General features: G+C 43.4%; 2 protein-coding genes across 2 annotated transcripts in view; one reads left to right on the top strand and one right to left on the bottom strand.

Annotated features, from left to right (window-relative positions):
- vill (villin-like) overlaps positions 1 to 37,622 on the bottom strand; it is a 62,770-nt gene extending 25,148 nt beyond the window's left edge. The window contains 8 exon segments of the mRNA XM_046355393.1: positions 1,946 to 2,105; positions 2,108 to 2,144; positions 4,409 to 4,528; positions 6,956 to 7,064; positions 13,233 to 13,426; positions 23,412 to 23,486; positions 28,399 to 28,479; positions 37,466 to 37,622. Of these exon segments, the coding sequence (XP_046211349.1) occupies positions 1,946 to 2,105; positions 2,108 to 2,144; positions 4,409 to 4,528; positions 6,956 to 7,064; positions 13,233 to 13,426; positions 23,412 to 23,486; positions 28,399 to 28,470 (767 nt within the window). The 5' untranslated portion in view covers positions 28,471 to 28,479; positions 37,466 to 37,622.
- A 17,983-nt stretch (positions 37,623 to 55,605) lies between these two features.
- hhatlb (hedgehog acyltransferase like, b) lies at positions 55,606 to 129,476 on the top strand. The gene is given in 13 exon segments (XM_046355392.1): positions 55,606 to 55,809; positions 72,773 to 72,954; positions 73,227 to 73,294; positions 73,414 to 73,527; positions 74,606 to 74,800; positions 82,136 to 82,345; positions 87,519 to 87,690; positions 101,260 to 101,316; positions 101,319 to 101,390; positions 101,487 to 101,532; positions 123,665 to 123,866; positions 125,646 to 125,787; positions 128,908 to 129,476. Coding segments are annotated over 12 exon segments (1,617 nt in total). The 5' UTR covers positions 55,606 to 55,809; positions 72,773 to 72,848; the 3' UTR covers positions 129,141 to 129,476.
- The last annotated feature ends 1,398 nt before the right edge of the window (positions 129,477 to 130,874 follow it).

Below are 130,874 nucleotides of genomic sequence, written 5' to 3'. Positions count from 1 at the left end.
CTGGGAGATAGACAGACAGAATCAGGAGACACACTGGGAGATGGACAGACAGTATCAGGAGACACACTGGGAGATAGACAGACAGAATCAGGAGACACACTGGGAGATGGACAGACAGTATCAGGAGACAACCTCCACTCTCATCAGACACACTGGGAGATGGACAGACAGTATCAGGAGACACACTGGGAGATGGACAGACAGTATTAGGAGACAACCTCCACTCTCATCAGACACACTGGGAGATGGACAGACAGAATCAGGAGACACACTGGGAGATGGACAGACAGTATTAGGAGACAACCTCCACTCTCATCAGACACACTGGGAGATGGACAGACAGTATCAGGAGACACACTGGGAGATGGACAGACAGTATCAGGAGACACACTGGCAGATGGACAGACAGTATCAGGAGACAACCTCCACTCTCATCAGACACACTGGGAGATGGACAGACAGTATCAGGAGACACACTGGGAGATGGACAGACAGTATCAGGAGACACACTGGGAGATGGACAGACAGTATCAGGAGACACACTGGGAGATGGACAGACAGTATCAGGAGACACACTGGGAGATAGACAGACATAATCAGGAGACACACTGGGAGATGGACAGACAGTATCAGGAGACACACTGGGAGATGGACAGACAGTATCAGGAGACATCCACTCTCATCAGACACACTGGGAGATGGAAAGACAGTATCAGGAGACACACTGGGAGATGGACAGACAGTATCAGGAGACACACTGGGAGATGGACAGACAGTATCAGGAGACACACTGGGAGATGGACAGACAGTATCAGGAGACACACTGGGAGATGGACAGACAGTATCAGGAGACACACTGGGAGATGGACAGACAGAATCAGAGACACACTGGGAGATGGACAGACAGAACAGACACACTGGGAGATGGACAGACAGTATCAGGAGACACACTGGGAGATGGACAGACAGTATCAGGAGACACACTGGGAGATGGACAGACAGTATCAGAACAATAGCCACTCTCATCAGAACCACTGGGAGATGGACAGACAGAACAAGGAGACACACTGGGAGATGGACAGACAGAACAAGGAGACACACTGGGAGATGGACAGACAGTCTGGAGACACACTGGGAGATGGACAGACAGTATCAGGAACACACTGGGAGATGGACAGTGTCAGTATCAGAACACATGGGAGATGGACAGACAGTCAGGAACAATGGGAGATGGTGACAGTCTGGAACAATGGGAGATGGTGACAGTCTGGAACACATGGGAGATGGACAGTTTCAGTATCAGGAACACACTGGGAGATGGACAGACAGAACAAGGAGACACACTGGGAGATGGAACAATCAGCCTTGGGTCAGTCTGGAACAATAGCAGGAGACATCTGACCCTGTTACAGGTCAACACCAATGCTGCATCATTAATTTAGAGACAGTCTAGAACAATAGCCTTGGAGTCAGTCTAGAACAATAGCCTTGGTGTCAGTCTAGAACAATATCCTTGGTGTCAGTCTGGAACAATAGCCTTGGTGTCTGTCTGGAACAATAGCCTTGGTGTCAGTCTAGAACAATAGCCTTGGTGTCAGTCTGGAACAATAGCCTTGGTGTCAGTGTAGAACAATAGCCTTGGTGTCAGTCTGGAACAATAGCCTTGGTGTCTGTCTGGAACAATAGCCTTGGTGTCAGTCTGGAACAATAGCCTTGGTGTCAGTCTGGAACAATAGCCTTGGTTTCAGTCTGGAACAATAGCCTTGGTGTCAGTCTGGAACAATAGCCTTGGTGTCAGTCTGGAACAATAGCCTTGGTGTCAGTCTGGAACAATAGCAGGGCTCTGGTCTGGCAGGTCAATAATGCTGCATCATTTAATGACGAAGCAGTTCCAGGCGAAGGGTCACTAACAGAACGAGACCGTCTCCAGAGTTAGTCTACGTACTTGTAGAGCCTGATGTTGGAGGTCTGCTGATGGCGGTCTGGTGTGTCATCAGGCTCCGCCTCTTTCAGCTTGCCTGACCTCTGGCCAAGCACCGCCCTCATGATCTTCATCAGCTCAGGGGAGTCTTCCTCATCTCTCCCCTCCACCACCCCGATCTGAGTCGCTCCCTGTCACGGATATCCTGGGCCAGCAGCATCGCCTGCAGGGAGGGGAGAATATAACATTTATTGTTTAGTGGAAAAACACCTAAACCTAACCAGGAAATACATAAATAGAAACCAAACCTGGCATGGAACGGTTTAAAGGGGCGGTCATGAATGAAGAACAGTCATTAAAGGGAAGGTCATCAATGAAGAACAGTCATTAAAGGGGCGGTCATCAATGAAGAACAGTCATTAAAGGGAAGGTCATCAATGAAGAACAGTCATTAAAGGGGCGGTCATCAATGAAGAACAGTCATTAAAGGGAAGGTCATCAATGAAGAACAGTCATTAAAGGGAAGGTCATCAATGAAGAACAGTCATTAAAGGGAAGGTCATCAATGAAGAACAGTCATTAAAGGGAAGGTCATCAATGAAGAACAGTCATTAAAGGGGAAGGTCATCAATGAAGAACAGTCATTAAAGGGAAGGTCATCTATGAAGAACAGTCATTAAAGGGAAGGTCATCAATGAAGAACAGTCATTAAAGGGGCGGTCATCAATGAAGAACAGTCATTAAAGGGAAGGTCATCAATGAAGAACAGTCATTAAAGGGAAGGTCATCTATGAAGAACAGTCATTAAAGGGAAGGTCATCAATGAAGGACAGTCATTAAAGGGGCGGTCATGAATGAAGAACAGTCATTAAAGGGAAGGTCATCAATGAAGAACAGTCATTAAAGGGAAGGTCATCAATGAAGAACAGTCATTAAAGGGGCGGTCATCAATGAAGAACAGTCATTAAAGGGAAGGTCATCAATGAAGAACAGTCATTAAAGGGAAGGTCATCATTTGAAGAACAGTCATTAAAGGGGCGGTCATCAATGAAGAACAGTCATTAAAGGGAAGGTCATCAATGAAGAACAGTCATTAAAGGGAAGGTCATCAATGAAGAACAGTCATTAAAGGGAAGGTCATCAATGAAGAACAGTCATTAAAGGGGCGGTCATCAATGAAGAACAGTCATTAAAGGGGCGGTCATCAATGAAGAACAGTCATTAAAGGGGCGGTCATCAAAGAAGAACAGTCATTAAAGGGGCGGTCATCAATGAAGAACAGTCATTAAAGGGGAGGTCATCAATGAAGAACAGTCATTAAAGGGGCGGTCATCAATGAAGAACAGTCATTAAAGGGAAGGTCATCAATGAAGAACAGTCATTAAAGGGGCGGTCATCAATGAAGAACAGTCATTAAAGGGGCGGTCATCAATGAAGAACAGTCATTAAAGGGGCGGTCATCAAAGAAGAACAGTCATTAAAGGGGCGGTCATCAATGAAGAACAGTCATTAAAGGGGCGGTCATCAATGAAGAACAGTCATTAAAGGGGCGGTCATCAATGAAGAACAGTCATTAAAGGGGACGGTCACATATGAAGAACAGTCATTAAAGGGGCGGTCATCAAAGAAGAACAGTCATTAAAGGGGCGGTCATCAAATGAAGAACAGTCATTAAAGGGGAAGGTCATCAATGAAGAACAGTCATTAATGGGGCGGTCATCAATGAAGAACAGTCATTAAAGGGGCGGTCATCAATGAAGAACAGTCATTAAAGGGGCGGTCATCAAAGAAGAACAGTCATTAAAGGGAAGGTCATCAATGAAGACCAGTTATTAAATCAATGAAGACCAGCGGTCATCAATGAAGAACAGTCATTAAAGGGGCGGTCATCAAAGAAGAACAGTCATTAAAGGGAAGGTCATCAATGAAAACCAGTTATTAAAGGGGCGGTCATCAATGAAGAACAGTCATTAAAGGGGCGGTCATCAATGAAGAACAGTCATTAAAGGGGCGGTCATCAATGAAGAACAGTCATTAAAGGGAAGGTCATCAATGAAGAACAGTCATTAAAGGGGCGGTCATCAATGAAGAACAGTCATTAAAGGGAAGGTCATCAATGAAGAACAGTCATTTGATCATCATTATCATGATGGTAGACTAAACACACGGCCGTGGTGTTCACTAGGACTACCTGAAGTTGCTTCCTCCTGTTGCTCTGAGGGTCAGAGTCAGGGGTTAGGAGCTAAGGGTTCAAATCAAATCAAATGTATTTGTCACATACACATGGTTAGCAGATGTTAATGCGAGTGTAGCGAAAGGTTTAGGTTCAGGGGTCAGTGGTTAAGGGTCCGGTGCCTTGATTTTCTCTCTCCTGTTGCTCTGAGGGTTAGGGTTAGAGGACAGGGGTTTGGGATGAGGTTAAAAGTTCAGAGTTAGGGTAAGGGGTTTAGGGATAGAGGTCGGGGGTCGGGGGTCAGGATTAGGTACCTTGAGTTTCTCACTCCGGTTGCTCTGAGGGCCATGAGGGCCATTCCACTGAACTATGACCTTCCCCATGTCCAGAAGGAAGACGTCTCCACTGTTGAAGCTACTCCACGACACCTCCACCTGGAAACACAACATACACTCAGAACACCTCCACCTGGAAACACAACATACACTCAGAACACTGCTCACCTGAAACCCAATACACACTCAGAACACTGCTCACCTGAAACACAATACACACTCAGAACACTGCTCACCTGAAACACAATACACACTCAGAACACTGCTCACCTGAAACACAATACACACTCAGAACACTGCTCACCTGAAACACAATACACACTCAGAACACTGCTCACCTGAAACACAATACACACTCAGAACACTGCTCACCTGAAACACAATACACACTCAGAACACTGCTCACCTGGAAACACAATACACACTCAGAACACTGCTCACCTGAAACACAATACACACTCAGAACACTGCTCACCTGAAACACAATACACACTCAGAACACCTCCACCTGGAAACACAATACACACTCAGAACACTGCTCACCTGAAACACAATACACACTCAGAACACTGCTCACCTGAAACACAATACACACTCAGAACACTGCTCACCTGGAAACACAATACACACTCAGAACACTGCTCACCTGAAACACAATACACACTCAGAACACTGCTCACCTGAAACACAACATACACTCAGAACACTGCTCACCTGAAACACAATACACACTCAGAACACTGCTCACCTGAAACACAATACACACTCAGAACACTGCTCACCTGGAAACACAATACACACTCAGAACACTGCTCACCTGGAAACACAATACACACTCAGAACACTGCTCACCTGGAAACACAATACACACTCAGAACACTGCTCACCTGGAAACACAATACACACTCAGAACACTGCTCACCTGGAAACACAATACACACTCAGAACACTGCTCACCTGGAAACACAATACACACTCAGAACACTGCTCACCTGGAAACACTACACACTCAGAACACTGCTCACCTGGAAACACAATACACACTAAGAACACTGCTCAGAGGGACACAGGCTGGGTCAGAGGGACTGCTCAGGCTGGGTTAGAGGGACTGCTCACCTGGGTTAGAGGGACTGAGGCTGGGTTAGATGGACTGAGGCTGGGTTCAGAACAGAGGGACTGAGGCTGGGTTAGAGGGACAGAGGCTGCTGTTAGAGGGACTGAGGCTCAGAAGATGGACTGAGGCTGGGTCAGAGGGACTGAGGCTGGGTTAGAGGGACTGCTCGGCTGGGTTAGGGAAAGAGGCTGGGTTAGATGGACAGGCTGTGTTAGAGGGACTGAGGCTGGGTTAGATGGACTGAGGCTGGGTTAGATGGACTGAGGCTGGGTTAGAGGGACTGAGGCTGGGTTAGATGGACTGAGGCTGGGTTAGAGGGACTGAGGCTGGGTTAGAGGGACTGAGGCTGGGTTAGAGGGACTGAGGCTGGGTTAGATGAGCCTGAGGCTGGGTTAGAGGGACTGAGGCTGGGTTAGAGGGACTGAGGCTGGGTTAGAGGGACTGAGGCTGTGTTAGAGGGACTGAGGCTGTGTTAGAGGGACTGAGGCTGTGCTAGATGGACTGAGGCTGGGTTAGAGGGACTGAGACCGTGCTAGATGGACTGAGGCTGGGTTAGAGGGACTGAGGATGTGCTAGATGGACTGAGGCTGGGTTAGAGGGACTGAGGCTGTGTTAGAGGGTCTGAGGCTGGGTTAGAGAGACTGAGGCTGTGCTAGATGGACTGAGGCTGGGTTAGAGAGACTGAGGCTGGGTTAGAGGGACTGAGGCTGGGTTAGAGGGACTGAGGCTGGGTTAGAGGGACTGAGGCTGGGTTAGAGGGACTGAGGCCGGGTTAGAGGGACTGAGGCCGGGTTAGAGGGACTGAGGCTGGGTTAGAGGGACTGAGGCTGGGTTAGAGGGACTGAGGCTGGGTTAGAGGGACTGAGGCTGTGTTAGAGGGACTGAGGCTGGGTTAGAGGGACTGAGGCTGGGTTAGAGGAACTGAGGCTTGGTTAGAGGGACTGAGGCTGGGTTAGAAGCACTGAGGCTGGGTTAGAGGGACTGAGACTGGGTTAGAGGGACTGAGGCTGTGTTAGAGGGACTGAGGCTGGGTTAGAGGGACTGAGGCTGGGTTAGAGGGACTGAGGCTGGGTAAGAGGGACTGAGGCTGGGTTAGAGGGACTGAGGCTGGGTTAGAGGGACTGAGGCTGGGTTAGATGGACTGAGGCTGGGTTAGAGGGACTGAGGCTGGGTTAGAGGGACTGAGGCTGGGTTAGAGGGACTGAGACTGGGTTAGAGGGACTGAGGCCGGGTTAGAGGGACTGAGGCCGGGTTAGAGGGACTGAGGCTGGGTTAGAGGGACTGAGGCTGGGTTAGAGAGACTGAGGCTGGGTTAGAGGGACTGAGGCTGGGTTAGAGGGACTGAGGCTGGGTTAGAGGGACTGAGGCTGGGTTAGAGGGACTGAGGCTGGGTTAGAGGGACTGCTGCGTACCTCTGTGGCGGTGACATGCTTCCTTCCTTTAATGTGCAGCAGCCGCAGGATGTTGTACACATTGGACTCGACATGACGGAACCCTGACTCCACACCACCCTTCTTATAGCTGGTGGAGAGGACAGGGTTAGTCAGGTAGAGATATGAGGAGAGGACAGGGGTTAGTCAGGGAGAGATGTGAAACGACAGGGGTTAGTCAGGTCGGGATATGGGGAGAGGACAGGGGTTAGTCAGGTAGAGATATGAGGAGAGGACAGGGGTTAGTCAGGTAGAGATTTGAGGGAGAGGACAGGAGTTAGTCAGGTAGAGATTTGCACACAAGCCTGAGATCACCATGCGCAATGCCAGGTGTTAATACATAGTGCCAACTGTAAAGTTTGGTGGAGGAGGAATAATGGTCTGGGTCTGTTTTTCATGGTTTGGGCTAACCCCCTTCCCGTGAAGGGAAATCTTAACGCTACAGCACACAATGACATTCTAGATGATTCTGTGCTTCCAGCTTTGTGGCAAAAGTTTTGGGAAGGCCCTTTCCTGTTTCAGCATGACAATGCCCCCGTACACAAAGTAATGTCCATACAGAAATGGTTTGTCGAGATCAGTATGGAAAATTTGGACTGGCCTGCACAGAGACCTGACCTCAACCCCATCGAACACGTTAGGGATGAATTGGAATGCTGACTGCGAGCCAGGCCTAATCGGCCAACATCAGTGTTCGACCTCACTAATGCTCTTGTAACTGAATGGAAGCAAGTCCCTGCAGCACTGTTACAAAATCATGTGGAAAGCAGTCCCAGAAGAATGGCTGTTATAGCAGCAAAAGGGGGACCAACTACATATTAATGTCCATGATTTTGGAATGAGATGTTCGACGAGCACTTTTGGCCATGTAGTGTATATGGTTCTGAATATAACAATTTTTTCACTAAAGCAGAACCTTCTGAAAAAGGTTATAGATTCAGGTAAGATTTTGAGGTTCTATTTGGAACTAACAGGGTTCATTGGGCCTCTTAACTCCAGAGGGATGAAGACAGAATGATTGTTTCCAGCAAACAGACTTTTTGTGGATAAAAGGCTGTGCGTGATGACGTAGAGAAAGAAAGAAATACAAGTTAAATGGGTTTCCAGGGCATTTTCAACTCTACTGATGGTTTTGTCACAAAATGTTGTGTTATATAACAAGTTGGCCCACTCTGTTCAGATACGCTCTAGTCAACAGCTCACACAGGGCCTTCGGAAAGTATTCAGACCCCTTGACTTTTTCCACATTTTGTTACGTTACAGCCATATTCTAAAATTATTAAATACCCCCAAAATCCTCATCAATCTACCCCATAATGACAAAGAGAAAACACGTTTTATTTTTTGGGTTGCAAATGTATTTAAAAGGCCTCCCGGGTGGCGGAGTAGTCTAAGGCACTGCATCGCAGTGCTAGATGTGCCACCAGAGACTCTGGTTTCAAGCCCAGGCTCTGTCGCAGCCGGCCGCGACTGGGAGGTCCATGGGGCGATGCACAATTGGCCTAGCATCTTCCGGGTTAGGGAGGGTTTGGCCGGTAGGGATGTCTTTGTCTCATCACGCACTAGCGACTCCTGTGGCGGGCCGGGCGCAGTGCACGCTGACCAGATCGCTAGGTGTATGGTGTTTACTCCGACACATTGGTGCGGCTGGCTTCCGGGTTGGATGCGCTCTGTGTTGAGAAGCAGTGCGGCTTGGTTGGGTTGTGTTTCAGATGCATGGCTCCATGGCTCTCGACCTTCGTCTTTCTCGAGCCCGTACTGGAGTTGTAGCGATGAGACAGGACAGTACGAACAATTGGATACTACGAAAAAGGGGGTAAAAATCATTTACTAAAATAAAATAATAAAAAACAGAAAAAACCTTATTTACATAAGTATTCAGACCCTTTGCTATGAGATTCAAAATTGAGCATCCTGTTTCCATTGATCATCCTTAAGATGTTTCTAGAACTTAATTGGAGTCCACCTGTGGTGAATTCAATTGTTTGGACATGATTTGAAAAGGCACACACCTGTCTATATAAATGTCCCACACTTGACAGTGCATGTCAGAGCAAAAACCTACCCTTGAGGTCGAAGGAATTGTCCGTGACAGAATTGTGTCGAGGCAAAGATCTGGAGAAGGGTATTAAACATTTCTGCAGCATTGAAGGTCCCCAAGAAAACAGGGACCATCATTCTTAAATGGGAGAAGTTTGGAACCACCAAGACTCTTCCTAGAGCTGTCCTCCCTGCCAAACTCAGCAATTGGGGAGAAGGGCCTTTGTCAGGGAGGTGACCAAGAACCTGATGGTCACTCTGGTAGAACTCCAGAGTTCCTCTGTGGAGATGGGAGAACCTTCCAGAAGGACAACCATTTCTGCAGCACTCCACCAATCAGGCATTTATGGTAGAGTGGCCAGACGGAAGCCACTCCTCAGTAAAAGACACATGACAGCCTGCTTGGAGTTGGCCAAAAGACACCTAAAGGACTCTCAGAACATGAGAAACAAAAGTTTCTGGTCTAATTAAACAAGAATAAACTCTTTGGCCTGAATGCAAAGCATCATGTCTGGAGGAAACCTGCCACCATCCCTACGGTGAAGCATGGTGGTGGCAGCATCATGTCTGGAGGAAATCTGCCACCATCCCTACGGTGAAGCATGGTGGTGGCAGCATCATGTCTGGAGGAAACCTGCCACCATCCCTACGGTGAAGCATGGTGGTGGCAGCATCATGTCTGGAGGAAATCTGCCACCATCCCTACGGTGAAGCATGGTGGTGGCAGCATCATGTCTGGAGGAAACCTGCCACCATCCCTACGGTGAAGCATGCTGAGGGGATATTTTTCAGTGGCAGGGACTGGGAGACAAGTCAGGATTGAGGGAAAGATGAATGGAGAAAAGTACAGAGAGATCCTTGATGAAAACCTGCTCCTGAGCGCTCAGGACAGACTGGGGCAGAGGTTCACCTTCCAACAGGACAACGACCCAAAGCACTCAGGCAAGACACAGGAGTGGCTTCGGGACAATTCTCTGAATGTCCTTGAGTGGCCCAGACTTGAACCATATCGAACATCTCTGGAGAGACCTGAAAATAGCTGTGAAGTGACGCTCCCCATCCAACCCGACAGAGCTTGAGAGGATCTGCAGAGAAGAATGGGAGAAACTCCACAAATACAGGTGTGTCAAGGTTGTAGCATCATATCCAAGAAGACTCGAGGCTGTAATCGCTGCCAAAGATGCTTCCACAAAGTAGTGAGTAAAGGGTCTGAATACTTATATAAATGTGATATATACCATATCTAAAAACCTGTTTTTGCTTTGTCATTATGGGGTATTGTGTGTAGATTGATGATGAAAAACAACAATTTTATACATTTTAGAATAAGGCTGTAACGTAAGAAAATGTGTCACTGTCTTCTATGACATTACTATGAATAAGAGCGATATCATTTGTATTTGTCAAACATGCATCAATATTCATGTCACCAGAATAAGAGCCTAATTGGAAAGTAGCATAACGCTGATCACCTTGCACATTCACCACCCTGTGAAGTGGATTTAATCTACAGCCTTAATAAACTGCTTTCCCGGGTCGTAGTAGGAGGATTTCATCTACAGCCTTAATAAATTGCTTTCCCGGGTCGTAGTAGGAGGAGCCACTTGGAATCACGTATCGCGTGATTCCAAGTTTACTTTAATTTGACGGTTATTATTTCAATATTTGCACATAATGGAGTTGCCATTTCACCGCATAATCAATTCACACGACACAAAAACATCCCACCATGTCGAACAAACAAATTGTCTGTAGGCATTTCTAAAATTGTATGACCATTTCTAAAATTGTATTGACATTTCATATTTCCTTTATTGATCTACTGTTCTTCAACAACAGATGTACTCTGGCCGGCTGTGACATTTTTAATGTGGCAGGTAATTGGTCTGCATGAAATGGTTGGATGGAAACCTGCTTAGTGTTGTGTAAAGAAACCTATGAGCCCCAAACCCAAATTAATGGAAGATGAAGGCATCAAACAGGGAGTTGGTTGATGTAAATGGCTATTAAATACACAAAATACCACAAATCCTCATATTCTAAAATCAAATGATATCTCTAACAGGTTGTGACAAACATGGGAGAGTACCTGCACCAGGCGGAGCTGACCAGACCATAGTCATTTGTGTTGGCTTTTGGGGACTGCTCACAGTTGTTAGTGGACCAGCATTGGAGCAAGGTACACTGCTTGGGTCACCGGATTCAAGTCCTATGATGTGTTTGATATGAACTTCCCCTCTGTGCCCCAGCATGGGAATTCCTACAGACCACAGTGTATCAGCTGCCAAGGAACAGAATACCACACAGACTGTTGAGTCTTTGTTCCACTGAACAATAGTGGATAAAAATCTATTATTGTATGTAGTGGGAGAAGTGACAGGAGGAAGCACAGCCCTCCCTCCGGCTGACGTGTTCCTGTCAATTAATGGATGAGCCATAAGTGTCTATTCTATTATGCTCTTAAGGCACTATTTATAGCTCTGTTAAATGGACTTTTAGTTTGTTTTTCTAATGCATTTGCTTTTTGCCTACAGTATGGTTTATGGCTCGTCTTTAGTTCAACTACTGAGGCGCGTTCTGGTACTGCTTTCATTCTATCACAACAATTATTTTAAATACAAATTTTATATTTAGGGGATCGTGAAAAGCGCTTTATGAACAAAATACAGTTATTAAGTAATGAGTCATTAGTCCATGTCCTTAGTAGATTGACCTTCAAATATAATATTTTACAATTGTTCTGTGTAACAATGTTTTAACTCAACCCAAATGTGGACAGTTATGTTGGCAAGACAGTATGATGTGTGTGTTCTGTCACCTTAAATAGCAGACAGTGTGTTAAGACTCTCTCACACATTTATCTCAGATTGCACATCAAGTTCAGCTGAGGCTTTAGTCTGATGTTTGGACTGTTCGATCCATGAAATAATATAAATCAATTCTAATAATCAATCCTACCTTATGAAATATTATCTTGTGAAATAATACCCATTCTGAAAAGAGAGCTCCGCTGTGAGCATAGCACCGTTTGTCACTGTTATAAGGCATTTAATGTATTATTTAGTGAGTGTTGTGTTGTGTGGTGTGGTGGCTTCACTGGCATCTACAGAAATGGTTTGAGTTTTGCCTCACCAAGACATGCTAAAATCACAACTGAGTATGAATGTGCCTGCGTGTTATGTGTGTATGAGCAAATTAAGTGTGTGTTTTGGAGTGTCAGTGTGTGTGTAGAGTCCTGTGTGTGTAGAGTCCTGTGTGTGTGTGTAGAGTCCTGTGTGTGTGTAGAGTCCTGTGTGTGTGTAGAGTCCTGTGTGTGTGTGTGTAGAGTCATGTGTGTGTGTAGAGTCCTGTGTGTGTGTAGAGTCCTGTGTGTGTGTGTAGAGTCCTGTGTGTGTGTGTGTAGAGTCATGTGTGTGTGTAGAGTCCTGTGTGTGTGTAGAGTCCTGTGTGTGTGTGTAGAGTCCTGTGTGTGTGTGTAGGGTCCTGTGTGTGTGTAGAGTCCTGTGTGTGTAGAGTCCTGTGTGTGTGTGTAGAGTCCTGTGTGTGTGTAGAGTCCTGTGTGTGTGTAGAGTCCTGTGTGTGTGTGTGTAGAGTCCTGTGTGTGTGTAGAGTCCTGTGTGTGTGTAGAGTCGTGTGTGTGTAGAGTCCTGTGTGTGTGTGTAGAGTCCTGTGTGTGTGTGTAGAGTCCTGTGTGTGTGTGTAGAGTCCTGTGTGTGTGTAGAGTCATGTGTGTGTGTAGAGTCCTGTGTGTGTGCAGAGTCCTGTGTGTGTGTGTAGAGTCCTGGAGGTGTGCAGAGTCCTGTGTGTGTGTAGAGTCCGGTGTGTGTGTGTAGAGTCCTGTGTGTGTGTGTGTAGAGTCCTGTGTGTGTGTAGAGTCCTGTGTGTGTGTGTAGAGTCCTGTGTGTGTGTAGAGTCCTGTGTGTGTGTAGAGTCCTGTGTGTGTGTAGAGTCCGGTGTGTGTGTGTAGAGTCCTGTGTGTGTGTAGAGTCCTGTGTGTGTGTAGAGTCCTGTGTGTGTGTGTGTAGAGTCCTGTGTGTGTGTGTAGAGTCCTGTGTGTGTGTGTGTGTGTGTGTGTGTGTGTGTGTGTGTGTGTGTGTGTGTGTGTGTGTGTGTGTGTGTGTGTGTGTGTGTGTGTGTGTGTGTGTGTGTGTGTGTGTGTGTGTGTGTGTGTGTAGTATAATATATTCATTCTATTATTTCCATCCACTTGGTCACTCACATGAGTCCGTTCCTGAAGTAGCTCCTGAACTTGGAGGACTCTGCGGCCTGTACCTCCCTGTGCTGGACAGGACTGCCTCCCAGGAACTCATCCAGCTGAGTCACTAAGATGGCCGCCGCTCCCTGCTCATCCTGAGAGGAGGAGTTACCGATCCAGTAGTGGACGTCCATGGAGTTACTGGAGCCCTGACTCCTCTGGACACACACACGTACCAGTCAGAAGTGTGGACACACCTACTCATTATAGGGTTTTTATTTATTTTACTATATTCTACAATGTAGAATAATAGTGAAGACATCAAAATTATGAAATAAAACATATGGAATCATGTAGGTACCAAAAAAGTGTTAAACAAATACATTTGACAATCTTTAAATTAGCCACCCCTTTGCCTTGATGACAACTTTGCACACTCTTGGCATTGACTGGTGCTGTATATATTATTGACTGGTGCTGTATATATTATTGACTGGTGCTGTATATATTATTGACTGGTGCTGTATATATTATTGACTGGTGCTGTATATAGTATTGACTGGTGCTGTATATAGTATTGACTGGTGCTGTATATAGTATTGACTGGTGCTGTATATAGTATTGACTGGTGCTGTATATAGTATTGACTGGTGCTGTATATAGTATTGACTGGTGCTGTATATAGTATTGACTGGTGCTGTATATAGTATTGACTGGTGCTGTATATAGTATTGACTGGTGCTGTATATAGTATTGACTGGTGCTGTATATAGTATTGACTGGTGCTGTATATAGTATTGACTGGTGCTGTATATAGTATTGACTGGTGCTGTATATAGTATTGACTGGTGCTGTATATAGTATTGACTGGTGCTGTATATAGTATTGACTGGTGCTGTATATAGTATTGACTGGTGCTGTATATAGTATTGACTGGTGCTGTATATAGTATTGACTGGTGCTGTATATAGTATTGACTGGTGCTGTATATAGTATTGACTGGTGCTGTATATAGTATTGACTGGTGCTGTATATAGTATTGACTGGTGCTGTATATTGACTGGTGCTGTATATATTATTGACTGGTGCTGTATATAGTATTGACTGGTGCTGTATATAGTATTGACTGGTGCTGTATATATTATTGACTGGTGCTGTATATATTATTGACTGGTGCTGTATATAGTATTGACTGGTGCTGTATATATTATTGACTGGTGCTGTATATATTATTGACTGGTGCTGTATATAGTATTGACTGGTGCTGTATATAGTATTGACTGGTGCTGTATATAGTATTGACTGGTGCTGTATATATTATTGACTGGTGCTGTATATAGTATTGACTGGTGCTGTATATAGTATTGACTGGTGCTGTATATAGTATTGACTGGTGCTGTATATAGTATTGACTGGTGCTGTATATAGTATTGACTGGTGCTGTATATAGTATTGACTGGTGCTGTATATAGTATTGACTGGTGCTGTATATAGTATTGACTGGTGCTGTATATAGTATTGACTGGTGCTGTATATAGTATTGACTGGTGCTGTATATAGTATTGACTGGTGCTGTATATAGTATTGACTGGTGCTGTATATAGTATTGACTGGTAGTATTGACTGGTGCTGTATATAGTATTGACTGGTGCTGTATATAGTATTGACTGGTGCTGTATATAGTATTGACTGGTGCTGTATATAGTATTGACTGGTGCTGTATATAGTATTGACTGGTGCTGTATATAGTATTGACTGGTGCTGTATATATTATTGACTGGTGCTGTATATAGTATTGACTGGTGCTGTATATAGTATTGACTGGTGCTGTATATAGTATTGACTGGTGCTGTATATAGTATTTACATCCTGTTACACACACATATGCCATATGGGTAATTCTTGAGGCGTCATTCTTCAATTGCGGTGGTAAATGCTGTCTTTGGCACCATGTAAAAACATCATGTAAAAACACTTTAAAATTACAAAAATAATACATATTATATTTAACTGTTACTTTATATGAAAGCCTTCTGTATATAAGTCCTTTATACTGTAAAACATTTATTTATATGGATTATATAAACTACTGGGAGATAGCATGTTGGTGAAGTGTAGAGGTGTAGCGACATCTTTTACAGATATTTATCTAGTATTTCGAATTCTAGACAGTGAACAAAAGTATTTAATATATATACATAAACATATAAAAAAAACATTGCTACTAAAATGCAATATGTGTCCCTCAGTTCCCTTCCAGTCAGTCAACTTCAGTACAACATACTATGGGGGAGTCTCACGACTCAGGACTCAGGCCTCAAGACTCGGGACTCGGGACTCGGGACTCGGGACTCGGGATTCAGGACTTCGGTTGAAGGATCTACAATCACGCCTGAGAAGGCTAATGAAATCCGCACGACTCAGGACTCAGGACTCAGGACTTTGTTGAAGGATCTACAATCACGCCTGAGAAGGCTAATGAAATCTGTGCCTTGCTGGAAGCCCTGATTTTCCCAGTTGATAAGCCTGAGGCTCGGATTCAATCCTTCAATTATTCCGCTCTTCACCTTAGTGTGATGGAAGCCTATTGTTGATAAGTGAAACGGCGTTCGTCAGTTGAAGGAGAAGCGGACCAAAATGCAGCGTGGTGGTTACTCATGTTCTTTAATGAAGAAAAGACGATACATGAAATAACTATATAAATACAAAACAACAAACGAAACGCGAAAACCTAGACAGCCAGTCTGGTGAACTACTAACACAGAGACAGGAACAATCACCCACCAAATACACAGTGAAACCCAGGCTACCTAAATATGGTTCCCAATCAGAGACAACGAGAATCACCTGACTCTGATTGAGAACCGCCTCAGGCAGCCAAGCCTATGCTATACACACCCCTAATCAACCACAATCCCAATGCCTATAAAAACCCAATACGACAACACAATAAACCCATGTCACACCCTGGCCTGAACAAATAATTAAAGAAAACACAAAATACTAAGACCAAGGTGTGAAAATAAGGCCCTTCCAGCCCTGAGTGCTAGCCACCCACCTGGATGCATCTCGCAGCCTAAGCCGGTTGCTTCAGGTGTCTCTATCAGGACTACGGACCAAGGACCAGTGGTGGAAACCTTCCAGGGGCTTAGTTGTATCCTGCAAGGTGATCACAAAAGACGCTTCTCCAGAGGGTGGGGTGCGATGTACGAAGGAAACACGATTCGGGGTATGTACACTTGTGCTGAGGACGCTGCATATTAATTACCCCGAGCTCTTAGTGGTGTATCTGGCACTCAGGCACTTCCCCTGGCTTCAGAACTGACTATATTTCATCAACAGACAGGGAGAGACTATGTTTCTCTCCCTCCTAACCTTGGATCCCTCCCGGGGAGCAGTGTCCACATCCTCTCACTTTGGGTGACGCATGTCCCCGGCTACTTCAACTACGGTGCAGCTCTTTTATCCAGGTGTGGCCCTCTCTCTCGGGAGTGGAGGCTACTCACCTGGGTGGTCTCCCAGATTTGGGAAATTTTTATTAGTGCATAGATCTTTACTGTGGAAGCGTTTGATCTCTGGTGCCAAGATAAAGGACTTGCTCCTTTTCAGAGTTCTGTGAGGGACATCCTTTGAGCAGGGCGGGCATTCTCTACTTATAATAATAATAATATAATAATAATATAATAATATATGCCATTTAGCAGACGCTTTTATCCAAAGCGACTTACAGTCATGTGTGCATACATTCTACGTATGGGTGGTCCCGGGGATCGAACCCACTACCCTGGCGTTACAAGCGCCATGCTCTACCAACTGAGCTACATGGCCGCTATCTCATCGGGTCAGGTGGGAGTTGACGAATCCTCACCGGGGGACCATCCCCTGGTTGTGTGATTCCTGAAAGGTGTACGTCGTCTCAGACCAGTCTCTAAAACTATTGCGTCCACATGGGACATGGCACTGGTTTTGGAGGCACTGTGTGCCCCCTTTGATCCTCTGGAATCAGTGGATCTGCATAGCCTCTTCTACAAAACATCCCTGCCCATGCCATTGGCCTCGGTTAAATGTGTTGGGGACCTCCACACGTTATCCAGTACTCAGTTCGCACCGAAGGTCATGGCTATGATCCTACAGGTCTCTTTTCGCAACCTTTTGCTTCTGAAGAGCAACAGAGATTACATGTCCTGTGTCAGGTGCTTTACGCTTTACGTTCAACAGACCAAGGATGTCCGGCTCTGTGAACAGTCTGGTTACCACGGTTACCTAGTTGAGCTGGTGGCAGGGCGCTCCTTAGGCAGTGTTTCATCCACTGGCATATAGCAGTAAGGGGCATGGTTACCTAGTTGAGCTGGCGGCAGGGAGCTCCCTAGGCAGTGTTTCATCACTGGCATATAGCAGTAAGGGGCATGGTTACCTAGCGGTGTACCATATAGCAGTAAGGGGCATGGTTACCTAGCGGTGTACCATATAGCAGTAAGGGACATGGTTACCTAGCGGTGTACCATATAGCAGTAAGGGACATGGTTACCTAGCGGTGTACCATATAGAGGTAAGGGGCATGGTTACCTAGCGGTGTACCATATAGCAGTAAGGGACATGGTTACCTAGCGGTGTACCATATAGAGGTAAGGGGCACGGTTACCTAGCGGTGTACCATATAGAGGTAAGGGGCATGGTTACCTAGCGGTGTACCATATAGCAGTAAGGGGCATGGTTACCTAGCGGTGTACCATATAGCAGTAAGGGACATGGTTACCTAGCGGTGTACCATATAGCAGTAAGGGACATGGTTACCTAGCGGTGTACCATATAGAGGTAAGGGGCATGGTTACCTAGCGGTGTACCATATAGCAGTAAGGGGCATGGTTACCTAGCGGTGTACCATATAGCAGTAAGGGGCATGGTTACCTAGCGGTGTACCATATAGAGGTAAGGGGCATGGTTACCTAGCAGTGTACCATATATCAGTAAGGGGCATGGTTACCTAGCGTTGTACCATATAGCAGTAAGGGGCATGGTTACCTAGTTGAGCTGGCGGCAGGGCGCTCCCTAGGCAGTGTTTCATCCACTGGCATATAGCAGTAAGGGGCATGGTTACCTAGCGGTGTACCATATAGCAGTAAGGGGCATGGTTACCTAGCGGTGTACCATATAGCAGTAAGGGGCATGGTTACCTAGCGGTGTACCATATAGAGGTAAGGGGCATGGTTACCTAGCGGTGTACCATATAGCAGTAAGAGGCATGGTTACCTAGCGGTGTACCATATAGCAGTAAGGGGCATGGTTACCTAGCGGTGTACCATATAGCAGTAAGGGGCATGGTTACCTAGCGGTGTACCATATAGCAGTAAGGGGCATGGTTACCTAGCGGTGTACCATATAGCAGTAAGGGGCATGGTTACCTAGCGGTGTACCATATAGAGGTAAGGGGCATGGTTACCTAGCGGTGTACCATATAGCAGTAAGGGGCATGGTTACCTAGCGGTGTACCATATAGCAGTAAGGGACATGGTTACCTAGCGGTGTACCATATAGCAGTAAGAGGCATGGTTACCTAGCGGTGTACCATATAGTAGTAAGGGGCACGGTTACCTAGCGGTGTACCATATAGAGGTAAGGGGCATGGTTACCTAGCGGTGTACCATATAGAGGTAAGGGGCATGGTTACCTAGCGGTGTACCATATAGCAGTAAGGGACATGGTTACCTAGCGGTGTACCATATAGCAGTAAGGGGCATGGTTACCTAGCGGTGTACCATATAGCAGTAAGGGACATGGTTACCTAGCGGTGTACGCTCCCACTCCGCCAGGGTCTGACAGCATCTTGAGTGTTGTTTAAAGGGTTGACTATAGGAGACATTTTTGCTGCAGCGAGTTGGGCATCACCACACACTGTTGTGAGGTTTCATCACTTGGATGACACTGCTCCCAGTGTATCCCGTAGCGTGCTTATGGCTCTGACAGGGGAAAGTCTCCAGGCAGCGCACCGTGTGTACAATACCCAGGTCTGGGTGGTCTGCCATAGGCTGTTTTCATTTAGTATCCATTTATAATAATAATAATAATATATGCCATTTAGCCGACGCTTTTATCCAAAGCGACTTACAGTCATGTGTGCATACATTTGGGGAGTGATTATATTTTCCCATAGTATGTTGTACCGAAGTTGACTGACTGAAATAGAAAGTAACGCTATGACTATAACTACTGTTCTCTGAAGGAGGGAAACGAGGAACTCGGAAAGATTAGCTAACATTACGGCTTTAGCTAATGGGGATCCTAATAAAATGCACAAAAACTCCCTCGTTTGGCTTCTGGCACCTGTTCCTGGGCGTGGACAGCGGAGTCAATCACCACCTTCCGGAGACACCTGAAACCCCACCTCTTTAAGGAATACCTAGGATAGGTTAAGTAATCCCTCTCACCCCACCCCCTAAGTTTTAGATGTTTTATTGTTAGTGACTGTCCCACTGGATGTCATAAGGTGAATGCACCAATTTGTAATTCGCTCTGGATAAGAGCGTCTGCTAAATGACTTAAATGTAAATGTAAATGTAATGTGAAGAGTGGGCTTGGTGAAGAGTGGGCTTGGTGAAGAGTGGGCTTGGTGAAGAGTGGGCATGGTGAAGAGTGGGCTTGGTGAAGAGTGGGCATGGTGAAGTGTGGGCTTGGTGAAGAGTGGGCTTGGTGAAGAGTGGGCTTGGTGAAGAGTGGGCTTGGTGAAGAGTGGGCTTGGTGAAGAGTGGGCTTGGTGAAGAGTGGGCTTGGTGAAGAGTGGGCATGGTGAAGTGTGGGCTTGGTGAAGAGTGGGCTTGGTGAAGAGTGGGCATGGTGAAGTGTGGGCTTGGTGAAGAGTGGGCTTGGTGAAGAGTGGGCTTGGTGAAGAGTGGGCATGGTGAAGTGTGGGCTTGGTGAAGAGTGGGCTTGGTGAAGAGTGGGCTTGGTGAAGAGTGGTATTAAATCGAAGGACTGAATCCAAGCCTCACACTTATCAACTGTGGAAGGCGAGGATTCCAGGGATTTCTTTGGCCTCTTGTCAGGAGTGAATGTAAATCCTTCAACAGGAAGTGGCGAGAGTGCGACTCCCCCATAGTATGTTGTATCTTCCCTCCTTCAGGGAACAGTAGTTACAGTCATAACGTTGCATTTTCTGTCATTAATAATAATAATAATAATATATGCCATTTAGCAGACGCTTTTATCCAAAGCGACTTACAGTCATGTGTGCGTTGTCATTGGTGTTACCACCTTGAAAATCACTGATTTCAAATATGCAGTATACAAGGACCTTCAGGATTTACTCCAGTGTTATCGTGGGAGGAGTGAGTCTATGTTAAATGATCTAAATAATTAGATAATCACACCCTTTTAGTTGTGTCTACATCTAAAGTTTCACTTGGTGTTAGTCAGGGAAAAAACATTGTGAGCAAAATGATTAATTTCATTACTTTACTAAATATGTTTTACAAAATTGATGACCTTAGAGTTGCCTCCATTTCAGGAAATACTCATTTACCTAAAATGTCGAATTGGTGTTACTACTCCTATTGGTGGCACAATGTTATCATAATGATACAAATTCTTTAAAGTCATTAAGCTTTCAAATTGTTTATTTAGAATGCGAAGATATACCCAAATGCATTACAATTAATAACAAGTGTTCAAAATGCCATGACCAAATGCCACCGTAATTCAGGAACGACCCTTAGAAAGTCTAGAGGCTCCCCACTCATTCACTGTAATTCAGGAACGACCCTTAGAAAGTCTAGAGGCTCCCCACTCATTCACTGTAATTCAGGAACGACCCTTAGAAAGTCTATAGGGTACCAGGCTAGAGGCTCCCCACTCATTCACTGTAATTCAGGAACGACCCTTAGAAAGTCTACAGGGTACCAGGCTAGAGGCTCCCCACTCATTCACTGTAATTCAGGAACGACCCATAGATAAACATCTCCAATCCAAAGTTAAATCTAGAATTGGCTTCCTATTTCGCAACAAAGCATCCTTCACTCATGCTGCCAAACATACCCTTGTAAAACTGACCATCCTACCGACTTTGGCGATGTCATTTACAAAATAGCCTCCAATACCCTACTCAACAAATTGGATGCAGTCTATCACAGTGCAATCCGTTTTGTCACCAAAGCCCCATATACTACCCACCATTGCGACCTGTACGCTCTCGTTGGCTGGCCCTCGATTCATACTCGTCGCCAAACCCACTGGCTCCATGTCATCTACAAGACCCTGCTAGGTAAAGTCCCCCCTTATCTCAGCTCGCTGGTCACCATAGCATCTCCCACCTGTAGCACACGCTCCAGCAGGTATATCTCTCTGGTCACCCCCAAAACCAATTCTTTCTTTGGCCGCCTCTCCTTCCAGTTCTCTGTTGCCAGTGACTGGAACGAACTGCAAAAATCTCTGAAACTGGAAACACTTATCTCCCTCACTAGCTTTAAGCACCAACTGTCAGAGCATCTTACAGATTACTGCACCTGTACATAGCCCACCTATAATTTAGCCCAAACAACTACCTCTTTCCCAACTGTATTTTATTTATTTATTTATTTTGCTCCTTTGCACCCCATTATTTTTATGTCTACTTTGCACATTCTTCCATTGCAAAACTACCATTCCAGTGTTTTACTTGCTATATTGTATTTACTTTGCCACCATGGCCTTTTTTGCCTTTACCTCCCTTCTCACCTCATTTGCTCACATCGTATATAGTCTTGTTTCTACTGTATTATTGACTGTATGTTTGTTTTACTCCATGTGTAACTCTGTGTCGTTGTATCTGTCGAACTGCTTTGCTTTATCTTGGCCAGGTCGCAATTGTAAATGAGAACTTGTTCTCAACTTGCCTACCTGGTTAAATAAAGGTGAAATAAAATAAATTTAAAAAAGATAATGTCTACAGGGTACCAGGCTAGAGGCTCCCCACTCATTCACTGTAATTCAGGAACGACCCATAGATAATGTCTACAGGGTACCAGGCTAGAGGCTCCCCACTCATTCACTGTAATTCAGGAACGACCCATAGATAATGTCTACAGGGTACCAGGCTAGAGGCTCAAAGGACAATGTAGCAATACTCACAGAGGACAATATAGCAATACTCACAGAGGACAATATAGCAATACTCACAGAGGACAATGTAGCAATACTCACATAGAGGACAATGTAGCAATACTCACATAGAGGACAATGTAGCAATACTCACATAGAGGACAATGTAGCAATACTCACATAGAGGACAATGTAGCAATACTCACATAGAGGACAATGTAGCAATACTCACAGAGGACAATGTAGCAATACTCACATAGAGGACAATGTAGCAATACTCACAGAGGACAATGTAGCAATACTCACAGAGGACAATGTAGCAATACTCACATAGAGGACAATGTAGCAATACTCACATAGAGGACAATGTAGCAATACTCACATAGAGGACAATGTAGCAATACTCACAGAGGACAATGTAGCAATACTCACATAGAGGACAATGTAGCAATACTCACAGAGGACAATGTAGCAATACTCACAGAGGACAATGTAGCAATACTCACATAGAGGACAATGTAGTAATACTCACAGAGGACAATGTAGCAATACTCACAGAGGACAATGTAGCAATACTCACATAGAGGACAATGTAGCAATACTCGCATAGAGGACAATGTAGCAATACTCGCATAGAGGACAATGTAGCAATACTCACAGAGGACAATGTAGCAATACTCACAGAGGACAATGTAGCAATGCTCACAGAGGACAATGTAGCAATGCTCACATAGATGACAATGTAGCAATACTCACATAGAGGACAATGTAGCAATACTCACATAGAGGACAATGTAGCAATACTCACAGAGGACAATGTAGAAATACTCACAGAGGACAATGTAGCAATACTCACATAGAGGACAATGTAGCAATACTCACATAGAGGACAATGTAGCAATACTCACATAGAGGACAATGTAGCAATACTCACAGAGGACAATGTAGAAATACTCACAGAGGACAATGTAGCAATACTCACATAGAGGACAATGTAGCAATACTCACAGAGGACAATGTAGCAATACTCACAGAGGACAATGTAGCAATACTCACATAGAGGACAATGTAGCAATACTCACATAGAGGACAATGTAGCAATACTCACATAGAGGACAATGTAGCAATACTCACATAGAGGACAATGTAGCAATCTCCCTCAAAGAAGTTTCCAAAAGCTTGGTCCGGTACAGGAACCATCTTCATGTTCTTAAAAACAACAAGATACATTCAGAATATTATATTTCAATAACAGCCTGACAGACCACCAAGAAAACTGTCACAAAAGTCCCATCTCAGCATTGGATCTGAGACTAAGTGTAATATACCCAGTGGAGACTGCTGTATAACCCCGTGGAGACCAGCTATATAACCCCGTGGAGTCCAGCTGTATAACCCAGTGGAGACCACCTATATAACCCAGTGGAGACCAGCTATATAACCCAGTGGAGACTGTTGTATAACCCAGTGGAGACCACCTATATAACCCAGTGGAGACTGCTGTATAACCCAGTGGAGACCAGCTGTATAACCCAGTGGAGACCAGCTATATAACCCAGTGGAGACCAGCTATATAACCGAGTGGAGACCAGCTATATAACCCAGTGGAGACCAGCTGTATAACCCAGTGGACACCAGCTATATAACCCAGTGGAGACCAGCTGTATAACCCAGGGGAGACCAGCTATATAACCCAGTGGAGACCACCTATATAACCCAGTGGAGACCAGCTATATAACCCAGTGGATACCAGCTATATAACCCAGTGGAGACCAGCTATATAACCCAGTGGAGACCACCTATATAACCCAGTGGAGACCAGCTAAATAACCCAGTGGAGACCAGCTATATAACCCAGTGGAGCCCAACTATATAACCCAGTGGAGACCAGCTATATAAGCCAGTGGAGACTGTTGTATAACCCAGTGGAGACTGTTGTATAACCCAGTGGAGACTGTTGTATAACCCAGTGGAGACCAGCTGTATAACCCAGTGGAGACTGTTGTATAACCCAGTGGAGACCACCTATATAACCCAGTGGAGACCAGCTGTATAACCCAGTGGAGACTGCTGTATAACCCAGTGGAGACCACTGTATAACCCAGTGGAGACCAGCTATATAACCCAGTGGAGACCAGCTGTATAACCTAGTGGAGACCACCTATATAACCCAGTGGAGACTGTTGTATAACCCAGTGGAGACCAGCTATGTAACCCAGTGGAGACTGTTGTATAACCCAGCAGAGACCAGCTATATAACCCAGTGGAGACCAGCTATATAACCCAGTGGAGACCAGCTATATAACCCAGTGGAGACTTTTGTATAACCCAGTGGAGATCAGCTATATAACCCAGTGGAGGCCAGCTATATAACCCAGTGGAGACCAGCTATATAACCCAGTGGAGACCAGCTGTATAACCCAGTGGAGACTGCTGTATAACCCAGTGGAGACCACTGTATAACCCAGTGGAGACCAGCTATATAACCCAGTGGAGACCAGCTGTATAACCTAGTGGAGACCACCTATATAACCCAGTGGAGACTGTTGTATAACCCAGTGGAGACCAGCTATGTAACCCAGTGGAGACTGTTGTATAACCCAGCAGAGACCAGCTATATAACCCAGTGGAGACCAGCTATATAACCCAGTGGAGACCAGCTATATAACCCAGTGGAGACTGTTGTATAACCCAGTGGAGACCAGCTGTATAACCCAGTGGAGACCAGCTATATAACCCAGTGGAGACCAGCTATATAACCCAGTGGAGACCAGCTATATAACCCAGCGGAGACCAGCTATATAACCCAGCGGAGACCAGCTATATAACCCAGTGGAGACCAGCTATATAACCCAGTGGAGACCAGCTATATAACCCAGTGGAGACCAGCTATATAACCCAGTGGAGACCGCTGTATAACCCAGTGGAGACCAGCTGTATAACCCAGTGGAGACCAGCTATATAACCCAGTGGAGACTGTTGTATAACCCAGTGGAGACTGCTGTATAACCCAGTGGAGACCAGCTATATAACCCAGCAGAGACCAGCTATATAACCCAGTGGAGACCAGCTGTATAACCCAGTGGAGACCAGCTTTATAACCCAGTGGAGACCAGTTATATAACCCAGTGGAGACCAGCTATATAACCCAGTGGAGACCAGCTATATAACCCAGTGGAGACCACCTATATAACCCAGTGGAGACCAGCTATATAACCCAGTGGAGACCAGCTATATAACCCATTGGAGACCAGCTATATAACCCAGTGGAGACCAGCTGTATAACCCAGTGGAGACTGCTGTATAACCCAGTGGAGACCACTGTATAACCCAGTGGAGACCAGCTATATAACCCAGTGGAGACCAGCTATATAACCCAGTGGAGACCAGCTGTATAACCCAGTGGAGACCAGCTGTATAACCCAGTGGAGACCACCTATATAACCCAGTGGAGACTGTTGTATAACCCAGTGGAGACCAGCTGTATAACCCAGTGGAGACTGTTGTATAACCCAGTGGAGACCAGCTGTATAACCCAGTGGAGACTGTTGTATAACCCAGTGGAGACCAGCTGTATAACCCAGTGGAGACTGTTGTATAACCCAGCGGAGACCAGCTATATAACCCAGCAGAGACCAGCTATATAACCCAGTGGAGACCAGCTGTATAACCCAGTGGAGACCAGCTATATAACCCAGCAGAGACCAGCTATATAACCCAGTGGAGACCAGCTGTATAACCCAGTGGAGACCAGCTATATAACCCAGTGGAGACCAGTTATATAACCCATTGGAGACCAGCTATATAACCCAGTGGAGACCACCTATATAACCCAGTGGAGACCAGCTATATAACCCAGTGGAGACCAGCTATGTGACCCAGTGGAGACTGTTGTATAACCCAGCAGAGACCAGCTATATAACCCAGTGGAGACCAGCTGTATAACCCAGTGGAGACCAGCTGTATAACCCAGTGGAGACCAGCTATATAACACAGTGGAGACCAGCTGTATAACCCAGTGGAGACCACCTATATAACCCAGTGGAGACTGTTGTATAACCCAGTGGAGACCAGCTGTATAACCCAGTGGAGACCAGCTGTATAACCCAGCAGAGACCAGCTATATAACCCTGTGGAGACCAGCTATATAACCCAGTGGAGACCAGCTATATAACCCAGTGGAGACTGTTGTATAACCCAGTGGAGACCAGCTGTATAACCCAGTGGAGACCAGCTATATAACCCAGTGGAGACCAGCTATATAACCCAGTGGAGACCAGCTATATAACCCAGTGGAGACCAGCTATATAACCCAGTGGAGACCAGCTAAATAACCCAGTGGAGACTATTGTATAACCCAGTGGAGACCGCTGTATAACCCAGTGGAGACCAGCTGTATAACCCAGTGGAGACTGTTGTATAACCCAGTGGAGACTGCTATATAACTCAGTGGAGACCAGCTATATAACCCAGTGGAGACTGTTGTATAACCCAGTGGAGACCAGTTATATAACCCAGTGGAGACCAGCTATATAACCCAGTGGAGACCAGCTATATAACCCAGTGGAGACCAGCTATATAACCCAGTGGAGACCAGCTATATAACCCAGTGGAGACTGTTGTATAACCCAGTGGAGACCAGCTGTATAACCCAGTGGAGACCAGCTATATAACCCAGTGGAGACCAGCTATATAACCCAGCAGAGACCAGCTATATAACCCAGTGGAGACCAGCTGTATAACCCAGTGGAGACCAGCTGTATAACCCAGTGGAGACCAGCTGTATAACACAGTGGAGACCAGCTGTATAACCCAGTGGAGACCAGCTATATAACCCAGTGGAGACTGTTGTATAACCCAGTGGAAACCAGTTATATAACCCAGTGGAGACCAGCTATATAACCCAGTGGAGACCAGCTATATAACCCAGTGGAGACCAGCTATATAACCCAGTGGAGACCAGCTATATAACCCAGTGGAGACTGTTGTATAACCCAGTGGAGACCAGCTGTATAACCCAGTGGAGACCAGCTATATAACCCAGTGGAGACCAGCTATATAACCCAGTGGAGACCAGCTATATAACCCAGTGGAGACCAGCTATATAACCCAGTGGAGACCAGCTAAATAACCCAGTGGAGACTGTTGTATAACCCAGTGGAGACTGTTGTATAACCCAGTGGAGACTGTTGTATAACCCAGTGGAGACCAGCTGTATAACCCAGTGGAGACTGTTGTATAACCCAGTGGAGACCAGCTGTATAACCCAGTGGAGACCAGCTATATAACCCAGTGGAGACCAGCTGTATAACCCAGTGGAGACTGTTGTATAACCCAGTGGAGACTGTTGTATAACCCAGTGGAGACCAGCTGTATAACCCAGTGGAGACTGTTGTATAACCCAGTGGAGACTGTTGTATAACCCAGTGGAGACTGTTGTATAACCCAGTGGAGACCAGCTGTATAACCCAGTGGAGACTGTTGTATAACCCAGTGGAGACCAGCTGTATAACCCAGTGGAGACCAGCTATATAACCCAGTGGAGACCAGCTGTATAACCCAGTGGAGACTGTTGTATAACCCAGTGGAGACTGTTGTATAACCCAGTGGAGACCAGCTGTATAACCCAGTGGAGACTGTTGTATAACCCAGTGGAGACTGTTGTATAACCCAGTGGAGACTGCTGTATAACCCAGTGGAGACCAACTATATAACCCAGTGGAGACTGCTGTATAACCCCGTTGAGACCAGCTATATAACCCAGTGGAGACCAGCTATATAACCCAGCAGAGACCGCTGTATAAACAGATGTAGGATTTGTGCCAGTTTGCTACAGCAGAAAAATAATCCTGCAGCAACAGGAAATGTGAATTTTTAAGTAGATTAAAATTAATTAACCTTTTTGTAGGGGTTGATACATTTCTCATAAGGGAAAATCAAGTCTACAATTTCAAAGTGGAAATTTCAAACATTAAAAGCCTTTTTAGACCTCAAGTAAACTAGAAGTTTAAAATGTACTGCATAGCAGAAAAGTTATCCTGCAACAGGGTGATCAAATGAAGATCCTACATCTGTTACAGTATATTACAATAGGATGTATTTTGAAAGACGTGGGACTTACATTGATGGTCCAGATCTGTAGGCCAGACTTCCTGCTGACATGCTGAAAGGCTTCTGGACTTTCTTCAGTCATTCTGCACAACTAACAACACAGTAGAGAGCATGCTGAATGTACTGTGAATCACCTCGGTTGCTGCATGTTTACTGAAAAGTGCCTATCTTCCACAGAGTCTTTAACCACCAAGCCACCAACATATTGGACATACACTGTAAAAAATAAATAATAAACACCCACAAATTGAGTTGTTTCAACTAATTATTATTAAGTAACTGGTTCCACAGCTTCTTTTTGTTTACTTTTCAGACTAAGTGTTAAACTGAACCCCCCAAAAATTGTTGACCCCAATTTTTCTCCAACTTGAGAAAATGTTCAATCAATTTAAAATGATGTGTTTGCTCAACCTGTCTCATGTTTATTCAATGAAAAATGTATTTTTGGACATCTTAAAACTAAAAACAAAGCTGTGCAACTGGTTATACACAACAATAATAAGTTCTAGTTGAATGAACATACTAGACAATTTGAGCAAACAGATCATTTTAAAATGGATATAATTTCATCTATGTTTTCTCATGTTGGAGATGTTTAACTAAAAATGTTAAGTTCAGGTAACACTTTGACCAAAAAGTTGAGTAAACCAAAAAAGTCTGTGGAACTAAAAGTTAGTTGAAACAAATAGATATTGTTTTACTGTGTACATCGATAACCACCTGGGGTGGTTGGAAAAAGCAACAATCACAGAAAAATATCAAATTCTTTCTTATATAAAAACATAATTAGGCATGTAAATAATTGTATCCAAAATGTTTGTTTTTTTTGTTGCAGAAATCAGGAACATGTGACCTTCCATGTGCCTTAAAAACAAACTTGTACTGTATGTCATGAATAATTTTGCACGCCGAAATTGTTCAGTTTTTGATTTGTTAAAAAACTTTGAAATATCCAATAAATGTCGTTCCACTTCATGATTGTTTCCCACTTGTTGTTGATTCCTCACAAAAAAATACAGTTTTATATCTTTATGTTTGAAGCATGAAATGTGGCCAAAGGTCGCAAAGTTCAAGGGGGCCGAATACTTTCGCAAGGCACTGTATATTCAAATAAAGATCCTATCTGCTGTAGGACTGTGGGTGGAGTTAGATGTTTTGGGCTGGGGTCAAAACACATTTTATGTCCGTATTGATACAGAAACACTCAATGATTTAGATTTGGTAATAACAAGTTGAATGAAGAATTGAATAAACCACCTCTGGGCTGTGAACAAAAATATGCCTCTGGGGTCTAAATGACCCCAGTCGGTACTTTTAAGGTTAAAGGCAATATACAGTAGATATTCTGCAGTAAAGAGCCTATTATAAAAGCAAGTTATCTCATGACTGTTCTGGAGAACAGGTGGCCTAAGAACAGACAGGCCTGTCAACTTGGAGTCAACTAGCCACTATGGCAACAAACCACTTCCGCAATCAGGGGCGTGTAATTTGCCCCTTCGGACAGATATCAGCACTGCCAGACAAACACACAGGGTGTCACTGAGCAAACACTATGGCATATCACTATCTCATTAGTGTCACGGAACGACTATAAAATGTCACTGACTGGAAGAATACAGCTTGCTGTACTGTATGAGAACGCAAAGGCAAAACCAATGCAGAGAACTATGGGTGAGCTTTGATTTATGAGAACACAGCTACATGACCGCTTCATATCAAGATAGAGGAAGCCTAGTTACTGAATTAATTCAGTGGTCATACTTACTATATACAGATAGTTAAATAGAGGAAGTCATACTATATACAGATAGCTAGATAGAGGAAGTCATACTATATGCAGATAGTTAGATAGAGGAAGTCATACTATGTACAGATAGTTAAATAGAGGAAGTCATACTATATACAGATAGTTAAATAGAGGAAGTCATACTATGTACAGATAGTTAGATAGAGGAAGTCATACTATATACAGATAGTTAAATAGAGGAAGTCATACTATATACAGATAGTTAGATAGAGGAAGTCATACTTACTATATACAGATAGTTAGATAGGGGAAGTCATACTATATACAGATAGTTAAATAGAGGAAGTCATACTATATACAGATAGTTAAATAGATGAAGTCATACTATATACAGATAGTTAGATAGGAGAAGTCATACTATATACAGATAGTTAGATAGAGGAAGTCATACTATATACAGATAGTTAGATAGGGGAAGTCATACTATGTACATATAGTTAGATAGAGGAAGTCATACTATATTTTGATAGTTAATAGAGGAAGTCATACTATATTTTGATAGTTAAATAGAGGAAGTCATACTATGTACAGATAGTTAGATAGAGGAAGTCATACTATATCCAGATAGTTAGATAGAGGAAGTCATACTTACTATATACAGATAGTTAGATAGGGGAAGTCATACTATATACAGATAGTTAAATAGAGGAGGTCAAACTATATACAGATAGTTAAATAGAGGAAGTCATACTATATACAGATAGTTAGATAGAGGAAGTCATACTATATACAGATAGTTAATAGAGGAAGTCATACTATGTACATATAGTTAGATAGAGGAAGTCATACTATATACAGATAGTTAAATAGAGGAAGTCATACTATATAAAGATAGTTAGATAGGGGAAGTCATACTATATACAGATAGTTAAATAGAGGAAGTCATACTATATAAAGATAGTTAGATAGGGGAAGTCATACTATATACAGATAGTTAAATAGAGGAAGTCATACTATATACAGATAGTTAAATAGAGGAAGTCATACTATATAAAGATAGTTAGATAGAGGAAGTCATACTATATACAGATAGTTAAATAGAGGAAGTCATACTATATACAGATAGTTAGATAGGGGAAGTCATACTATATACAGATAGTTAAATAGAGGAAGTCATACTATATAAAGATAGTTAGATAGAGGAAGTCATACTATATACAGATAGTTAAATAGAGGAAGTCATACTATATACAGATAGTTAAATAGAGGAAGTCATACTATGTACAGATAGTTAGATAGGGGAAGTCATACTATATACAGATAGTTAAATAGAGGAAGTCATACTATATACAGATAGTTAAATAGAGGAAGTCATACTATGTACAGATAGTTAAATAGAGGAAGTCATACTATATACAGATAGTTAGATAGGGGAAGTCATACTATATACAGATAGTTAAATAGAGGAAGTCATACTATATACAGATAGTTAAATAGAGGAAGTCATACTATGTACAGATAGTTAAATAGAGGAAGTCATACTATATACAGATAGTTAGATAGAGGAAGTCATACTATATACAGATAGTTAATAGAGGAAGTCATACTATATACAGATAGTTAGATAGAGGAAGTCATACTATATACAGATAGTTAATAGAGGAAGTCATACTATATACAGATAGTTAGATAGAGGAAGTCATACTATATACAGATAGTTAGACAGAGGAAGTCATACTATATTCAGATAGTTAGATAGAGGAAGTCATACTATATACAGATAGTTAGATAGAGGAAGTCATACTATATACAGATAGTTAGATAGAGGAAGTCATACTATATACAGATAGTTAGACAGAGGAAGTCATACTATATTCAGATAGTTAGATAGAGGAAGTCATACTATATACAGATAGTTAGATAGAGGAAGTCATACTATATACAGATAGTTAGATAGAGGAAGTCATACTATATACAGATAGTTAATAGAGGAAGTCATACTATATACAGATAGTTAGATAGAGGAAGTCATACTATATACAGATAGTTAGATAGAGGAAGTCATACTATGTACAGATAGTTAGATAGAGGAAGTCATACTATATACAGATAGTTAGATAGAGGAAGTCATACTATATACAGATAGTTAGATAGGGGAAGTCATACTATGTACAGATAGTTAGATAGAGGAAGTCATACTATGTACAGATAGTTAAATAGAGGAAGTCATACTATATCCAGATAGTTAGATAGAGGAAGTCATACTATGTACAGATAGTTAGATAGAGGAAGTCATACTATATACAGATAGTTAGATAGGGGAAGTCATACTATATTTTGATAGTTAGATAGGGGAAGTCATACTATGTACAGATAGTTAGATAGGGGAAGTCATACTATATCCAGATAGTTAGATAGAGGAAGTCATATTTAATATATACCGATATTTAGATACTATATACAATATACAATTTAAGAGTACTATTACAACCTTCTCTTTTTAGAAACAGGAGTGAGTGTTGCTGAGCAGCTGACAGGTCCAAGGTGTAGTGAGGACAGGGAGTGTGTGGTGAGTGGAGCTTGGTGACCTCAAACAGGATATGAACCGGCTGCCTGAAAAAATCTCAAGCTAACTATCCCCAGCCCTTATTAAAACCTGCTCTGTCATGGTACCAGGAATGTGTGCCAAATGGCATCCTACTCCCTACATAATGATCTATGGGGCCCTCAAACACCAAACCTCTTTGGGCCTTGGCCAATAGCAGTTCATTACGTAGGGAGTAGTGTGCCATTTTGGGACGGAAACCTAATCTCAGATTAAGGCCTGACTCATTTAAAACAAACATGAATGTCACTGCAGTATTCACGTCAACTTCAACAATAGGTTTAGTGCTAACAGTGATTTCACTGGCAACGCCCCAGTGGTTCTGAAGGCCAAACCAGGATGCCTGTCATCTATCATCGTTACTACTACTAAATGTGGAGTCGGGTAAGGTGGAGTCAGGTAAAATTGTAAGGTTTATCCAGCATACACACTGATCTCATGACTCATCATCATCATGTCAACTGAAGGTCAACATTCCCCCCCAAAAAATGTGGTATGATTAATCTACCCTGAACTAATTAGTTTACTACTGTCCTATAATGATTTACCACTGCCTAACTACAACAGGCTTCTGGAAGTGACTAGAAGTGATTAGAAGTGACTGAGTCAACACGGTTCTGCTGGCAGACTGGCATATGGAGGACAAGTCCTTTAGTACATAAAAGGGTGCTGTTTATATGTCTGTTGACTGTATCAAAATGATCCCAATATACTGTAGCACTAACTTAGTGGTCCTATGTGATGGAACCAGAAGAAATATCCGGCATAAGGTGACTTTGTTCAATTTCAACTGCTAGTTCAACTGATGACTACAGCTTGTCCTACCAGGCTTCTAGGTTCTCCTCAGACAAACAGATTGTGAACAAGTCCATTAACTAACCTCCACCCACCAATAGTTGAGTTTCACATGAGAAGTAACAACTGCAGTACTTAAAAGTCATGATCAGCCTTATTAAAATAGCACTGATGGAGCTCTGACTTCAACAACCTTTCCTAAGTCATCCTAACCCTTCCTATGCCCTAACAGTTCATATCCCTAACCCTTCCTAATCATAATCCTTCATATGCCCTAACCCATCCTAACCTTCCTAACCTTTCCTAAACCCTCCTAAACCTTCCAAACCACTCCTAACCTTTCCTAACCCTTCCTAACCAGTCAAAACCCATCATAACTGTTCCTAACCCCTCCAAACCACTCCTAACCTTTCCTAACCCTTCAAAATCCCTCCTAACCGTTCCTAACCCTCCCTAACCACTCCAAACCCTTCCTAACCCTTCAAACCCCATCATAATCGTTCCTTACCCCTCCTAACCCTTCATAACCCTTCAAAACCCCTCCAAACCCTTACCTTCCTAACACCTCCTAATCCTTCCTAAACCTTCCGAACCCCTCCAATCCCTTCCCTTCCTAACACCTCCTAATCCTTCCTAAACCTTCCGAACCCCTCCTAACCCTTCCCTTCCTAACACCTCCTAATCCTTCCTAAACCTTCCGAACCCCTCCTAACCCTTCCCTTCCTAACACCTCCTAATCCTTCCTAAACCTTCCGAACCCTTCCAATCCCTTCCCTTCCTAACACCTCCTAATCCTTCCTAAACCTTCCGAACCCCTCCTAACCCTTCCCTTCCTAACACCTCCTAATCCTTCCTAAACCTTCCGAACCCCTCCTAACCCTTCCCTTCCTAACACCTCCTAATCCTTCCTAAACCTTCAGAACCCCTCCTAACCCTTCCCTTCCTAACACCTCCTAATCCTTCCTAAACCTTCCGAACCCCTCCAAACCCTTCCCTTCCTAACACCTCCTAATCCTTCCTAAACCTTCCGAACCCCTCCTAACCCTTCCCTTCCTAACACCTCCTAATCCTTCCTAAACCTTCCGAACCCCTCCTAACCCTTCCCTTCCTAACACCTCCTAATCCTTCCTAAACCTTCCGAACCCCTCCTAACCCTTCCCTTCCTAACACCTCCTAATCCTTCCTAAACCTTCCGAACCCCTCCAAACCCTTCCCTTCCTAACACCTCCTAATCCTTCCTAAACCTTCCGAACCCCTCCAATCCCTTCCCTTCCTAACACCTCCTAATCCTTCCTAAACCTTCCGAACCCCTCCAAACCCTTCCCTTCCTAACACCTCCTAATCCTTCCTAAACCTTCCGAACCCCTCCAATCCCTTCCCTTCCTAACACCTCCTAATCCTTCCTAAACCTTCCGAACCCCTCCAATCCCTTCCCTTCCTAACACCTCCTAATCCTTCCTAAACCTTCCAAACCCCTCCAAACCCTTCCCTTCCTAACACCTCCTAATCCTTCCTAAACCTTCCAAACCCCTCCAAACCCTTCCCCTTCCTAACACCTCCTAATCCTTCCTAAACCTTCCTCAACCCCCTCCAATCCCTTCCCTTCCTAACACCTCCTAATCCTTCCTAAACCTTCCGAACCCCTCCTAACCCTTCCCTTCCTAACACCTCCTAATCCTTCCTAAACCTTCCGAACCCTTCCAATCCCTTCCCTTCCTAACACCTCCTAATCCTTCCTAAACCTTCTAACGAAGTCCCCTCCTAACCCTTCCCTTCCTAACACCTCCTAATCCTTCCTAAACCTTCCGAACCCCTCCTAACCCAAGGGTATAAAACCTTCCTAACATTTCAGGAAGATCCTTCCTAAACCTTCCGAACCCCTCCTAACCCTTCCCTTCCTAACACCTCCTAATCCTTCCTAAACCTTCCGAACCACTCCAAACCCATTCCCTTCCTAACACCTCCTAATCCTTCCTAAACCTTGAGCTCTCCTAAGAGCTGTCTTCCTAAGACCCCTAATCCTTCCAAAGGGTGAGGGAACCCCTCCTAACCCTTCCCTTCCTGGGAACACCTCCTAATCCTTCCTAAAGTGTGTCATCGAACCCCTCCTAACCCTTCCCTTCCTAACACCTCCTAATCCTTCCTAAATTCTGACCCATCCAAACCAGTTTGGGGCAAGGCTAGGGTTCCTAATAAGCATCCAAATTCACCCAAATGTATACCTCGTGTACTTTCTAATTTTAAACCTTCCGAACCCCTCAATCTTCTTTGAAATACCTCCTGAATCCTTCCTAAACCTTGTTGAACCCCTCCAAACCCTTCCCTTCCTAACACCTATAATCCTTTAAACCTATGTGAATCTTTTATCAAATTTTAGCTTCCTAAAATAAATCCTTCCTAAACCTTACGAACTCATTGGTGAACCCTTCCCTTCCTAACACCTCCTAATCCTTCCTAAACCTTCCGAAAGGCCCCTGGTTAATCCCTTCCCTTCCTAACACCTCTAATCCTTCCTAAACCTGGGAAATCCAAACTCCCTGAAAACCCTTCCCTTCCTAACACCTCAGTTAATCCTTAGAAACTTTAAACCTTCGATGAACAACAGTCCCATTAACTAATCCCTTCCCTTGAGTTAGTAGAGTTAGTAGAAAGTAGAGTTAGTAGAAATATTAACGTTAGTAGAGTTAACATTATTAACATTAGTATTCAGTAGAGTTAGTAGAATTATTAACGTTAGTAGAGTTAATAGTCAGTAGAGTTAGTAGAGTTAGTAGTCAGTAGAGTTAGTAGAGTTAGTAGTCAGTAGAGTTAGTAGAGTTAGTAGAAAGTAGAGTTAGTAGAGTTAGTAGAGTTAGTAGTCAGTAGAGTTAGTAGAGTTAGTAGAAAGTAGAGTTAGTAGAGTTAGTAGAGTTAGTAGAGTTAGTAGTCAGTAGAGTTAGTAGAGTTAGTAGAAAGTAGAGTTAGTAGAAAATATTAAGTAGTTAGTAGAGTTAGTTAGAAAGTAGAAAGAGTTAGTAGAAAGTAGAGTTAGTAGAAATATTAACGTTAGTAGAGTTAGTAGAATTATTAACGTTAGTAGAGTTAGTAGAATTATTAACGTTAGTATTCAGTTGAGTTAGTAGAGTTAGTAGAAAGAAGAGTTAGTAGTCAGTCTCCTAACCCATCCTAACCCCTCCTAACCCATCCTAACCCCTCCTAACCCATCCTAACCCCTCCTATCACCTCCTAACCTGTCCTATAACCACCTAACACTTCCTAACCCATCCTAACCCCTCCTAACCCTTCCTAACCTCTCCTAACCCTTCATAATCTCTCCTAACCCCTCCTAACCCTTCCTAACCTCTCCTAACCCCTCCTAACCTCTCATAACCCTTCATAACCCCTCCTAACCCTTCCTAATCTCTCCTAACCCCTCCTAACTCTTCCTAATCTCTCCTAACCCCTCCTAACCTCTCCTAACCCCTCCTAACCCTTCCTAATCTCTCCTAACCCCTCCTAACCTCTCCTAACCCTTCATAACCCCTCCTAACCCCTCCTAACCTCTCCTAACCCTTCATAACCCCTCCTAACCCCTCCTAATCTCTCCTAACCCCTCCTAACCCTAACCCATGGCTTACTGCTGATGGAAAAACTGGTTCCACATCTATTAAGCACTATTATTATCAGACAATGGTCAGTGTGCACACCTTACTAAGTACATACAGAACTACCTCATAATATACTTCCAACTCCCTGGTGAATTCACAAAGAAAGCTTTATGTGCCAGTTCACAGAGAATGAATGTTACAGTTGGCAATACCTGTAACAACACTGACTGAAAGAGCAATATATCAACCATAACAATCTCAACATGAAAACAGACTGACTTAACAGTAGTGAAAGAATAACACTGTCATTGATGAAATAACTACCATGCTGTATGAATCTTACCTATGGCAGGTGAGTGATACAGGATGGGCCAGGTATAGGAGAAGCAGTGATATCTCCGGTGGTCTGGTCTGGATATAACTCTAAGTGAGAACTATAACTACTCCTCTCTCTCCCTCTGTGTGAGTATGAGTGTATGTGGTGGCGTCGGTAAGGTAGGGTGTGTTTATGTCTGTCCTCCCATTGTTCTGAACACACCTACTATCCCTCACTACCTACTCTCCCTTCCTATCTACAAACCTACAGTTGAAGTCAGAAGTTTACATACACCTTAGCCAAATACATTTAAACTCAGTATTTCATAATTCCTTAAATTTAATCCTAGTAAAAATTCCCTGTCTTAGGTCAGTTAGGATGACACACTTTATTTTCAGAATGAAATGTCAGAATAATAGTGAAATGATTTATTTCAGCTTTTAATTATTTCATCACATTCCCAGTGGGTCAGAAGTTTACAAACACTCAATTAGTATTTGGTAGCATTGCCTTTAAATTGTTTAACTTGGGTCAAACGTTTCGGTAGCCTTCCACAAGCTTCCCACAATAAGTTCCTTCTGACAGAGCAGAGTCAGGTTTGTAGGCCTCCTTGCTGACACAAGCTTTTTCAGTTCTGCCCACACATTTCCTATGGGATTGAGGTCAGGGCTTTTAATTTTACCTTCATTTAACCAGGCAAGTCAGTTAAGAACAAATTCTTATTTTCAATGACGGCCTGGGAACAGTGGGTTAACTGGTCTAGGAACAGTGGGTTAACTGGTCTAGGAACAGTGGGTTAACTGGTCTAGGAACAGTGGGTTAGGAACAGTGGGGGTTAGGAACTGGGTCTAGGAACAGTGGGTTAACTGGTCTAGGAACAGTGGGTTAACTGGTCTAGGAACAGTGGGTTAACTGGTCTAGGAACAGTGGGTTAACTGGTCTAGGAACAGTGGGTTAACTGGTCTAGGAACAGTGGGTTAACTGGTCTAGGAAAGTGGGTTAACTGGTAGGAACAGTGGGTTAACTGGTCTAGGAACAGTGGGTTAACTGCCAAACAGTTGTATTTTTGTCCCATCAGACCAGAGGACATTTCTCCAAAAAGTATGATCTTTTTCGCCATGTGCAGTTGCAAACTGTAGTCTGGCTTTTCATGGCCATTCAGGTTATGTAGATATAGGACTAATTTTACTGTGGATAAAGATACTTTTGTACCTGTTTCCTCCAGCATCTTCACAAGGTCCTTTGCTGTTGTTCTGGGATTGGTGCGAAAAGTGCAAATCAAAGTATCTCTAGGAGACAGAACGCATCTCCTTCCTGAGCGGTTTGACTGCTGCGTGGTCCCATGGTGTTTATACTTGCGTACTATTGTATGTACAGATTAACTTGGTACCTTCAGGGGTTTGGAAATTGTTACCAATTGATGAACCAGACTTGTGGACGTCTACATTTTTTTTCTGAGGTCTTGACTGATTTCTTTTGATTTTCCCATGATGTCAAGCAAAGAGGCACTGTGTTTGAAGGTAGACCTTGAAATACATCCACAGGTACACCTCCAATTGACTCAAATGATGTTAATTAGTCTATCAGAAGCTTCTGAAGCCATGACATCATTTTTCTGGAATTGTCCAATCTGTTTAAAGGCACAGTCAATTTAGTGTACGTAAACTTCTGACCCACTGGAGTTGTGATACAGACAATTATAAGTGAAATAATCTGACTGTAAACAATTGTTGTAAAAATGACGTGTCATGCACAAAGTTGATGTCCTAACTGACTTGACAAAACTATAGTATGTTAAGAAGACATTTGTGGACTGGTTGAATAACTAGTTTAGACTCCAACATAAGTGGATGTAAACTTCCGAATTCAACTGTACCTACCTACCTACCTACCTACCTACCTACCTACCTATCTATCTACCTACCTACCTACCTACCTACCTACCTACCTACCTACCTACCTACCTACCTACCTATCTATCTACCTACCTACCTACCTACCTACCTACCTACCTACCTACCTACCTACCTACCTACCTACCTACCTACCTACCTACCTACCTATCTACCTACCTACCTATCTACCTACCTACCTACCTACCTACCTACCTACCTACCTACCTACCTACCTACCTACCTACCTACCTACCTACCTACCTACCTACCTACCTACCTACCTACCTACCTACCTACCCACCTACCTACCCACCTACCTACCTACCTACCTACCTACCTACCTACCTACCTACCTACCTACCTACCTACCTACCTACCTACCTACCCACCTACCTACCTACCTACCCTACCTACCTACCTACCTACCTACCTACCTACCTACCTACCTACCTACCTACCTACCTACCTACCTACCTACCTACCTACCTACCTACCTACCTACCTATCTACCCACCTACCTACCTACCTACCTACCTACCTACCTATCTACCTACCTACCTACCTACCTATCTACCTACCTACCTACCCACCTACCCACCTACCCACCCATCTACCTACCTACCTACCTACCTACCTACCTACCTACCTACCTACCTACCTACCTACCTACCTACCTACCTACCTACCTACCTACCTACCCACCTACCTACCTACCTACCTACCTACCTACCTACCTACCTCCCTACCTACCCTACCTACCTACCTACCTACCTACCTACCTACCTACCTACCTACCTACCTATCTACCTACCTACCTACCTACCTACCTACCTACCTACCTACCTACCTACCTACCTGCCCCTACCTACCTACCTACCTACCTACCCCCTACCTACCTACCTACCTACCTCCCTACCTCCCTACCTACCTACCTACCTACCTATCTACCTACCTACCTACCTACCTACCTACCTACCTACCTGTTTGTCATTTATTACATACTTACCCTGTGCTCACCATGCCTACCCACCTACCCACCTACCTACCTGGTCTTATTTACCTACCCACCTACCACCCACCTCCCATTCACCCCTACCCACCACCCACCTACCTCCTCACCTGTCTACCTACCTACCCACCTGTTCCTATACCCACCTAACCCATCATTTAGTCTTCCCACCACCTGTTCGACCTACCCACCTGATTAGATTCCCTATTTATACCTTTGTACCTCCCTACCTCCCTGTTCCCTACGGTACCATATATTATCTATTACCCACCTATTACCTACCTACCTACCTATCTACCTACCTACCCACCTACCTGTCCTACCTACCTACCCACCCACCCACCTATCACCTACCTACCTACCTATCTACCTCACCTACCTACCTGTGAGCAGGTGTCTCACCTACGACCTACCTACCTACCCACCTACCTACCTACCACCTACCTACCTACCTACAGTTGTTTACCTACCTACCTACCAAATCTAGAGGATGTCACCTATTCCGTTTTGAACATTATTAAACCTGCTTCTGTTAACCTTTGGGTACCTACCTTTCACCTACCATGACCACCTACCTACCTACCTACCTACCTACCTACCTACCTACCTACCTACCTACCTACCTACCTACCTACCTATCTACCTACCTACCTACCTACCTACCTACCTACCTACCTACCTACCTACCTACCTACCTACCTACCTACCTACCTACCTACCTACCTACCTCTCTACCTCCCTACCTACCTACCTACCTACCTACCTACCCTACCTACCTCTCTACCTACCTACCTACCTACCTACCTACCTACCTACCTACCTACCCTACCTACCCACCTACCTACCTACCTACCTACCTACCTCTCTACCTCCCTACCTACCTACCTACCTACCTACCTACCTACCTACCTACCTACCTACCTACCTACCTACCTACCTACCTACCTACCTACCCCCTCTACCTCCCTCTCTACCGCTCTACATCTCTACCTCCTTCCTACCTACCTACCTACCTGCCTACCTACCTACCTACCTTTCTCCCCCAAATCCTACCTCCTACCTCTCTCTATCTTTCTGTCTCTTTCTCTCCCTCTCCCTCTCCCTGCATCACTGTCACGGCCTGCACCAACAATACCACTAGAATACATGCTGAGGCCACCACCAGCCCAGCCTTCAGCCTAATCACCAGACTAGCCAACACCGGCCCAGCCTTCAGCCTAACCATCAGCCTGTTGACTACACTTCCCAGGATTCAGACTAACCACCAGCCTGTTGACTACACTTCCCTGCCTTCAGACTAACCACCAGCCTGTTGACTACACTTCCCTGCCTTCAGACTAACCACCAGCCTGTTGACTACACTTCCCTGCCTTCAGACTAACCACCAGCCTGTTGACTACACTTCCTGCCTTCTCTAACCACCAGCCTGTTGACTACACTTCCCTGCCTTCAGACTAACCACCAGCCTGTTGACTACACTTCCCAGCCTTCAGCCTAACCACCAGCCTGTTGACTACACTTCCCAGCCTTCTGACTAACCACCAGCCTGTTGACTACACTTCCCAGCCTTCAGACTAACCACCAGCCTGTTGACTACACTTCCCAGCCTTCAGGAAAGCCACCAGCCTGTTGACTACACTTCCCAGTCTTCAGGATAACCACCAGCCTGTTGACTACACTTCCCAGCCTTCTGACTAACCACCAGCCTGTTGACTACACTTCCCTGCCTTCAGACTAACCACCAGCCTGTTGACTACACTTCCCAGCCTTCAGGAAAGCCACCAGCCTGTTGACTACACTTCCCAGTCTTCAGACTAACCACCAGCCTGTTGACTACACTTCCCAGCCTTCAGGAAAGCCACCAGCCTGTTGACTACACTTCCCAGTCTTCAGGATAACCACCAGCCTGTTGACTACACTTCCCGGCCTTCAGCCTAACCACCAGCCTAACCAACTATTCTCCTCGGCCCTCATGCCGCTGCAGGGGCCACTGTGTTTCCCAAGTTGGAACACCTACTACCTGGTGCAGATTCGAGAGGGGGACGAATGGAAGACCGCCTTCAACACAGCCCGTGGCCTCTACGAGTATCTGGTCATGCCCTTTAGCCTCACCAACACCCCTGTGGTGTTCCAGGCTCTGGTGAATGATGTCCTCCGCGACATGTTAAACCGGTTCGTCTTCGTCTACATTGATGACATCCTCGTATTCTCCCGCTCCTTTCAAGAACACATGCTCCACATCGGCAGGTCCTTCAACGCCTTCTGGAATCAGCTGTATGTGAAGGCAGAGAAGTGTGAGTTCCATTCTCCACCATCCCCTTTCTGGGTTACATCATCTCTGTTTGGAGTGTCCAGATGCATCCGAGGAAGGTGAGAGCAGAGATGGATTGACCTCAGCCTACGTCCAGGGTGCAGCTGAAATGTTTCCTTGGGTTCGTCAACTTCTATCGCCGCTTTATCCAGGGATATAGCACCCTGGCTTCACCCCTGTCAGCACTCACCTTGACCAAGGTTCCATTCACGTGGTCTCCAGCTGCTGACCCGGCGTTCCGGGACCTCAAACATCGCTACACCACAGCTCCCATCCTGGTTCATCCTGACCCATCTCGTCAGTTCGTGGTGGAGGCCGATGCTTCGGATGTCGAAGTGGGGGCTGTCCTGTCCCAGCATTCTGCCCTTGACCTCAAGCTACATCCCTGCACCTTCTTTTACGAGAACACTGTATTAAGACTGTATTGATGAGGCTATATTGTTAAGGATGTATTGCTGTATTGTAACACTGTATTGATAAGGCTGTATTGTAACACTGTATTGATGAGGCTGTATTGTAACACTGTATTGATGAGGCTGTATTGATAAGGATGTATTGTAACACTGTATTGATGAGGCTGTATTGTAAGTCGCTCTGAATAAGAGCGTCTGCTAAATGACTTAAATGTAAATGTAAATGTATTGATGAGGCTATATTGATAAGGATGTATTGTAACACTGTATTGATGAGGCTGTATTGTAACACTGTATTGATGAGGCTGTATTGTAACACTGTATTGATAAGGATGTATTGCTGTATTGTAACACTGTATTGATGAGGCTGTATTGTAACACTGTATTGATGAGGCTGTATTGTAACACTGTATTGACGAGGCTGTATTGTAACACTGTATTGATGAGGCTGTATTGTAACACTGTATTGATGAGGCTATATTGTTAAGGATGTATTGCTGTATTGTAACACTGTATTGATAAGGCTATATTGTAACACTGTATTGATGAGGCTATATTGTAACACTGTATTGATGAGGCTGTATTGTAACACTGTATTGATGAGGCTGTATTGATAAGGATGTATTGCTGTATTGATAAGGATGTATTGCTGTATTGATAAGGATGTATTGCTGTATTGATAAGGATGTATTGCTGTATTGATAAGGATGTATTGCTGTATTGATAAGGCTGTATTGATGAGGATGTATTGCTGTATTGATAAGGATGTATTGATGAGGCTGTATTGATAAGGATGTATTGCTGTATTGATAAGGATGTATTGCTGTATTGATAAGGATGTATTGCTGTATTGATGAGGATGTATTGCTGTATTGATAAGGATGTATTGCTGTATTGATAAGGATGTATTTCTATATTGATAAGGATGTATTGATGAGGCTGTATTGATAAGGATGTATTGCTGTATTGATAAGGATGTATTGCTATATTGATAAGGATGTATTGCTGTATTGATAAGGATGTATTGCTGTATTGATAAGGATGTATTGATGAAGATGTATTGCTGTATTGATAAGGATGTATTGCTGTATTGATAAGGATATATTGCTGTATTGATAAGGATGTATTGCTGTATTGATAAGGATGTATTGCTGTATTGATAAGGATGTATTGCTGTATTGATAAGGATGTATTGATGTATTGATAAGGATGTATTGCTGTATTGATAAGGATGTATTGCTGTATTGATAAGGATGTATTGCTGTATTGTAACACTGTATTGATGAGGCTGTATTGATAAGGATGTATTGCTGTATTGATAAGGATGTATTGCTGTATTGATAAGGATGTATTGCTGTATTGATAAGGATGTATTGCTGTATTGATAAGGATGTATTGATGAGGCTGTATTGATAAGGATGTATTGCTGTATTGTAACACTGTATTGATGAGGCTATATTGTAACACTGTATAGATGAGGCTGTATTGTAACACTGTATTGATGAGGCTGTATTGTAACACTGTATTGATGAGGCTATATTGTTAAGGATGTATTGCTGTATTGTAACACTGTATTGATGAGGCTGTATTGTCACACTGTATTGATGAGGCTATATTGATAAGGATGTATTGCTGTATTGTAACACTGTATTGATGAGGCTGTATTGTAACACTGTATTGATGAGGCTGTATTGTAACACTGTATTGATGAGGCTGTATTGATAAGGATGTATTGCTGTATTGTAACACTGTATTGATGAGGCTGTATTGTAACACTGTATTGATGAGGCTATATTGATAAGGATGTATTGATGAGGCTGTATTGATAAGGATGTATTGCTGTATTGATAAGGATGTATTGCTGTATTGATAAGGATGTATTGCTGTATTGATAAGGATGTATTGATGAGGCTGTATTGATAAGGATGTATTGCTGTATTGATAAGGATGTATTGCTATATTGATAATGATGTATTGCTGTATTGATAAGGATGTATTGCTGTATTGATAAGGATGTATTGCTATATTGATAAGGCTGTATTGCTGTATTGATAAGGATGTATTGCTGTATTGATAAGGATGTATTGCTATATTGATAAGGATGTATTGCTGTATTGATAAGGATGTATTGCTGTATTGATAAGGATGTATTGCTGTATTGATAAGGATGTATTGCTGTATTGATAAGGATGTATTGCTGTATTGATAAGGATGTATTGATGAGGCTATATTGATAAGGATGTATTGCTGTATTGATAAGGATGTATTGCTGTATTGATAAGGATGTATTGATAAGGATGTATTGCTGTATTGATAAGGATGTATTGCTGTATTGATAAGGATGTATTGCTGTATTGATAAGGATGTATTGCTGTATTGATAAGGATGTATTGATGAGGCTATATTGATAAGGATGTATTGCTATATTGATAAGGATGTATTGATAAGGATGTATTGCTGTATCGATAAGGATGTATTGATAAGGATGTATTGCTGTATTGATAAGGATGTATTGCTGTATTGATAAGGATGTATTGATGAGGCTATATTGATAAGGATGTATTGCTGTATTGATAAGGATGTATTGATAAGGATGTATTGCTGTATTGATAAGGATGTATTGCTGTATTGATAAGGATGTATTGCTGTATTGATAAGGATGTATTGCTGTATTGATAAGGATGTATTGATGAGGCTATATTGATAAGAATGTATTGCTGTATTGATAAGGATGTATTGCTGTATTGATAAGGATGTATTGATAAGGATGTATTGCTGTATTGATAAGGATGTATTGCTGTATTGATAAGGATGTATTGCTGTATTGATAAGGATGTATTGCTGTATTGATAAGGATGTATTGATGAGGCTATATTGATAAGGATGTATTGCTATATTGATAAGGATGTATTGATAAGGATGTATTGCTGTATCGATAAGGATGTATTGATAAGGATGTATTGCTGTATTGATAAGGATGTATTGATGAGGCTATATTGATAAGGATGTATTGCTGTATTGATAAGGATGTATTGATAAGGATGTATTGCTGTATTGATAAGGATGTATTGCTGTATTGATAAGGATGTATTGCTGTATTGATAAGGATGTATTGCTGTATTGATAAGGATGTATTGATGAGGCTATATTGATAAGAATGTATTGCTGTATTGATAAGGATATATTGATGAGGCTATATTGATAAGGATGTATTGCTGTATTGATAATGATGTATTGATGAGGCTATATTGATAAGGATGTATTGCTGTATTGATGAGGCTATATTGATAAGGATGTATTGCTATATTGATAAGGATGTACTACAGGTTCAGACCCTCCCCAAACAGACCTGGCAACACAGAGAACTACAGGTTCAGACCCTCCCCAAACAGACCAGACAACACAGAGAACTACAGGTTCAGACCCTCCCCAAACAGACCAGACAACACAGAGAACTACAGGTTCAGACCCTCCCCAAACAGTCCAGACAACACAGAGAACTACAGGTTCAGACCCTCCCCAAACAGACCTGGCAACATAGAGAACTACAGGTTCAGACCCTCCCCAAACAGACCTGGCAACACAGAGAACTACAGGTTCAGACCCTCCCCAAACAGACCTGGCAACACAGAGAACTACAGGTTCAGACCCTCCCCAAACAGACCTGGCAACACAGAGAACTACAGGTTCAGACCCTCCCCAAACAGACCTGGCAACACAGAGAACTACAGGTTCAGACCCTCCCCAAACAGATCTGGCAACACAGAGAACTACAGGTTCAGACCCTCCCCAAACAGACCTGGCAACACAGAGAACTACAGGTTCAGACCCTCCCCAAACAGACCTGGCAACACAGAGAACTACAGGTTCAGACCCTCCCCAAACAGACCTGGCAACACAGAGAACTACAGGTTCAGAACCGTATTTGCACCTGCTCCTGTCCTGCTGCATAGATAACTTTGGTTTGCATTGTTCTGTTGAGACACAATATATTTTGAATAGATTATCAATAGAAAGTAATGGACTGTTAGGCAGCTGGTGTACAGTTAGCTTCAAGTTATTTCCTCATCTGTCAATCAATTATTTATTGTAATGAAAATTATTTTGAGATAATTCAACAAGCAAAGAAATGGAACATTTTCTCAGGACATCAGAGGAAGGATGATTTAAAATTTGAATCCTCACATTGATACCCCTATGACCCCCTGGCTATGTAACTATCTCCCCTGTTTAGGCTCATCCTGGCTATGTAACTATCTCCCCTGTTTAGGCTCATCCTGGCTATGTAACTATCTCCCCTGTTTAGGCTCATCCTGGCTATGTAACTATCTCCCTGTTTAGGCTCATCCTGGCTATGTAACTATCTCCCCTGTTTAGGCTCATCCTGGCTATGTAACTATCTCCCCTGTTTAGGCACATCCTGGCTATGAAACTATCTCCCCTGTTTAGGCTCATCCTGGCTATGAAACTATCTCCCCTGTTTAGGCACATCCTGGCTATGTAACTATCTCCCCTGTTTAGGCACATCCTGGCTATGTAACTATCTCCCTTGTTTTAGCTCATCCTGGTCATGACCCTCTCTCCCCTGTTTAGGCTCATCCTGGTCATGACCCTCTCCCCCCTGTTTAGGCACATCCTGACTATGAAACTATCTCCCTTGTTTTAGCTCATCCTGGTCATGACCCTCTCTCCCTTCGTTCAGCTCATCCTGGTCATGACCCTCCCTTGTTTCAGCTCATCCTGGCTATGACCCTCTCTCCCTTGTTTCAGCTCATCCTGGTTATGACCCTCTCTCCCTTGTTTCAGCTCATCCTGGTCATGACCCTCTCTCCCTTGTTTCAGCTCATCCTGGTCATGACCCTCTCTCCCTTGTTTCAGCTCATCCTGGTCATGACCCTCTCTCCCTTGTTTCAGCTCATCCTGGTCATGACCCTCTCTCCCATGTTTCAGCTCATCCTGGTCATGACCCTCTCTCCCTTGTTTCAGCTCATCCTGGTCATGACCCTCTCTCCCATGTTTTAGCTCATCCTGGTCATGACCCTCTCTCCCTTGTTTCAGCTCATCCTGGTCATGACCCTCTCTCCCTTGTTTCAGCTCATCCTGGTCATGACCCTCTCTCCCTTGTTTCAGCTCATCCTGGCTATGACCCTCTCTCCCTTGTTTCAGCTCATCCTGGTCATGTCCCTCTCTCCCCTTTTTCAGCTCATCCTGGTCATGACCCTCCCTTGTTTCAGCTCATCCTGGCTATGACCCTCCTTTGTTTCAGCTCATCCTGGCTATGACCCTCCCTTGTTTCAGCTCATCCTGGTCATGACCCTCTCTCCCCTTTTTCAGCTCATCCTGGTCATGACCCTCCCTTGTTTCAGCTCATCCTGGCTATGACCCTCCCTTGTTTCAGATCATCCTGGCTATGACCCTCCCTTGTTTCAGCTCATCCTGGCTATGACCCTCTCTCCCATGTTTCAGCTCATCCTGGTCATGACCCTCTCTCCCCTTTTTCAGCTCACCCTGGTCATGACCCTCCCTTGTTTCAGCTCATCCTGTCTATGACCCTCCCTTGTTTCAGCTCATCCTGGCGATGACCCTCTCTCCCATGTTTCAGCTCATCCTGGTCATGACCCTCTCTCCCCTTGACTACACTTCCCAGTCTTCAGACTAACCACCAGCCTGTTGACTACACTTCCCAGCCTTCAGGAAAGCCACCAGCCTGTTGACTACACTTCCCAGTCTTCAGGATAACCACCAGCCTGTTGACTACACTTCCCGGCCTTCAGCCTAACCACCAGCCTAACCAACTATTCTCCTCGGCCCTCATGCCGCTGCAGGGGCCACTGTGTTTCCCAAGTTGGAACACCTACTACCTGGTGCAGATTCGAGAGGGGGACGAATGGAAGACCGCCTTCAACACAGCCCGTGGCCTCTACGAGTATCTGGTCATGCCCTTTAGCCTCACCAACACCCCTGTGGTGTTCCAGGCTCTGGTGAATGATGTCCTCCGCGACATGTTAAACCGGTTCGTCTTCGTCTACATTGATGACATCCTCGTATTCTCCCGCTCCTTTCAAGAACACATGCTCCACATCGGCAGGTCCTTCAACGCCTTCTGGAATCAGCTGTATGTGAAGGCAGAGAAGTGTGAGTTCCATTCTCCACCATCCCCTTTCTGGGTTACATCATCTCTGTTTGGAGTGTCCAGATGCATCCGAGGAAGGTGAGAGCAGAGATGGATTGACCTCAGCCTACGTCCAGGGTGCAGCTGAAATGTTTCCTTGGGTTCGTCAACTTCTATCGCCGCTTTATCCAGGGATATAGCACCCTGGCTTCACCCTGTCAGCACTCACCTTGACCAAGGTTCCATTCACGTGGTCTCCAGCTGCTGACCCGGCGTTCCGGGACCTCAAACATCGCTACACCACAGCTCCCATCCTGGTTCATCCTGACCCATCTCGTCAGTTCGTGGTGGAGGCCGATGCTTCGGATGTCGAAGTGGGGGCTGTCCTGTCCCAGCATTCTGCCCTTGACCTCAAGCTACATCCCTGCACCTTCTTTTACGAGAACACTGTATTAAGACTGTATTGATGAGGCTATATTGTTAAGGATGTATTGCTGTATTGTAACACTGTATTGATAAGGCTGTATTGTAACACTGTATTGATGAGGCTGTATTGTAACACTGTATTGATGAGGCTGTATTGATAAGGATGTATTGTAACACTGTATTGATGAGGCTGTATTGTAAGTCGCTCTGAATAAGAGCGTCTGCTAAATGACTTAAATGTAAATGTAAATGTATTGATGAGGCTATATTGATAAGGATGTATTGTAACACTGTATTGATGAGGCTGTATTGTAACACTGTATTGATGAGGCTGTATTGTAACACTGTATTGATAAGGATGTATTGCTGTATTGTAACACTGTATTGATGAGGCTGTATTGTAACACTGTATTGATGAGGCTGTATTGTAACACTGTATTGACGAGGCTGTATTGTAACACTGTATTGATGAGGCTGTATTGTAACACTGTATTGATGAGGCTATATTGTTAAGGATGTATTGCTGTATTGTAACACTGTATTGATAAGGCTATATTGTAACACTGTATTGATGAGGCTATATTGTAACACTGTATTGATGAGGCTGTATTGTAACACTGTATTGATGAGGCTGTATTGATAAGGATGTATTGCTGTATTGATAAGGATGTATTGCTGTATTGATAAGGATGTATTGCTGTATTGATAAGGATGTATTGCTGTATTGATAAGGATGTATTGCTGTATTGATAAGGCTGTATTGATGAGGATGTATTGCTGTATTGATAAGGATGTATTGATGAGGCTGTATTGATAAGGATGTATTGCTGTATTGATAAGGATGTATTGCTGTATTGATAAGGATGTATTGCTGTATTGATGAGGATGTATTGCTGTATTGATAAGGATGTATTGCTGTATTGATAAGGATGTATTTCTATATTGATAAGGATGTATTGATCAGGCTGTATTGATAAGGATGTATTGCTGTATTGATAAGGATGTATTGCTATATTGATAAGGATGTATTGCTGTATTGATAAGGATGTATTGCTGTATTGATAAGGATGTATTGATGAAGATGTATTGCTGTATTGATAAGGATGTATTGCTGTATTGATAAGGATATATTGCTGTATTGATAAGGATGTATTGCTGTATTGATAAGGATGTATTGCTGTATTGATAAGGATGTATTGCTGTATTGATAAGGATGTATTGATGTATTGATAAGGATGTATTGCTGTATTGATAAGGATGTATTGCTGTATTGATAAGGATGTATTGCTGTATTGTAACACTGTATTGATGAGGCTGTATTGATAAGGATGTATTGCTGTATTGATAAGGATGTATTGCTGTATTGATAAGGATGTATTGCTGTATTGATAAGGATGTATTGCTGTATTGATAAGGATGTATTGATGAGGCTGTATTGATAAGGATGTATTGCTGTATTGTAACACTGTATTGATGAGGCTATATTGTAACACTGTATAGATGAGGCTGTATTGTAACACTGTATTGATGAGGCTGTATTGTAACACTGTATTGATGAGGCTATATTGTTAAGGATGTATTGCTGTATTGTAACACTGTATTGATGAGGCTGTATTGTCACACTGTATTGATGAGGCTATATTGATAAGGATGTATTGCTGTATTGTAACACTGTATTGATGAGGCTGTATTGTAACACTGTATTGATGAGGCTGTATTGTAACACTGTATTGATGAGGCTGTATTGATAAGGATGTATTGCTGTATTGTAACACTGTATTGATGAGGCTGTATTGTAACACTGTATTGATGAGGCTATATTGATAAGGATGTATTGATGAGGCTGTATTGATAAGGATGTATTGCTGTATTGATAAGGATGTATTGCTGTATTGATAAGGATGTATTGCTGTATTGATAAGGATGTATTGATGAGGCTGTATTGATAAGGATGTATTGCTGTATTGATAAGGATGTATTGCTATATTGATAATGATGTATTGCTGTATTGATAAGGATGTATTGCTGTATTGATAAGGATGTATTGCTATATTGATAAGGCTGTATTGCTGTATTGATAAGGATGTATTGCTGTATTGATAAGGATGTATTGCTATATTGATAAGGATGTATTGCTGTATTGATAAGGATGTATTGCTGTATTGATAAGGATGTATTGCTGTATTGATAAGGATGTATTGCTGTATTGATAAGGATGTATTGCTGTATTGATAAGGATGTATTGATGAGGCTATATTGATAAGGATGTATTGCTGTATTGATAAGGATGTATTGCTGTATTGATAAGGATGTATTGATAAGGATGTATTGCTGTATTGATAAGGATGTATTGCTGTATTGATAAGGATGTATTGCTGTATTGATAAGGATGTATTGCTGTATTGATAAGGATGTATTGATGAGGCTATATTGATAAGGATGTATTGCTATATTGATAAGGATGTATTGATAAGGATGTATTGCTGTATCGATAAGGATGTATTGATAAGGATGTATTGCTGTATTGATAAGGATGTATTGCTGTATTGATAAGGATGTATTGATGAGGCTATATTGATAAGGATGTATTGCTGTATTGATAAGGATGTATTGATAAGGATGTATTGCTGTATTGATAAGGATGTATTGCTGTATTGATAAGGATGTATTGCTGTATTGATAAGGATGTATTGCTGTATTGATAAGGATGTATTGATGAGGCTATATTGATAAGAATGTATTGCTGTATTGATAAGGATGTATTGCTGTATTGATAAGGATGTATTGATAAGGATGTATTGCTGTATTGATAAGGATGTATTGCTGTATTGATAAGGATGTATTGCTGTATTGATAAGGATGTATTGCTGTATTGATAAGGATGTATTGATGAGGCTATATTGATAAGGATGTATTGCTATATTGATAAGGATGTATTGATAAGGATGTATTGCTGTATCGATAAGGATGTATTGATAAGGATGTATTGCTGTATTGATAAGGATGTATTGATGAGGCTATATTGATAAGGATGTATTGCTGTATTGATAAGGATGTATTGATAAGGATGTATTGCTGTATTGATAAGGATGTATTGCTGTATTGATAAGGATGTATTGCTGTATTGATAAGGATGTATTGCTGTATTGATAAGGATGTATTGATGAGGCTATATTGATAAGAATGTATTGCTGTATTGATAAGGATATATTGATGAGGCTATATTGATAAGGATGTATTGCTGTATTGATAATGATGTATTGATGAGGCTATATTGATAAGGATGTATTGCTGTATTGATGAGGCTATATTGATAAGGATGTATTGCTATATTGATAAGGATGTACTACAGGTTCAGACCCTCCCCAAACAGACCTGGCAACACAGAGAACTACAGGTTCAGACCCTCCCCAAACAGACCAGACAACACAGAGAACTACAGGTTCAGACCCTCCCCAAACAGACCAGACAACACAGAGAACTACAGGTTCAGACCCTCCCCAAACAGTCCAGACAACACAGAGAACTACAGGTTCAGACCCTCCCCAAACAGACCTGGCAACATAGAGAACTACAGGTTCAGACCCTCCCCAAACAGACCTGGCAACACAGAGAACTACAGGTTCAGACCCTCCCCAAACAGACCTGGCAACACAGAGAACTACAGGTTCAGACCCTCCCCAAACAGACCTGGCAACACAGAGAACTACAGGTTCAGACCCTCCCCAAACAGACCTGGCAACACAGAGAACTACAGGTTCAGACCCTCCCCAAACAGATCTGGCAACACAGAGAACTTTGGTTCAGACCCTCCCCAAACAGACCTGGCAACACAGAGAACTACAGGTTCAGACCCTCCCCAAACAGACCTGGCAACACAGAGAACTACAGGTTCAGACCCTCCCCAAACAGACCTGGCAACACAGAGAACTACAGGTTCAGAACCCTGTTTGCACCTGCTCCTGTCCTGCTGCATAGATAACTTTGGTTTGCATTGTTCTGTTGAGACACAATATATTTTGAATAGATTATCAATAGAAAGTAATGGACTGTTAGGCAGCTGGTGTACAGTTAGCTTCAAGTTATTTCCTCATCTGTCAATCAATTATTTATTGTAATGAAAATTATTTTGAGATAATTCAACAAGCAAAGAAATGGAACATTTTCTCAGGACATCAGAGGAAGGATGATTTAAAATTTGAATCCTCACATTGATACCCCTATGACCCCCTGGCTATGTAACTATCTCCCCTGTTTAGGCTCATCCTGGCTATGTAACTATCTCCCCTGTTTAGGCTCATCCTGGCTATGTAACTATCTCCCCTGTTTAGGCTCATCCTGGCTATGTAACTATCTCCCCTGTTTAGGCTCATCCTGGCTATGTAACTATCTCCCCTGTTTAGGCTCATCCTGGCTATGTAACTATCTCCCCTGTTTAGGCACATCCTGGCTATGAAACTATCTCCCCTGTTTAGGCTCATCCTGGCTATGAAACTATCTCCCCTGTTTAGGCACATCCTGGCTATGTAACTATCTCCCCTGTTTAGGCACATCCTGGCTATGTAACTATCTCCCTTGTTTTAGCTCATCCTGGTCATGACCCTCTCTCCCCTGTTTAGGCTCATCCTGGTCATGACCCTCTCCCCCCTGTTTAGGCACATCCTGACTATGAAACTATCTCCCTTGTTTTAGCTCATCCTGGTCATGACCCTCTCTCCCTTCGTTCAGCTCATCCTGGTCATGACCCTCCCTTGTTTCAGCTCATCCTGGCTATGACCCTCTCTCCCTTGTTTCAGCTCATCCTGGTTATGACCCTCTCTCCCTTGTTTCAGCTCATCCTGGTCATGACCCTCTCTCCCTTGTTTCAGCTCATCCTGGTCATGACCCTCTCTCCCTTGTTTCAGCTCATCCTGGTCATGACCCTCTCTCCCTTGTTTCAGCTCATCCTGGTCATGACCCTCTCTCCCATGTTTCAGCTCATCCTGGTCATGACCCTCTCTCCCTTGTTTCAGCTCATCCTGGTCATGACCCTCTCTCCCATGTTTTAGCTCATCCTGGTCATGACCCTCTCTCCCTTGTTTCAGCTCATCCTGGTCATGACCCTCTCTCCCTTGTTTCAGCTCATCCTGGTCATGACCCTCTCTCCCTTGTTTCAGCTCATCCTGGCTATGACCCTCTCTCCCTTGTTTCAGCTCATCCTGGTCATGTCCCTCTCTCCCCTTTTTCAGCTCATCCTGGTCATGACCCTCCCTTGTTTCAGCTCATCCTGGCTATGACCCTCCTTTGTTTCAGCTCATCCTGGCTATGACCCTCCCTTGTTTCAGCTCATCCTGGTCATGACCCTCTCTCCCCTTTTTCAGCTCATCCTGGTCATGACCCTCCCTTGTTTCAGCTCATCCTGGCTATGACCCTCCCTTGTTTCAGATCATCCTGGCTATGACCCTCCCTTGTTTCAGCTCATCCTGGCTATGACCCTCTCTCCCATGTTTCAGCTCATCCTGGTCATGACCCTCTCTCCCCTTTTTCAGCTCACCCTGGTCATGACCCTCCCTTGTTTCAGCTCATCCTGTCTATGACCCTCCCTTGTTTCAGCTCATCCTGGCGATGACCCTCTCTCCCATGTTTCAGCTCATCCTGGTCATGACCCTCTCTCCCCTTTTTCAGCTCATCCTGGTCATGACCCTCCCATGTTTTAGCTCATCCTGGCTATGACCCTCCCTCCCTTGTTTCAGCTCATCCTGGTCATGACCCTCCCTTGTTTCAGCTCATCCTGGTCATGAGTTCCAGAACCAACAGAGCTCTTCTGTATAACCTGGACTTGGAAACCCAATGAACCTTTATCTATTTGATACGAGATGAATTGACAGATAATAATAGTTAAAATAGAGATATTACTGGGCAACAGATATAACGGTGAGCTACAGTTACCACTATATTTTGTTGTGACAGGCACTAAAACGGGTCCGCCCCCTCTGAGAAAATAAATAAATCCAGACGCACCTTTAATTGTTGTCTGCTTCCTCGCCGGGAGTCAGTGGTCCCGCGCGCCGACCACACCACTGGACCGTTAACAACACTGCAGATGCACGAGACTGCTTTCTTTCCCTACCTTCATTTTCCATTTGGTATTTTTATTTCGTTTTAAGGGGGATTGCATTGACTTTGTTGACTTGTTTGGGGGTTACAGCTACTTTGCCTCCTCAAGGTCAGTACCGCAACAGGTGTTGCTATTATAAGCGCAATAAGGTTACAAATTGCAATGCATGACCATGTGACATTTAACCAGCTAACATCACAGAGAAGTGATTTTAATAGCAGCAACAGTTTTCATTATGGAGATCAAATATGCATGTTTAATGCAATGTGGGCTATTATTCCTAGCAAGCAGAATAAAGTAGCCTAGTAAAAATATTAAGTAGACTAAAATGGGTCAATGACCCTTCGACTAATACAATAGGCTACACTGGAAAACCATGAAACGTGACACGTTCATAACCGAAATACCAGTGTTTAAAACGTAAAGATAAAGCATTTATATTAGCCAATAAGTGTTTAGCATGCTAGATTAAAAACTATAGTCATCTTTTTCCAGTCCGTTTCCAACCAGGATAACACCTACATCTGCAAAGTATTCTGATGTTAAACATAAGTGTTTACTTTCACATTGTCCTGTTTAGAGTGTATTTAGTCATTAGAAATGTATGTGACTTTCCATGGATTTTTTTGTCAGATCAGTGTTATGAATGTCTGTCACCTTATATACATTTCAGGACAACTGAACAGGACATTTGATTCAATAAATAGGTTTAACCGCATGTTGTTGTTTTTACTTGACTGTATTGAGTTAATCACCATGAACTTTCTAGAGTGAAAAAGACATGAAAGGTGCCTCATTATCATATTTCACAGCATGCTTTGTTGCAGGTTAGTTTTTAGAATAGTTTGTTTTAATATCTATGGTTTTATCATGTATGTTGATTGATTTATTGATATTTTACTATACAAAGATAAATAATTTACATTTTTCTAAAATAATCCAATCTGAAAGGGGTTGGATTTATTGCACCTGAAAACGAATCCAATCTGAAAGGGGTTGGACATATTGCACCTGAAAACGAATCCAATCTGAAAGGGGTTGGACATATTGCACCTGAAAACGAATCCAATCTGAAAGGGGTTGGACATATTGCACCTGAAAACTAATCCAATCTGAAAGGGGTTGGACATATTGCACCTGAAAACGAATCCAATCTGAAAGGGGTTGGACATATTGCACCTGAAAACGAATCCAATCTGAAAGGGGTTGGACATATTGCATCCGAAAACTAATCCAATCTGAAAGGGGTTGGCATATTGCACCTGAAAACGAATCCAATCTGAAAGGGGTTGGACATATTGCACCTGAAAACTAATCCAGTCTGTAAAGGGGTTGGACATATTGCACCTGAAAACTAATCCAATCTGTAAAGGGGTTGGACATATTGCACCTGAAAACTAATCCAATCTGAAAGGGGTTGATTTATTGTACCCATTACTGAGATGGTTGTTCCAGTTGACATGGTTGAGCTAGTACTGTTTGATAAATCAATTGCCATAGCAGTAATAATGAGTGCAGATTGTGGGGTATTTCAATGGTTGGATACTCTCTCTTTGGCTGGATTCAGATAGGAATTTCTAATCACTTCACAAACCAGTGTATTTTGACTTGTTCTGATGTGGCCCTTAATCCTGGATTTTTAGGACACAATTTTGAGGATAACTAGGTCATAACTAAAGACTGAGGATAACTAGTCCATAACTAAAGACTGAGGATAACTAGGTCATAACTAAAGACTGAGGATAACTAGTCCATAACTAAAGACTGAGGATAACTAGTCCATAACTAAAGACTGAGGATAACTAGGTCATAACTAAAGACTGAGGATAACTAGTCCATAACTAAAGACTGAGGATAACTAGGTCATAACTAAAGACTGAGGATAACTAGTCCATAACTAAAGACTGAGGATAACTAGGTCATAACTAAAGACTGAGGATAACTAGTCCATAACTAAAGACTGAGGATAACTAGTCCATAACTAAAGACTGAGGATAACTAGGTCATAACTAAAGACTGAGGATAACTAGTCCATAACTAAAGACTGAGGATAACTAGGTCATAACTAAAGACTGAGGATAACTAGTCCATAACTAAAGACTGAGGATAACTAGTCCATAACTAAAGACTGAGGATAACTAGTCCATAACTAAAGACTGAGGATAACTAGTCCATAACTAAAGACTGAGGATAACTAGGTCATAACTAAAGACTGAGGATAACTAGTCCATAACTAAAGACTGAGGATAACTAGTCCATAACTAAAGACTGAGGATAACTAGTCCATAACTAAAGACTGAGGATAACTAGTCCATAACTAAAGACTGAGGATAACTAGTCCATAACTAAAGACTGGGGATAACTAGTCCATAACTAAAGACTAAGGATAACTAGTCCATAACTAAAGACTGAGGATAACTAGTCCATAACTAAAGACTGAGGATAACTAGTCCATAACTAAAGACTGAGGATAACTAGTCCATAACTAAAGACTGAGGATAACTAGTCCATAACTAAAGACTAAGGATAACCAGTCCATAACTAAAGACTGAGGATAACTAGTCCATAATAAAGACTGAGGATAACTAGTCCATAACTAAAGACTGAGGATAACTAGTCATAACTAAAGACTGAGGATAACTAGTCCATAACTAAAGACTGAGGATAACTAGTCCATAACTAAAGACTAAGGATAACTAGTCCATAACTAAAGACTGAGGATAACTAGTCCATAACTAAAGACTGAGGATAACTAGTCCATAAAAGACTGAGGATAACTAGTCCATAACTAAAGACTAAGGATAACTAGTCCATAACTAAAGACTGAGGATAACTAGTCCATAACTAAAGACTGAGGATAACTAGTCCATAACTAAAGAATGAGGATAACTAGTCCATAACTAAAGACTGAGGATAACTAGTCCATAACTAAAGACTGAGGATAACTAGTCCATAACTAAAGACTGAGGATAACTTGTCCATAACTAAAGACTGAGGATAACTAGGTCATAACTAAAGAATGAGGATAAAGTCCATAACTAAAGACTGAGGATAACTAGTCCATAACTAAAGACTGAGGATAACTAGTCCATAACTAAAGACTGAGGATAACTAGTCCATAACTAAAGACTGAGGATAACTAGTCCATAACTAAAGACTAAAGACTGAGGGTCCATAACTAAAGACTGAGGATAACTAGTCCATAACTAAAGACTGAGGATAACTAGTCCATAACTAAAGACTGAGGATAACTAGTCCATAACTAAAGACTAAGGATAACTAGTCCATAACTAAAGACTGAGGATAACTAGTCCATAACTAAAGACTGAGGATAACTAGTCAATAACTAAAGACTAAGGATAACTAGTCCATAACTAAAGACTGAGGATAACTAGTCCATAACTAAAGACTGAGGATAACTAGTCAATAACTAAAGACTGAGGATAACTAGTCCATAACTAAAGACTGAGGATAACTAGGATAACTAGTCCATAACTAAAGACTGAGCATAACTAGGACATAACTAAAGACTGAGGATAACTAGTCTATAACTAAAGACTGAGGATAACTAGTCCATAACTAAAGACTGAGGATAACTAGTCCATAACTAAAGGCCTTATGACCTGTCTAATATAACATTCACTTAGACGGTCACTGATAAAAGGCTTCCGGAGTAGATCTTACTAAATCTTACTGTGTTTGTCACTAACAAACACAGTCATTGGTGGGTATCTCTCACATTCACTCGAAAGGAAAGCTTGGAAATACGCAAATACAGCTTTATACCCTACAGTGTTAAAACAACACCCCCAGTATTTAGTGTTTAAAATGCCTTGTGCTGAATAAATGTGTTCATGTGTTTAAAAATTGCTACATGTTTTGGTGTTTACAATCTAAACGCGTTTAAATAGACTTTCATAAAAACGTTTCGTTATATGTCCAGATCGTAAACACTTGGTTTAGCAGTTTAGGCAGTTCCATATATGTTACAATGTCATCTGAGACCAAAAAAAGCACTAATAATCAATGTAATGAACATACACCACTGTTTCAAAGTTTGGGGGTCACATATATATCACATATATCTGACTGGACCATTATATTAAAGGTCCAGTCAGATATAAAGCTGATGACAGCCTATCCGGTCCTTCTGTAGCTCAGTTGGTAGAGCATGGCGCTTGTAACGCCAGGGTAGTGAGTTCGATCCCCGGGACCACCCATACGTAGAATGTATGCACACATGACTGTAAGTCGCTTTGGATAAAAGCGTCTGCTAAATGGCATATATACATAGAAATGTCCTTGTTTTCCATGAAAACATACATGAAATGAGTAGCAAAATGAATAGGAAATACAGTCAAGACGTTGACAAGGTTATAAATAATGATTTTTAATGGAAATAATAATTGTGTCCTTCAAACTTTGCGTTCGTCAAAGAATTCTACTTTTGCAGCGATTAAAGTTGTCAATTTGTTGAGGAAATCTGGAGAGATTTCACCCCATGCTTCCTGAAGCACCTCCCATCCGTTGGATTGGCTTGATGGGCACTACTTACGTACCATACGGTCAAGCTGCTCCCACAACAGCTCAATAGGGTTGAGATCCGGTGACTGTGTTGGCCACTCCATTATAGACAGAATACCAGCTGACTGCTTCTTCCCTAAATAGTTCTTGCGTAGTTTGGAGCTGTGCTTTGGGTCATTGTCCTGTTGTAGGAGAAAATTGTCTCCAATTAAGGACCGTCCACAGGCTATGGCATGATGTTGCAAAATGGAGTGATAGCCTTCCTTCTTCAAGATCCCTTTTACCCTGAACAAATCTCCCACTTTACCACCACCAAAGCACCCCCAGACCATCACATTGCCTCCCCCAGACCATCACATTGCCTCCCCCAGACCATCACATTGCCTCCCATCACATTGCCTCCCCCAGACCATCACATTGCCTCCCATCACATTGCCTCCACCAGGCCATCACATTGCCTCCCCCAGACCATCACATTGCCTCCCCCAGACCATCACATTGCCTCCACCATGCTTGACAGATGACGTCACTCCTCCACCATCTTTTCATTTTTTCTACGTCTCACGAATGTTCTTCTTTGTTATCCGAACATGTCAAACTTACATTAGTCTGTCCACAACACTTTTTTCCAATCTTCCTCTGTCAAGTGTCTGTGTTATTTTGCCCATCTTAATATTTTATTTTTATTGGCCAGTCTGAGATATAGCTTTTCACTCTGAAACTCTGCCTAGAAGGCCAGCATCCCGGAGTTGCCTCTTCACAGTTGACGTTGAGACTGGTGTTTTGTGGGTACTATTTAATGAATCTGCTAGTTGAGGACTAGTGAGGCGTCTGTTTCTCAAACTAGACTCTCTAATGTACTTGTCCTCTTGCTTAGTTGTGCACCGATGCCTCCCACTCCTCTTTCTATTCTGGTTAGAGCCAGTTTGCGCTTTTCTATGAAGGGAGTAGTACACAGCGTTGTACGAGATCTTCAGTTTCTTGGCGATTTCTCACATGGAATAGCCTTCATTTCTCAGAGCAAGAATAGACTGACGAGTTTCAGAAAAAAAGGTCTTTGTTTCTGTCCATTTTGAGCCTGTAATCGAACCTGCAAATGCTGATGCTCCAGATACTCAACTAGTCTAAAGAAGGCCCGTTTTATTGCTTCTTTAACCAGAACAACAGTTTTCAGCTGTGCTAACATAATTACAAAAGGGTTTTCTAATGATCAATTAGCCTTTTTAAATGATAAACTTGGATTAGCTAACACAACGTGCCATTGGAACACAGGAGCGATGGTTGCTGATAATGGGCCTCTGTACGCCTATGTAGATATTCCATAAAAAATCTGCCATTTCCAGCTACAGTAGTGATTTACAACATTAACAATGTCTACACTGTATTTCTGATCAATTTGATGTCATTTTAATGGACAAAAAAATATGCCTTTCTTTCAAAAACAAGGCCATTTCTAAGTGACCCCAAACTTTTGAATGGTAGTCTATATATATATAACAAACCCGTGTCAGAAGTGTTCAGCAGTTAGCTCCAAATAGGCAACAGCTGCTGTATAGGAATAGATGACCTCTCAGAGTCCTTGTCTGTCCCGTTGTTCCTCTCCTTCTAGATACACATGAACCATGTTCAAAGACATTATATTAAAGGTCCAGTCAGATATAAAGCTGATGACAGCCTATCCGTCCTGTGTCTGGACAAACGTTGACAAGTGATCAGTATCTTGTAGTAATAATATGGTAATATGATCTAGTATCTGCACAACATCTAAATGGAGGAAGAAGTGCTGTACATCGGACCACATGCATGTCAAGGTAAAATAACAACCCGATGTTCATCTCCCAGGACAAAATAGCTATCAAAAGCTAGCTAGTTAAAATGTCCATTAGCGACTCTGATCCACCCGTAAAATACATTGTGCCCCTGGACTGAGAGGAAGGAAGTTCAATATGTAGCTAGATGTAGAAAGCTAATGTTAACTAGCTAACGTTGCCCATGAAAGGACGTATCTAATAACACTACTGTATATAATTCCAGAGAAAAGAGAGAGGTCTCTAGGTTCTATACAATCTCTGATAACACTACTGTATATAATTCCAGAGAAAGAGAGAGAGGTCTCTAGGTTCTATACAATCTCTGATAACACTACTGTATATAATTCCAGAGAAAGAGAGAGAGGTCTCTAGGTTCTATACAATCTCTAATAACACTACTGTATATAATTCCAGAGAAAAGAGAGAGAGGTCTCTGTATATAATTCCAGAGAAAGAGAGAGAGGTCTCTAGGTTCTACCATCTCTGATAACACTACTGTATATAATTCCATAGAAAGAGAGAAAGGTCTCTATGTTCTCTACCATCTCTGATAACACTACTGTATATAATTCCATAGAAAGAGAGAAAGGTCTCTATGTTCTCTACCATCTCTGATAACACTAGTGTATATAAATGACCACTTTTTATAACTCAGAGAGGGAGAGTTACTGTGAATACAGTAGTCATTAGTCTACTAGTACTGCAGCCAAATACAGTAGTTTGTCCAAACGTGACACTGAGCTGAATGTAAACTGGAGGGCGAGGGACTATTTTTATGCCTGCCGCTCCATCACATTGATATCTGACTCTGATTGAAACAGTGGTAACTATAGACCAGGCTTGACTGCATCTCAAATGGGACACTATTCCATATTTAGTGCACCACTTTTGACCAAGAGCTTTAGGCAATAGGGTGCCATTTGGGACACAGCCCTAGCCTGTTGACGACATGGGGCTGGTGCTAACAGAGAGAATTGCTAGCTTTACAGATAGCTGAGCTACAATGTGACATTTGTTCACTTTGAGAGAGTGAGAGAGACTCTATTCAATCGGGGTCACTGAAGCGTTACAGATTGCCCGCTAGAAATGTGAAGGTAATTTCCCATTGAGCTGACATATGCAGCATTTACCGTGCATGTGCAGTCGTCTCCGAAACCACGGGAACATTGCCAATAATTGTCAATTTCACTATGAAGCTGAATTTATACGGATTGAATAGAGCCCTAAGGTCAGAAAAGGTTTAGGAAAGAGGAAGTCCAATTCAATCAACGTTTATTGGTCGCCTACACAGATTTACAGATGTTCAAATCATATCAAAGTAACTTGTTATCGCAGATGCTGTGAAATGCTAATGTTTCTAGCTCCAATAGAGCAATAATATATATCAACACAATAACAATACACACTGAATACACAAAGTTACAAATATCAGAGTCTGGAATTGATGTACAGGACCAGTCAATAGTTTAGACACACCTACTCATTCCAGGGTTTGTCTTTATTTTTACTATCTTCTACATTGTAGAATAATAGTGAAGACATTCAAACTATGAAATAACATATATGGAATCATGTAGTAACCACATAAGTGTTAAACATATCAAAATAAAGATTCTTCAAAGTAGCCACCCTTTTGCCTTGATGACAGCTTTTCACACTCTTGGCATTCTCTCAACCAGCTTCACCTGGAATGCTTTTCCAACAGTCTTGAAGTAGTTCCCACATATGCTGAGCACTTGTTGACTGCTTTTTCTTCACTCTGCGGTCCAATTCATCCCAAACCATCCCAATTGGGTTGAGGTTGGGTGATTGTGAAGGCCAGGACATCTGATGCAGCACTCCATCACTCTCCTTCTTGGTGAAATAGCCCTTACACAGCCTGGAGGTGTGTTGGGTCATTGTCCTGTTGAAAAACAAATGATTGTCCCACTAAGCCCAAACCAGATGGGATGGTGTATCACTGCAGAATGCTGTGGTAGCCATGCTGGCTAAGTGTGACTTGAATTCTAAATAAATCACAGACAGTGTCACCAGCAAAGCACCCAGATACCATCATACCTCTTCCTCCATGCTTCACGGTGGGAACCACACACCACCACACCTCCTCCTCCAGGCTTCACGGTGGGAACCATGCATGTGGAGATCATCCGTTCACCTACTCTGCTTCTCACAAAGACACGGCGGTTGTAAACAAACATCTAATGTGGTCTCATGAGACCTAAGGACAGATTTCCACCAGTCTATTGTCCATCTAATGTGGACTCATCAGACCTAAGGACAGATTTCCACCAGTCTATTGTCCATCTAATGTGGTCTCATGAGACCTAAGGACAGATTTCCACCAGTCTATTGTCCATCTAATGTGGACTCATCAGACCTAAGGACAGATTTCCACCAGTCTATTGTCCATCTAATGTGGTCTCATGAGACCTAAGGACAGATTTCCACCAGTCTATTGTCCATCTAATGTGGTCTCATGAGACCTAAGGACAGATTTCCACCAGTCTATTGTCCATCTAATGTGGTCTCATGAGACCTAAGGACAGATTTCCACCAGTCTATTGTCCATCTAATGTGGTCTCATGAGACCTAAGGACAGATTTCCACCAGTCTATTGTCCATCTAATGTGGTCTCATGAGACCTAAGGACAGATTTCCACCAGTCTATTGTCCATCTAATGTGGACTCATCAGACCTAAGGACAGATTTCCACCAGTCTATTGTCCATCTAATGTGGTCTCATGAGACCTAAGGACAGATTTCCACCAGTCTATTGTCCATCTAATGTGGACTCATCAGACCTAAGGACAGATTTCCACCAGTCTATTGTCCATCTAATGTGGACTCATCAGACCTAAGGACAGATTTCCACCAGTCTATTGTCCATCTAATGTGGTCTCATGAGACCTAAGGACAGATTTCCACCAGTCTATTGTCCATCTAATGTGGACTCATGAGACCTAAGGACAGATTTCCACCAGTCTAATGTCCATTGTGCATGTTTCTTGGATCAATCAAGTCTAGAATACAATGACTAGAATACAGTACATCCTGTACATATATACTGTACATAAACTCAGCAAAAAAATTAATGTCCTCTCACTGTCAACTGCATTTATTTTCAGCAAACTTAACATGTGTAAATATTTGTATGAACATAACAAGATTCAACAACTGAGACATAAACTGAACAAGTTCAACAGACATGTGACTAACATAAATGTTTTAATGTGTCCCTGAACAAAGGGGGTCAAAATCAAAAGTAACAGTCAGTATCTGGTGTGGCCACCAGCTGCATTAAGTACTGCAGTGCATCTCCTCATGGACTGCACCAGATTTGCCAATTCTTGCTGTGAGATGTTACCCCACTCTTCCACCAAGGAACCTGCATGTTCCCAGACATTTCTGGGGGGAATGGCCCTAGCCCTCACCCTCCGATATAACAGGTCCCAGACATGCTCAATGGTATTGAGATCCGGGCTCTTCACTGGCCATGGCAGAACACTGACAATCCTGTCTTCCAGGAAATCACACACAGAATGAGCAGTTTGGCTGGTGGCATTGTCATGCTGGAGGGTCATGTCAGGATGAGCCTGCAGGAAGGGTACCACATGAGGGAGGAGGAGGTCTTCCAATTAACGCACAGCATTGAGACTACCTGCAATGACAACAAGCTCAGTCCGATGATGCTGTGACACACCATGACAGACCCTCCACCTCCAAATCGATCCCGCTCCAGAGTAGAGGCCTCGGTGTAACGCTCCTTCGACGAAAAACGCAAATCCGACCAAAACCCCCGGTGAGACAAAACCGTGATGCATCAGAGAAGAGCACTTTTTGCCAGTCCTGTCTGGTCCGGCGACGGTGGGTTTGTGACCATTAGCGACGGTGTTACCGGTGATGTCTGGTGAGGACCTGCCTTACAACAGGACTACAAGCCCTCAGTCCAGCCTCTCTCAGCCTATTGCGGACAGTCTGAGCACTGATGGAGGGATTGTGCGTTACTGGTGTAACTCGGGCAATTGTTGTTGCCATCCTGTACCTGTCCCGCAGGTGTGATGTTCGGATGTACCGATCCCGTGCAGGTGTTGTTACATGTGGTCTGAAACTGCGAGGACGATCAGCTTTCCGTCCTGTCTCCCTCTATCTCCGTCTTAGGTGTCTCACAGTACAGACATTGAAATGTATTGCCCTGGTCACATCTGCAGTCCTCATGCCTCCTTGCAGCATGCCTAAGGCACATTCACACAGATGAGCAGGGACCCTGGGAATCGTTCCTTTGGTGCTTTTCAGAGTCAGTAGAAAGGCCTCTTTAGTGTCCTAAGTTTTCATAACTGTGACCTACCGTCTGTACGCTGTTAAGGTCTTAATGACCATTCCACAGGTGCATGTTCATTAATTGTTTAAGGTTCATTGAACAAGCATGGGAAACAGTGTTTAAACCCTTTACAATGAAGATGTGTGAAGTTATTTGGATTTTTATGAATTATCTTTGAAAGACAGGGTCCTGAAAAAGGAACGTTTCTTTTTATAAAGTTGGTAAAACAGCATGTAAACATTGTTAATGTTCCCAGTGTTCAATGTCTCTAAGGTGCTGGGCAGAGTACCGGGCGGTGGCTGGCCAGTGATGGCCATCAGAATAAAAAGCAGAGTGGGAGGCCCCGGTGCACAAATGAGCAAGAAGACAAGTACATTAGAGTGTCTAGTTTGAGAAACAGATGCCTCACAAGTCCTCAACTGGCGGCTTCATTAAATAGCACGTGCAAAACACCAGCGTCAACAGTGAAAAGGCGACTCCGGGATGCCATTTCTCACACTGGTCAATAAAAATAAAAGATTAAGATGGGCAAAAGAACACAGACACTGGACAGAGAAACTCTGCCTAGAAGGCCAGCATCCCGGAGTCACCTCTTCCATGTAGATATTGAGACTGGTGTTTTGCGTGTACTATTTAATAATGCAACCAGTTGAGGACTTGAGGCGACTGTTTCTCGAACTAGACACTCTAATGTACTTATTCTCTTGCTCAGTTGTGCACCAGGACCTCCCACTCCTATTTCTATTCTAGTTAGAGCCAGTTTGTGCTGTTCCGTGAAGGGAGTAGTACACAGCGTTGTACGAGATCTTCAGTTTCTTGGCAATTTCTCACATGGAATAGTTTTCATTTCTCAGAACAGGAATAGACTGATGAGTTTCAGAAGAAAGATTTCTGTCCATTTTGAGCCTGTAATTCGCTTGCTTGGGTATCGGAAACAATGGTGGACGTCTTGAAGCAAGTGGGGATGACAGACCTGGATAGGGAGAGATCGAATATGTTTGTAAATACTCCAGTCAGCTGGTCTGCCATACTCTGAGGACGCGGCTAGGGATGCCATCTGGGCCAGCAGCCTTGCGAGGGGTAACAATCTTAAATGTCTTACTCACGTCGGCCACGGAGAACGAGAGCTCACAGTCTTCGAGAGAGGTGGTGGCCCTTGTTGGCAGCATTATGTGTTCCTCAAAGTCGACGAAGAAGGTGTTTAGCTTGTCCGGGAGCAAGACATCGGTGGCTGGTTTTCCCTTTATAATCTGTGATGGTCTAGAGTCCTTGCCACCAACGTCTAATGTCCGAGCCATTGAATTGCATCTCCACTTTGTCTCTGTACTGATGTTTTGCCTCTTTATTTGCCTTTCAAAGGGCATAACTGGACTGTTTGTACCCAACCATGTTATCAGTCCACCTGTTCGCTCTTTCAGTTTTGTGCGAATGCTGCCCTTCTATCCATGTTTTTTGGTTTGGATAGGTGCTACCGTCACAGTGGGTACAACATCCTCTATACACTTCCTGATGAACCTAGGGACTGAGTCAGTGTAATCATCAATGCTATTCTCAGAGGCAACCCGGAATATAATCCAGTCCACTTGATCAAAACAGTCCTGATGTTAGTGATGTTAACTGATGTTAACTGATGTTAGTGATGTTAGTGATGTTAACTGATGTTAACTGATGTTAGTGATGTTAATGATGTTAGTGATGTTAACTGATGTTAACTGATGTTAGTGATGTTAGTGATGTTAGTGATGTTAACTGATGTTAGTGATGTTAACTGATGTTAACTGATGTTAACTGATGTTAGTGATGTTAGTGATGTTAACTGATGTTAGTGATGTTAGTGATGTTAACTGATGTTAACTGATGTTAACTGATGTTAGTGATGTTAGTGATGTTAACTGATGTTAACTGATGTTAGTGATGTTAGTGATGTTAGTGATGTTAACTGATGTTAACTGATGTTAGTGATGTTAGTGATGTTAGTGATGTTAGTGATGTTAGTGATGTTAACTGATGTTAGTGATGTTAGTGATGTTAACTGATGTTAGTGATGTTAGTGATGTTAGTGATGTTAGTGATGTTAGTGATGTTAACTGATGTTAGTGATGTTAACTGATGTTAACTGATGTTAGTGATGTTAGTGATGTTAACTGATGTTAACTGATGTTAGTGATGTTAACTGATGTTAACTGATGTTAGTGATGTTAACTGATGTTAACTGATGTTAGTGATGTTACTGATGTTAACTGATGTTAGTGATGTTAGTGATGTTAGTGATGTTAGTGATGTTAACTGATGTTAGTGATGTTGATGTTAGTGATGTTAACTGATGTTAGTGATGTTAGTGATGTTTAACTGATGTTGAGTGATGTTAACTGATGTTAACTGATGTTAGTGATGTTAACTGATGTTAACTGATGTTAGTGATGTTAGTGATGTTAACTGATGTTAGTGATGTTAACTGATGTTAGTGATGTTAGTGATGTTAACTGATGTTAACTGATGTTAGTGATGTTAGTGATGTTAGTGATGTTAGTGATGTTAACTGATGGTAACTGATGTTAACTGATGGTAACTGATGTTAACTGATGTTAGTGATGTTAGTGATGTTAGTGATGTTAACTGATGTTAACTGATGTTAACTGATGGTAACTGATGTTAACTGATGTTAGTGATGTTAATGATGTTAGTGATGTTAACTGATGTTAGTGATGTTAACTGATGTTAGTGATGTTAACTGATGTTAGTGATGTTAGTGATGTTAACTGATGGTAACTGATGTTAACTGATGTTAGTGATGTTAATGATGTTAGTGATGTTAACTGATGGTAACTGATGTTAACTGATGGTAACTGATGTTAACTGATGTTAGTGATGTTAATGATGTTAGTGATGTTAACTGATGTTAGTGATGTTAACTGATGTTAGTGATGTTGGTGATGTTAGTGATGTTAGTGATGTTAACTGATGGTAACTGATGTTAACTGATGGTAACTGATGTTAACTGATGTTAGTGATGTTAATGATGTTAGTGATGTTAACTGATGTTAGTGATGTTAACTGATGTTAGTGATGTTAACTGATGTTAGTGATGTTGGTGATGTTAGTGATGTTAACAGATGTTAATTGATGTTAGTGATGTTAGTGATGTTAGTGATGTTAACTGATGTTAACTGATGTTAGTGGTGTTAGTGATGTTAACTGATGTTAGTGATGTTAACTGATGTTAACTGATGTTAGTGATGTTAACTGATGTTAACTGATGTTAACTGATGTTAACTGATGTTAGTGATGTTAGTGATGTTGGTGATGTTAGTGATGTTAACTGATGTTAGTGATGTTAGTGATGTTAACTGGTGTTAGTGATGTTAGTGATGTTAACTGATGTTAGTGGTGTTAACTGATGTTAACAGATGTTAGTGATGTTAACTGATGTTTAGTGATGTTAGTGATGTTAACTGATGTTAGTGATGTTAGTGATGTTAGTGATGTGATGTTAACTGATGTTAGTGATGTTAGTGATGTTAACTGATGTTAACTGATGTAACTGAACTGATGTTAACTGATGTTAGTGGTGTTAGTGATGTTGATGTGATGTTAGTGATGTTAACTGATGTTAGTGATGTTAGTGATGTTAGTGATGTTTGATGTGATGTTAGTGATGTTAACTGATGTTAACTGATGTTATGTGATGTTAACTGATGTTAACTGATGTTAGTGATGTTAGTGATGTTAGTGATGTGATGTTAACTGATGTTAGTGATGTTAACTGATGTTAACTGATGTTAGTGATGTTAGTGATGTTAACTGATGTTAACTGATGTTAGTGATGTTAACTGATGTTAACTGATGTTAGTGATGTTAGTGATGTTAGTGATGTTAGTGATGTTAACTGATGTTAGTGATGTTGTGATGTTAACTGATGTTGATGTTAGTGATGTTTAGATGATGTTAAGTGATGTTAGTGATGTTAGTGATGTTAACTGATGTTAACTGATGTTAACTGATGTTAGTGATGTTAACTGATGTTAGTGATGTTAACTGATGTTAGTGATGTGATAGTGATGTTTAGTGATGTTAGTGATGATGTTAACTGATGATGTTAGTATGATGTTAACTGATGTTAGTGATGTTAGTGATGTTAACTGATGTGATGTTAGTGATGTTAGTGATGTTAACTGATGTTAGTGATGTTAGTGATGTTAGTGATGTTAGTGATGTTAACTGATGTTAGTGATGTTAGTGATGTTAGTGATGTTAGTGATGTTAGTGATGTTAACTGATGTTAGTGATGTTAACTGATGTTAGTGATGTTAGTGATGTTAACTGATGTTAGTGATGTTTGATGTTGATGTTAGTGATGTTAAGTGATGTTAGTGATGTGATGTTAGTGATAGTGATGTTTGATGTTAGTGATGTTAGTGATGTTAACTGATGTTAACTGATGTTTGATGTGATGTTAGTGATGTTAGTGATGTTAGTGATGATGTTAACTGATGTTAACTGATGTTAGTGATGTTAGTGATGTTAGTGATGTTAACTGATGTTAACTGATGTTATGTTAGTGATGTTAGTGATGTTAACTGATGTTAGTGATGTTAGTGATGTTAGTGATGTTAAGTGATGTTAACTGATGTTAACTGATGTTAAGTGATGTTAGTGATGTTGATGTTAACTGATGTTAACTGATGTTAGTGATTGATGTTAACTGATGTTAAGTGATGTTAATGTTAGTGATGTTACTGATGATGATGTTAGTGATGTTAACTGATGTTAACTGATGTTAGTGATGTTAACTGATGTTAGTGATGTTAACTGATGTTAGTGATGTTAACTAGTGATGTTAACTGATGTTACTGATGTTAGTGATGTTAGTGATGTTAACTGATGTTAACTGATGTTAGTGATGTTAGTGATGTTAACTGATGTTAACTGATGTTAACTGATGTTAGTGATGTTAAGTGATGTTAGTGATGTTAACTGATGTTAGTGATGTTAACTGATGATGTTAGTGATGTTTATGTTGATGTTAGTGATGTTAATGTTAGTGATGTTAACTGATGTTAGTGATGTTAACTGATGTTAGTGATGTTAACTGATGTTAGTGATGTTAACTGATGTTAGTGATGTTAACTGATGTTAGTGATGTTAGTGATGTTAGTGATGTTAGTGATGTTAACTGATGTTAGTGATGTTAGTGATGTTAGTGATGTTAGTGATGTTAACTGATGTTAACTGATGTTAGTGATGTTAACTGATGTTAGTGATGTTAGTGATGTTTATGTGATGTTATGTGATGTTTGATGTGATGTTAGTGATGTTAGTGATGTTAACTGATGTTAGTGATGTTAGTGATGTTAGTGATGTTAGTGATGTTAAATGATGTTAACTGATGTTAAGTGATGTTAACTGATGTTAGTGATGTTAAGTGTTAGATGATGTTAACTGATGTTAGTGATGTTAGTGATGTTGATGTTAACTGATGTTAGTGATGTTAGTGATGTTAGTGATGTTAGTGATGTTAGTGATGTTAAATGATGTTAACTGATGTTAGTGATGTTAACTGATGTTAGTGATGTTAGTGATGTTAACTGATGTTAACTGATGTTAGTGATGTTATGTTAGTGATGTTGATGTTAACTGATGTTAGTGATGTTAGTGATGTTAGTGATGTTAACTGATGTTAGTGATGTTAGTGATGTTAACTGATGTTAGTGATGTTAGTGATGTTAACTGATGATGTTAGTGATGTTAAGTGATGTTAGTGATGTTAGTGATGTTAGTGATGTTAGTGATGTTAAGTGATGATGTTAACTGATGTTAGTGATGTTAACTGATGTTAGTGATGTTAGTGATGTTGATGTGATGTTAGTTAAGTGATGTTAGTGATGTTAACTGATGTTAGTGATGTTAAGTGATGTTAACTGATGTTAGTGATGTTAACTGTTATGATGTTAGTGATACTGATGTTAACTGATGTTAGTGATGTTAGTGATGTTAGTGATGTTAACTGATGTTAGTGATGTTAACTGATGTTAATGTTAGTGATGTTAGTGATGTTAACTGATGTTAACTGATGTTAGTGATGTTAACTGATGTTAGTGATGTTAGTGATGATGTTAACTGATGTTAACTGATGATGTTAACTGATGTTAACTGATGTTAGTGATGTTAGTGATGTTAGTGATGTTAGTGATGTTAACTGATGATGTTAGTGATGTTACTTTGATGTTAACTGATGTTAGTGATGTTAGTGATGTTAACTGATGTTAGTGATGTTAACTGATGTTAACTGATGTTATGTTAACTGATGTTAACTGATGTTAGTGATGTTAACTGATGTTAACTGATGTTAACTGATGTTAGTGATGTTAACTGATGTTAGTGATGTTAACTGATGTTAGTGATTGTTCCACCTCTGCAGGTCCTTCTGAGTGGAGGGTGTCTGTCCATACCCTCCAGGTTCTGAGTGTGTGGGTTCCACCAGCTGACCGGTCACTATGGGGATCAAGGCAGCCCTGCCCAGATATGAGCTGTACTTCTATAACACAGTGGTCTATCTGGGCTTGTTGTGGGCTGCCAGCTGGATCTTTGATGTGTCCAGCTGTAAGTATACGCACACACACACACACACACACACACACACACACACACACACACACACACACACACACACACACACACACACACACACACACACACACACACACACACACACACACACACACACACACACACACACACACACACACACACACACACACACACACACACACACACACACACACACACACACGTTCCTAAGCATTACAGAATGGATTTTTGGGTCACATTTTTCTAACTTAAAATCTAATCTAATCGAAGTTTTATTTTTCCAGCGAACGCAAACAGAAAGTCGTTCAAGTCCAGCGTGACCCCAGGATGGTACTACTTCGGCAGGAGGATGGTGAGAGGAACGCTTTAGATTCAGGCTGACTTGTGGACCTTTTATATGCTAGTAACAACTGAGATACAAATCATCCTCTGATATGACTGAGATCCCTACTCTATTTTATCTGGCTGCAGGATACGGCTGACTTTGAGTGGGTGATGTGGTTCTCCACGTTCCGGGACCACATCCTCTTCGCCCTGTCTGGTCATGTGATCTTCGCTAAGATCTGCTCCATGCTGGCTCCACAGGTGGATTTACATCTGCAACGCTATATCCAAAATGGTCAAATGTAGTGCCCTATGTAGGGAATAGGGCACCATTTAGGACACAGAGGATCATCTTACCAGTTTAGAATATCAGCTTCATCATCCTTTGGAACCAGTTTTGTCACCCTCCAAAGCCATGCTACATTGTACAGTAGCTTTTAATATCTTTAGATACTGAGTGATGGGAGGGAGGGAGGGAGGGAGGGAGGGAGGGAGGGAGGGAGGGAGGGAGTGAGGGAGGGAGGGAGGGAGGGAGGGAGGGAGGGAGAGGGAGGGAGGGAGGGAGGGAGGGAGGGAGGGAGGGAGGGAGGGAGGGAGGGAGGGAGGGAGGGAGGGAGGGAGGGAGGGAGGGAGGGGGAGGGAGGGAGGGAGGGAGGGAGGGAGGGAGAGGGAGGGAGGACAAGGCTCTTCAGAAATATACATATATCCACACGTTTAAATATATACATAAAGATCTATCCATAGATTTGTCTCTGCTTACGACCTTGGAGAAAAGAGAAAACAGTTTCTAATTGGTGCATAACATCAAGGACTGAATCAAGGTACCTACACCCAATATCATGATGTACACAGAGGACTGAATCAAGGACAGCCTGTCTGTCCACATCATAGGTCCCGGTTGTACATGTTGAGTGAGTGAGTGAGTGAGTGAGTGAGTGAGTGAGTGAGTGAGTGAGTGAGTGAGTGAGTGAGTGAGTGAGTGAGTGAGTGAGTGAGTGAGTGAGTGAGTGAGTGAGTGAGTGAGTGAGTGAGTGAGTGAGTGAGTGAGTGAGTGAGTGAGTGAGTGAGTGAGTGAGTGAGTCAGTCAGTCAGTCAGTCAGTCAGTCAGTCAGTCAGTCAGTCAGTCAGTCAGTCAGTCAGTCAGTCAGTCAGTCAGTCTGTCTGTCTGTCTGTCTGTCTGTCTGTCTGTCTGTCTGTCTGTCTGTCTGTCTGTCTGTCTGTCTGTCTGTCTGTCTGTCTGTCTGTCTGTCTGTCTGTCTGTCTGTCTGTCTGTCTGTCCACAGCATAGGAGCCTGATGTACCTGTGTTGTGGTACCCCTGTCTGTCTGTCTGTCCACAGCATAGGAGCCTGATGTACCTGTGTTATGGTACCCTGGCGGTGCTGGTCACTATGGGTTGGACCTACACCACTCTGATCCTGTCCCACTGTGTGCTGCTCTACAGTATCTCTCTGGTTAAACTGCGCTGGCTCTGCTTCCTAGCTGGACTCACCACCCTGTCCACATTCAAGATGGAACCATTCATATCCTGGCAGGTAAGAAGAATACACTACAATACATTACTACTGGGTGGCAGGTAGCCTCGTGGTTAGAGAGGTGAGCCAGCAACTGGAGGGGAGAAATCTATATCACTAGCCACTTTAAACAATGCTACCTTATATATATCACTAGCCACTTTAAACAATGCTACCTTATATAATGTTACTTACCCTACATTATTCATCTCATATGCATATGTATATACTGTACTCTACATCATCGACTGCATCCTTATGTAACACATGTATCACTAGCCACTTTAACTATGCCACTTTGTTTACTTTGTCTACACACTCATCTCATATGTATATACTGTACGCAATACCATCTACTGTATGCTGCTCTGTACCATCACTCATTCATATATCCTTATGTACATATTCTTTATCCCCTTACACTGTGTATAAGACAGTAGTTTTGGAATTGTTAGTTAGATTACTTGTTGGTTATCACTGCATTGTCGGAACTAGAAGCACAAGCATTTCGCTACACTCGCATTAACATCTGCTAACCATGTGTATGTGACAAATAAAATTTGATTTGATTTGATTTGATTTGAATCTGACGGGTAGTGAGCTGGCAACTGGAAAGCTGCTGGTATCAAATCCTAGATGCCTTTGCCTGCTTTTGTACCCTTGAGTAAAACACTTAACCCCCCTCAACAGGGTTAGGGTTAGAGGTTAGAGGTTAGAGGTTAGGGTTAGGGTTAGGGCGTCCAGTGTTGGGTTAGAGGTTAGGGTTAGGGTTAAAGGTTAGGGCTAGGGCGTCCAGTGTTGGGTTAGGGTTAGGGCGTGCAGTGTTGGGTTTGAGGTTAGGGTTAGAGGTTAGAGGTTAGAGGTCAGAGGTTAGGGTTATGGTTAGGGTGTCCAGTGTTGGGTTAGAGGTTAGGGTTAGGGTTAAGGTAAGAGGTTAGAGTTAGGGTTAAGGTGTCCAGTGTTGGGTTAGGGTTAGGGTTAAGGCGTCCAGTGTTGGGTTAGGGTTAAGGTAAGAGGTTAGAGTTAGGGTTAAGGTGTCCAGTGTTGGGTTAGGGTTAGGGTTAAGGCGTCCAGTGTTGGGTTAGGGCGTCCAGTGTTGGGTTAGGGTTAGGGTTAAGGCGTCCAGTGTTGGGTTAGGGCGTCCAGTGTTGGGTTAAGGTGTCCAGTGTTGGGTTAGGGTTAGGGTTAAGGCGTCCAGTGTTGGGTTAGGGCGTCCAGTGTTGGGTTAGGGCGTCCAGTGTTGGGTTAGGTTTAGGGGTTAGGGTTAGGGTTAGGGTTAGAGGTTAGAGTTAGGGTTAGGTTTAGAGGTTAGAGTTAGGGTTAGGGTTAGGGTTAGGGTTAGGGTTAAAGGTTAGGGTTAGGGTTAGGGTGTCCAGTGTTGGGTTAGGGTTAGAGTTAGGATTAGGGCGTCCAGTGTTGGGTTAGGGTTAGGGTTAGAGGTTAAAGGTTAGAGTTAGGGCGTCCAGTGTTGGGTTAGAGGTTAGGGTTAGAGGTTAGAGGTTAGAGGTTAGAGGTTAGGGTTAGGGTTAGGGTTAGGGTTAGGGTGTCCAGTGTTGGGTTAGAGGTTAGGGTTAGGGTTAGAGGTTAGGGTTAGGGTTAGGGCGTTCAGTATTGGGTAAGGGTTAGGGTTAAGGTAAGAGGTTAGAGTTAGGGTTAAGGTGTCCAGTTTTGGGTTAGGGTTAGGGTTAGGGTTAGGGTTAAGGCGTCCAGTGTTGGGTTAGGGTTAGGGTTAGAGGTTAGAGTTAGGATTAGGGCGTCGAGTGTTGGGTTAGGGTTAGGGTTAGAGTTTAGAGTTAGGATTAGGGCGTCCAGTGTTGGGTTAGGGTTAGGGTTAGGGTTAGGGTTAGAGTTAGGATTAGGGCGTCCAGTGTTGGGTTAGGGTTAGGGTTAGAGGTTAGAGTTAGGATTAGGGCGTCCAGTGTTGGGTTAGGGTTAGGGTTAGGGTTAGAGTTTAGAGTTAGGATTAGGGCGTCCAGTGTTGGGTTAGGGTTAGAGTTATTGCTACTACTATAGTATTAATATTACTACTATACTACTACTATCATATTGCTATACTGCTACTATACTGCTACTATACTGCTACTATTATTACTGTACTATTGCTACTATACTACTACTATCATATTACTATACTGCTACTACTATAGTATTAATGTAATATTACTACTATAATATTACTAGGCTAACCCTATTATTATACTTCTACTATATTATTACTGTTTTAGTACTATACTACTACTACTACTACTATCATATTACTATACTGCTACTACTATAGTATTAATGTAATATTACTACTATACTACTACTAGGCTAACCCTATTATTATACTTCTACTATATTATTACTGTTTTAGTACTATACTACTACTATCATATTACTATACTGCTTCTACTATAGTATTAATGTAATATTACTACTATACTACTACTAGGCTAACCCTATTATTATACTTCTACTATATTATTACTGTTTTAGTACTATACTACTACTACTATCATATTATTATACTGCTACTACTATAGTATTTCTACTATATTATTACTGTTTTAGTACTATACTTTTACCATACTATTACTATTGATGGGTTCGTATTTCAAACTTTAAACATTGTTAATCATCAGTTAAACTAGAGACATGAGGAGTGCCATAGTCTGGTTTCTACACCAGAAGTGAATGGGTATCTGTAGGAGGGTCAAGTTGGATAGGAGTCAGGGGGCTTTGGGAGATGCTGAGTAGAGGAGAGGCAATCGCATGATTGCAGTCACTGATGATAATGGCAGGAGAGCTGTGGAGTAGTGAGGAAGGGGCTTTAGGTCATGTCAGGTCACCTTAAGGGAGAATGAACAGTTTGAGGGCCGTATTACTTAACTTCCTAGTAATAAAACTGTTTAGAAGGAAGGAGGAGACTCAAATCAGTTTTTTTACCACTGGTGGAAATATGTCTTTGTCTTATGCAGCTGTATCGACCCAGTGGGTGAATAAACTTTAAACTTTACTAATCGTCAGTGAGTTTTACTAGGTTATATTAGAACCTAACAGTATACGAGGAACATACTGCTACTATACTATTACTAATATACCATGACTATACTACTACGCCAGTATTAATGTACTATCACTATAATACCACTATACTGCTACTATACTATTACTAATATACCATGACTATACTACTACACCAGTATTAATGTACTATCACTATAATACCACTATACTGTTACTAAACTACTACTGCACTATGACTAAACTAGTACTACACTAAAGCTATATACTAGTAAACTAATACTATACTTTGACAATACTATTACTACACTACCACTGTACCAAAGCTATATACTAGTAAACTAATACTATACTATGGCAATACTATTACTACACTACCACTACACTAAAGCAATATACTAGTAAACGAATACTATACTATGACAATACTATTACTACACTACCACTACACTAAAGCTATATATTAGTAAACTAATACTATACTATGGCAATACTATTACTACACTACCACTACACTAAGGCTATATACTAGTAAACTAATACTATACTATGGCAATACTATTACTACACTACCACTACACTAAAGCTATATACTAGTAAACAAATACTATACTATGGCAATACTATTACTACACTACCACTGTACTAAAGCTATATACTAGTAAACGAATACTATACTATGGCAATACTATTACTACACTACCACTGTACTAAAGCTATATACTAGTAAATTAATACTATACTATGGCAAAACTATTACTACACTACCACTACACTAAAGCTATATACTAGTAAACTAATACTATACTATGGCAATACTATTACTACACTACCACTACACTAAAGCAATATACTAGTAAACGAATACTATACTATGACAATACTATTACTACACTACCACTACACTAAAGCTATATATTAGTAAACTAATACTATACTATGGCAATACTATTACTACACTACCACTACACTAAGGCTATATACTAGTAAACTAATACTATACTATGGCAATACTATTACTACACTACCACTACACTAAAGCTATATACTAGTAAACAAATACTATACTATGGCAATACTATTACTACACTACCACTGTACTAAAGCTATATACTAGTAAACGAATACTATACTATGGCAATACTATTACTACACTACCACTGTACTAAAGCTATATACTAGTAAATTAATACTATACTATGGCAAAACTATTACTACACTACCACTACACTAAAGCTATATACTAGTAAACTAATACTATACTATGGCAATACTATTACTACACTACCACTACACTAAGGCTATATACTAGTAAACTAATACTATACTATGGCAATACTATTACTACACTATCACAACACTGCCACTATACTACAACAATATTACTATGCTGTTGCTGTATTATTACTATAATACTACCATACTGCTACTATACTAACACCATGGTACAACTACACTGGTACTATACTATCACTATAGCATTACTATATACAACCATACTATTAATACACTACTATAATAATATTACTGAACTGCTACTACACTACTACTATATCGCCACCACTAAACTATTACTATACTACTACTATACTATTACTACATGTGTACTATACTGTTACGGTACTACCACTATAATATTGATATACTGGCACTATACTATTGCTATGCTACCGATGTACTATACTGATACTATGATATTACTATACTATTACCCTACTGCTACTGTACTGTTACTATACTGCTGATATACTAGTATTACACTATTACCAAACCACTACTATACTGCTACTATACAAGTACTATACTGCTACTATACTATGACTATGCTACCACTATGATATTACTATACTACTACTACTACTATACAATCGCTGTACTATTTATAATACTATGACTATTCCACAACTATATATTAATATAATGTTACCATACTATTACAATGTGTTACTTACTATTATTATACCATTACTATCTATCACTATACTATACTGCCAATATTTCATTACCACTACTGCTACTATACTACCACTATACTATTTCTGCACTACTACTATACTACTATGCCAGCCCTCCGCTACCACTATATTATCACTATAGCATTACTATACTATTGCTATGCTACCTCTGTACTACTACTATACTGCTCCTATACTATTACTATGCTGCTACTATACAAATACTATGCTTCCACTATACTAACACTATTACTACAGCTGCAACTATACTATCACTATGATACCACTATACTATTACTATACTGCTAATATACTATACTGCTGCTATACTATTACTATGCTACCATTATGATATTGCTATATTATCATCATACTATTACTATACTGCAACCATACTTTTAATATGTTACCATTATACTATTGGTGTACTAATATGACTATACTATTACTATACTGCTACTATACTATTACTATAACAGTACTACACTGCTACTACTAAACTATTACTGCACTGCTTTACTATACTATTGATATTCTGTTTCTATACTATTACTGCACTGCTACTATACAATTACTGTGCTACACCTATACTATTACTATACTACTGCTACTGCACTATTACTATAATATTACTATTACATTACTTTGCTAAAACAATACTATTACTATCCTTTTTACTGTATTTATATTACTATATTATTACTGTAACTAGACTATTACTATGCTACCACTATACTATTACTATACTATTAATGTTACATTTACATTTACATTTAAGTCATTTAGCAGACGCTCTTATCCAGAGCGACTTACAAATTGGTGCATTCACCTTATGACATCCAGTGGAACAGCCACTTTACAATAGTGCATCTAAATATTTTAAGGGGGGGAGGGGGGGTGAGAAGGATTACTTTATTCTATCCTAGGTATTCCTTGTACTACTTATACTATACTATTACTATGCTATTACCATGGTAGTACTATACTATTACTATACTATTAATGTACTACATATACTATACTATTACTATAATATTACTATTACATTACTTTGCTAAAACAATACTATTACTATCATTTTTACTGTATTTATATTACTATATAATTACTGTAACTAGACTATTACTATGCTACCACTATACTATGACTATACTATTAATGTACTACTTATACTATACTATTACTATGCTATTACCATGGTAGTACTATGGTATTACTATACTGCTACTGTACTACTACTACTATACTATTACCATACTATGCCATTACTATTTATATGCTACCGTTATACTACTACTGCTATAATATTACTGTACCATTATACTACTACTACCATTACTATGCAGCTACTATACTATTACTAAGCTACCACTATAAATACTACTGTAATATTACTATACTGCTACCACTATAATATTACTGTAATATTACTCTACTGCTACCACTGTACTATTAACATACTACTAACATACTACAGCTCAACGATTACTATACTTACACTATAATATTACTATACTACCGCTGTACTACACTCCTACTATACTACTACTATAATACCACTATAATATTACTGTAATATTACTATACTGCAACCACTATAATATTACTGTAATATTACTCTACTGCTCCCACTGTACTATTACCATACTACTAACATACTACAGCTAAACGATTACTAAACTTACACTATAATATTACTATACTACCGCTGTACTACACCCCTACTACTATAATACCACTATGCTATTACTTTACTAAAACTGTAATATTGTACTATCACTCTAACCATCCTTTTCCTCTCTTTCCTCTCCCTCTCCATCCTCTCCTACAACCCTCCTCTTCCTCTCTTTCCCCTCCTTCTGTCCTCTCCAACAACCTTCCTCTTCCTCTCTTTTGTCTCCCTCTCCGTCCTCTCCTACAACCCTCCTCTTCATCTCTTTTGTCTCCCTCTCCGTCCTCTCCTTCAACCCTCCTCTTCCTCTCTTTCCCCTCCTGTCCTCTCCAACAACCTTCCTCTTCCTCTCTTTTGTCTCCCTCTCCGTCCTCTCCTACAACCCTCCTCTTCCTCTCTTTTGTCTCCCTCTCCGTCCTCTCCTTCAACCCTCCTCTTCCTCTCTTTCCCCTCCTTCTGTCCTCTCCAACAACCCTCCTCTTCCTCTCTGTTGACTCCCTCTCCGTCCTCTCCCTGCTCCCCTCTAACCCTCCTCTTCCTCTCTTTCCTCTTCCTCTTCCTCCTCACCTCTAACACTTCTCTTCCTCTCCTTCCTCCCCTCTAACCCTCCTCTTCCTCTATCTCCTCTCCCTCCTCCCCTCTAACCCTCCTCTAACCCTCCTCTTCCTCTCTTTCCTCTCCCTCCTCCACTCTAACCCTCCTCTTCCTCTCCCTCTCCACCAGGCTGGTTTTGTGACGGGGGATTTTGAGCTCCGTTCTGTCCTGTTCTACGGCGGTTGTGGGTTCACCATCATGCGCTGTATGAGTTTTGCTCTGGAGAACTGTGAGAAGAAAGAAGGAAACTACAGCATCCTGGAACTCCTCAAGTACAACTTCTACCTGCCCTTCTTCTACTTCGGACCAATTATGACCTTCGACAAGTTCTATGCTCAGGTACACATCATGTAACCTACGGATTCAGTGCTATGTTCAGGTAAACATTACGTAACCTATGGATTTCAGTGCTATGTTCAGGTAAACATTATGTAACCTACGATTTCAGTGCTATGTTCAGGTAAACATCATGTAACCTAGGGATTCAGTGCTATGTTCAGGTAAACATTATGTAACCTACGATTTCAGTGCTATGTTCAGGTAAACATTACGTAACCTACGATTTCAGTGCTATGTTCAGGTAAACATTATGTAACCTAGGGATTCAGTGCTATGTTCAGTTAACATTATGTAACCTAGGGATTCAGTGCTATATTCAGGTAAACATCATGTAACCTAGGGATTCAGTGCTATATTCAGGTAAACATCATGTAACCTACGATTTCAGTGCTATATTCAGGTAAACATCATGTAACCTACGATTTCAGTGCTATGTTCAGGTAAACATTATGTAACCTACCTACGATTTCAGTGCTATGTTCAGGTAAACATTATGTAACCTACCTACGATTTCAGTGCTATGTTCAGGTAAACATTATGTAACCTAGGGATTCAGTGCTATGTTCAGGTAAACATTATGTAACCTAGGGATTCAGTGCTATGTTCAGGTAAACATTATGTAACCTACGATTTCAGTGCTATGTTCAGGTAAACATCATGTAACCTAGGGATTCAGTGCTATGTTCAGGTAAACATTATGTAACCTAGGGATTCAGTGCTATATTCAGGTAAACATTATGTAACCTATGGATTCAGTGCTATATTCAGGTAAACATTATGTAACCTATGGATTCAGTGCTATGTTCAGGTACATACAGTGCTTTGCTAAAGTATTCGGCCCCCTTGAACTTTGCGACCTTTTGCCACATTTCAGGCTTCAAACATAAAGATATAAAACTGTATTTTTTGTGAAGAATCAACAAGTGGGACACAATCATGAAGTGGAACGACATTTATTGGATATTTCAAACTTTTTTAACAAATCAAAAACTGAAAAATTGGTCGTGCAAAATTATTCAGTTTTTTAACAAATCAAAAACTGAAAAATTGGTCGTGCAAAATTATTCAGTTTTTTAACAAATCAAAAACTGAAAAATTGGTCGTGCAAAATTATTCAGCCCCTTTACTTTCAGTGCAGCAAACTCTCTCCAGAAGTTCAGTGAGGATCTCTGAATGATCCAATGTTGACCCAAATGACTAAGTCTCTGTATAAATGCACCTGCACTGTGATAGTCTCAGAGATCCGTTAAAAGCGCAGAGAGCATTATGAAGAACAAGGAACACACCAGGCAGGTCCGAGATACTGTTGTGAAGAAGTTTAAAGCCGGATTTGGATACAAAAAGATTTCCCAAGCTTTAAACATCCCAAGGAGCACTGTGCAAGCGATAATATTGAAATGGAAGGAGTATCAGACCACTGCAAATCTACCAAGACCTGGCCGTCCCTCTAAACTTTCAGCTCATACAAGGAGAAAACTGATCAGAGATGCAGCCAAGAGGCCCATGATCACTCTGGATGAACTGCAGAGATCTACAGCTGAGGTGGGAGACTCTGTCCATAGGACAACAATCAGTCGTATATTGCACAAATCTGGCCTTTATGGAAGAGTGACAAGAAGAAAGCCATTTCTTAAAGATATCCATAAAAAGTGTTATTTAAAGTTTGCCACAAGCCATCTGGGAAACACACCAAACATGTGGAAGAAGGTGCTCTGGTCAGATGAAACCAAAATTGAACTTTTTGGCAACAATGCTAAACGTTATGTTTGGCGTAAAAGCAACACCCTGAACACACCATCCCCACTGTCAAACATGGTGGTGGCAGCATCATGGTTTGGGCCTGCTTTTCTTCAGCAGGGACAGGGAAGATGGTTAAAATTGATGGGAAGATGGATGGAGCCAAATATTTTTTATTTCACCTTTATTTAACCAGGTAGGCTAGTTGATAACAAGTTCTCATTTGCAACTATGACCTGGCCAAGATAAAGCATAGCAGTGTGAACAGACAACACAGAGTTACACATGGAGTAAACAATTAACAAGCGCTGGCTGCGCTGAACAGGCGAGGCGCACTGAAGGCCTGGTGCGTGGTGCTGGAACTGGTGGTACTGGATCGAGGACACGCACAGGAAGCCTGGTGCAGGGAGCTGCTACCGGAGGACTGGAGTGTGGAGGTGGCACAGGATGGGCTAGACCGTGAAAGCGTACTGGAGATCTTGAGAGCAGTGTTGGCACAGGACGTGCAAGGCTAGGGATGTGCACAGGAGGCCTGGTACGTGAGGCTGGCACCAACTTCACCAGCCGACTAACACGCACCTCAGGACGAGTATGGAGCGCTGACCCAGGTGCCGTCAAATCCCCAACACGTTCCGTCGGGCGAATTCCATGCAAAAAGCACCAACACAGCAACTCCCTCATGTCTCTCTCTTCCAATTTCCCCATTAACTCCTTCAGTCTCTGTTTCGCTCACCTCCAACACCAGCTCTGGTTCAGGTCTCCTCCTTGGCTCCTCACGATAAACAGGGAGAGTTGGCTCAGGTCTGACTCCTGACTCTGCCACACTCTCCCTGAGCCCCCCCCCAATACATTTTTGGGGCTGATTCTCAGGCTTCCATCCTCTACGCCGTGCTGCCTCCTCATATCTGCGCCTCTCAGCTTTCGCCGCCTCCAGTTCTTCCTTGGGGCAGCGATATTCTCCAGGCTGAGCCCAGGGTCCTTTACCGTCCAGTTCTTCCTCCCATGTCCATTTCTCCAGGTAGTGCAGCCTCTCCCACTGCAGCTGCTGCTGCTCCTGCTGCTGCCTCTGTTGCCTCTCCTGTGGCTCCTGCCTATTAACACGCTGCTTGGTCCGTTGGTGGTGGGTGATTCTGTAACGGCTTTCATGTGGTAAAGGAGGGTCGGACCAAACTGCAGCATGTAGATTGCGATCCATGTTTAATGAAAACAAACGTAAATACGAATAAACACAAAACACTACAAAACAATAAACGTAATGAAAACCGAAACCGCCTATACTTGTCAACTAAATACAGCGACAAGAACAAAGACACTAAGGACAATCACCCACAACACCAACTCAAAGAATATGGCTGCCTAAATATGGTTCCCAATCAGAGACAACGATAAGCACCTGCCTCTGATTGAGAACCACTCCAGACAGCCATAGACTTTGCTAGATAACCCCGCTAGCTACAATCCCAAATACATACACACCAAAACCCCAAGACAAAACACACCACAATACAAAAACTCCATGCCACACCCTGGCCTGACCCAATACATGAAGAAAAACACAAAATACTTAGACCAGGGCGTGACAGGTAGGCGAATAATTATAATTTTGCAGATTAACACTGGAGTGATAAATGATCAGAAGGTCATGTACAGGTAGAGATATTGGTGTGCAAAAGAGCAGAAAAGTAAATACATAAAAACAGTATGGGGATGAGGTAGGTGAAAATTTGTGTGCTATTTGTCAGGACCCAGTTACGAACCCAGGTCTCCGGAGTGAGAAACAGTCACTTAACCAACTGAGCCACGAATAGTCGGCAGAACCCAGAAGATGAGGCAGACACAGCAGTACTTGAGATGGTGTATTTAATGAAGTAAAAAGTGAAGTTCTGCAGGAAAACATGTAACTCCACAACCTCAAAAGGAATTCCACAAGAACAAAGGTAATCCTCCAAGACAAAAAGGTAAATCCACAAGGTGGAAGGTAAAGCACAAAAAGCCTCAAAAGATACTCAAAAACAAACAAACAAGAACAAAAAACAGAATTCCACAAGAGAGTCCACCGGGATCAACAAGAGTTCTCAGAGTACTAGGGCTGGGTGCTAACATACAAACACAGAGCAAAGAACTGAGGAAAACAAAGGGTTTAAATACAATCAGGGGAAACGAGGCACAGGTGCAAATAATAATGGGGATCAAGGGAAAACAAAAGGTCAAAAGGCACAATGGGGGCATCTAGTGACCAAAAACCGGAACAACCCTGGCCAAATCCTGACACTATTTACCAATAGACTATGTACAGCGGCAGCGTTCGGTTAGCTGCTCAGATAGCAGATGTTTGAAGTTGGTGAGGGAGATAAAAGTCTCCAACTTCAGCGATTTTTGCAATTCGTTCCAGTCACAGGCAGCAGAGTACTGGAACGAAAGGCGGCCAAATGAGGTGTTGGCTTTAGGGATGATCAGTGAGATACACCTGCTGGAGCGCGTGCTACGGATGGGTGTTGCCATCGTGACCAGTGAGCTGAGATAAGGCGGAGCTTTACCTAGCATGGACTTGTAGATGACCTGGAAGAACCATTCTGGAAGAAAACCTGATGGAGTCTGCAAAAGACCTGTGACTGGGACGGAGATTTGTCTTCCAACAAGACAATGATCCAAAACATAAAGCAAAATCTACAATGGAATGGTTCAAAAATAAACATATCCAGGTGTTAGAATGGCCAAGTCAAAGTCCAGACCTGAATCCAATCGAGAATCTGTGGAAAGAACTTAAAACTGCTGTTCACAAATGCTCTCCATCCAACCTTACTGAGCTCAAGCTGTTTTTCAAGGAGGAATGGGAAAAAACTTCAGTCTCTCGATGTGCAAAACTGATAGACATACCCCAAGCGACTTACAGCTGTAATCGCAGCAAAAGGTGGCGCTACAAAGTATTAACTTAAGGGGGCTGAATAATTTTGCATGCCCAATTTTTCAGTTTTTGATTTGTTAAAAAAGTTTGAAATATCCAATAAATGTCGTTCCACTTCATGATTGTGTCCCACTTGTTGTTGATTCTTCACAAAAAAATACAGTTTTATATCTTTATGTTTGAAGCCTGAAATGTGGCAAAAGGTCGCAAAGTTCAAGGGGGCCGAATACTTTCGCAAGGCACTGTATCATGTATATTCACACAGAATATCATATGCAAAATCCAGAGAGCATCGGTGACTGGCATTTTTGATGTCTCCTGTCATCTATAGGCTCATCTTACCTGTGTGTGTGTGTGTGTGTGTGTGTGTGTGTGTGTGTGTGTGTGTGTGTGTGTGTGTGTGTGTGTGTGTGTGCGTGCGTGCGTGCGTGCGTGCGTGCGTGCGTGCGTGCGTGCGTGCGTGCGTGTTTGTGTGTGTTTGTGCGTGCGTGTGTGCGTGTGTGTGTGTGTGTGTGTGTGTCTTTCCTCCAGGCCAACAAGGCTGACCTGACCCGTCAGGAGGGGGCGATATGGAACATATCTCTGCAGGGACTCATTCACCTGGGGGCCATATTAACAGTGGACATCCTCTTCCACTTCCTGTACATCCTGAGCATCCCCACGGACATGAAGCTGCTCAAACACATGTCTGACTGGGCTGTAGGTCTGTAACAGTAACATGTCTGACTGGGCTGTAGGTCTGTAACAGTAACATGTCTGACTGGGCTGTAGGTCTGTAACAGTAACATGTCTGACTGGGTCTGTAACAGCAACATGTCTGACTGGGCTGTAGGTCTGTAACAGTAACATGTCTGACTGGGCTGTAGGTCTGTAACAGTAACATGTCTGACTGGGCTGTAGGTCTGTAACAGTAACATGTCTGACTGTAGGTCTGTAACAGTAACATGTCTGACTGGGTCTGTAACAGGTCTGTAACAGTAACATGTCTGACTGGGTCTGTAACAGTAACATGTCTGACTGGGTCTGTAACAGTAACATGTCTGACTGGGCTGTAGGTCTGTAACAGTAACATGTCTGACTGGGCTGTAGGTCTGTAACAGTAACATGTCTGACTGGGTCTGTAACAGTAACATGTCTGACTGGGCTGTAGGTCTGTAACAGTAACATGTCTGACTGGGCTGTAGGTCTGTAACAGTAACATGTCTGACTGGGTCTGTAACAGTAACATGTCTGACTGGGTCTGTAACAGTAACATGTCTGACTGGGTCTGTAACAGTAACATAGGTCTGTAACAGTAACATGTCTGACTGGGTCTGTAACAGTAACATGTCTGACTGGGTCTGTAACAGTAACATGTCTGACTGGGTCTGTAACAGTAACATGTCTGACTGGGTCTGTAACAGTAACATGTCTGACTGGGCTGTAGGTCTGTAACAGTAACATGTCTGACTGGGTCTGTAACAGTAACATGTCTGACTGGGCTGTAGGTCTGTAACAGTAACATGTCTGACTGGGTCTGTAACAGTAACATGTCTGACTGGGCTGTAGGTCTGTAACAGTAACATGTCTGACTGGGCTGTAGGTCTGTAACAGTAACATGTCTGACTGGGTCTGTAACAGTAACATGTCTGACTGGGCTGTAGGTCTGTAACAGTAACATGTCTGACTGGGTCTGTAACAGTAACATGTCTGACTGGGCTGTAGGTCTGTAACAGTAACATGTCTGACTGGGCAGTAACATGTCTGAGGTCTGTAACAGTAACATGTCTGACTGGGTCTGTAACAGTAACATGTCTGACTGGGCTGTGAGGTCTGTAACAGTAACATGTCTGACTGGGCTGTAGGTCTGTAACAGTAACATGTCTGACTGGGTCTGTAACAGTAACATGTCTGACTGGGCTGTAGGTCTGTAACAGTAACATGTCTGACTGGGCTGTAGGTCTGTAACAGTAACATGTCTGACTGGGCTGTAGGTCTGTAACAGTAACATGTCTGACTGGGCTGTAGGTCTGTAACAGTAACATGTCTGACTGGGTCTGTAACAGTAACATGTCTGACTGGGCTGTAGGTCTGTAACAGTAACATGTCTGACTGGGCTGTAGGTCTGTAACAGTAACATGTCTGACTGGGCTGTAGGTCTGTAACATGTCTAACATGTCTGACTAACATGGACTGTAGGTCTGTAACAGTAACATGTCTGACTGGGCTGTAGGTCTGTAACAGTAACATGTCTGACTAACAGTAACATGTCTGACTGGGCTGTAGGTCTGTAACAGTAACATGTCTGACTGGGCTGTAGGTCTGTAACAGTAACATGTCTGACTGGGCTGTAGGTCTGTAACAGTAACATGTCTGACTGGGCTGGGTCTGTAACAGTAACATGTCTGACTGGGCTGTAGGTCTGTAACAGTAACATGTCTGACTGGGCTGTAGGTCTGTAACAGTAACATGTCTGACTGGGCTGTAGGTCTGTAACAGTAACATGTCTGTAACAGTAACATGTCTGACTGGGCTGTAGGTCTGTAACAGTAACATGTCTGACTGGGCTGTAGGTCTGTAACAGTAACATGTCTGACTGGGCTGTATGTCTGTCTGTAGGTCAGTAACAGTCTGACTGGGCTGTAGGTCTGTAACAGTAACATGTCTGACTGGGCTGTAGGTCTGTAACAGTAACATGTCTGACTGGGCTGTAGGTCTGTAACAGTAACATGTCTGACTGGGCTGTAGGTCTGTAACAGTAACATGTCTGACTGGGTAACAGTAACATGTCTGAGGTCTGTAACAGTAACATGTCTGACTGGGCTGTAGGTCTGTAACAGTAACATGTCTGACTGGGCTGTAGGTCTGTAACAGTAACATGTCTGACTGGGCTGTAGGTCTGTAACAGTAACATGTCTGACTGGGCTGTAGGTCTGTAACAGTAACATGTCTGACTGGGCTGTAGGTCTGTAACAGTAACATGTCTGACTGGGCTGTAGGTCTGTAACAGTAACATGTCTGACAGTAACATGTCTGACTGGGCTGTAGGTCTGTAACAGTAACATGTCTGACTGGGCTAGGTCTGTAACAGTAACATGTCTGACTGGGCTGTAGGTCTGTAACAGTAACATGTCTGACTGGGCTGTAGGTAACAGTAACATGTCTGACTGGGCTGTCTAGGTCTGTAACAGTAACATGTCTGACTGGGCTGTAGGTCTGTAACAGTAACATGTCTGACTGGGCTGTAGGTCTGTAACAGTAACATGTCTGACTGGTCTGTAACAGTAACATGTCTGACTGGGTGTAGGTCTGTAACAGTAACATGTCTGACTGGGCTGTAGGTCTGTAACAGTAACATGTCTGACTGGGCTGTAGGTCTGTAACAGTAACATGTCTGACTGGGCTGTGGGTCTGTAACAGTAACATGTCTGACTGGGCTGTAGGTCTGTAACAGTAACATGTCTGACTGGGCTGTAGGTCTGTAACAGTAACATGTCTGACTGGGCTGTAGGTCTGTAACAGTAACATGTCTGACTGGGCTGTAGGTCTGTAACAGTAACATGTCTGACTGGGTCTGTAACAGTAACATGTCTGACTGGGCTGTAGGTCTGTAACAGTAACATGTCTGACTGGGCTGTAGGTCTGTAACAGTAACATGTGGGCTGTAGGTCTGTAACAGTAACATGTCTGACTGGGTCTGTAACAGTAACATGTCTGACTGGGCTGTAGGTCTGTAACAGTAACATGTCTGACTGGGCTGTAGGTCTGTAACAGTAACATGTCTGACTGGGCTGTAACAGGTCTGTAACAGTAACATGTCTGACTGGGCTGTAGGTCTGTAACAGTAACATGTCTGACTGGGCTGTAGGTCTGTAACAGTAACATGTCTGACTGGGCTGTAGGTCTAACAGTAAATGTCAGTAACAGTAACATGTCTGACTGGGCTGTAGGTCTGTAACAGTAACATGTCTGACTGGGCTGTAGGTCTGTAACAGTAACATGTCTGACTGGGCTGTAGGTCTGTAACAGTAACATGTCTGACTGGGCTAGGTCTGTAACAGTAACATGTCTGACTGGGCTGTAGGTCTGTAACAGTAACATGTCTGACTGGGCTGTAGGTCTGTAACAGTAACATGTCTGACTGGGCTGTAGGTCTGTAACAGTAACATGTCTGACTGGGCTGTAGGTCTGTAACAGTAACATGTCTGACTAACAGGGCTGTAGGTCTGTAACAGTAACATGTCTGACTGGGCTGTAGGTCTGTAACAGTAACATGTCTGACTGGGCTGTAGGTCTGTAACAGTAACATGTCTGACTGGGCTGTAGGTCTGTAACAGTAACATGTCTGACTAGGTCTGTAACAGTAACATGTCTGAGGTCTGTAACAGTAACATGTCTGACTGGGCTGTAGGTCTGTAACAGTAACATGTCTGACTGGGCTGGGTCTGTAACAGTAACATGTCTGACTGGGCTGTAGGTCTGTAACAGTAACATGTCTGACTGGGCTGTAGGTCTGTAACAGTAACATGTCTGACTGGGCTGTAGGTCTGTAACAGTAACATGTCTGACTGGGCTGTAGGTCTGTAACAGTAACATGTCTGACTGGGCTGTAGGTCTGTAACAGTAACATGTCTGACTGGGCTGTAGGTCTGTAACAGTAACATGTCTGACTGGGCTGTAGGTCTGTAACAGTAACATGTCTGACTGGGCTGTAGGTCTGTAACAGTAACATGTCTGACTGGGCTGTAGGTCTGTAACAGTAACATGTCTGACTGGGCTGTAGGTCTGTCTGACTAACAGTAACATGTCTGACTGGGCTGTAGGTCTGTAACAGTAACATGTCTGACTGGGCTGTAGGTCTGTAACAGTAACATGTCTGACTGGGCTGTAGGTCTGTAACAGTAACATGTCTGACTGGGCTGTAGGTCTGTAACAGTAACATGTCTGACTGGGCTGTAGGTCTGTAACAGTAACATGTCTGACTGGGCTGTCTGTAACAGTAACATGTCTGATTGGGTCTGTAACAGTAACATGTCTGACTGGGCTGTAGGTCTGTAACAGTAACATGTCTGACTGGGCTGTAGGTCTGTAACAGTAACATGTCTGACTGGGCTGTAGGTCTGTAACAGTAACATGTCTGACTGGGCTGTAGGTCTGTAACAGTAACATGTCTGACTGGGCTGTAGGTCTGTAACAGTAACATGTCTGACTGGGCTGTAGGTCTGTAACAGTAACATGTCTGACTGGGCTGTAGGTCTGTAACAGTAACATGTCTGACTGGGTCTGTAACAGTAACATGTCTGACTGGGCTGTAGTAACATGTCTGTAACAGTAACATGTCTGACTGGGCTGTAGGTCTGTAACAGTAACATGTCTGACTGGGCTGTAGGTCTGTAACAGTAACATGTCTGACTGGGCTGTAGGTCTGTAACAGTAACATGTCTGACTGGGCTGTAGGTCTGTAACAGTAACATGTCTGACTGGGTCTGTAACAGTAACATGTCTGACTGGGCTGTAGGTCTGTAACAGTAACATGTCTGACTGGGCTGTAGGTCTGTAACAGTAACATGTCTGACTGGGCTGTAGGTCTGTAACAGTAACATGTCTGACTGGGCTGTAGGTCTGTAACAGTAACATGTCTGACTGGGCTGTAGGTCTGTAACAGTAACATGTCTGACTGGGCTGTAGGTCTGTAACAGTAACATGTCTGACTGGGCTGTAGGTCTGTAACAGTAACATGTCTCTGAGGTCTGGGCATGTCTGACTGGGTCTGTAACAGTAACATGTCTGACTGGGCTGTAGGTCTGTAACAGTAACATGTCTGACTGGGCTGTAGGTCTGTAACAGTAACATGTCTGACTGGGCTGTAGGTCTGTAACAGTAACATGTCTGACTGGGTCTGTAACAGTAACATGTCTGACTGGGCTGTAGGTCTGTAACAGTAACATGTCTGACTGGGCTGTAGGTCTGTAACAGTAACATGTCTGACTGGGCTGTAGGTCTGTAACAGTAACATGTCTGACTGGGCTGTAGGTCTGTAACAGTAACATGTCTGACTGGGCTGTAACAGTAACATGGTCTGTCTAACAGTAACATGTCTGACTGGGTCTGTAACAGTAACATGTCTGACTGGGCTGTAGGTCTGTAACAGTAACATGTCTGACTGGGCTGTAGGTCTGTAACAGTAACATGTCTGACTGGGCTGTAGGTCTGTAACAGTAACATGTCTGACTGGGCTGTAGGTCTGTAACAGTAACATAACAGTAACATGTGACTGGGCTGTAGGTCTGTAACAGTAACATGTCTGACTGGGCTGTAGGTCTGTAACAGTAACATGTCTGACTGGGCTGTAGGTCTGTAACAGTAACATGTCTGACTGGGCTGTAGGTCTGTAACAGTCTAACATGTCTGACTGGGCTGTAGGTCTGTAACAGTAACATGTCTGACTGGGCTGTAGGTCTGTAACAGTAACATGTCTGACTGGGCTGTAGGTCTGTAACAGTAACATGTCTGACTGGGCTGTAGGTCTGTAACAGTAACATGTCTGACTGGGCTGTAGGTCTGTAACAGTAACATGTCTGACTGGGCTGTAGGTCTGTAACAGTAACATGTCTGACTGTAGGTCTGTAACAGTAACATGTCTGACTGGGCTGTAGGTCTAACAGTAACATGTCTGACAGGTCTGTAACATGTCTGACTGGGCTGTAGGTCTGTAACAGTAACATGTCTGACTGGGCTGTAGGTCTGTAACAGTAACATGTCTGACTGGGCTGTAGGTCTGTAACAGTAACATGTCTGACTGGGCTGTAGGTCTGTAACAGTAACATGTCTGACTGGGCTGTAGTAACATGTCTGTCTGTAACAGTAACATGTCTGACTGGGCTGTAGGTCTGTAACAGTAACATGTCTGACTGGGCTGTAGGTCTGTAACAGTAACATGTCTGACTGGGCTGTAGGTCTGTAACAGTAACATGTCTGACTGGGCTGTAGGTCTGTAACAGTAACATGTCTGACTGGGCTGTAGGTCTGTAACAGTAACATGTCTGACTGGGCTGTAGGTCTGTAACAGTAACATGTCTGACTGGGCTGTAGGTCTGTAACAGTAACATGTCTGACTGGGCTGTAGGTCTGTAACAGTAAACTGATGTCTGTAACAGTAACATGTCTGACTGGGCTGTAGGTCTGTAACAGTAACATGTCTGACTGGGTCTGTAACAGTAACATGTCTGACTGGGCTGTAGGTCTGTAACAGTAACATGTCTGACTGGGCTGTAGGTCTGTAACAGTAACAACAGTAACATGTCTGACTGGGCTGTGGTCTGTAACAGTAACATGTCTAGGTCTGTAACAGTAACATGTCTGACTGGGCTGTAGGTCTGTAACAGTAACATGTCTGACTGGGCTGTAGGTCTGTAACAGTAACATGTCTGACTGGGCTGTAGGTCTGTAACAGTAACATGTCTGACTGGGCTGTAGGTCTGTAACAGTAACATGTCTGACTGGGCTGGGTCTGTAACAGTAACATGTCTGACTGGGCTGTAGGTCTGTAACAGTAACATGTCTGACTGGGCTGTAGGTCTGTAACAGTAACATGTCTGACTGTAGGTCTGTAACAGTAACATGTCTGACTGGGCTGTAGGTCTGTAACAGTAACATGTCTGACTGGGTCTGTAGGTCTGTAACAGTAACATGTCTGACTGGGCTGTAGGTCTGTAACAGTAACATGTCTGACTGGGCTGTAGGTCTGTAACAGTAACATGTCTGACTGGGCTGTAGGTCTGTAACAGTAACATGTCTGACTGGGCTGTAGGTCTGTAACAGTAACATGTCTGACTGGGCTGTAGGTCTGTAACAGTAACATGTCTGACTGGGCTGTAGGTCTGTAACAGTAACATGTCTGACTGGGCTGTAGGTCTGTAACAGTAACATGTCTGACTGGGCTGTAGGTCTGTAACAGTAACATGTCTGACTGGGCTGTAGGTCTGTAACAGTAACATGTCTGACTGGGCTGTAGGTCTGTAACAGTAACATGTCTGACTGGGCTGTAGGTCTGTAACAGTAACATGTCTGACTGGGCTGTAGGTCTGTAACAGTAACATGTCTGACTGGGTCTGTAACAGTAACATGTCTGACTGGGCTGTAGGTCTGTAACAGTAACATGTCTGACTGGGTCTGTAACAGTAACAGTAACATGTCTGACTGGGCTGGGTCTGTAACAGTAACATGTCTGACTGGGCTGTAGGTCTGTAACAGTAACATGTCTGACTGGGCTGTAGTAACATGTCTGTAACAGTAACATGTCTGACTGGGTCTAGGTCTGTAACAGTAACATGTCTGACTGGGCTGTAGGTCTGTAACAGTAACATGTCTGACTGGGCTGTAGGTCTGTAACAGTAACATGTCTGACTGGGCTGTAGGTCTGTAACAGTAACATGTCTGACTGGGCTGTAGGTCTGTAACAGTAACATGTCTGACTGGGCTGTAGGTCTGTAACAGTAACATGTCTGACTGGGCTGTAGGTCTGTAACAGTAACATGTCTGACTGGGCTGTAGGTCTGTAACAGTAACATGTCTGACTGGGCTGTAGGTCTGTAACAGTAACATGTCTGACTGGGCTGTAGGTCTGTAACAGTAACATGTCTGAGGTCTGTAACAGTAACATGTCTGACTGGGCTGTAGGTCTGTAACAGTAACATGTCTGACTGGGCTGTAGGTCTGTAACAGTAACATGTCTGACTGGGCTGTAGGTCTGTAACAGTAACATGTCTGACTGGGCTGTAGGTCTGTAACAGTAACATGTCTGACTGGGCTGGGTCTGTAACAGTAACATGTCTGACTGGGTCTGTAACAGTAACATGTCTGACTGGCTGTAGGTCTGTAACAGTAACATGTCTGACTGGGCTGTAGGTCTGTAACAGTAACATGTCTGACTGGGCTGTAGGTCTAACAGTAACATGTCTGACTGGGCTGTAGGTCTGTAACAGTAACATGTCTGACTGGGCTGTAGGTCTGTAACAGTAACATGTCTGACTGGGCTGTAGGTCTGTAACAGTAACATGTCTGACTGGGCTGTAGGTCTGTAACAGTAACATGTCTGACTGGGTCTGTAACAGTAACATGTCTGACTGGGCTGTAGGTCTGTAACAGTAACATGTCTGACTGGGCTGTAGGTCTGTAACAGTAACATGTCTGACTGGGCTGTAGGTCTGTAACAGTAACATGTCTGACTGGGCTGTAGTCTGTAACAGTCTGTAACAGTAACATGTCTGACTGGGCTGTAGGTCTGTAACAGTAACATGTCTGACTGGGCTGTAGGTCTGTAACAGTAACATGTCTGACTGGGCTGTAGGTCTGTAACAGTAACATGTCTGACTGGGCTGTAGGTCTGTAACAGTAACATGTCTGTCTGTAGGTCTGTAACAGTAACATGTCTGACTGGGCTGTAGGTCTGTAACAGTAACATGTCTGACTGGGCTGTAGGTCTGTAACAGTAACATGTCTGACTGGGCTGTAGGTCTGTAACAGTAACATGTCTGACTGGGCTGTAGGTCTGTAACAGTAACATGTCTGACTGGGCTGTAGGTCTGTAACAGTAACATGTCTGACTGGGCTGTAGGTCTGTAACAGTAACATGTCTGACTGGGTCTGGGTCTGTAACAGTAACATGTCTGACTGGGCTGTAGGTCTGTAACAGTAACATGTCTGACTGGGCTGTAGGTCTGTAACAGTAACATGTCTGACTGGGCTGTAGGTCTGTAACAGTAACATGTCTGACTGGGTCTGTAACAGTAACATGTCTGACTGGGCTGTCTAACAGTAACATGTCTGACTGGGCTGTAGGTCTGTAACAGTAACATGTCTGACTAGGTCTGTAACAGTAACATGTCTGACTGGGTCTGTAACAGTAACATGTCTGACTGGGCTGTGAGGTCTGTAACAGTAACATGTCTGACTGGGCTGTAGGTCTGTAACAGTAACATGTCTGACTGGGCTGTAGGTCTGTAACAGTAACATCTGACTGGGCTGGGTCTAACAGTAACATGTCTGACTGGGTCTGTAACAGTAACATGTCTGACTGGGCTGTAGGTCTGTAACAGTAACATGTCTGACTGGGCTGTAGGTCTGTAACAGTAACATGTCTGACTGGGCTGTAGGTCTGTAACAGTAACATGTCTGACTGGGCTGTAGGTCTGTAACAGTAACACATGTCTGAGGTCTGGGCTGTAGGTCTGTAACAGTAACATGTCTGACTGGGTCTGTAACAGTAACATGGTCTGTAACAGTAACATGTCTGACTGGGTCTGTAACAGTAACATGTCTGACTGTAGGTCTGTAACAGTAACATGTCTGACTGGGCTGTAGGTCTGTAACAGTAACATGTCTGACTGTCTGTAACAGTAACATGTCTGACTGGGCTGTAGGTCTGTAACAGTAACATGTCTGACTGGGCTGTAGGTCTGTAACAGTAACATGTCTGACTGGGTCTGTAACAGTAACATGTCTGTCTGTAACAGTAACATGTCTGACTGGGTCTGTAACAGTAACATGTCTGACTGGGCTGTCTGTAACAGTAACATGTCTGACTGGGCTGGGTCTGTAACAGTAACATGACTCTGACTGTAACATGCTGACTGGGCTGTAGGTCTGTAACAGTAACATGTCTGACTGGGCTGTAGGTCTGTAACAGTAACATGTCTGACTGGGCTGTAGGTCTGTAACAGTAACATGTCTGACTGGGCATGTCTGAGGTCTGTAACAGTAACATGTCTGACTGGGCTGTAGGTCTGTAACAGTAACATGTCTGACTGGGCTGTGGTCTGTAACAGTAACATGTCTGACTGGGCTGTAGGTCTGTAACAGTAACATGTCTGACTGTAACAGTCTGTAGGTCTGTAACAGTAACATGTCTGACTGGGCTGTAGGTCTGTAACAGTAACATGTCTGACTGGGCTGTAGGTCTGTAACAGTAAACATGTAACATGTCTGACTGACTGGGCTGTAACAGTAACATGTCTGTAACAGTAACATGTCTGACTGGGCTGTAGGTCTGTAACAGTAACATGTCTGACTGGGCTGTAGGTCTGTAACAGTAACAACATGTAACATCTGACTGGGCTGTAGGTCTGTAACAGTAACATGTCTGACTGGGCTGTAGGTCTGTAACAGTAACATGTCTGACTGGGCTGTAGGTCTGTAACAGTAACATGTCTGACTGGGCTGTAGGTCTGTAACAGTAACATGTCTGACTGGGCTGTAGGTCTGTAACAGTAACATGTCTGACTGGGCTGGGTCTGTAACAGTAACATGTCTGACTGGGCTGTAGGTCTGTAACAGTAACATGTGTCTGACTGGGCTGTAGGTCTGTAACAGTAACATGTCTGACTGGGCTGTAGGTCTGTAACAGTAACATGTCTGACTGGGCTGTAGGTCTGTAACAGTAACATGTCTGACTGGTCTGTAACAGTAACATGTCTGACTGGGCTGTAGGTCTGTAACAGTAACATGTCTGACTGGGCTGGGTCTGTAACAGTAACATGTCTGACTGGGCTGTAGGTCTGTAACAGTAACATGTCTGACTGGGCTGTAGGTCTGTAACAGTAACATGTCTGACTGGGCTGTAGGTCTGTAACAGTAACATGTCTGACTGGGCTGTAGGTCTGTAACAGTAACATGTCTGACTGGGCTGTAGGTCTGTAACAGTAACATGTCTGGGCTAGGTCTGTAACAGTAACATGTCTGACTGGGCTGTAGGTCTGTAACAGTAACATGTCTGACTGGGCTGTAGGTCTGTAACAGTAACATGTCTGACTGGGATGTAGGTCTGTAACAGTAACATGTCTGACTGGGCTGTAGGTCTGTAACAGTAACATGTCTGACTGGGCTGTAGGTCTGTAACAGTAACATGTCTGACTGGGCTGTAGGTCTGTAACAGTAACATGTCTGACTGGGCTGTAGGTCTGTAACAGTAACATGTCTGACTGGTAACAGTAACATGTCTGACTGGGCTGTAGTTCTGTAACAGTAACATGTCTGACTGGGTAGGTCTGTAACAGTAACATGTCTGACTGGGCTGTAGGTCTGTAACAGTAACATGTCTGACTGGGCTGTAGGTCTGTAACAGTAACATGTCTGACTGGGCTGTAGGTCTGTAACAGTAACATGTCTGACTGGGCTGTAGGTCTGTAACAGTAACATGTCTGACTGGGCTGTAGGTCTGTAACAGTAACATGTCTGACTCGGTCTGTAACAGTAACATGTCTGACTGGGATGTAGGTCTGTAACAGTAACATGTCTGACTGGGCTGTAGGTCTGTAACAGTAACATGTCTGACTGGGCTGTAGGTCTGTAACAGTAACATGTCTGACTGGGCTGTAGGTCTGTAACAGTAACATGTCTGACTGGGCTGTAGATCTGTAACAGTAACATGTCTGACTGGGCTGTAGGTCTGTAACAGTAACATGTCAGACTGTGGTCTTACAGTCTCCTGGTGTAGGTCTGTAACCTAACTGTAACCTGTGGTCTCTGTCTCCTGTAACAGTAACATGTCTGACTGGTGTAGTCTGGTCTGTCTCCTACTGTAACCTGGTGTATGTCTGGTCTCTCTGTCTCCTGTAGTTGGTCTGTCCTAACATGCCTGGTGTATGTCTGGTCTCTGTCTCCTGTAGTTGGTCTGTCCTGTCTCCTGTAGTTGGTCTACTGTAACCTGGTGTATGTCTGGTCTCTCTGTCTCCTGTAGTTGGTCTGTCCTACTGTAACCTGGTGTATGTCTGGTCTCTCTGTCTCATGTAGTTGGTCTGTCCTACTGTAACCTGGTGTATGTCTGGTCTCTCTGTCTCATGTAGTTGGTCTGTCCTACTGTAACCTGGTGTATGTCTGGTCTCTCTGTCTCATGTAGTTGGTCTGTCCTACTGTAACCTGGTGTATGTCTGGTCTCTCTGTCTCCTGTAGTTGGTCTGTCCTACTGTAACCTGGTGTATGTCTGGTCTCTCTGTCTCATGTAGTTGGTCTGTCCTACTGTAACCTGGTGTATGTCTGGTCTCTCTGTCTCCTGTAGTTGGTCTGTCCTACTGTAACCTGGTGTATGTCTGGTCTCTCTGTCTCCTGTAGTTGGTCTGTCCTACTGTAACCTGGTGTATGTCTGGTCTCTCTGTCTCCTGTAGTTGGTCTGTCCTACTGTAACCTGGTGTATGTCTGGTCTCTCTGTCTCTGGTGTATGTCTGGTCTGTTGGTCTGTCCTACTGTAACCTGGTGTATGTCTGGTCTCTCTGTCTCCTGGTGTAGTTGGTCTGTCCTAGTTGGTCTGTAACCTGGTGTATGTCTGGTCTCTCTGTCTCATGTAGTTGGTCTGTCCTACTGTAACCTGGTGTATGTCTGGTCTCTCTGTCTCATGTAGTTGGTCTGTCCTACTGTAACCTGGTGTATGTCTGGTCTCTCTGTCTCATGTAGTTGGTCTGTCCTACTGTAACCTGGTGTATGTCTGGTCTCTCTGTCTCATGTAGTTGGTCTGTCCTACTGTAACCTGGTGTATGTCTGGTCTCTCTGTCTCCTGTAGTTGGTCTGTCCTACTGTAACCTGGTGTATGACTGGTCTCTCTGTCTCCTGTAGTTGGTCTGTCCTACTGTAACCTGGTGTATGTCTGGTCTCTCTGTCTCATGTAGTTGGTCTGTCCTACTGTAACCTGGTGTATGTCTGGTCTCTCTGTCTCCTGTAGTTGGTCTGTCCTACTGTAACCTGGTGTATGTCTGGTCTCTCTGTCTCCTGTAGTTGGTCTGTCCTACTGTAACCTGGTGTATGTCTGGTCTCTCTGTCTCCTGTAGTTGGTCTGTCCTACTGTAACCTGGTGTATGTCTGGTCTCTCTGTCTCCTGTAGTTGGTCTGTCCTACTGTAACCTGGTGTATGACTGGTCTCTCTGTCTCCTGTAGTTGGTCTGTCCTACTGTAACCTGGTGTATGTCTGGTCTCTCTGTCTCCTGTAGTTGGTCTGCCTACAGTAACCTGGTGTATGTCTGGTCTCTCTGTCTCCTGTAGTTGGTCTGTCCTACTGTAACCTGGTGTATGTCTGGTCTCTCTGTCTCCTGTAGTTGGTCTGTCCTACAGTAACCTGGTGTATGTCTGGTCTCTCTGTCTCCTGTAGTTGGTCTGTCCTACTGTAACCTGGTGTATGACTGGTCTCTCTGTCTCCTGTAGTTGGTCTGTCCTACTGTAACCTGGTGTATGTCTGGTCTCTCTGTCTCCTGTAGTTGGTCTGTCCTACTGTAACCTGGTGTATGTCTGGTCTCTCTGTCTCATGTAGTTGGTCTGTCCTACTGTAACCTGGTGTATGACTGGGTCTCTGGCAGCGGTGATGTTGGTCTGTCAACACTGTGTCTAGACTGGATCATCTGGACCCTCCTCAACCTCCAAAATGTCTCACAATGTATGTCTGGTCTCTCTTCTCCTGAGACGTCTGTCAACAGACCTATCACACCTTCTCCCTTCTCCACATCTTTCTGTTTTCAACCAAATCATTTGTTATTTCTCTCCCTCATAGACACTTTGACAGAGGAATAAATGACTGGCTGTGCAAGTAAGTCACCGGCAGTTACATCATTCATAGCAAACCTGGTGTATCTCAGAGCTGTGTCTGTCTGTCTCAGAGTATGTCTGTCTGTGTACCAGGTATATGTCTGTCTCTGTCTCCAGGTATGTGTCTGTCTGTGTATCCAGGTGTATGTCTGTCTCTGTCTCCAGGTATGTGTCTGTCTGTGTAACCAGGTATGTGGTCTGTGTCTCCTGTAGTTGGTCTGTCTGTGTCTGTGTCTCCAGGTATGTGTCTGGTCTGTGTCTCCAGGTATGTGTCTGTCTGTCCAGGTATGTGTCTGTACCTGTGTCTGTCTGTCTCTCAGGTATGTAGTCTGTCTGTGTCTCCAGGTATGTGTCTGTCTGTGTCTCCAGGTATGTGTCTGTCTGTGTAACCAGGTATGTGTCTGTCTGGTCTCTGTGTCTCCAGGTATGTGTCTGTCTGTGTCTCCAGGTATGTGTCTGTCTGTGTCTCCAGGTATGTGTCTGTCTGTCTCCTGTGACTGTCTGTGTCTCCAGGTATGTGTCTGATTACCTGTGTGTCTCCAGGTCTCTGTCTCCAGGTTGGTCTGTCTGTGTAACCAGGTATGTGACTGTCTGTGTCTCCAGGTATGTGTCTGTCCTATGTGTCTGTGTCTCCAGGTATGTGTATAATTACCTGGTCTGTGTCTCCAGGTATGTGTCTGTCTGTGTCTCCAGGTATGTGACTGGTCTGTGTCTCCAGGTATGTTGGTCTGTCCTACAGGTACCTGTGTCTGTCTCTGTCTCCAGGTTGTGTCTGTCTGTGTCTCCAGGTATGTGACTGGTCTCTCAGGTATGTCTCTGTGTCCAGGTTGTCTGTCTGTGTCTGTATGTGTCTGTCTGTGTCCAGGTGTATGTCTGTGTCTCCTGTCTATGTGTTGATTGTCCTGTGTAACCTGGTGTGTCTCCAGGTATGTGTCTGATTACCTGTGTCTGTGTCTCCAGGTATGGTATATTACCTGTGTCTGTGTCTCCAGGTATGTGTCTGTATGTGTCTGTGTCTCCAGGTATGTGTCTGTGTCTCCAGGTACTGTGTCTGTGTCTCCTGTCTCATGGTTATGTGTCTGTCTGTGTCTCCAGGTATGTGTCTGTCTCTGTGTCTGTGTCTCCAGGTATGTGTCTGATTACCTGTGTCTGTGTCTGTATGTGTCTGTGTCTCCAGGTATGTGTCTGTGTCTCCAGGTATGTGTCTGTCTCCAGGTATGTGTCTGTGTCTCCAGGTATGTGTCTGTACCTGTCTGTGTCTCAGGTATGTGTCTGTGTCTCCAGGTATGTGTCTGTGTCTCCAGGTATGTGTCTAATTACCTGTGTCTGTGTCCAGGTATGTCTGATTACCTGACTGTCTGTGTCTCCATGTGTCTGTGTCTGTGTCTCCAGGTATCTGTCTGTGTCTGTATGTCTGTCTCAGGTATGTGTCTGTGTCTCCAGGTATGTGTCTGATTACCTGTGTCTGTGTCTCCAGGTATGTGTCTGATATGTGTCACCTGTGTCTGTGTCTCCAGGTCTGTCTGTGTCTCCAGGTATGTGTCTGATTCTGTCTGTGTCTCCTGTGTCTCCAGGTATGTGTATGATTACCTGTGTCTGTGTCTCCAGGTATGTTCTGTGTCTGTGTCTCCAGGTATGTGTCTGTGTCTCTGTCTGTGTCTCCAGGTATGTGTCTGTCTGTGTCTCCAGGTATGTGTCTGATTACCTGTGTCTGTGTCTCCAGGTATGTGTCTGTCTGTGTCTCCAGGTATGTGTGTCTGTGTCTCCAGGTATGTGTGTCTGTCTGTGTCTCCAGGTATGTGTCTGATTACCTGTGTCTGTGTCTCCAGGTATGTGTATAATTACCTGTGTCTGTGTCTCCAGGTATGTGTCTGATTACCTGTGTCTGTGTCTCCAGGTATGTGTCTGTGTATCCAGGTATGTGTCTGTGTCTCCAGGTATGTGTCTGTGTCTCCAGGTATGTGTATGATTACCTGTGTCTGTGTCTCCAGGTATGTGTCTGTGTCTCCAGGTATGTGTCTGATTACCTGTGTCTGTGTCTCCAGGTATGTGTATGATTACCTGTGTCTGTGTCTCCAGGTATGTGTATGATTACCTGTGTCTGTGTCTCCAGGTATGTGTATCATTACCTGTGTCTGTGTCTCCAGGTATGTGTCTGTGTCTGTACCTGTGTCTGTGTCTCCAGGTATGTGTATAATTACCTGTGTCTGTGTCTCCAGGTATGTGTATGATTACCTGTGTCTGTGTCTCCAGGTATGTGTATCATTACCTGTGTCTGTGTCTCCAGGTATGTGTCTGTGTCTCCAGGTATGTGTCTGTGTCTCCAGGTATGTGTCTGTGTCTCCAGGTATGTGTATGATTACCTGTGTCTGTGTCTCCAGGTATGTGTATGATTACCTGTGTCTGTGTCTCCAGGTATGTGTATGATTACCTGTGTCTGTGTCTCCAGGTATGTGTCTGTGTCTCCAGGTATGTGTCTGTGTCTCCAGGTATGTGTATAATTACCTGTGTCTGTGTCTCCAGGTATGTGTATGATTACCTGTGTCTGTGTCTCCAGGTATGTGTATGATTACCTGTGTCTGTGTCTCCAGGTATGTGTATCATTACCTGTGTCTGTGTCTCCAGGTATGTGTCTGTGTCTCCAGGTATGTGTCTGTGTCTCCAGGTATGTGTATAATTACCTGTGTCTGTGTCTCCAGGTATGTGTATGATTACCTGTGTCTGTGTCTCCAGGTATGTGTATGATTACCTGTGTCTGTGTCTCCAGGTATGTGTATGATTACCTGTGTCTGTGTCTCCAGGTATGTGTATGATTACCTGTGTCTGTGTCTCCAGGTATGTGTATGATTACCTGTGTCTGTGTCTCCAGGTATGTATGATTCTGTCTGTGTCTCCAGGTATGTGTATGATTACCTGTGTCTGTGTCTCCAGGTATGTGTATGATTACCCTGTGTCTCCAGGTATGTGTCTGTGTCTCCAGGTATGTGTCTGTGTCTCCAGGGTATAATTACCTGTGTCTGTGTCTCCAGGTATGTGTATGATTACCTGTGTCTGTGTCTCCAGGTATGTGTATAATTACCTGTGTCTGTGTCTCCAGGTATGTGTATGATTACCTGTGTCTGTGTCTCCAGGTATGTGTATAATTACCTGTGTCTGTGTCTCCAGGTATGTGTATGATTACCTGTGTCTGTGTCTCCAGGTATGTGTATGATTACCTGTGTCTGTGTCTCCAGGTGTGATTCTGTGTCTGTGTCTGTGTATGATTACCTGTGTCTGTGTCTCCAGGTATGTGTATGATTACTGTGTCTGTGTCTGTGTCTGTGTCTCCAGGTATGTGTCTGTGTCTCCAGGTATGTAATTACCTGTGTCTGTGTCTCCAGGTATGTGTATGATTACCTGTGTCTGTGTCTCCAGGTATGTGTATGATTACCTGTGTCTGTGTCTCCAGGTATGTGTATGATTACCTGTGTCTGTGTCTCCAGGTATGTGTATGATTACCTGTGTCTGTGTCTCCAGGTATGTGTATAACTACCAGGTATGTGTGTCTGTGTCTCCAGGTATGTGTCTGATTCTCCTGTGTCTGTGTGTCTCCAGGTATGTGTATGATTACCAGGTATGTGTCTGTGTCTCCAGGTATGTGTCTGATTACCTGTGTCTGTGTCTCCAGGTATGTGTATGATTACCTGTGTCTGTGTCTCCAGGTAGTCTGTGTCTCCATGATTACCTGTGTCTGTGTCTCCAGGTATGTGTACCTGTGTCTGTGTACCTGTGTCTGTGTCTCCAGGTATGTGTATGATTACCTGTGTCTGTGTCTCCAGGTATGTGTATAATGTACCTGTGTCTGTGTCTCCAGGTATGTGTATGATTACCTGTGTCTGTGTCTCCAGGTATGTGTATGATTACCTGTGTCTGTGTCTCCAGGTATGTGTATGATTACCTGTGTCTGTGTCTCCAGGTATGTGTATGATTACCTGTGTCTGTGTCTCCAGGTATGTGTCTGTGTCTCCTGTGTCTGTGTCTCCAGGTATGTGTATCCAGGTATGTGTCTGTGTCTCCAGGTACCTGTGTCTGTGTCTCCAGGTATGTGTATGATTACCTGTGTCTGTGTCTCCAGGTATGTGTCTGTGTCTGTATGTGATTACCTGTGTCTGTGTCTCCAGGTATGTGTCTCTCCAGGTATGTGTATGATTACCTGTGTCTGTGTCTCCAGGTATGTGTATGATTACCTGTGATTACCTGTGTCTGTGTCTCCAGGTATGTGTATGATTACCTGTGTCTGTGTCTCCAGGTATGTGTATGTCTCCAGGTATTACCTGTGTCTGTGTCTCCAGGTATGTGATTACCTGTGTCTGTGTCTCCAGGTATGTGTATGTGTCTGTGTACCTGTGTCTGTGTCTCCAGGTATGTGTATGATTACCTGTGTCTGTGTCTCCAGGTATGTGTATGATTACCTGTGTCTGTGTCTCCAGGTAGGTACCTGTGTCTGTGTCTCCAGGTATGTGTATGATTACCTGTGTCTGTGTCTCCAGGTATGTGTATGATTACCTGTGTCTGTGTCTCCAGGTATGTGTATGATTACCTGTGTCTGTGTCTCCAGGTATGTGTCTGTGTCTCCAGGTATGTGTATGATTACCTGTGTCTGTGTCTCCAGGTATGTGTATGATTACCTGTGTCTGTGTCTCCAGGTATGTGTATGATTACCTGTGTCTGTGTCTCCAGGTATGTGTCTGTGTCTGTGTTCCTGTGTCTGTGTCTCTGTATGATTACCTGTGTCTGTGTCTCCAGGTATGTGTATGATTACTGTGTCTGTGTCTGTATGTGTCTGTGTCTCCAGGTATGTGTATGATTACCTGTGTCTGTGTCTCCAGGTATGTGTATGATTACCCTGTGTCTGTGTCTCCAGGTATGTGTATGATTACCTGTGTCTGTGTCTCCAGGTATGTGTATGATTACCTGTGTCTGTGTCTCCAGGTATGTGTATGATTACCTGTGTCTGTGTCTCCAGTATGTGTATGATTACCTGTGTCTGTGTCTCCAGGTGTATGATTACCTGTGTCTGTGTCTGTGTCTCCAGGTATGTGTATGATTACCTGTGTCTGTGTCTCCAGGTATGTGTATGATTACCTGTGTCTGTGTCTCCAGGTATGTGTATGATTACCTGTGTCTGTGTCTCCAGGTATGTGTGATTACCTGTGTCTGTGTCTCCAGGTATGTGTATGATTACCTGTGTCTGTGTCTCCAGGTATGTGTATGATTACCTGTGTCTGTGTCTCCAGGTATGTGTATGATTACCTGTCTGTGTCTCCAGGTATGTGTGTCTGTGTCTCCAGGTATGTGTATGATTACCTGTGTCTGTGTCTCCAGGTATGTGTATGATTACCTGTGTCTGTGTCTCCAGGTATGTGTATGATTACCTGTGTCTGTGTCTCCAGGTATGTGTATGATTACCTGTGTCTGTGTCTCCAGGTATGTTACCTGTGTCTGTGTCTCCAGGTATGTGTATGATTACCTGTGTCTGTGTCTCCAGGTATGTGTATGATTACCTGTGTCTGTGTCTCCAGGTATGTGTATGATTACCTGTGTCTGTGTCTCCAGGTATGTGTATAATTACCTGTGTCTGTGTCTCCAGGTATGTGTATGATTACCTGTGTCTGTGTCTCCAGGTATGTGTATGATTACCTGTGTCTGTGTCTCCAGGTATGTATGATTCTGTGTCTGTGTCTCCAGGTATGTGTATAATTACCTGTGTCTGTGTCTCCAGGTATGTGTATGATTACCTGTCTGTGTCTGTGTCCAGGTATGTGTATAATTCTGTGTCTCCAGGTATGTGTATGATTACCTGTGTCTGTGTCTCCAGGTATGTGTATGATTACCTGTGTCTGTGTCTCCAGGTATGTGTATGATTACCTGTGTCTGTGTCTCCAGGTATGTGTATGATTACCTGTGTCTGTGTCTCCAGGTATGTATGATTACCTGTGTCTGTGTATGTGTCTGTGTCTCCAGGTATGTGTATGATTACCTGTGTCTGTGTCTCCAGGTATGTGTATGATTACCTGTGTCTGTGTCTCCAGGTATGTGTATGATTACCTGTGTCTGTGTCTCCAGGTATGTGTATAATTACCTGTGTCTGTGTCTCCAGGTATGTGTCTGTGTCTCCAGGTGATTGTGTCTGTGTCTCCAGGTATGTGTATGATTACCTGTGTCTGTGTCTCCAGGTATGTGTCTGTGTCTCCAGGTATGTGTATAATTACCTGTCTGTGTCTCCAGGTCTCCAGGTATGTGTCTGTGTCTCCAGGTACCTGTGTCTGTGTCTCTCCAGGTATGTGTCTGTGTCTCCAGGTATGTGTCTGTGTCTCCAGGTATGTGTCTCCTGTGTCTGTGTCTCCAGGTATGTGTATGATTACCTGTGTCTGTGTCTCCAGGTATGTGTATGATTACCTGTGTCTGTGTCTCCAGGTATGTGTATGATTACCTGTGTCTGTGTCTCCAGGTATGTGTCTGTGTCTCCAGGTATGTGTATGATTACCTGTGTCTGTGTCTCCAGGTATGTGTCTGTGTCTCCAGGTATGTGTATGATTACCTGTGTCTGTGTCTCCAGGTATGTGTATGATTACCTGTGTCTGTGTCTCCAGGTATGTGTCTGTGTCTCCAGGTATGTGTATGATTACCTGTGTCTGTGTCTCCAGGTATGTATATGATTACCTGTGTCTGTGTCTCCAGGTATGTGTATGATTACCTGTGTCTGTGTCTCCAGGTATGTGTCTGTGTCTCCAGGTATGTGTATGATTACCTGTGTCTGTGTCTCCAGGTATGTGTATGATTACCTGTGTCTGTGTCTCCAGGTATGTGTATGATTACCTGTGTCTGTGTCTCCAGGTATGTGTATGATTACCTGTGTCTGTGTCTCCAGGTATGTGTATGATTACCTGTGTCTGTGTCTCCAGGTATGTGTATGATTACCTGTGTCTGTGTCTCCAGGTATGTGTATGATTACCTGTGTCTGTGTCTCCAGGTATGTGTATGATTACCTGTGTCTGTGTCTCCAGGTATGTGTATGATTACCTGTGTCTGTGTCTCCAGGTATGTGTCTGTGTCTCCAGGTATGTGTCTGTGTCTCCAGGTATGTGTATGATTACCTGTGTCTGTGTCTCCAGGTATGTGTATAATTACCTGTGTCTGTGTCTCCAGGTATGTGTATGATTACCTGTGTCTGTGTCTCCAGGTATGTGTATAATTACCTGTGTCTGTGTCTCCAGGTATGTGTATGATTACCTGTGTCTGTGTCTCCAGGTATGTGTCTGTGTCTCCAGGTATGTGTATGATTACCTGTGTCTGTGTCTCCAGGTATGTGTCTGTGTCTCCAGGTATGTGTATGATTACCTGTGTCTGTGTCTCCAGGTATGTGTATGATTACCTGTGTCTGTGTCTCCAGGTATGTGTATGATTACCTGTGTCTGTGTCTCCAGGTATGTGTCTGATTACCTGTGTCTGTGTCTCCAGGTATGTGTATGATTACCTGTGTCTGTGTCTCCAGGTATGTGTATGATTACCTGTGTCTGTGTCTCCAGGTATGTGTATAATTACCTGTGTCTGTGTCTCCAGGTATGTGTATGATTACCTGTGTCTGTGTCTCCAGGTATGTGTATGATTACCTGTGTCTGTGTCTCCAGGTATGTGTATGATTACCTGTGTCTGTGTCTCCAGGTATGTGTATGATTACCTGTGTCTGTGTCTCCAGGTATGTGTATAATTACCTGTGTCTGTGTCTCCAGGTATGTGTATAATTACCTGTGTCTGTGTCTCCAGGTATGTGTATGATTACCTGTGTCTGTGTCTCCAGGTATGTGTCTGTGTCTCCAGGTATGTGTATGATTACCTGTGTCTGTGTCTCCAGGTATGTGTCTGTGTCTCCAGGTATGTGTCTGTGTCTCCAGGTATGTGTATAATTACCTGTGTCTGTGTCTCCAGGTATGTGTATGATTACCTGTGTCTGTGTCTCCAGGTATGTGTATGATTACCTGTGTCTGTGTCTCCAGGTATGTGTATGATTACCTGTGTCTGTGTCTCCAGGTATGTGTCTGTGTCTCCAGGTATGTGTATGATTACCTGTGTCTGTGTCTCCAGGTATGTGTCTGATTACCTGTGTCTGTGTCTCCAGGTATGTGTCTGTGTCTCCAGGTATGTGTATGATTACCTGTGTCTGTGTCTCCAGGTATGTGTATGATTACCTGTGTCTGTGTCTCCAGGTATGTGTCTGTGTCTCCAGGTATGTGTCTGTGTCTCCAGGTATGTGTATGATTACCTGTGTCTGTGTCTCCAGGTATGTGTATGATTACCTGTGTCTGTGTCTCCAGGTATGTGTATGATTACCTGTGTCTGTGTCTCCAGGTATGTGTATGATTACCTGTGTCTGTGTCTCCAGGTATGTGTATGATTACCTGTGTCTGTGTCTCCAGGTATGTGTATGATTACCTGTGTCTGTGTCTCCAGGTATGTGTCTGTGTCTCCAGGTATGTGTCTGTGTCTCCAGGTATGTGTATGATTACCTGTGTCTGTGTCTCCAGGTATGTGTATGATTACCTGTGTCTGTGTCTCCAGGTATGTGTATGATTACCTGTGTCTGTGTCTCCAGGTATGTGTATAATTACCTGTGTCTGTGTCTCCAGGTATGTGTATGATTACCTGTGTCTGTGTCTCCAGGTATGTGTATGATTACCTGTGTCTGTGTCTCCAGGTATGTGTATGATTACCTGTGTCTGTGTCTCCAGGTATGTGTCTGTCTGTGTCTCCAGGTATGTGTCTGTGTCTCCAGGTATGTGTCTGTGTCTCCAGGTATGTGTATGATTACCTGTGTCTGTGTCTCCAGGTATGTGTATGATTACCTGTGTCTGTGTCTCCAGGTATGTGTATGATTACCTGTGTCTGTGTCTCCAGGTATGTGTATGATTACCTGTGTCTGTGTCTCCAGGTATGTGTATGATTACCTGTGTCTGTGTCTCCAGGTATGTGTATGATTACCTGTGTCTGTGTCTCCAGGTATGTGTATGATTACCTGTGTCTGTGTCTCCAGGTATGTGTATGATTACCTGTGTCTGTGTCTCCAGGTATGTGTATGATTACCTGTGTCTGTGTCTCCAGGTATGTGTCTGTGTCTCCAGGTATGTGTCTGATTACCTGTGTCTGTGTCTCCAGGTATGTGTATAATTACCTGTGTCTGTGTCTCCAGGTATGTGTATGATTACCTGTGTCTGTGTCTCCAGGTATGTGTCTGTGTCTCCAGGTATGTGTCTGATTACCTGTGTCTGTGTCTCCAGGTATGTGTATAATTACCTGTGTCTGTGTCTCCAGGTATGTGTATGATTACCTGTGTCTGTGTCTCCAGGTATGTGTATGATTACCTGTGTCTGTGTCTCCAGGTATGTGTATAATTACCTGTGTCTGTGTCTCCAGGTATGTGTATGATTACCTGTGTCTGTGTCTCCAGGTATGTGTATGATTACCTGTGTCTGTGTCTCCAGGTATGTGTATGATTACCTGTGTCTGTGTCTCCAGGTATGTGTATGATTACCTGTGTCTGTGTCTCCAGGTATGTGTCTGTGTCTCCAGGTATGTGTCTGTGTCTCCAGGTATGTGTCTGTGTCTCCAGGTATGTGTATGATTACCTGTGTCTGTGTCTCCAGGTATGTGTATGATTACCTGTGTCTGTGTCTCCAGGTATGTGTATGATTACCTGTGTCCAGGTATGTGTCTGTGTCTCCAGGTATGTCTGTCTGTGTCTCCAGGTATGTGTCTGTCTGTGTCTCCAGGTATGTGTCCGTGTCTCCAGGTATGTGTATGATTACCTGTGTCTGTGTCTCCAGGTATGTGTATGATTACCTGTGTCTGTGTCTCCAGGTATGTGTCTGTCTGTGTCTCCAGGTATGTGTCTGTCTGTGTCTCCAGGTATGTGTCTGTGTCTCCAGGTATGTGTCTGTGTCTCCAGGTATGTGTCTGTCTGTGTCTCCAGGTATGTGTCTGTGTCTCCAGGTATGTGTCTGTGTCTCCAGGTATGTGTCTGTGTCTCCAGGTATGTGTCTGTCTGTGTCTCCAGGTATGTGTCTGTCTGTGTCTCCAGGTATGTGTCTGTGTCTCCAGGTATGTGTATGATTACCTGTGTCTGTGTCTCCAGGTATGTGTCCGTGTCTCCAGGTATGTGTCTGTGTATCCAGGTATGTGTATGATTACCTGTGTCTGTGTCTCCAGGTATGTGTATGATTACCTGTGTCTGTGTCTCCAGGTATGTGTATGATTACCTGTGTCTGTGTCTCCAGGTATGTGTCTGTCTGTGTCTCCAGGTATGTGTCTGTCTGTGTCTCCAGGTATGTGTCTGTGTCTCCAGGTATGTGTATAATTACCTGTGTCTGTGTCTCCAGGTATGTGTCCGTGTCTCCAGGTATGTGTATGATTACCTGTGTCTGTGTCTCCAGGTATGTGTATGATTACCTGTGTCTGTGTCTCCAGGTATGTGTATGATTACCTGTGTCTGTGTCTCCAGGTATGTGTCCGTGTCTCCAGGTATGTGTATGATTACCTGTGTCTGTGTCTCCAGGTATGTGTATGATTACCTGTGTCTGTGTCTCCAGGTATGTGTCCGTGTCTCCAGGTATGTGTATGATTACCTGTGTCTGTGTCTCCAGGTATGTGTATGATTACCTGTGTCTGTGTCTCCAGGTATGTGTATGATTACCTGTGTCTGTGTCTCCAGGTATGTGTATGATTACCTGTGTCTGTGTCTCCAGGTATGTGTATGATTACCTGTGTCTGTGTCTCCAGGTATGTGTCCGTGTCTCCAGGTATGTGTATGATTACCTGTGTCTGTGTCTCCAGGTATGTGTATGATTACCTGTGTGTGTCCAGGTATGTGTCCGTGTCTCCAGGTATGTGTATGATTACCTGTGTCTGTGTCTCCAGGTATGTGTATGATTACCTGTGTCTGTGTCTCCAGGTATGTGTCCGTGTCTCCAGGTATGTGTATAATTACCTGTGTCTGTGTCTCCAGGTATGTGTCCGTGTCTCCAGGTATGTGTATGATTACCTGTGTCTGTGTCTCCAGGTATGTGTATGATTACCTGTGTCTGTGTCTCCAGGTATGTGTATGATTACCTGTGTCTGTGTCTCCAGGTATGTGTATGATTACCTGTGTCTGTGTCTCCAGGTATGTGTCTGTCTGTGTCTCCAGGTATGTGTCTGTCTGTGTCTCCAGGTATGTGTATGATTACCTGTGTCTGTGTCTCCAGGTATGTGTCTGTCTGTGTCTCCAGGTATGTGTCTGTCTGTGTCTCCAGGTATGTGTCTGTGTCTCCAGGTATGTGTATAATTACCTGTGTCTGTGTCTCCAGGTATGTGTCTGTCTGTGTCTCCAGGTATGTGTCTGTGTCTCCAGGTATGTGTCTGTGTATCCAGGTATGTGTCTGTGTCTCCAGGTATGTGTCTGTGTCTCCAGGTATGTGTCTGTGTCTCCAGGTATGTGTCTGTGTCTCCAGGTATGTGTCTGTCTGTGTCTCCAGGTATGTGTCTGTGTCTCCAGGTATGTGTATAATTACCTGTGTCTGTGTCTCCAGGTATGTGTCTGTAGGTGTCTCCAGGTATGTGTCTGTGTCTCCAGGTATGTGTCTGTGTCTCCAGGTATGTGTATGATTACCTGTGTCTGTGTCTCCAGGTATGTGTCTGTGTCTCCAGGTATGTGTATAATTACCTGTGTCTGTGTCTCCAGGTATGTGTATGATTACCTGTGTCTGTGTCTCCAGGTATGTGTATGATTACCTGTGTCTGTGTCTCCAGGTATGTGTATAATTACCTGTGTCTGTGTCTCCAGGTATGTGTATGATTACCTGTGTCTGTGTCTCCAGGTATGTGTATGATTACCTGTGTCTGTGTCTCCAGGTATGTGTCTGTGTCTCCAGGTATGTGTATGATTACCTGTGTCTGTGTCTCCAGGTATGTGTATAATTACCTGTGTCTGTGTCTCCAGGTATGTGTATGATTACCTGTGTCTGTGTCTCCAGGTATGTGTATGATTACCTGTGTCTGTGTCTCCAGGTATGTGTATGATTACCTGTGTCTGTGTCTCCAGGTATGTGTCTGTGTCTCCAGGTATGTGTATGATTACCTGTGTCTGTGTCTCCAGGTATGTGTCTGATTACCTGTGTCTGTGTCTCCAGGTATGTGTCTGTGTCTCCAGGTATGTGTATGATTACCTGTGTCTGTGTCTCCAGGTATGTGTATGATTACCTGTGTCTGTGTCTCCAGGTATGTGTCTGTGTCTCCAGGTATGTGTCTGTGTCTCCAGGTATGTGTATGATTACCTGTGTCTGTGTCTCCAGGTATGTGTATGATTACCTGTGTCTGTGTCTCCAGGTATGTGTCTGTGTCTCCAGGTATGTGTATGATTACCTGTGTCTGTGTCTCCAGGTATGTGTATGATTACCTGTGTCTGTGTCTCCAGGTATGTGTATGATTACCTGTGTCTGTGTCTCCAGGTATGTGTATGATTACCTGTGTCTGTGTCTCCAGGTATGTGTATGATTACCTGTGTCTGTGTCTCCAGGTATGTGTATGATTACCTGTGTCTGTGTCTCCAGGTATGTGTATGATTACCTGTGTCTGTGTCTCCAGGTATGTGTATGATTACCTGTGTCTGTGTCTCCAGGTATGTGTCCGTGTCTCCAGGTATGTGTATGATTACCTGTGTCTGTGTCTCCAGGTATGTGTATGATTACCTGTGTCTGTGTCTCCAGGTATGTGTATGATTACCTGTGTCTGTGTCTCCAGGTATGTGTCTGTGTCTCCAGGTATGTGTCTGTCTGTGTCTCCAGGTATGTGTCTGTGTCTCCAGGTATGTGTCTGTGTCTCCAGGTATGTGTATGATTACCTGTGTCTGTGTCTCCAGGTATGTGTCTGTGTCTCCAGGTATGTGTCTGTCTGTGTCTCCAGGTATGTGTCTGTCTGTGTCTCCAGGTATGTGTCTGTGTCTCCAGGTATGTGTATGATTACCTGTGTCTGTGTCTCCAGGTATGTGTATGATTACCTGTGTCTGTGTCTCCAGGTATGTGTCTGTGTCTCCAGGTATGTGTATGATTACCTGTGTCTGTGTCTCCAGGTATGTGTATGATTACCTGTGTCTGTGTCTCCAGGTATGTGTATGATTACCTGTGTCTGTGTCTCCAGGTATGTGTATGATTACCTGTGTCTGTGTCTCCAGGTATGTGTATGATTACCTGTGTCTGTGTCTCCAGGTATGTGTATGATTACCTGTGTCTGTGTCTCCAGGTATGTGTATGATTACCTGTGTCTGTGTCTCCAGGTATGTGTATGATTACCTGTGTCTGTGTCTCCAGGTATGTGTATGATTACCTGTGTCTGTGTCTCCAGGTATGTGTATGATTACCTGTGTCTGTGTCTCCAGGTATGTGTCTGTGTCTCCAGGTATGTGTATGATTACCTGTGTCTGTGTCTCCAGGTATGTGTATGATTACCTGTGTCTGTGTCTCCAGGTATGTGTATGATTACCTGTGTCTGTGTCTCCAGGTATGTGTATGATTACCTGTGTCTGTGTCTCCAGGTATGTGTATGATTACCTGTGTCTGTGTCTCCAGGTATGTGTATGATTACCTGTGTCTGTGTCTCCAGGTATGTGTATGATTACCTGTGTCCGTGTCTCCAGGTATGTGTATGATTACCTGTGTCTGTGTCTCCAGGTATGTGTATGATTACCTGTGTCTGTGTCTCCAGGTATGTGTATGATTACCTGTGTCTGTGTCTCCAGGTATGTGTCTGTGTCTCCAGGTATGTGTCTGTCTGTGTCTCCAGGTATGTGTCTGTCTGTGTCTCCAGGTATGTGTCTGTGTCTCCAGGTATGTGTCTGTGTCTCCAGGTATGTGTATGATTACCTGTGTCTGTGTCTCCAGGTATGTGTCTGTCTGTGTCTCCAGGTATGTGTCTGTCTGTGTCTCCAGGTATGTGTCTGTGTCTCCAGGTATGTGTATGATTACCTGTGTCTGTGTCTCCAGGTATGTGTATGATTACCTGTGTCTGTGTCTCCAGGTATGTGTCTGTGTCTCCAGGTATGTGTCTGTCTGTGTCTCCAGGTATGTGTCTGTCTGTGTCTCCAGGTATGTGTATGATTACCTGTGTCTGTGTCTCCAGGTATGTGTCTGTGTCTCCAGGTATGTGTATGATTACCTGTGTCTGTGTCTCCAGGTATGTGTCTGATTACCTGTGTCTGTGTCTCCAGGTATGTGTATGATTACCTGTGTCCGTGTCTCCAGGTATGTGTCTGTGTCTCCAGGTATGTGTATGATTACCTGTGTCTGTGTCTCCAGGTATGTGTATGATTACCTGTGTCTGTGTCTCCAGGTATGTGTATGATTACCTGTGTCTGTGTCTCCAGGTATGTGTATAATTACCTGTGTCTGTGTCTCCAGGTATGTGTCTGTGTCTCCAGGTATGTGTCTGTGTCTCCAGGTATGTGTATAATTACCTGTGTCTGTGTCTCCAGGTATGTGTATGATTACCTGTGTCTGTGTCTCCAGGTATGTGTATGATTACCTGTGTCTGTGTCTCCAGGTATGTGTATGATTACCTGTGTCTGTGTCTCCAGGTATGTGTCTGTGTCTCCAGGTATGTGTATGATTACCTGTGTCTGTGTCTCCAGGTATGTGTCTGATTACCTGTGTCTGTGTCTCCAGGTATGTGTATGATTACCTGTGTCTGTGTCTCCAGGTATGTGTATGATTACCTGTGTCTGTGTCTCCAGGTATGTGTCTGTGTCTCCAGGTATGTGTCTGTGTCTCCAGGTATGTGTCTGTGTCTCCAGGTATGTGTCTGTGTCTCCAGGTATGTGTCTGTGTCTCCAGGTATGTGTCTGTGTCTCCAGGTATGTGTCTGATTACCTGTGTCCGTGTCTCCAGGTATGTGTATGATTACCTGTGTCTGTGTCTCCAGGTATGTGTATGATTACCTGTGTCTGTGTCTCCAGGTATGTGTATGATTACCTGTGTCTGTGTCTCCAGGTATGTGTCTGTGTCTCCAGGTATGTGTCTGTCTGTGTCTCCAGGTATGTGTCTGTGTCTCCAGGTATGTGTCTGTGTCTCCAGGTATGTGTATGATTACCTGTGTCTGTGTCTCCAGGTATGTGTCTGTGTCTCCAGGTATGTGTCTGTCTGTGTCTCCAGGTATGTGTCTGTCTGTGTCTCCAGGTATGTGTCTGTGTCTCCAGGTATGTGTATGATTACCTGTGTCTGTGTCTCCAGGTATGTGTATGATTACCTGTGTCTGTGTCTCCAGGTATGTGTCTGTGTCTCCAGGTATGTGTATGATTACCTGTGTCTGTGTCTCCAGGTATGTGTATGATTACCTGTGTCTGTGTCTCCAGGTATGTGTATGATTACCTGTGTCTGTGTCTCCAGGTATGTGTATGATTACCTGTGTCTGTGTCTCCAGGTATGTGTCTGTGTCTCCAGGTATGTGTATGATTACCTGTGTCTGTGTCTCCAGGTATGTGTATGATTACCTGTGTCTGTGTCTCCAGGTATGTGTATGATTACCTGTGTCTGTGTCTCCAGGTATGTGTATGATTACCTGTGTCTGTGTCTCCAGGTATGTGTATGATTACCTGTGTCTGTGTCTCCAGGTATGTGTATGATTACCTGTGTCTGTGTCTCCAGGTATGTGTCTGTGTCTCCAGGTATGTGTCTGTCTGTGTCTCCAGGTATGTGTCTGTGTCTCCAGGTATGTGTCTGTGTCTCCAGGTATGTGTATGATTACCTGTGTCTGTGTCTCCAGGTATGTGTCTGTGTCTCCAGGTATGTGTCTGTCTGTGTCTCCAGGTATGTGTCTGTCTGTGTCTCCAGGTATGTGTCTGTGTCTCCAGGTATGTGTATGATTACCTGTGTCTGTGTCTCCAGGTATGTGTATGATTACCTGTGTCTGTGTCTCCAGGTATGTGTCTGTGTCTCCAGGTATGTGTATGATTACCTGTGTCTGTGTCTCCAGGTATGTGTATGATTACCTGTGTCTGTGTCTCCAGGTATGTGTATGATTACCTGTGTCTGTGTCTCCAGGTATGTGTATGATTACCTGTGTCTGTGTCTCCAGGTATGTGTCTGTGTCTCCAGGTATGTGTATGATTACCTGTGTCTGTGTCTCCAGGTATGTGTATGATTACCTGTGTCTGTGTCTCCAGGTATGTGTATGATTACCTGTGTCTGTGTCTCCAGGTATGTGTATGATTACCTGTGTCTGTGTCTCCAGGTATGTGTATGATTACCTGTGTCTGTGTCTCCAGGTATGTGTATGATTACCTGTGTCTGTGTCTCCAGGTATGTGTCTGTGTCTCCAGGTATGTGTATGATTACCTGTGTCTGTGTCTCCAGGTATGTGTATGATTACCTGTGTCTGTGTCTCCAGGTATGTGTATGATTACCTGTGTCTGTGTCTCCAGGTATGTGTATGATTACCTGTGTCTGTGTCTCCAGGTATGTGTATGATTACCTGTGTCTGTGTCTCCAGGTATGTGTATGATTACCTGTGTCTGTGTCTCCAGGTATGTGTATGATTACCTGTGTCCGTGTCTCCAGGTATGTGTATGATTACCTGTGTCTGTGTCTCCAGGTATGTGTATGATTACCTGTGTCTGTGTCTCCAGGTATGTGTATGATTACCTGTGTCTGTGTCTCCAGGTATGTGTCTGTGTCTCCAGGTATGTGTCTGTCTGTGTCTCCAGGTATGTGTCTGTCTGTGTCTCCAGGTATGTGTCTGTGTCTCCAGGTATGTGTCTGTGTCTCCAGGTATGTGTATGATTACCTGTGTCTGTGTCTCCAGGTATGTGTCTGTCTGTGTCTCCAGGTATGTGTCTGTCTGTGTCTCCAGGTATGTGTCTGTGTCTCCAGGTATGTGTATGATTACCTGTGTCTGTGTCTCCAGGTATGTGTATGATTACCTGTGTCTGTGTCTCCAGGTATGTGTCTGTGTCTCCAGGTATGTGTCTGTCTGTGTCTCCAGGTATGTGTCTGTCTGTGTCTCCAGGTATGTGTATGATTACCTGTGTCTGTGTCTCCAGGTATGTGTCTGTGTCTCCAGGTATGTGTATGATTACCTGTGTCTGTGTCTCCAGGTATGTGTCTGATTACCTGTGTCTGTGTCTCCAGGTATGTGTATGATTACCTGTGTCCGTGTCTCCAGGTATGTGTCTGTGTCTCCAGGTATGTGTATGATTACCTGTGTCTGTGTCTCCAGGTATGTGTATGATTACCTGTGTCTGTGTCTCCAGGTATGTGTATGATTACCTGTCTGTGTCTCCAGGTATGTGTATAATTACCTGTGTCTGTGTCTCCAGGTATGTGTCTGTGTCTCCAGGTATGTGTCTGTGTCTCCAGGTATGTGTATAATTACCTGTGTCTGTGTCTCCAGGTATGTGTATGATTACCTGTGTCTGTGTCTCCAGGTATGTGTATGATTACCTGTGTCTGTGTCTCCAGGTATGTGTATGATTACCTGTGTCTGTGTCTCCAGGTATGTGTCTGTGTCTCCAGGTATGTGTATGATTACCTGTGTCTGTGTCTCCAGGTATGTGTCTGATTACCTGTGTCTGTGTCTCCAGGTATGTGTATGATTACCTGTGTCTGTGTCTCCAGGTATGTGTATGATTACCTGTGTCTGTGTCTCCAGGTATGTGTCTGTGTCTCCAGGTATGTGTCTGTGTCTCCAGGTATGTGTCTGTGTCTCCAGGTATGTGTCTGTGTCTCCAGGTATGTGTCTGTGTCTCCAGGTATGTGTCTGTGTCTCCAGGTATGTGTCTGTGTCTCCAGGTATGTGTCTGATTACCTGTGTCCGTGTCTCCAGGTATGTGTATGATTACCTGTGTCTGTGTCTCCAGGTATGTGTATGATTACCTGTGTCTGTGTCTCCAGGTATGTGTATGATTACCTGTGTCTGTGTCTCCAGGTATGTGTCTGTGTCTCCAGGTATGTGTCTGTCTGTGTCTCCAGGTATGTGTCTGTGTCTCCAGGTATCTGTCTGTGTCTCCAGGTATGTGTATGATTACCTGTGTCTGTGTCTCCAGGTATGTGTCTGTGTCTCCAGGTATGTGTCTGTCTGTGTCTCCAGGTATGTGTCTGTCTGTGTCTCCAGGTATGTGTCTGTGTCTCCAGGTATGTGTATGATTACCTGTGTCTGTGTCTCCAGGTATGTGTATGATTACCTGTGTCTGTGTCTCCAGGTATGTGTCTGTGTCTCCAGGTATGTGTATGATTACCTGTGTCTGTGTCTCCAGGTATGTGTATGATTACCTGTGTCTGTGTCTCCAGGTATGTGTATGATTACCTGTGTCTGTGTCTCCAGGTATGTGTATGATTACCTGTGTCTGTGTCTCAGGTATGTGTCTGTGTCTCCAGGTATGTGTATGATTACCTGTGTCTGTGTCTCCAGGTATGTGTATGATTACCTGTGTCTGTGTCTCCAGGTATGTGTATGATTACCTGTGTCTGTGTCTCCAGGTATGTGTATAATTACCTGTGTCTGTGTCTCCAGGTATGTGTATGATTACCTGTGTCTGTGTCTCCAGGTATGTGTATGATTACCTGTGTCTGTGTCTCCAGGTATGTGTATGATTACCTGTGTCTGTGTCTCCAGGTATGTGTATGATTACCTGTGTCTGTGTCTCCAGGTATGTGTATGATTACCTGTGTCTGTGTCTCCAGGTATGTGTATGATTACCTGTGTCTGTGTCTCCAGGTATGTGTCTGTGTCTCCAGGTATGTGTATGATTACCTGTGTCTGTGTCTCCAGGTATGTGTATGATTACCTGTGTCTGTGTCTCCAGGTATGTGTATGATTACCTGTGTCTGTGTCTCCAGGTATGTGTATGATTACCTGTGTCTGTGTCTCCAGGTATGTGTATGATTACCTGTGTCTGTGTCTCCAGGTATGTGTATGATTACCTGTGTCTGTGTCTCCAGGTATGTGTATGATTACCTGTGTCTGTGTCTCCAGGTATGTGTATGATTACCTGTGTCTGTGTCTCCAGGTATGTGTATGATTACCTGTGTCTGTGTCTCCAGGTATGTGTCTGTGTCTCCAGGTATGTGTCTGTCTGTGTCTCCAGGTATGTGTCTGTGTCTCCAGGTATGTGTCCGTGTCTCCAGGTATGTGTATGATTACCTGTGTCTGTGTCTCCAGGTATGTGTATGATTACCTGTGTCTGTGTCTCCAGGTATGTGTATGATTACCTGTGTCTGTGTCTCCAGGTATGTGTCTGTGTCTCCAGGTATGTGTATGATTACCTGTGTCTGTGTCTCCAGGTATGTGTATGATTACCTGTGTCTGTGTCTCCAGGTATGTGTATGATTACCTGTGTCTGTGTCTCCAGGTATGTGTATGATTACCTGTGTCTGTGTCTCCAGGTATGTGTCTGTGTCTCCAGGTATGTGTATGATTACCTGTGTCTGTGTCTCCAGGTATGTGTATGATTACCTGTGTCTGTGTCTCCAGGTATGTGTATGATTACCTGTGTCTGTGTCTCCAGGTATGTGTATAATTACCTGTGTCTGTGTCTCCAGGTATGTGTATGATTACCTGTGTCTGTGTCTCCAGGTATGTGTATGATTACCTGTGTCTGTGTCTCCAGGTATGTGTATGATTACCTGTGTCTGTGTCTCCAGGTATGTGTATGATTACCTGTGTCTGTGTCTCCAGGTATGTGTATGATTACCTGTGTCTGTGTCTCCAGGTATGTGTATGATTACCTGTGTCTGTGTCTCCAGGTATGTGTATGATTACCTGTGTCTGTGTCTCCAGGTATGTGTATGATTACCTGTGTCTGTGTCTCCAGGTATGTGTATGATTACCTGTGTCTGTGTCTCCAGGTATGTGTATGATTACCTGTGTCTGTGTCTCCAGGTATGTGTATGATTACCTGTGTCTGTGTCTCCAGGTATGTGTCCGTGTCTCCAGGTATGTGTATGATTACCTGTGTCTGTGTCTCCAGGTATGTGTATGATTACCTGTGTCTGTGTCTCCAGGTATGTGTATGATTACCTGTGTCTGTGTCTCCAGGTATGTGTCTGTGTCTCAGGTATGTGTCTGTCTGTGTCTCCAGGTATGTGTATGATTACCTGTGTCTGTGTCTCCAGGTATGTGTCTGTCTGTGTCTCCAGGTATGTGTCTGTCTGTGTCTCCAGGTATGTGTCTGTCTGTGTCTCCAGGTATGTGTATGATTACCTGTGTCTGTGTCTCCAGGTATGTGTATGATTACCTGTGTCTGTGTCTCCAGGTATGTGTATGATTACCTGTGTCTGTGTCTCCAGGTATGTGTCTGTCTGTGTCTCCAGGTATGTGTCTGTCTGTGTCTCCAGGTATGTGTATGATTACCTGTGTCTGTGTCTCCAGGTATGTGTATGATTACCTGTGTCTGTGTCTCCAGGTATGTGTATGATTACCTGTGTCTGTGTCTCCAGGTATGTGTATGATTACCTGTGTCTGTGTCTCCAGGTATGTGTCTGTGTCTCCAGGTATGTGTCTGTCTGTGTCTCCAGGTATGTGTCTGTCTGTGTCTCCAGGTATGTGTATGATTACCTGTGTCTGTGTCTCCAGGTATGTGTATGATTACCTGTGTCTGTGTCTCCAGGTATGTGTATGATTACCTGTGTCTGTGTCTCCAGGTATGTGTATGATTACCTGTGTCTGTGTCTCCAGGTATGTGTATAATTACCTGTGTCTGTGTCTCCAGGTATGTGTCTGTGTCTCCTGTGTCTGTGTCTCCAGGTATGTGTCTGTCTGTGTCTCCAGGTATGTGTCTGTCTGTGTCTCCAGGTATGTGTATAATTACCTGTGTCTGTGTCTCCAGGTATGTGTATGATTACCTGTGTCTGTGTCTCCAGGTATGTGTATGATTACCTGTGTCTGTGTCTCCAGGTATGTGTATGATTACCTGTGTCTGTGTCTCCAGGTATGTGTATAATTACCTGTGTCTGTGTCTCCAGGTATGTGTCTGTGTCTCCAGGTATGTGTATGATTACCTGTGTCTGTGTCTCCAGGTATGTGTATAATTACCTGTGTCTGTGTCTCCAGGTATGTGTATGATTACCTGTGTCTGTGTCTCCAGGTATGTGTCTGTGTCTCCAGGTATGTGTCTGTGTCTCCAGGTATGTGTATGATTACCTGTGTCTGTGTCTCCAGGTATGTGTATGATTACCTGTGTCTGTGTCTCCAGGTATGTGTATGATTACCTGTGTCTGTGTCTCCAGGTATGTGTCTGTGTCTCCAGGTATGTGTCTGTCTGTGTCTCCAGGTATGTGTCTGTCTGTGTCTCCAGGTATGTGTCTGTGTCTCCAGGTATGTGTCTAATTCCAGGTATGTGTCTGTCTGTGTCTCCAGGTATGTGTCTGTGTCTCCAGGTATGTGTCTGTCTGTGTCTCCAGGTATGTGTCTGTCTGTGTCTCCAGGTATGTGTCTGTGTCTCCAGGTATGTGTCTGTGTCTCCAGGTATGTGTCTGTCTGTGTCTCCAGGTATGTGTCTGTGTCTCCAGGTATGTGTCTGTGTCTCCAGGTATGTGTCTGTGTCTCCAGGTATGTGTCTGTCTGTGTCTCCAGGTATGTGTCTGTCTGTGTCTCCAGGTATGTGTCTGTGTCTCCAGGTATGTGTATAATTACCTGTGTCTGTGTCTCCAGGTATGTGTCTGTGTCTCCAGGTATGTGTCTGTGTATCCAGGTATGTGTCTGTGTCTCCAGGTATGTGTCTGATTCTCCAGGTATGTGTCTGTGTCTCCAGGTATGTGTCTGTGTCTCCAGGTATGTGTCTGTCTGTGTCTCCAGGTATGTGTCTGTGTCTCCAGGTATGTGTATAATTACCTGTGTCTGTGTCTCCAGGTATGTGTCTGTGTCTCCAGGTATGTGTCTGATTACCTGTGTCTGTGTATCCAGGTATGTGTCTGATTACCTGTGTCTGTGTCTCCAGGTATGTGTCTGATTACCTGTGTCTGTGTCTCCAGGTATGTGTCTGTGTCTCCAGGTATGTGTCTGTGTCTCCAGGTATGTGTATGATTACCTGTGTCTGTGTCTCCAGGTATGTGTCTGATTACCTGTGTCTGTGTCTCCAGGTATGTGTATAACTACCTGGGAGGGAAGCATGACACTGTGTGGGATGAGGCCATTGCTACGCTGTGTACTTTTGGCATCACTGTGCTGTGGCTGGGACCCTGTCAGGTGGTGTTCATCTGGGCCTTCTTCAACTGCTTCGGACTCAACTTCGAGCTCTGGACTGCCAAGTTCGTCTGCATGGAACCCTTTGCTTCTCTAGAGGTAAGAGAGAGCAATGCTAGTCGATACCTACAAACCTCCAATCATTGCGCTATTGCTAGTTTACATTGGCTCGGAAATAACCATAAACGTCCTCCCTACTGGACACAAGAGACATTAAAATGGTTTCCACCACGAGTTCATCTGACTCTAGGGAAGTAGGTAAAGGGCCTCTGAAAAAATCACTTCAACACCTTTAACCTGTTGCGACGAGCAATCCCGTATCCGGGATCGTAATTATAGACTCAAGCTCATTACCATAACGCAACATTAACTATTCATGAAAATCGCAAGTGAAATGAAATAAATATATTGGCTCTCAAGCTTAGCCTTTTGTTAACAACACTGTCATCTCAGATTTTCAAAATATGCTTTTCAACCATACCAAAACAAGCATTTGTGTAAGAGTATTGATAGCTAGCATAGCATTAAGCCTAGCATTCAGCAGGCAACATTTTCACAAAAATAAGAAAAGCATTCAAATAAAATCATTTACCTTTGAAGAACTTCGGATGAAGTGAGGAGACTCTCAGTTAGATAGCAAATGTTCAGTTTTTCCAAAAAGACTATTTGTGTAGGAGAAATCGCTCCGTTTTGTTCATCACGTTTGGCTAAGAAAAAACCCGAAAATTCAGTCATCAAAATGCCATACTTTTTTCCAAATTAACTCCATAATATCGACAGAAACATGGCAAACGTTGTTTAGAATCAATCCTCAAGGTGTTTTTCACATATCTATTCGATGATAAGTCATTCGTGGCAGTTGGGTTTCTACTCTGAATCACATGGAAAAAATACATGCAGCTGGAGATTACGCACCAATTTCGATGGAGGACACCAGGCGGACACCTGGTAAATGTAGTCTCTTATGGTCAATCTTCCAATGATATGCCTACAAATACGTCACAATGCTGCAGACACCTCGGGGAAACGACAGAAAGTGTAGGCTCATTCCTGGCGCATTCACAGCCATATAAGGAGACATTGGAACACAGCGCCTCAAAAATCTGTCTCACTTCCTGTTTGAAGTTTCATCTTGGTTTTGCCTGTAGCATTAGTTCTGTGGCACTCACAGACAATATCTTTGCAGTTTTGGAAACGTCAGAGTGTTTTCCTTTCAAATCTGTCAATTATATGCATAGTCGAGCATCTTTTCGTGACAAAATATCTTGTTTAAAACGGGAACGTTTTTCATCCAAAAATGAAATACTGCCCCCAGCGGTTCAAGAGGTTAACTCTCTCTCTAGATGGCGATGTCTCCTGCTGTGTCTCGTATGATCAGAGCTCTGTTTCTCTCTCTTCTAACTCTCCTCTCCTCTCCTCTCCTCTCCTCTCCTCTCCTCTCCTCTCCTCTCCTCTCCTCTCCTCTCTCCTCTCCTCTCCTCTCCTCTCCTCTCCTCCTCTCCTCTCCTCCAAATGGCGCTGTGTCTCCTATGATCAAAAGTCTGTTTAACATCTTTCCCTCTGCCTCTCCTCTCTTCTCGATGGTGATGTCTCCTGCTGTTTCGTATGATCAGAGCTCTGTTTAACATCTCTCTCTCTTCCTCTCCCTCATCCTGTCCTCTCCTCTAGATGGCGATATCTCCTGCCATGTCTCGTAGGATCAGAGCTCTGTTTAACATCTCCCTCTCCCCTCCTCTAGATGGCGATGTCTCCTGCCATGTCTCGTAGGATCAGAACTCTGTTTAACATCTCCCTCTCCCCTCCTCTAGATGGCGATGTCTCCTGCCATGTCTCGTAGGATCAGAGCTCTGTTTAACATCTCCCTCTCCCCTCCTATAGATGGCGATGTCTCCTGCCATGTCTCGTAGGATCAGAGCTGTGTTCAACACCTTTAACTTCTGGACCATCGTCCTCTACAACATCATCGCTCTCAACAGCCTGGAGTTCACTAAGCTGGTCGCCAGGAGACTGCTGCTTAAAGGTAACAGTTAGATTTCCCCTCAACAGCCTGGAGTTCACTAAGCTGGTCGCCAGGAGACTGCTGCTTAGAGGTAACAGATAGTTAGATTTCCCCTCAACAGCCTGGAGTTCACTAAGCTGGTCGCCAGGAGACTGTTGCTTAAAGGTAACAGATAGATTTCCCCTCAACAGCCTGGAGTTCACTAAGCTGGTCGCCAGGAGACTGCTGCTTAAAGGTAACAGATAGTTAGATTTCCCCTCAACAGCCTGGAGTTCACTAAGCTGGTCGCCAGGAGACTGCTGCTTAAAGGTAACAGTTAGATTTCCCCTCAACAGCCTGGAGTTCACTAAGCTGGACGCCAGGAGACTGTTGCTTAAAGGTAACAGATAGATTTCCCCTCAACAGCCTGGAGTTCACTAAGCTGGTCGCCAGGAGACTGCTGCTTAAAGGTAACAGATAGTTAGATTTCCCCTCAACAGCCTGGAGTTCACTAAGCTGGTCACCAGGAGACTGCTGCTTAGAGGTAACAGATAGATTTCCCCTCAACAGCCTGGAGTTCACTAAGCTGGTCGCCAGGAGACTGCTGCTTAGAGGTAACAGATAGATTTCCCCTCAACAGCCTGGAGTTCACTAAGCTGGTCGCCAGGAGACTGTTGCTTAAAGGTAACAGATAGATTTCCCCTCAACAGCCTGGAGTTCACTAAGCTGGTCGCCAGGAGACTGCTGCTTAAAGGTAACAGATAGATTTCCCCTCAACAGCCTGGAGTTCACTAAGCTGGTCGCCAGGAGACTGCTGCTTAGAGGTAACAGTTAGATTTCCCCTCAACAGCCTGGAGTTCACTAAGCTGGTCGCCAGGAGACTGCTGCTTAAAGGTAACAGATAGATTTCCCCTCAACAGCCTGGAGTTCACTAAGCTGGTCGCCAGGAGACTGCTGCTTAAAGGTAACAGTTAGATTTCCCCTCAACAGCCTGGAGTTCACTAAGCTGGTCGCCAGGAGACTGTTGCTTAAAGGTAACAGATAGATTTCCTTCTGACCTGTCTCTTGATCTCGATGTTGAAGAACGTCAATGCTCATACTGAACATGATATTGAACAACTGTTTTGGTTTTGGTACTGGCATACTATGATCACACTATATGTTACTATGTTATATAGTAACTAGACCTAGTATTTCCTTGAGTAACAGTAGACACACTATGACTGACTCCTCCGCCTCCAGGCTTCCCCATCACCACCATCACTGTGAGGATAACTAGTATGTTAATGTATATATAGTTATTAGACTATGTTGACTTGTTCCTCCCCCTCCAGGCTTCCCCCTCACCAGCATCACTGTGATGACAACTAGTATGTTACTTTATATATAGTTATTAGACTATGTTGACTTGTTCCTCCCCCTCCAGGCTTCCCCATCACCAGCATCACTGTGATGACAACTAGTATGTTACTTTATATATAGCTATTAGACTATGTTGACATAAGTGATAATGCCCGAGAAACTGCCAATATATCCTCCAAACGTCGGCTTAAAGGGCATTTTCATTTTTATACAACGGGAGAACAACACATTCAAATAATGACTTGACATATTTTCATTAAAAACATTATTTTGAAGAATTTATTCATACTATTTCATCCTTCCATAAGATAAAGTAACGACACAAATCTAGGGTTGCTACCCAAGCTAGCTGGTCGTTCGTTCTATAGGTTCGGTTGCCAGAGACGCGACCCAGCCGTTCAGTCTTTTTGTTCTGTATCTATGGACGCGACCCAGCCGTTCAGTCTTTTTGTTCTGTATCGATGGATGCGACCCAGATGTTCATTCTACATGTTCCATTGCCATACTGGCTGGCATCGTTCTTATCCCTTGCTTGCTAACTAGCCAACTACAGCTAACTTACAGTCACGTCAAAAAGTGCAGCCAGAATAACAGCAAAGTAACAGCATTTGTTTAAGCAGTTTTCTAGTGACATTTATTTGGATACATCCATAACAATGAGGTGTGATTTCACCTGGTATAGAAAATGTGTTCTCTCGTTACGACACTGTTGTTCAGAGGAGCTAGCCAATAACACAGCTAACAACACAGCCAACAACACCTTAACAACACAGCCAACAACACAGCCAACAACACAGTAACAACACAGCCAACAACACAGCCAACAACACAGGCAACAACACAGCAACAACACAGCAACAACACAGCAACAACACAGCAACAACACAGCCAACAACACAGCCAACAATACAGCAACAACACGCCAACAACTCAGCCAACAACACAGCCAACAACACAGCCAACAACACAGCCAACAATACAGCAACAACACGCCAACAACTCAGCCAACAACACAGCCAACAACACAGCAACAACACAGCAACAACACAGCAACAACACAGCCAACAACACAGCCAACAATACAGCAACAACACGCCAACAACTCAGCCAACAACACAGCCAACAACACAGCCAACAACACAGCCAACAACACAGCCAACAACACAGCCAACAACAATACAGCAACAACACAGCCAACAACACAGCCAACAACACAGCCAACAACACAGCAACAACACAGCAACAACACAGCAACAACACAGCCAACAACACAGCCAACAATACAGCAACAACACGCCAACAACTCAGCCAACAACACAGCCAACAACACAGCCAACAACACAGCCAACAATACAGCAACAACACGCCAACAACTCAGCCAACAACACAGCCAACAACACAGCAACAACACAGCCAACAATACAGCAACAACACGCCAACAACTCAGCCAACAACACAGCCAACAATACAGCAACAACACAGCAACAACACGCCAACAACAGCTGGAATAAGGTGTTAACCAATCAGCATTAAGGATTAGACCCACCAGTTGTATAAATATAGTTATTAGTGTCCCATGTTGACTTGTTCCTCCCCCTCCAGGCTTCCCATCACTGTGTTGATAACTAGTATGTTACTTGATATTTTGTTATTATGATATAGTTATTAGTGTCCCATGTTGACTTGTTCCTCCCCCTCCAGGCTTCCCATCACTGTGTTGATAACTAGTATGTTACTTGATATTTTGTTATTATGATATAGTTATTAGTGTCCCATGTTGACTTGTTCCTCCCCCTCCAGGCTTCCCCATCACCACCATCACTGTCTTCATAGTGACCTATTGTCTTGTCCAGCTCATCAAGGAGAGAGAGAGAAGACAGGCTCTGATCGATGACCCCGACCCCATCCCTCCCCCGCCCCGTTCCTCCCCCGCCCCCGCCCACGCCCCCGCCCCCGCCCCCGCCCCCACAACAGTCACGTCCACAGCCCCCATTCAGCTGGTGGTGGACCCCAGCAAGGAGAAAGCAGAGTAGTGATTGAAGGGTGACAGTGTCTGTCAAAGTCCCAAATGTCTTTATGAGTCATGGTTTCCTCTGTGTCATCATGGAGATGTCGAGGCTACAGTTAATCGACCAGGTATATTTAGAAGTTCTTCATAGCAATAAAATCTATTGAGCAGCAATATCTATCTACTGTAATATCGACAAAGAGCAATATCTAAGATTTCTACTCAGTCTACTGCCTAAAACACCCTGAGAGTGCTGTCATCAACATAGATTTTCTACAATGTTTTCATCAGAAGTTGTGTTTCATTGCTAATCATGTAAAACTGCCTTTATTGTAATTAAATCCTCTAAGTGGTGCTCAAAGATGTGATTTTACCTAAGATCCACACCTCTGGTTGTAACTAAGATACACACCTCTGGTTTTAACTAAGATCCACACCTCTGGTTTTAACTAAGATCCACACCTCTGGTTTTAACTAAGATACACACCTCTGGGAGTCTTGTGGTTTTAACTAAGATCCACACCTCTGGTTTTAACTAAGATCCACACCTCTGGGACTCTTGTGGTTTTAACTAAGATCCACACCTCTGGTTTTAACTAAGATCCACACCTCTGGTTTTAACTAAGATCCACACCTCTGGTTTTAACTAAGACACACACCTCTGGTTTTAACTAAGATACACACCTCTGGTTTTAACTAAGATACACACCTCTGGTTTTAACTAAGATACACACCTCTGGTTTTAACTAAGATACACACCTCTGGGAGTCTTATGGTTTTAACTAAGATACACACCTCTGGTTTGAACTAAGATACACACCTCTGGTTTTAACTAAGATACACACCTCTGGTTTTAACTAAGATACACACCTCTGGTTTTAACTAAGATACACACCTCTGGTTTTAACTAAGATACACACCTCTGGTTTTAACTAAGATACACACCTCTGGTTTTAACTAAGATACACACCTCTGGGAGTCTTGTGGTTTTAACTAAGATCCACACCTCTGGTTTTAACTAAGATACACACCTCTGGTTGTAACTAAGATACACACCTCTGGTTTTAACTAAGATCCACACCTCTGGTTTTAACTAAGATACACACCTCTGGTTTTAACTAAGATACACACCTCTGGTTTTAACTAAGATACACACCTCTGGTTTTAACTAAGATACACACCTCTGGTTTTAACTAAGATACACACCTCTGGTTTTAACTAAGATACACACCTCTGGTTTTAACTAAGATACACACCTCTGGTTTTAACTAAGATACACACCTCTGGTTTTAACTAAGATACACACCTCTGGTTTTAACTAAGATACTGTAACGGCGTTCTTCGTTTGTTGAAAGAGATGGACCGAAATGCAGCGTGGTGGTTACTCATGTCTTTAATGAAGAAAAACGGAACGATACATGAAATAACTAATAAATACAAAAACAACAAACGGAACGTGAAACCTATAACAGCCTATCTGGTGAAACTACACAGAGACAGGAACAATCACCCACGAAATACACAGTGAAACCCAGGCTACCTAAATACGGTTCCCCATCAGAGACAACAAGAATCACCTGACTCAAGAATCACCTGATTGAGAACCGCCTCAGGCAGCCAAGCCTAACCTAGACACACCCCTAATCAACCACAATCCCAATGCCTACAAAAAAAACAATACGACAATACAATAACCCCATGTCACACCCTGGCCTGAACAAATAATTAAAGAAAACACAAAATACTAAGACCAAGGCGT

The sequence above is a fragment of the Oncorhynchus gorbuscha genome, linkage group LG07 (assembly GCF_021184085.1).
Source record: "Oncorhynchus gorbuscha isolate QuinsamMale2020 ecotype Even-year linkage group LG07, OgorEven_v1.0, whole genome shotgun sequence".
NCBI lineage: Eukaryota > Metazoa > Chordata > Actinopteri > Salmoniformes > Salmonidae > Oncorhynchus > Oncorhynchus gorbuscha.
This window is presented reverse-complemented; position numbering and strand designations above follow the sequence as displayed.